The 143,108-nt window shown below is 46.9% G+C and overlaps 2 protein-coding genes, 2 long non-coding RNA genes and 11 other non-coding genes across 18 annotated transcripts; 8 read left to right on the top strand and 7 right to left on the bottom strand.

Moving 5' to 3' along the window:
- Nucleotides 1-13,453: 13,453 nt before the first annotated feature.
- Nucleotides 13,454-13,526, top strand: TRNAA-AGC (transfer RNA alanine (anticodon AGC)). The gene has a single exon. It is a non-coding gene; the product is annotated as a tRNA-Ala (tRNA).
- A 910-nt stretch (nucleotides 13,527-14,436) lies between these two features.
- On the top strand, nucleotides 14,437-14,509 carry TRNAA-AGC (transfer RNA alanine (anticodon AGC)). Its single transcript has one exon. It is a non-coding gene; the product is annotated as a tRNA-Ala (tRNA).
- A 3,484-nt stretch (nucleotides 14,510-17,993) lies between these two features.
- On the top strand, nucleotides 17,994-18,066 carry TRNAA-AGC (transfer RNA alanine (anticodon AGC)). The gene has a single exon. It is a non-coding gene; the product is annotated as a tRNA-Ala (tRNA).
- Nucleotides 18,067-20,015: 1,949 nt separating this feature from the next.
- TRNAA-AGC (transfer RNA alanine (anticodon AGC)) lies at nucleotides 20,016-20,088 on the top strand. The gene has a single exon. It is a non-coding gene; the product is annotated as a tRNA-Ala (tRNA).
- A 2,718-nt stretch (nucleotides 20,089-22,806) lies between these two features.
- On the top strand, nucleotides 22,807-22,879 carry TRNAA-AGC (transfer RNA alanine (anticodon AGC)). The gene has a single exon. It is a non-coding gene; the product is annotated as a tRNA-Ala (tRNA).
- A 592-nt stretch (nucleotides 22,880-23,471) lies between these two features.
- Nucleotides 23,472-23,544, top strand: TRNAA-AGC (transfer RNA alanine (anticodon AGC)). The gene has a single exon. It is a non-coding gene; the product is annotated as a tRNA-Ala (tRNA).
- A 2,050-nt stretch (nucleotides 23,545-25,594) lies between these two features.
- Nucleotides 25,595-25,667, top strand: TRNAA-AGC (transfer RNA alanine (anticodon AGC)). The gene has a single exon. It is a non-coding gene; the product is annotated as a tRNA-Ala (tRNA).
- A 1,435-nt stretch (nucleotides 25,668-27,102) lies between these two features.
- Nucleotides 27,103-36,821, bottom strand: LOC149335239 (chitin deacetylase 7-like). The gene is made up of 5 exons (XM_089553774.1): nucleotides 36,759-36,821; nucleotides 33,711-34,081; nucleotides 32,275-32,487; nucleotides 28,778-29,008; nucleotides 27,103-27,656 (listed from the first exon to the last, which is right to left on the bottom strand). The coding sequence occupies exons 1-5, from the start codon at nucleotides 36,819-36,821 to the stop codon at nucleotides 27,140-27,142; spliced, it is 1,395 nt and encodes a 464-aa protein (XP_089409900.1). The 3' UTR covers nucleotides 27,103-27,139.
- Nucleotides 36,822-40,199: 3,378 nt separating this feature from the next.
- On the bottom strand, nucleotides 40,200-55,331 carry LOC149335240 (chitin deacetylase 1-like). Of its 3 annotated transcripts, none has more exons than XM_089553775.1 (7): nucleotides 55,258-55,331; nucleotides 50,996-51,366; nucleotides 50,037-50,249; nucleotides 45,488-45,718; nucleotides 43,936-44,284; nucleotides 42,634-42,671; nucleotides 40,200-40,768 (listed from the first exon to the last, which is right to left on the bottom strand). In XM_089553775.1, the coding sequence occupies exons 2-6, from the start codon at nucleotides 51,361-51,363 to the stop codon at nucleotides 42,666-42,668; spliced, it is 1,167 nt and encodes a 388-aa protein (XP_089409901.1). In that variant the 5' UTR covers nucleotides 51,364-51,366; nucleotides 55,258-55,331; the 3' UTR covers nucleotides 40,200-40,768; nucleotides 42,634-42,665. The 3 variants fall into 3 exon arrangements, with proteins under 3 accessions (XP_089409901.1, XP_089409904.1, XP_089409903.1); XM_089553778.1 differs by lacking the exon at nucleotides 55,258-55,331 and adding an exon at nucleotides 52,647-52,754; XM_089553777.1 differs by lacking the exon at nucleotides 42,634-42,671.
- A 2,583-nt stretch (nucleotides 55,332-57,914) lies between these two features.
- TRNAA-AGC (transfer RNA alanine (anticodon AGC)) lies at nucleotides 57,915-57,987 on the bottom strand. The gene has a single exon. It is a non-coding gene; the product is annotated as a tRNA-Ala (tRNA).
- Nucleotides 57,988-62,173: 4,186 nt separating this feature from the next.
- TRNAA-AGC (transfer RNA alanine (anticodon AGC)) lies at nucleotides 62,174-62,246 on the bottom strand. The gene has a single exon. It is a non-coding gene; the product is annotated as a tRNA-Ala (tRNA).
- Nucleotides 62,247-62,869: 623 nt separating this feature from the next.
- Nucleotides 62,870-62,942, bottom strand: TRNAA-AGC (transfer RNA alanine (anticodon AGC)). The gene has a single exon. It is a non-coding gene; the product is annotated as a tRNA-Ala (tRNA).
- Nucleotides 62,943-70,395: 7,453 nt separating this feature from the next.
- Nucleotides 70,396-70,999, top strand: LOC149335244 (uncharacterized). Its single transcript, XR_016284477.1, has 2 exons — nucleotides 70,396-70,491; nucleotides 70,522-70,999. It is a non-coding gene; the product is annotated as an uncharacterized LOC149335244 (long non-coding RNA).
- Nucleotides 71,000-81,876: 10,877 nt separating this feature from the next.
- Nucleotides 81,877-90,382, bottom strand: LOC149335245 (uncharacterized). 2 transcript variants are annotated; one of them, XR_016284026.1, is made up of 5 exons: nucleotides 90,268-90,382; nucleotides 90,082-90,139; nucleotides 89,509-89,661; nucleotides 85,375-85,518; nucleotides 81,877-82,059 (listed from the first exon to the last, which is right to left on the bottom strand). It is a non-coding gene; the product is annotated as an uncharacterized LOC149335245 (long non-coding RNA). The 2 variants fall into 2 exon arrangements; XR_016284025.1 differs by lacking the exon at nucleotides 85,375-85,518 and having other exon boundaries at nucleotides 90,268-90,374.
- A 1,364-nt stretch (nucleotides 90,383-91,746) lies between these two features.
- Nucleotides 91,747-91,819, bottom strand: TRNAA-AGC (transfer RNA alanine (anticodon AGC)). The gene has a single exon. It is a non-coding gene; the product is annotated as a tRNA-Ala (tRNA).
- Between the last annotated feature and the right edge of the window lie 51,289 nt (nucleotides 91,820-143,108).

The following is a 143,108-nucleotide window of genomic DNA, read 5'->3' on the forward strand; positions in this document are numbered from 1 at the left end:
CAAAGCTGAAAATGTATAGAATAGGGGGCCGTTATCCCAGTGTGAATACGGGATCCCACTTGATGACAGCATCATTAATTCCCATATATGCAGATTGTCATTTTCTACTTTGCTCTCAGAGATCCCTGGCAGTTCTCCTACCCTTCCTGGCACAGTAGTGCAGCGGTTATAAGCGATGCGCCACTGCCCTGCGATGGCAGGTGCTCTTAGCCATGTCCAGCATTCCCGGCCCAAAATTTTGAAAATTGGAATATTGCAAGACACTTTTTACAGAGATACTGAAGGTAATGTTCCATTCCTGTGATGTGAAGCAACATCTTTCTTTTAAACCGTTTCCATCAATCGCATGGCACAGTTAAAACCAAGGGAAATGCTTTTGACGATACCAAACACGACGATAGAAAAAAAAATTACAAGACTGCCATCAGGTGACCTGCGCATATGTTTGTAGTTATAGTGAAATTTTACATAATATTAACAAATTGCGTTCATAAACGGTTTCCCGCTCAAAAATGCCTTTTTCCAGAATTGTTGTTATGTTAACTGCTAGATGCCACGGCGGGCAGGTTTGCTCACCATCCGGTGGGCTGGAATGTGATGACGCCGCCAGGTCACGTGACATAAGTGACCAACCTGCCTCCTAGGTTGCTCTCTGAACACCACCTGCCATAGTCAGGCTCGTGATTCTTTGGTTGGTTGGTTGGTTTATGGGGTTTAACGTCCCAAAGCGACTCAGGCTATGAGAGACGCCGTAGTGGAGGGCTCCGGAAATTTCGACCACCTGGGGTTCTTTAACGTGCACTGACATCGCACAGCACACGGGCCTTTAGAATTTCTCCTCCAAAGAAATTCCAGCCGCCGCGGCCGGAATCGAACCCGCGTCTTTTGGGTCAGCAGCCGAGCACCATAGCCACTGAGCCACCGCGGCGGCCGTGATTCTTTGTTCAGCGTCGGTGTCGGCAGTTTGTGTGTGTGTGTGTGTGTGTGTGTGTGTGTGTGTGAGTGTGTGTGCGTGCGCGCGCGCGCTCGCGCGTGTGTGTGTGTTTGTGTCCGTGTGTGTGTGTGTGTGCGCGCTCGCGCGCGTGTGTGCGTGGTGCCTGTGTGTGTGTGTGTGTGTGTGTGTGTGTGTGTGTGTGTGCGCTCGCGCGCGTGTGTGTGCGTGTGTGTGTGTGCGTGTGTGTGTGTGTGCATGTGTGCGTGGTGCGTGTGCCTGTGTGTGTGTGTGTGTGTGTGTGTGTGTGTGTGTGCGTGTGCGAGCGCTTGTGCGTGCGTGCGCGCGCGCGCGCCAGAGTCAACGACCATTTTATGATCGACTAATAAAATGTTCGCTGTGCCGCTTAAGCGCAGAGCATGAGGAGGTTGGTCGGCTTTGCCGAAATAGACCTGTAACGGGATTTGATATTAATTTTCTGGGCCTTAAAGGCGCACATGGTACTAATATTTTGGAGAGACAATCATAACGGCGTGATCTAAGCATTGGTGTTGTTTATTTGAAGCACAAACAAGTTCAGGGGTCCTTGAAAAGCTTAACTCCGGATAAGAAGATCATGTGGTGGTAGTGGTTCATTTTAAAAAAATAAAAAATAAAAAAGGTGAAGCAAAAGAGTGTTGCCGGCCGCGGCAATTCCCATCTAATATCTTAAGCACCCAAGCGGCAGCCGCCAGAAATGAAAGGGAAAGGGAGAGGATAGTGAGGAGAGTATAGAGGGGAGCGATAGCAAGAAAAGACATGGCAGAGCTTTGTACACTATTTACAAAATACAAAAGTAATCAATAAGATCATGTTGCGTGTCGGTGCATTTTAAGGAGTGTTGTAGGCGTTACTGAAAAAATGTAACTAAATACGTTACCCGTTACGCTGAAAAAAAAAAGAACGTGTTACCGCCCTACGTTACCTACAAAGAAAGGTAACGCATTTCCGTTACCGTTATCGAAAAAAAGTATCGCACGTTACTTTGCCGTTACTCCATGGCCATAAATTTTTAATCAGTGCGTCTTCGCTGTAACTGTAACCTATAACTCGTCTTCTCTGCATGGCTTGTTTTCCAACCAAAAGATCTCAAACCCTGACGACACGCTCATATTCTTCAAGCGAATGGAAACTCAGGATGGTCGCACTCTGCTTGCATCAGAGTCTAGGCAGGAAAAGGAGGGAAGCCGTCCATTGGCACAGTGCTGTGGGGAGTGCGTAGTTCCTTGTTCTGGGTAGGGAAAAAAAGGGGGGGGGGGAGGGTTGGTATGGCTATGAAGGGAGAAAGTTGGATGGACAGTGTTGTTGAGCAGAAAATTTTTAGAAAGTTTAGAATGAGGTATAGTTCACTACCGCCGGCACAGGAACAAAGGCCCATTTCCTTTTTTCCTCTACTTTGGTGCTACAGCTGGTTGACATCAATACCCTTTTCTGTGCTGAACCATTGTACTCTTTCGACGGCTCTCTTGGGGTCATCTTGAAGTAAACTGGCGACATTCCTGAGTTTACTCGGAAGAGGGAACTGCTTCCACAAAGAATGCGATAGTGTCGCCTGTGAAAGAGACTTTTCGGTTGGAAAACAAGCTTACGGAGAAACTGACTTACAGATTTCTGCAAATGGTCCATTGGTGGCTCGGCATGCGTCCACTCTTTAGAGGGTTGTGTGTGTGGGTGGTTTGGGGGTGAAGACAAGTGTGTCAATGCGTGTTCGTGCCTTTGTTTTTAGTTGAGTGCGTCGTCAAGGGCAGGTGTTTTCTGGCATGCATGCGAGCCGCAACCAGGGTCGTCGAGAGCACCTGTAGATTTTGTATATTTGCTACATCATTTTCGACGTTTTTTTTCTCAAAAAGAGGTGGAGGGGGACAATTGAAATACAAAGTAACTATTAACGTGACGCCTCTCGTTACCGGAAAATGTCAACGCAAGTACGTTACCCGTTACAGTTCCGAAATGGTAACGAGTACGTTACTAAGTTACCGAAAAAAGTAACGCGTTACCGACAACACTGATTTTAAGCAGCTGGCTAAAATCTTTCTTCCCCATTAAATAGCCTCTGTCTCTCCCTCCTGAAGAACGGGCAACAGCTGACTGTGAAGTGGCGTACCATTAGTCACGCACTAAGGTTATGTCGTGTGTTCGGTTTCGATCTTACGGAGCTGCACAGAGAGGCATTGCACTTGGCCGAAGAACAACTGGCCAGCTAGCTATACTAGTTGATTCATGCACAGAGTTTCCCATTCAGAGATACATTGTAGCGCAACAAACTGTGACTACGCCGAAGACACATAGTTGACAAGTTACTACTACAATTCAGCCGTCGAGGTGGCTCAGTTATGGCGCTCGGCTGCTCACCTGAAAGACGCGGGTTCGATCCCTGCCGCAGCGCATTTCGATGGAGGTGATATGCCAGAAGTCCGCGTACTGTGCGATGTCGGTGCACGTTGACGAACCCCAGGAGGTCGAAATTATCCGGAGCCCTCCACTACGCCGTCCCTCATAGCTTGAGTCGCTTTGAAGTGGTAAACGTCATACAACCAAACCAAACCAAATGAAGCCAAACAACTACCTATACTCAGGCACACTTGTGAAAATATATAACTCAGTGTCTTCAAAAGCGCACGGAGGTTTCAGCGTCCTATTTCTTCCTATGATTCCAACCTGCCGTCCAATATCTTTTTCCTCCCACTTGATGACGGAAGAAGACGTTAATCGAGCTGTTCCTGTGTCTATGCTGCTGCAGCTCAGATGGTAGAGCGCTCGCTTAGCATGCGAGAGGTACTGAGATCGATACCCAGCACCTTCACTGACTTGTTTTGTAATGTTTTTTATCTCTCAGACATCAAGAGTTCAAAATGCTTTTTATATTAGATATTTTTGTTGAAAAACACAGGGCCTTCAGAATGAGAACCTATATTTAAAGAATAAATTATTGAATTAAAAATAAAGGGGCAAGCTAAATTTTGATGTCACTTATTCAAAACACCATCGAGGACAGCAAAAAGGAACAAGAGGAAGTAGTTGCTAACATCACCCATCAAAAAAAAAAAACTATTCATTCAATGACACATCACGCTCTACAGTGCGTGCAAATCTGCCTTACATAAACGCTCAGTTTGAAGTTGATTCATCCTGTCAATACAGGAGAACGAAGTAAATTAAAGCAGGAGAAAAAGGCGTAGCTTCACAAGGGCTCTTGCTTTATCTAGCAGTCACAACGAACAGAATGCATATGTACACAATTGTTACATTAACAGAGCTCATATGCAATAAACAGGTACTATACATGTATCTTGCTTAAAAATCACATCATAGAAAAATAGGTAGTACAAGGAAGAAAATTTCGGAATTATACAAATAAAACGCAACACATAAATATCGATAAAGTCAGACATTTTTCTAATCTCTCTCTCACAGTCACTTTCTCAATGCACGGTTGGACATACGTGAGCTGAAATCAATACTTGTTCCTAATTTGTTCAGTAGAACAGGGACCGGGTAACTGCAATGTTGAATGCCGTATTTAGTACGCCTCTTGGAGTTTTTAAAGCCTCTTTGCGCAGGCTATGTCGACTGGGTGACTTGGACGTGGTTGGCATTTTTTAAATGTATTTTGCTAGTTTGAAATAGTATATTTGATTAGCTTCAAGGATTTCATGTTGGAGAAACAGGGGATGCGTTCGTAAATCTTGGAGTCTTCTTCGGTAACTTTCAGAGAATCTCAAGATCTTTTTTCCCGGAGCACTGTTAATGTGACGTAATTTTTTAGTCGCTCCCCACACTAGGCTACAGTATGAAATTATTGAACAAAATCTTTAACAAATATCTGATCTTGCCGCTTACCGCCTCAATAGATACCTACACTTTCGGTCCGTTATACATGTATATGTGCCAGGATAGCGGCCATCGAAGTGAAACCCCCCTGCCCGGGACCACCATTTGCATAAGATTTGGGAGCCAGTTTGACGCAGAATGTTGCAAGTGGTGTCAAATGACTTGGTGTGTTCCTGAGAATAAACTTACTAATTGAGATGAAGCCCAAAATATGTGTGGGATTCGCAACGACGACCTTTCCGCCCCCGAACCGCGCATTCCAAGGACCTTCAGACGGCCATTACGGCCGAACCATTTGTCGCAGGGGGTGCCGGATGGTGTGGAACAATTCGTCGTGTAGGGATGCGCACGTTTATAAAATTAACTGATATAGCGAGGAAATATACCGGACATAGCGAAGGTCGCTGTAAATCACAGTAGTAGTGCAAAATCCATTTTATAGATGGCGCTTCTTGTGTCTTAGGATGCTTCCGGTAAGGAAACATTCGTGGATATTTGGATTTGGTCTTCTCCACTTTTACTGAGCACACCGGTGTATTCACTTAAAGCAAACCCCCTTAAGTCGAACACTGAGGCAGTGTGTTACAGGGCCCAACACGTGATCCGTCGCGATGGCTCAGTGGTTAAGGCACTCGTCTACCGAGCCGGAGTACCCGGGTTCGAACCCGACTGCGGCGGCCGCGTTTCGATGGAGGCGAAACGCAAAAGACGCCCCTGTGCTGTGCGACGTCAGTGCACGTTAAAGATCCCAAGGTGGTCGGAATTAATCCGGAGACCTCCACTGCGGCCCCTCTTTCTCTCTCTCTTCTTTCACTCCCACCTTCCTCCCTTCCCTTACGGCGCGGTTTGTGAGACAGATACTGCGCCATTTCCTTTCCTCAAAAACCAAACCAAGCCAAACCAACCAACACGTGTGTGTAAAAGCCATTGAACTGCTGTGTTGACACGCTACACCCGGGTTAAAGGTGTGTGGCACAAATGCTGGGCGCATTCCATGCACGCGACTTCCTGCGGTGATCTATATAGCCTGACGCAGGGCAATGGTCCGCACGTGTACGGACTGTTCTACAGGGCTATTCCCATGTGCGCCAGTTTACGCGGCTGCAGTCATCTCTATACAGTATTTAGAAATACTAAATGTGCGCTGTTTTGCCCTTTTAAATCGAGGCAGATGGAGTCAAGCCGAGGATACGTGGACAAGCGCTTCCAAATACATAGCTTGCACCGACGTCACATCCGGTGGCAGTCGGTTGCGAGTCGGCCATGCTGCCGAACCACTGCCAGGCCGCCTCTAGCTTTCCGCTGCCTGTGTTAGCTCGCAACGTGTCGGTTCTCGTCCATCCGTAGATTCGGTATGGTTTTGTGTGCCACCCTTGGCTGCTATGACTGTAGCGGCAGCTCCAGGCGAAACAAGAAGCCGATTAACACGAACTTCATCTGCATTCGCAAGATAATCGCAGGCATGCAAGTGCGAGCGCTCCATGTAGTAGGAATCTGCGCGAGCTGTGGCTGGCTCGCATTAAGCGCGATGATTTGGACCCCGACAACCCAAATTTAATTGTGTTCGGAGTGCACTTTGTGACAGGTAAGAGGCTTGTGTCGTCAACTTAATGTTTACGATGTAGCGAACCACGACGGGCGCGCCTGATACCGCCTAGGCCGATCGCTGCCGTAGCGCCAACGACGACGAAGCGTCGCTGAAAGACGAAGTGCCGCCGCTCTGCACGAGATCGCTTGGGTTGGACTGGCCGTCTTCTGCGCTGCTCGCCGTTTTGTGTCGCCCGCTGTGAACACCACGCCTTGCACCATTTCTGCAGAAACCCCCTTTCAACGAAAACGTGGGAAGCAGTGGCTACACTCTTCAATGTTGCTGTTTTGATTGACGCCATCTAATTTGTCTGAAAACACAAACCCAGACTGGGTCCCGTGTCGCTGCATCCTAGCTACAGGAATAGGCAATCCTTTTCGGATCGCTGCGACCGCAGCGAGCAATGACGGCAGAGAAAGCGGCGTGCCGAGGCCGAGTTTTTCGTCTCGTTGTTTGCGCATCGCAGACAGGCTTCTCACCCACCTGCTGTAGAAATCATTGTGTGGTCCCATTGATTCGAAGGCTTTCATTTTTTCCAACTTCACAAAGCTGGAAGGAGTACACGATATCCCCCGTGGGCCACTTCGAGAAACACATCAACGCCCATCGTCGCGTCGACTCCCGGTCGCAGCGTGTACGGATCTGTATCGTCAATAATTTTCACTTCGTCTGCGTAGCTACACGCGCCGATCAAATAAATTCAGACCAGTAGCCTTCACTGAATGGTTCATTCCTCTGTGGAGTAGGCATCGCATTCGAAAGGTAAGAAAATAATCCAAAGCGTCCGAGGAGTGGTCCGGCATCGCAGGGCGGACGGGCGGGGACGGCCGAATGGTTCGGCAGCATGGCCGCAAGCGCTTGATGGGGGCGGAAGTGACGACACGTGCAACCTATGTATTGCGGGGCCGCCATGATCTGCTTCATGCACGACTCTGAACGGAAAAATTATTGCCAGATTTTTGAACGCTTGGAGCACTTAATTGATTTCCAATGACCATCAGAATTTAGCTCGGCTAAGTGAAATATAAACAATCAAAACGCAAAAAAATAAACCTATCCCCAATGAGCTAAGCAGTGTTCGCCATAGGAGGCCGATAGATGGCACTAGTTGATGGGAAGGAAGGCTGGACATGAATGAGAAGTCCATAAATCACATACGGGTGCACATTACAGCATGTTAGAGATACGACGTAAAGTACCATTCCTTCGTTTACAATAGAAAATTAGAACACTATGTCTGTAATGAGCAGTCGTCGAAATCGAAGATGTATAAAATGGGCCCATTAGCCCCAGTGTATTTGAGGGACTCCCCTAGTGTGGAGCAGGTTTAATAAAGGAGGTAGTTATTCTTCCCATTCACCCGAGATGTAGCCACATCGCTACAGAAACTTCCCACTTGAGAACAAATTTTTCTTCAAGTGCAAATACTCCAGAGTAAGCTCTGTAGCTTTCCATCAAAGCTGCGTCGCTGCATTGTGGCTGGTAATAAGTAAATACTCTCTGCTTTAAAAAGGGTCATATTTGTAGATAGTAAGCGGAACGCCACACATTAACGGTTAGCCCATTTTCAACTCGGACGTAGGGACATACCTAACTTTGAGCAGGCTATAGGAACGGGCCGTGCTGAAGCGGTGTGCAGTATAAGGCCATCTTTCGTAACCTGTTTGCTGTTCAGTGCCCTGATGCATTGCGGTTATTCTAGGCTAAGATGACGGGTGCTTATCAGCTTCAGAGTAATATTGTCACCGACAATTTCACACCAAAAGTCACAGCGTTTCCTAGGATGAAGCCCGCCGAACCGCCGAGCTCATGCAGAACGAAGACGACGCGCGGCCACGCGCGGCCACGCGCCTGGAGCCAAGGTTCGGCCACCAGGTGGCGCCGGCAGAGAGCCAACAGTGTGGCATTGCCCCCCCTCTTTGAAGAGGCATCGACCCGATGCCGCGCGGGCGGAAAAAAAAATAATGAAGGGAAGGCGGAAAGTGAACAGCGCGAGTGTCTGCGTGAAAAGGGGCTAACGGGAGTAATACGGCTTCAGTCGCGCCACGTGGACTACTTCGGGCGTCGGTTGTCGTGAGGACCGGACAGTTCCTTGAGGGAGCACCTCGTAGGTCACCGCGCTGAGGCGGCGTAAGACCTGGTAGGGACCGAAGTAACGGCGAAGAAGCTTCTCAGAGCGCCCCCGCAAGCGGATCGGGCTCCACACCCAGACTTGGTCACCGGGTGTGTAAATCACTTCCCTGTGGCGGAGGTTGTAACGCTCGGCGTCGCGTTGCTGTTGGTGCCGGATTCGCTGTCGAGCAACATGGCGAGCGGCTTCGGCGTCACGTGCAAATTGGTTCGCTTCGAAAGAAGAAGGAGCAGGATCCGGAAGAAGCATGGCGTCCAGCATGGTCAAGGCTTCGCGACCGTGCACCAAATGGAACGGAGTGAAGCGTGTCGTTTCGTGTAGAGCAGTGTTGTAAGCGAACGTGATATAAGGCAGTATCCGGTCCCAGTTTCCATGGTCATCGTCCACATACATCGAAATCATGTCGGCAATTGTCTTGTTAAGCCGCTCAGTCAGTCCGTTCGTTTGCGGATGGTAAGCTGTAGTCCTTCGATGGCTGGTGCCACTGAGTCGAAGTACCTCGCTCGTAAGTGCCGACGTGAAGGCGGTGCCCCTGTCAGTTAATACGACTGTAGGGGCTCCGTGACGAAGTACAATGTTGTGAATGAAGAAATGTGCAACGTCGGCTGCGGTACCACGGGGAAGGGCCTTGGTCTCACAGTAGCGGCTAAGATAGTCAGTGGCAACAGCAATATACCGGTTACCCATGGAAGACGCCGGAAATGGGCCGAGTAAGTCCATGCCGACCTGTTGAAATGGGAGGCGTGGGGGATCGATCGGCTGCAGGAGCCCGGCTGGTTTAGTCGGCGGCGTCTTCCGGCGCTGGCACTCACGGCAGGTTCGGACGTAGCGGTGGACAACCGCAGCAAGCCTGGGCCAGTAGTACTTGTGACGTATGCGCGCCAACGTGCGGGAAAATCCGAGGTGGCCCGAAGGAAGGTCGTCGTGGCACGCACGCAGAACTTCGTCACGAAGCGCTATAGGTACGGCAAGCAGATAGGCAGTGTCCGTTGGGCCGTAATTCTTTTTATAGAGGACACCATCGCGCAAGCAAAACGATGACAGCCCGCGCTTGAAGATTCGAGGAGGAGATGGAGCGGTTCCTTCGAGATACTCGATGAGAGGAAGCAGTTCGGCGTCGGCCCTCTGTTGGCGGGCAAGGGTGGACGCGGTGACAGCACCCAGAAAAGCGGAATCGTCGTCGGACTCGCCCATGGGGCAGGGAATAGGAGCGCGGGATAGACAGTCAGCATCGCTGTGTTTCTGGCCGGACTTGTACACGATGGTGACATCAAATTCTTGTAGCCGAAGGCTCCAACGAGCAAGCCGCCCCGAGGGATCTTTCAGATTCGCCAGCCAACACAGGGAATGATGATCGCTCACAACCCGAAATGGGCGGCCATACAGGTACGGACGAAATTTCGTAACGGCCCACAGCACAGCCAGACATTCCTTCTCCGTGGTGGAATAGTTGACTTCGGAACGAGACAAAGTGCGACTGGCGTAAGCAATCACGCGTTCTAGACCATCCTGCCACTGAACAAGGATCGCACCGAGACCAACGTTACTGGCATCAGTATGTAGTTCCGTGTCGGCGTCCTCGTCGAAGTGGCCAAGCACAGGCGTACATTGGAGACGGGACTTGAGTTCCGTGAAGGCTCTTTCCTGGTCCTGCCCCCACAAGAAGGGTTCAGCGTCTTTCGTCAGGCGGGTCAGAGGCTCAGCTAGCTTGGAGAAATTATGAACGAACCGGCGATAGTACGCGCAGAGGCCCAAGAAACGACGCAGGCTCCGTTTGTCTGTGGGCTTGGGGAAGGCAGCTACGGCGGCCGTCTTTTCGGGGTCTGGACTAACGCCTCGAGCGCTGACAATGTGACCAAGAAACTTCAGCTGATGAAACGCGAAGTGACATTTCTCTGGCTTGAGAGAGAGACCAGCGGAGCGTATGGCCTCGAAAACAGCACGCAAACGTTTCAGGTGCTCATCGAACGTGTCGGAGAAGATCACGACATCGTCGAGATATACGAGGCACGACTGCCACTTCAGTCCAGATAGCACGGTGTCCATCATTCGTTGGAATGTGGCAGGGGCCGAGCACAAACCAAAAGGGAGCACCTTAAACTCGTATAAACCGTCAGGGGTAATAAAGGCGGTCTTCTCTCGGTCGCGTTCGTCAACCTCTATTTGCCAATACCCACTGCGGAGGTCAAGAGACGAAAAATAGGTGGCATGGCGCAGGCGGTCTAGAGAGTCATCAATGCGTGGCAGAGGGTACACATCCTTTTTCGTGACGTTATTGAGGCGCCTGTAATCCACGCAGAACCTGAGGGTGCCATCTTTCTTCGTGACGAGGACAACAGGTGATGCCCAGGGGCTCGTGGACGGTTGTATGACGTCGTCCTGGAGCATTTGTGTAACTTGGCGGCGGATGGCGTCACGTTCTTTTGAAGATACCCGATAAGGGCGCTGACATATTGGTCTTTGGTCGTCAGCAACGACAATTCGGTGCTTTGTAAGCGGCGTCTGTCGCACCTTGGAAGTTGATGCAAAACAATCGCGGAAGGAATAGATGAGGTTTTCTACGCAGCGTTTCTGAATGGCCAAGAGGTGCGGGTTGACGTCGGTCGGGATGGCTGTAGCTGTCGCCTCGTCGTGGTCTGACGTCGTGGACAAAGAGCACTGCCTGGTACACTCTCCGAGCTCGTCAAAATAAGCGACGACCGCTGTTTTCGTGAGATGTTGCGGTTCACGGGTAAAGTTCGTAACTAAGATGTCGGTGCGCCCGTTGGTAAGATCTACTAGGCCTCGAGCTATACAAACTTGCCGAGCGAGTAGCAGCGACATGTTCGCTTCAGCGATGCCAAGGGTGCCGGTGCTGCCATTACACTCGACTGTGACGAACTTGCTGGCTCGCGGAGGGATCGTTACATGATCGTCACATAGGCGCAACATTACTCTGCAGGGCTCGCTGTGGGTGTCAACGGCTCGCTGGGCGGAAAAAGACACCATGAGTTCCCGAAGGTCGATGACCGCACCATACTCTTGAAGAAAATCCATGCCCAGAATGAGGTCTTTAGAACAGTCACGTAAGACGGCAAAGGAGCCAGTGAAAGTAAGACCCCGGATCTGGATGCGGCAGGTGCAGGCGCCGATCGGCGTCACTACGTGGCCACTGGCGGTGCGAATGACGGGTCCACACCAAGGGGTCAGAACCTTACGGAGAGTCGTGGCGAGTTGACTGCTCATCACAGAAAAATCAGCGCCGGTATCGACGAGTGCGGTCACTTGATAACTGTCGGCGGTTACAAAAATTTCAGATGAAACTAATCGTTCGCAGCACGTCGGTGAGGTCGTCGGTGAGGTAGTCGGAGAGGTCGTCGGAGAGGTCGTCGGAGAGGTCGTCGGAGAGGTCGTCGGATTGGGTCGCCACCCCCCGGGCAGGGGCGTCGAATCGTCGGGTGGAGGCTGTTGACTCTGTACAGTGGCGGCGGCCCTACCCCCGGAGGACGCCGTCTTCAGTTTTCCCGGCGAGGGGACGTGCGTCTGAACTGACCAGATGTTGAGGGCCGACTGGGCGAAGCAAAGCGCCTCGGGGATGGCGATCGCGATTGGCGCTGCTGCGAGGCCGGGGGCAGCACGTGAGCGGCGAGGTACTCGTCGATGTCCTGCGGTCTTTCACCATAGCGAGGTCGAGGCGCGTCGGGCGGGAAGCCTCTCAAACCCATACGCCGGTACGGGCAATGCCGCAGAATATGGCCAGGCTCCCCGCAGTGGTAGCAGAGCGGGCGGTCGTTGGGCGTGCGCCACACGTGCGCTTTGCTGACAGGAGGGCGCAGGTTCTGCTGCTGCTCGACGGGGCGCACGTAACGGTGGGATGTTCGAGGTCCGGCAACTGGGCGAAACTCTTGCGGCATGGGAGCAGGTCGGCGCAGGGCATCGCTGTAGGACATGACGTGTGGCTCCGGTAGTGGTGCTGGTGGTGGCTGCACCACGCGCTGAATTTCGTCACGGATGACGTCCCCTGTAGAAGGTATGCTTGCCGACGGAGCATCCATGCGGAGGTGTCGCAGTTCTTCGCGGACAATGCTCCGTACAATCTCTCGCAGCGCCTCATCCCCGGGGCCTGGCAAGGGCGCGAAGTATTGAGTGGCCGCTACATTTGCCTGACGGCCGTATTGGGCGCTCCGTTCCAGCAACGAACGCTCCATGGAGGTAGCTTCCTTGGCGAAGGCGGCGACGGTTAGCGGAGGGTCGCGCATGAGGCCAGCAAACAGCTGCTCCTTCACCCCACGCATAAGGTGCCGCACCTTTGTAGCTTCTGGCATGGTAGGGTCGGCCCGATTGAAGAGGCGTGTCATGTCCTCTATAAACATGGCCACGCTCTCGTTGGACTGCTGAGACCTGGAGCGAAGGGCAAGTTCAGCGTTCTCCTTCCGTTGGCTCGAGCTGAATGTGGCGAGCAACTCACGGCGAAAAGCTGCCCAGTTGGAAAAGGACGCCTCGTGGTTCTCAAACCACGTTTTCGCCGAGTCGAGCAGTGCGAAATATACATTCAGCAGCTTCCGCTCGTCGTCCCACTGGTTAAATGCGGCCACACGGTCAAAATTGGCCAACCAGTCTTCTACATCCTCAAACCGGTCGCCGTGGAAGGATGGTGGCGACCGAGGTGCGAGAAGGACGCACGGCGGGGCACTTCCGGAGGACTGACCTGTCTGGCTGCCAGTGGTGGACGTCATCGCTCTGACAGGCCTTGTTAGTGGCTCGAACTCGGGTTGCAGGCCTCGCAGGCGACGGCTCGGCGCCACCTGGTGGCCATATGCTGGCTTCTGCTGCCGATTCCTTTTTATGCCGGAGTTTCCTGAAATGGTGTCTCAGGAGAGAGCGCAATTTCCCTCTCCTGTTCGATCTCCTTTACCGCTTTAAACTTCCTTAGAATCCGCAATGTCCCTCGTCTGGGGGTGTAGCTCAGATGGTAGAGCGCTCGCTTAGCATGCGAGAGGTACTGGGATCGATACCCAGCACCTCCACGATTGTTTCTTTTGTTTTATAGTAGCATTCTTTCATTTTAGAAATAAATTACCCGTTAAACAAAAATTTATAAACGCTTTCTGACAGAATGAATTGGAGCTTCAGGCTTCCCTCGTTTACAATGCACCTGCTGTTGGCGCCGTATCAGCCGTCGTGAGAACTGCAAGACGGTTATTTTATCGCATTTTTCCTTGTTCGAGCTTCTGGGGTCACTTGAATGCTTTGCGTTGGCACAGGGGGCGTGCAAGAGTTAACCAACCCCTCTCCTCTTAGCCTTTTCTTTGTTGCGCAAGGCAAATAAGATCAAGAGGCAATCGCAACACGCCGCTAGAGTTTAACTGGCGCCCGTTATCCCTGTGCCGTTGTTCTGACGTGTTTCTTCTTGACATTGCTAGTTTGTACAGACGTATACAATCCATGGTGAACTACACATGTTCAATCCTGCGTCGTCTTTCCGACTGTTCCGCTAACACATGTGGCGAAGAAATTACAGCCAGTCAGGTGTAGCCAGGCCATGCGCCATCATTCTGCTGCGTGCGATGGTTTGACTACGTGGGACTGCACCCTGTTTTAACTGGGTAAACACAACCAAACTAGAAGCTCTTCAACTGCAGTTTGTTTCCGCATAGACGCCTGTGGAACGCTGCACTGCCTACCGCGGTTTTCAGGGGGGGTAAGCATTATTAGCAAAGCAGGTCATGTCATCTTCGGTCAACCTCTGCCTCTCATTAACCGGCCAGCATTCTGTGCATAGAGGAGTCGGCCCCCATCTCTCAATGTAGACTTGACGGCGTTGCGCTGCCGGAAGTTTTGCGGAACTTTATCAACAGAGATAGGCCCTCGCCACCCTTTCCCGCGCGATCTCAATCACAGCTTTAAATCTCCTTGAGTGCGCAGCGATTCTCATCCGGGGGTGTAGCTCAGATGGTAGAGCGCTCGCTTAGCATGCGAGAGGTACTGGGATCGATACCCAGCACCTCCATGGAAGCAAGCTTTTTTCGTCTCTTCTTAAAGCGCCGCAACGTCAAGAAACAATATTTCAGACAAGGCGATTTTTAAAGCGCCAGAACAACGCCATGGGCTACGAGGTGCATCACACTGGAGAGGACCTGATTAATCTTTGCCGCCTTGAGTTCTTTGAAATTGATCAGAATCTTGGTACACTGAAGATTTTGCCTTTCACAGGCTGGCCTCCGCGGCGGGTGTCGATTCCACGACCTTGAACTGTGCAGCCAAATAATGCGAACACCTAGCCATCCCGGAGCTTTTTTTTCAAACAAAGTATGCAAATTTAAAATAGGTTCTGTTTTTACAGTTCTGACGCGCTCCCTGGTGACCTCTAACATATACGCTCTGTGTGCTTGTTCACCCCTTTTTGTGCACTAAAGGTGACGATTAATAATGACAGAGTCGCAGAGCTTTAAAGCGACAGCGTTAAAACTCCCGTTGTGCAGAAACAACCGGCGTCGTCGGTGTTGTGAGCGAAAAATCACGGGATAAGCAACCTGATTGGGCCACCCAGGTCACGTGACCTTGTGACGTCATCACAACCTGCCCACCCGATAGTGGGCAAATTGACCAGCATGGTAGGTCGATGTTAAATTAGTCATTGGTCGCGAGAGGTTGCTCGGAATGAGCAACCTGGGTCGAAGCATCGTCATCTCTAGGAAACTTTAAAGAAACGGTGAACTTGCACTTGTTATCGATTCAGATATGACAGTTTACCTTGAAAGTGCAATATGTTCTCACTGTTTCTGGTACTTATGTACCTTCCATTTTAAGCGTACGTATTTACTTAATGTAGTTTGCTTACCGCGTGTTGCTTGAGTGTTTTGTGTATTCGGAAAGGGGACTGACACTTAGGCGTTCGTCGCTTTTTTGTCAGCCTCCTCGACAGAGTTTCTTCGTGTTTCTGTGAAATAAACATTCATTCGTACAAGACCCACCAGTGCGAGCACCTGCCTCGCAGGGCAGTGGCGCATCGCTCAACCGCTACACCACTGCGCGATGAGTGGTATGAAGGTTCCTGTGGACTCTAAAGTCTAGTGACCAATTTCGCATATATGGGCATTATATGGGCATATATGGGCATTATATGGGCATATATGGGCATTATATGGGCATATATGGGCAATTCCGCATATATTGCGCAGTAACGCTACGCGTCATACTCTTAAGGCGGAGCGGGACAGTCCCCTTCCAGTTTTTCCAGTTTCGACCCTGGTCCTTCACAGTCTCTTCACGTTTGTGAAAGATTGAAACTTAGGGACGTGACGCTAGCGTACCTTGCTCTTACAGCGCAGTGTATTCGGCGAAATGCTAGCAACGCTGTCCTGACTATAAATGAAGCACAAGGTATGTAGCTTTGCCTCTGAATCAGCACTGGTTTAATGCAGTGCGGAAATGTCCTGTGACGTCATACGTGCATCATTTTTAGTTTTATGTGCTCGTGATATGTCTTCACACTGCCCACACACGTTCGTGTTATTGCTTTGCGTAGCTTACACCGATATTTACTTCTGCGCTGTAAATTATAACGTTGATGGCAAGTGGATTATGTTTCGTACTTTTAACGCCAGAGCCTTTGTGTCTCTATGTCGGAAAAAAGTTGTCCAGCGATGGCGAGAGTCTGAATACCCGCCTCCGGAGCGGCCAGAACACACAGATAGAACGTGGCGCCCTTAGAGAGAGTCTAAAACGCCACTAAAACCCCTGATAACCTCCGTCTGCTGTAGAAGACCTAATACGTGATATTATGCAAGGGCGCCATGATAGTGCACCACACAAAGCTTCCACCGAGCATTTACAGCGCTTAGGACTATAAGGTGATTTTATACAAGTGCGCATCTCCTCGCTTCCTACAGCCCGGACGCTCCTACAAGCCGTGTTTACAACAGAACACCGTAAAAGGCCCCGTAGTCTTAGCAAAGCGCTTGACCGGTACAGCGTAACCTCGTTGATTCGAATCTCCGGGATATTTGGTTTGGTTTGGTTTATGGGGTTTAACGTCCCAAAGCGACTATGCTATGAGGGACGCCGTAGTGAAGGGCTGCGGCAATTTCGACCACCTGGGGTTCTTTAACGTGCACTGACATCGCACGGTACACGGGCCTCTAGAGGCCGCCGCGGTGGCTCAGTGGTTATGGTGCTCGGCTGCTGACCCAAAAGTCGCGGGTTCGATCCCGGCCGCGGCGGCTGGAATTTCTTTGGAGGAGAAATTCTAGAGGCCCGTGTACTGTGCGATGTCAGTGCACGTTAAAGAACCCCAGGTGGTCGAAATTTCCGGAGCCCTCCACTACGGCGTCTCTCATAGCCTTAGTCGCTTTGGGACGTAACCCCCCCCTATAAACGGGCCTCTAGAATTTCTCCTCCATAGAAATTCGACCGCCGCGGCCGGGATCGAACTGGCGCTTTAGTTCCGTCAACGTCACGTGTGCTAAGGGCAGCCCGATTAGAATTCCCACAGTTCTAACTCCAAATAAATAGAAAAAAATTTTCGCATCCCTTTCGAGTTCCAGTTACCTAATTCAACTGCATTACACTGAGTTCAAGATGAGTCAGCGCCGATGAAGTTAAAATTCTTCAAAAACCAAGATTAAAAAAGCCGCAGGGCCGGTTTCTCTTTGGAGGACGCCCAACACGTGAGGCCACGCAAAAGAAGTGGAGGCTTGCCAAGTATTGCGGAACGTGGTGGACGCAGTAAGGACGTCAGGGTTCTTGACCGTTCGATCCCATTTACAGTTACAAGGTTTGTTCGATCCGCCTGCGATCCTCGTCTGGGGGTTTAGCTCAGATGGTAGAGCGCTCGCTTAGCATGCGAGAGGTACTGGGATTGATATCCAGCAGCTGCACTGCGACTATTTTTTTTTTCGATTTTCTGCATGGCTACCTTGTTTGCAATGTTCAGAACGGACTTCATTGTCGGGCTGCATTTATCCTTATTGGGGCTTCTGAAGGATGCCAAGTACAGCGTGTGAACAGGATGTTTCTTCACAGTTAATGTGGCCTCTCTATGTGTTTTATTCAAAGCGACTGTGAATGACAGTAGTTAATGACAGTAAGCCTCTAGTTTTTTGAAGCCTACAATCAACTACCCCGGGAAGCTGCAGAAGCCCAAAGGTGGCGGCCTCAAATTCCCACCCCGTATGCATTGGGAAGAAATTTAGTGCCGGTTGATCAATTAATCGAATCCTATCCAAAACTTTCTGCCGCATATAGGTGATGACATTAGTCCTGAGTCCCTTGGGGCGCACACACATCCAACATCGGTCTATTGTACTTCTAAGGGGTTACGTGTGAAAGGGACTTATATTCGGTCCTTATACGCTTGTTAGAGAGTGCGGGCGAACAGCAATTGGATCTTGTTTTCGTAAATGTGGTCTACAAAACCAGCCCCTGGTTTTCCTCACTTGTTCGATCTCCTTTACTGGTATAAATGTCCTTCGAGTGCGTTGTGCTACTCGTCCGTGGGTGTAGCTCAGATGGTAGAGCGCTCGCTTAGCATGCGAGAGGTACTGGGATCGATACCCAGCACCTCCATGACCCATTTTTTTCCCGTGTTGTGCCGGGCTTTGGTCGGTGATGAGTTGGTGGGTAAGGTACTAAATAATTATAGACATCAAATTTCGCTTGCGTGTTTTTTCTTGCTAATGATGCGCAAGATATTAATATACATAAATCACCACGTGGTATTCACATACGATCTCTAATTAATATACAATTTGTAAAGACGAAGACGAACATTCTGTGCAGCGGCAGCAGTGCCATCGCTGCGCGTGCTTTCGGCTCACTTTGGCTGACCGCAGACTGTTGCCGCGCTGCTCCTCTAATAAGGTCCCAGAGCCTTTAATAAACCCCCGTCTTACAAATTTAAGTTCTTCTCGCACCTTTTTCAGGTTCAGTTTTAACAGTCGAGCGATGGCCATGACGTCAAATGTCAGTATAAATCACGTGAGGGATGAAAAAATCTGCGATATAATCGCTTCTTCGTCGTTTGGATTGACTACAATGGTAAAGCTGGCCTCTCTCAAAAGTCAGAATAACGCGAAATTAGGAACCAGTAATTATTTGTTTTCTTAATGCCTCACGGGGCATATACTGACCTTTGAAGTCAAGGTCATCACTCGGCTGTTTAAACCGAAAGAGGTGAAAGAAAAAATTCGATTGTAAATTGTTGTAAATTGTTTAGTGGCCATTTGCAGTATCACACGGTGATACATGTATACTAATGTATTAGGCATACACACAAAGAAGAGGACACACAGCCAAGTATTTGGTATCTATACTCCTTTATTAAGAAAGGTTGTGGTATGTGGAGTCTAAGGGGCTGTTTCAAGGTTCCGGTCCAATTTCGGTCATTTGGCGATATTCACCGCGCAGCCCAGCAAACGGACTTTTTCCCTCTTAACCCCCATCTGAATGCGGCTGCCACGGCAGAGATTCAATCATACGACCTTGGACTGAACAGCTGAACTGAATAGTTTCTCCGCCGCTGCGGCGGCTATCTCAAGAAAGATTTTAAGATTACGAGAAAAATATCCCTTTTTATGGCAAGGATACCCTGCTGGCATTTCAAAGAGATGCTTTCTCCGTCATAATTCTTCCCGGTTTATGCACTTACGGCCATGCACATAACGGCTGTGAGCTAGCTATCAAGGCGATCCGTAGCCTCTATTCCTGGTCGCTGTTTGTAGCAACGTAAACCTGAATAAGACGTACAAAAGCACGACAAAGAAATCACTGTCAGCCGAAGCCCTCTTGGGTCACTTTCCGCATATTTTTCTCGTGTTTCCTCATGGTTTTCTAGGCCTGTGTTCAAAGAAACGGACAGCAACTAAATAACAACTGGTCGTTTGCAAGTTAAAGCGTGCGCATCTTGTTGCAGTTTGTTGCAGCGACACGTAGCTCAAAAACCAGCAAGATATACGCAGCCATATACCGCACATGGTTATGTGCGACGTGTTGATCGCATTGAGATATGTCCTGAAAAGTACGTACATGAGCTAACCAGCCTGGGAAGAGCATTTTCGACGCGTATATTGTTGCAATCTCGACGCACCTGAAACTCTCCGCACGCTGTTCAATCCGTAGTGATTCTAGGCTGGCAGACGACTCAAACGAACTCTGGTGTAGGCGATGTGAACTTCTATTAGCTCCTGTCGCCCATCTATTACAGACCATCGCATGCATGCCAGATCCGCAACGCATACAACACCCGTCCTTCCGAGTAGCAGCGGTCGGTCAGGCGAGGCGGCTCGCAGGTCAAGTTTTCCGGAATTGTGTCGAAGGGGTGAGCGCGTTGGTTTCCATCGCCCTTTCGATCTCATTTATCCGTTTAATGTTCCTTCGCGTGTGAAGTGCTCGTCGTCCGGTGATGAAGCCACGCACCCCCGGGCGGATAGTGTTGTTAATTATTGCTCATTGCGCTCTGTAAGTGTATTTGTGTACTGTGGTTCTTGCCGAAGTCAGGCAATAAAAAAAAAAAAAAAGGGGGTGTAGCTCAGATGGTAGAGCGCTCGCTTAGCATGCGAGAGGTACTGGGATCGATACCCAGCACCTCCACTTGGACTTTTGCCTCCTCATGAACGAAAGCTTTTTTTTTTTCTTCTTTGAGGCGTCCAAATGGCGAAGTGTAATGTCTGCGAGCTGAAAAAGGACCCGAGGCAGGAACCTGTTTTTAATGACAAAAAAATAACATCACTGAGCAGTCAACATACTTATTTTCTTTTATTCAGTACACTCTGTTTTGCGTTGGCTCAAGGGGCGTGCAAGGGTTAACCGTCCCCTCTGTTCTCAGCGGTTTTGTTGTTGCTCTAGGCAAATAAGATCAAGAGGCAATCACAGCACGCCGCTAGAGGTTAACTGGCGCCCCGTTAGCCCTGTGCCATGGTTCTGACGTGTTTCTTCTTGACATTGCTAGTTTGTGCAGACGTATACAATTCATGCCCGGAAAACGATTGGCGAACTATACATGTTCAATCCTGCGTCGTGTTTCCGACTGTTCCGCTAACACATAGGGCGAAGCAACGGCCAGCCAGGCGTAGTAAGGCCATGCGCCATCTTTCTGCTGCGTATGTCAAACAACAATGAGCAAACAACAACCAAGCTAGAAGAAGGGGTTCCATTGCAGTTTGTTGACGCATAGACGCCTATGGAACGCTTCACTGTCTACCGCGATTTTCAATGAGCAACCTGGGTCGAAGCATCGCCATCTCTCGGAAACTTAAAAAAAAAAAGGTGAACTTGCACTTGTTATCGATTCAGATATGATTGCTTACCCTAAAACTGCAACATGCTTTCACTGTTTCGGTTATGTATTGCATGCACCTTTCATTTTTGGTGTACATATATACTTTATGTAGATTGCTTACCGTGCATGTGTTGCTTGAGTGCTTTGTGTATTCGGAAAGGGGACTGACACTTAAGCATTCGTTGCATTTTTGTCAGTTTCCTCGATAGAGTTTCTTTGTATTTCTGTCAAATAAACATTCATTCATACAAGGCCCACCAGTGACAGCACCTGCCATCGCAGGGCAGTGGCGCATCGCTTAACCGCTTCACCACTGCGCCAGGAGGGGAGGGAGGTTCCTATGGATCTATGACTGTAAAGTCGAGAACGACCAATCCTGCATATATGGGCATTAGCCCATTAACGCAGTTTCGACCTGGTCCTTGCGGTTGAAACTGTGATGGTCGAAAGCCTGCAATCCCTTCACGTCTGCGAAAAATTAAAACTTATGGACGTGACGCTAGCGTACCTTGATTTTAAAGCGCAGTGTATTCGGCGAAGTTGTAGCAACACTGTCCTCCCTATAAATGGAGCACAAGGTATGTACCTTTGCCTCTGACTCAGCACTGGTTAAATGCGGTGCGAAAATGTCCTGTAACGTCACACGTGCATCATTTTTAGTGTTATGTGCTCCTGATATGTCTTCACACAGCCCTTCGTGTTATTGTTTTGCGTAGCTTACACCGATATTTACTTCTGCGCTTTCAATTAGAACGTTGGCGGCAAGTGGATTATGTTTCGTATTCTTAACGCGAGTGCCTTAGTACCTCTATGTCGCAAAAAAATTGTCCGGCATTGGCGAGCGTTTGACGCCTTTCAGTCGGAGCGGTTGGAACACGCAGATGGAATGTGGCGCCTTGAGACAGAGACTGAAACGCCACTAAAATCAGTGATAACTTCCGTCTGCTCTAGAAGACCTAACACGGGATATGCAAGGGCGCCATGATAGTGCACCACACAAAGCTTCCACCAAGCATTTACAGCGCTTAGGGCTATAAGATGATTTTATACAAGTGCACATCTCCCCACTTCCTACAGCCCGGCAATAATGAAGGCCACCAGGACGCTCCTACAAGCCGTGTTTACAACATAGCACCGTAAAATGCTCCGTAATGTTAGAGAAGCGCTTGACCGGTACAGCGTACGCTCGTTGATTCGAATCTCCGGGATATTTGGTTTGGTTTGGTTTATGGGGTTTAACGTCCCAAAGCGACTATGCTATCAGGGACGCCGTAGTGAAGGGCTGCGGAAATTTCGACCACCTGGGGTTCTTTAACATGCACTGACATCGCACAGCACACGGGCCTCTAGAGGCCGCCGCGGTGGCTCAGTGATTATGGTGCTCGGCTGCTGACCCAAAAGTCGCGGGTTCGATCCCAGCCGCGGCGGCTGGAATTTCTTTGGAGGAGAAATTCTAGAGGCCCGTGTACTGTGCGATGTCAGTGCACGTTAAAGAACCCCAGGTGGTCGAAATTTCCGGAGCCCTCCACTACGGCGTCTCTCATAGCCTTAGTCGCTTTGGGACGTAACCCCCCCCCCCCCCCCCCCCCCCCCCCATAAACGGGCCTCTAGAATTTCTCCTCCATAGAAATTCGACCGCCGCGGCCGGGATCGAACTGGCGCTTTAGTTCCGTCAACGTCACGTGTACTAAGGGCAGCCCGATTATAACTCCCACAGTTTTAACTCCAAATAAATAGAAAAAAATTTCGCATCCCTTTCGAGTTCCAGTTACCTAATTCAACGGCATGACTTTGAGTTCAAGATGAGTCAGCGCCGACGAAAGTAAAATTCTGCTTCAAAAACCAAGATTCAAATGCGGTACGGCCGGTTTCTATTTGGAGGACGCCCGACTCGTGAGGCCGCGCAGAGGAAGTGGCGGCTTGCCAAGTATTGCGGAACGTGGTCGACGCAGTAAGGACGTCAGGGTTCTTGACCGTCCGATCTCATTTATAGTTTGAAGGTTTGTTAGATCAGCTTGTGTTGCTCGTCCGGGGGTGTAGCTCAGATGGTAGAGCGCTCGCTTAGCATGCGAGAGGTACTGGGATCGATAACCAGCACCTCCACGAGCTATTTTTTTTAATTTTCTGCATGGCTACCTTGTTTGCAATCTTCAGAACGGACTTCAGTGTCGGGCTGCTTTTATCCTTATTGGTGCTTCTGAAGGATGCCAAGTACAGCGTGTGAACAGGGTGTTCCTTCACAGTTAACATGGCGTCTCTATGTGTTTTATTCAAAGCGACTGTGGATGACAGTAAGCATCTGGGTTTCTCAAGCCTGCAATCAACTATCCCGGGAAGCTGCAGAAGCACAAAGGAGGCGACCTCAAATTCTCACCACGTTATACACTGGGAAGAAATTTAGTGCCGGTTGATCCATTATTCAAATCCTATCCAAAACTTTCTGCCGCATATAGGTGATGGCATTAGTCCAGAGTCCCTTGGCGCACACACATACCACATCTGTCTATTGTACTTCTAAGGGGCCACATGTGAACGGGACTTATGTTCGGTCCTTGTACTTCATAGAGTGCAGGGGAACAGCAATTGGCTCTTGTTTTCGTAAATGTGGTCTACAAACACAGCCCATGGTTCTCCTCACCTGTTCGATCTCCTTTACCGGTTTAAATGTCCTTCGAGTGCGTTGTGCTACTCGTCCGGGGGTGTAGCTCAGATGGTAGAGCGCTCGCTTAGCATGCGAGAGGTACTGGGATCGATACCCAGCACCTCCATGACCCATTTTTTTCCCGTGTTGTGCCGTGCTTTGGTCGGTGATGAGTTGGTGGGTAAGGTAGTAAATGAGCATAGACATCGAACTTCGCTTGCGTGTATTTTTCTTGCTATTCATGCGCAAGGCATTAATATACGTGAATCAACATGTGAGACTCACGTACGATCGCTAATTAATATATAATTTAAGTTCTTCTCCCATCTTTTTCAGGTTTGTTTTCAGCAGTCGAGCGATGGCCATGACGTCAAATGTCAGTATAAATCACGTGAGGCATAAAAAAAAAAACTTTAGTATAATCGCTGCTTCGTCGTTTTGACTAACTGCGGCGGTAAAGCTAGCCTGTCTCAAAAGTCAGAATTACGAGAAAAGAACAGCCAGTAATTACTTGGTTTATTAATGCCTCACGGGGCCTGTACTGACGTTTGCCGTCAAGGGCATCACTTGGCTGTTTAAAGCGAACCAGTTGAGAGAAGTGATTGGATTGTAAATTGTTTAGTGGTGATACATGTATACTAATTCAAATGGCATAAACACAAAGAAGAAAACACGGAACCAAATACTTGGTATCTATACTCCTTTAAGAAAGGTAGTGGTATTATGTGGAGTCTAAGGCTTCAAGTTGAACGTTGGCTGTTTCGAAGCTACGGACCAGTTCCGGCCATTTGGGGCTATTCACCGTGCAGCCGAGCAAACGGACGTTTTCTCTTGTAACCTCCATCTAAATGCCACTGCAGGGATTCAATCATACGACCTTGAGACTGACCGGCTGAAGTAGTTTCTCAACCACTGCGGCGGCTATCTCAAGAACGATTTTTGGATTGGAGGAAAAATATCCTTTTTTTTTTTATCAAGGTTGTCCTGCTCGCATTACAAAGAGATGTTTTTTCAGTCGTAAGTCTTCCCAGTTCATGCACTTATGACCATACACGTAACTGCTGTGAGTTGAGCTCTCAAGGACATCAGTGTCCTTTATGCCAGACAAATCCTGCTCGCTGTTTGTAGCAACGTAAACCTGAATAAGACGTACAAAGGCACGACAAAGAAATCACTGTCAGTTGGAGCTGTGTTGGCCCACTTTCCGCGTATTTGTCTCGTGTTTCCTTATGGTCTTCCTGCCCTGTGTTTAAAGAAACGGACAGCAACCAAATAACAACTGGTCATTTACGAGTTAAAGCGTGCGCATCTTGTTGCAGTTTGTTCCACCGACACGTAGCTCAAAAAAATTGAGGGGAGCACTTTGTTGACCTAAAGTGCGGTGAGCCCAAAGCTTTAAGCGCGGTTTTGCTGCTTGTGTCACTGATGTGTGGTTCAGATGTTAATTAGGTACACGTTTGTTTGTGAATCTTAAATCCTGGAGACACTGGAGGGCGTTTCTGCAAACGCTCTCCAGCGTCCTAGACAAGGAGAACTACATACACGTCGGCAGGAAGTGCGTAGCCACTAGCACGCTCGGCTGCGGAACGGAAGGATGGTGGTTCGAATTCCATCGTGCACAAAGATTTCTTTTTCTGGTCTGACTACAAAAAGCGTGACACCTCTGCTGGCAACCTTCTGTCGACAACGATGAGGCATTAAAAGCTTTCGTCTTAATAACCAGCAAGACGTATGCAGCCATCTACCGCACATGGTGATGTACGACGTCTTGATCGCATTGAGATATGCCCTGAAGAGTCGTATATGACCTAACCAGCCTCGGAGACGCATCTTCGACTTGCGTATATTGATGTAACCTCAACGCATCTGAAACTCTCCGCTCGCTGTTGAACTCCGCAGTGATTTTCGACTGGCAGACAACTCACACGAACTGTGGTGTAGGCCATGTGAACTTCTATTTCCATCTGTCACCCAACTACCACTGGCCATCGTATGTATGTCAGATCCGCAGCGCATACAACACCCGTCCTTCCTAGTAGCAGCGGTCGGTCAGGCGAGGCGGCTCGCAGTCAAGTTTTCCGGAATTGTGTCGAAGGGGTGAGCGCGTTGGTTTCCATCGCCCGTTCGATCTCATTTACCCGTTTAAATTTCCTTCGCCTCCTATGTGTTACTCGTCCGGGGGTGTAGCTCAGATGGTAGAGCGCTCGCTTAGCATGCGAGAGGTACTGGGATCGATACCCAGCACCTCCACTTCTAATTTTGCCTCCTTTAATGAATGAAAGCTTTTTTTCCCCTCTTTTAGGCGGGACAATGGCGAAGTGTAATGTCTGCGAGCTCGAAAAGGACCCAGAGCTGGAGCCTGCTCTTAATGAAAACAACAACTTATATCATTGAGCAGTCAACATATTTTCTTTTATTCAGTACACTCTTAAAACCCTTGTATCCAGGGTAGTACTGCATAAAGAAGGGGGTTTGTTGAAATAAGCAACGACAAAGTACCCGGAGAGCACTGTCTACAATACAGAACACTCTACCATATATAGAACACAAAATTTACTTCCAAGCATTGAAAGAAGAAATACCGTAGAAAGCAGATCAACGGCTAAATTTTAACAGGACTGCATGGCAGTGAAATTCTAGAAGTGTACAATTAACCAACAAAAGCTATCAGGTAGATCCACAGCCTTAAGTGTGCTTCTTGTAGCCAGAAATAGCCAAAGAATAGTTATCCAGCCCAAACGCAAAAGCCAATGAGCATTAGATCTGAGAAAAATACAAAGGATAGAAGAAATTTGACAACCTAACGATATTAAATAACAGCACGCAATTAGAAGGTGTTGAATCGTTACCCTGGGAATATCCACCAACAAGTCACAATTTTATATAACTAAGAAAGCAAACAAATGTAGCATAGAATGAGCATGGCACGCTTTAGAAACGGATTTTATAGCGTAAGAAACTTTCTTTGCTTCAGGCGTAGTAGTCATTTCCCACCTTTTAAGCGTGCCTTAATTGTCAGCTTGATTGCGGCGAGTTTTAACGGCGAGCAAATAGAAGTCACCGCTTTATGTAATCAATTTATGATACAGCCTATGTTTCGAGCATATCCTGTTGGCGACCTATGGAGTTCGCCACTCATTGCGAACGGGCTGACTGCTCTTCCTCGTTTTGATAGTAAGTCTACAGGTTTCGTACAGTGACTTGAAAAACTGAAGATCATCGTTAAAATTGCTTGGATTTCTTAAATGGTGATATCAAAATTCGCATTTAAAACTTCAGAAAATAATAAATTTGCTTTGACAGCTATTCAGCACTATTTTCCACGCTTTAAATTGATTTGTCATCAGCTGTTTGCATGTTATGTTTTAGAATTGTATAAACTGAAATTTGAACTTTACGCTCCACTTTATATGCTCTAGACTATTTTATAATTCAGCTAAAAAACACTTTTAAGAACGAACTACGATTTAAGTAACCTCTTACGGCGTCCACCGCCAAAATAATGGAGTTTCTTAAATGGTAGCATCAAAATTCGCATTTAAAATTTCAGAGAGTTATTAAATTCGTTTTGACAGCCATTCAGCACTATTTTCCACGCTTTGCAGTGATTTGTCATCAGCTATTTACATGTGCTGCTTTACAATTTCACAAACTACAATTTGAACTTTAATTTCGATTATATGTATTTCAGACTATTTTATAATTTAGCTGGAAAACATGAACTACGCTTTATGTAACCTCTTACGGCGTCCACCGCCAAAATAGTGGACTGCCACCTCAACCGCAACGCACAGACAAATCACCAGAGCACAGCAGAGCAGCACAAAAGGCACCGCGTTGTTGTGTTCCTTCGCCAAAGTAGGCTTAGCGCGCTGTTCTCCAGCTTGGAGTACAACGTCCTCTATCCACGGGTATCTCTCGGGGCATGGCTTGCAGCCGAAGAGGTAATTAGTCTCTTCGATCAACGAATCCGGAAAGATGCATGTGTGAACTTCCGGACAGGGCTGGAACTCGGGGACCCTCGAGCATTTTTTCTGGGAATATTTGCCCAGGGGTTTCGGGTTTTGCATGAAATGTACCACTTCTTCGACGGTGGTCAGGAATACGTCGTCCTTGCTGAGCAGCCAGTCGACGAAAGACAGGAAGCCCCTCTTGCGTTCCGGGTCCCACAGCCAGTGTTCGTGGAGGAACAGGGGAAATGGAGCCCGGTTGGTGTGGTAGAAGCGCTCGAAGTTTGATCTGATGGAAGATATGAAGAACAAAAATAAAGCGAAGAAAACGGCTTGTACTCTGGGTGAAGACTGGCAATCAGAAATACGTTATTTTTTGTTTTCGTTTTCAGACAAATGTTCACGCTGTCCCAATCGTCCTAAACCATGGTCTAGACTCAGCACAGTTGACCTGATTACAGGCCAGCTGTGGCCACCTTGATTCTGGTTAATCTTCTCACGTAAAGTCGTGATAAGTAGTAGCCGGAACATAGTTGGAGCGCTAATTTACTGATTACTTAGTAATTATGTGCGGCAAGAATAGTTCTTTGTTTTCTAACTATAGTTTTTCTCTTTACGTACAATATCCAAACGTCATTCTCAAATTTTGTGTGGAAATACCACACAAATTTGCAATTTTGCGCGAAAATTTTGTTCCCTCTTATAATTCTCACGACTGTACTTGCCTCCTTTTTTGGCGTCCACTCTGTTATCCTCAAACACGAGCCGTTATCCGCTCAGCGCATCTTGGTTCCTACTCAAGCCAACTTCCCTGCCGTAACCTCTGTTTCAGTATTCAAGTTTTATAATAGGGCGTTCTTAGGTGCATGCGCACAACGCAAACACCCAGTCGTGTTTTGCATTAGCGGGCTACGCTAACCTTGGAAAATACTTAGAAAACACAGAATAACTAGAAGGCAAAACTGTAGCCTCCGTCGGCTAGCCTACACTTCGAAAAGAGGACTTCGTTCGGACGAAGTCATATATCCTTTTGCTGAAACGTCGGCTAGTGTACTGAGGCTTTTTTTTAAGCTTTGTTTATTGCCTCAGGGCATAAAAGAGTACGTAAGGCTTCTCTTCCGTGCTTTGGCCATCTTGCGTTTACTGAAAATCAAATTCTCCTTGCCCTCTCTGTAACGTATATTTCCGATCTCGAAACACTACACAACCTAGCTAGACTTCGTATTCTCCTTAAGTCCCTCTTTAAAACACCGCCTCTGGTCCAGACGTTTAAGTGGCGTGCACGTAGAAAGACGTTGGTTCCAGGGTTAGCTGAATCCGCATGTTAGAGGGCACGTGTTTCAGGCAACAGGTTTCACTTTTATCAAACACGTCCTCAAGAAAGGTTCTTTCATTACTCCAGCGTCGTACCTGAGGAAGTCGAACGTGTCGGAAGACGTTGTCGGCTTTGGGAGACACTCATCGGGCATCGCGCAGACGTCCTCGGCCACCGACCCGTCCTCACCAGGCGTTTTTCTGACTATCATGTTCATGGGCACCAGCCACAGACCGCTGTAAGCACCGCTCGGACAAGCATCTCGTCCGCAAGCGTTCTGCACACCGTAGTCCAAGGTGTACGGGTACTGCGGGAGCTTGTCGGGCCTGCGATCGGGAGCCGCAAAGAAATCCTTCGCATCACATTTGTGCTGCAGTGTGTGTAGATGAACCGAAGCCATTCATCTACTGACATTCCTGCTTAAAGGGAAACTGCACAGGTTTTAGAAATCAACGAGCTTAAGAGAGTCGAATGTGTGACACTTGCAGGTAAAGCATGCGAAGTCTTTTGGGGCTAGCACTTGAAATAGGGAAGTAATCGCCGATTAAAATACGGACACCCTTCAAACTCCTCCGCAACGCACAACGCCAGGGGGGGGGGGGGGGGGGGCATGGTGACGTCATCGAAGGTATCAGTACATTTCCAACGCATAAACGCCTGCTTTGAAGGAAAAAACCGACGCCACCGAAGACAAATCCTGCCGAGAGTTGTTTGGCAGCGTCTAGCTAACGAGTCAAAGCAGTGTGTGGATGACGTCGGCGGTAATTTTAAATCATACCTTCCGTGACGTCACGCTCAATTTCCCTGCACTCCTCCGCTGCATGAAGGAGAAGCGCAAAATTCAATCGTTGATTACGTCACTATTTTGAACGCTAGTTAAAAAACACTTTGCATGCTTCACCTGCAGCCTATGTAGATTTGAATCCTTGAATATCGCGAAATTCTAAAAAAAGTGGTGCAGTTGCCCTTTAAGCCTGTAACTGTCAGGTAATGAAAACATTGGATCAATGTCCGGAATTTTTGAACATCAATTTTAGTTGCGAAGAAATTGCGGAACTTTATAAGGTATTCTTATAAAGATACTGAAGGTAATGGGCCATATTATACCGATGCGTAGCAAAATCTTTCTTTAGGCTTATAAGTTTGTCCATAGCATGATAGCACGATAACAAGAACATCAATAGGGAAAGAAAATGCGACCCAGTCAAGGGAAAACAGTGCATATAGTACAAACTTACGAATATATAAGAAACAGTTGGGCTTTCAACATTTTCCAGTTGAAAAATGCGCTTTTCGAGAATTTCTACGGAGTGAAAGTTGTGAATTATCAGGATTTCATCAGTAATGAGTCCTTCATTACAGAAATTAAAAAAAATAACTGGGAGATTTATTACGAAACATTCTTTCAGGATAAACAAATTTATATAATTTTAATTTTTGTGAATCACTAAGGACGATAAAACTTCGTGCGGGTATATAGCCTCATGCGGAAAATAGTGACCCAAATTCCGAATTGCTCCATCAGTCACTCATGCATCATTACGGCCATTAGAATTTGTGGCCGTATTGCCGTTAGGTTTAGAGGGCCGCGGAAAGATATAATCAGCAGCTTACATTTTGATCTTTGAAAATACGGCTCAAGAGACCGTTTCTACAATTATGGTCGCAGTTCATGTAGTTAAGTTTTCAATAAAGATAGAGATTTATTGACAACTTTATTAGAAAAAAAATTACAAAATAAATAAATTTAGTCAATTTTGATTATTGATTATGGGTAACCCACATTCAAAACATTTGCGCAGAAGCCTCACGCACACTCGGCTACTTACGACGTAACTTGAAGGACGCATCCCCTGAAATAAAGAAACTAGCATACATGACATTCATTCGCCCGAAATTAGAATATGCGTCATCCATTTGGCATCCATCGCAAGCTTATCTCGCCGCCGACCTCGAAGCCGTACAGAACCGCGCCATCCGCTTTATAACATCTTCCTATTCAAGAAAAACCAGCATCACTGCACTGAAACAGTCCGTCTCCATTCCATCGCTCGTGTCACGCCGCATCATATCTCGCCTCTGTCTTCTGCATCATTTCTATTATCATCCGCGCTCACGCCACGCAAAACTAGAACCCCCCCATAGGACGTCTAGCCGCTTGAACCACAATCATAGCATCGCTCGCATCAACTGTCGCACGTTAGCACTCAGTTCTTCTTTTTTCCCGCACGCAATAGCTCTATGGAATGCCCTGCCAAACACCATTGTATCATGCACTAATCGCAAATCATTCCGTGAAATACTAAAGGACCATTTTTCGTGAGTGCAATCTTTTTAATTATATGTTTGTCTTGAGACAGACAAGTGTCCTTGCTTTTTTTCATTCCTTAGCCTTTGTTTACTCATGTGTTAAATTTTTTTTTTACTTGTTACATATTGTATAACCTTTTCGACGCCCCTTACCTGTTGTACATCTCTATTCCTTTGCAATGTTATTTTTTTTTCTTTCTTTGTAGTGTTCTTGTCTTGTTCGTACAAATCTTGAGTTTGCTCCCCCCTTATGTAATGCCCTCGGGCCTTTAAGGGAAAAATAAATGAAATGAAATGAAATGAATTTGGAACTGATCATATCGATGCAGTTATATTACGGGAAACAAAATGATTTCACTCTGCACCGCATTAATACGCCGGGCGCATTACATGGTTAACGACAACGTTAAGTTTCCAGCATTTTTCACCGCGGAGTTAACTCCTCATATCAGTTTCGAGCCACCCCATAGAAACACGTTTGAGCACCAAGCACGAATATAAGTCCAGAATATGTAGGCATGTTTCTGTAGCCTTGCCGGCTGCAACAAAATGAACTTCTCAGAGCGCCGACTTTCAAATAGAAGTTGTACTGAGCGCACGCGTTTCTACTCGGACTGCCATCAAAATAGACACAAAGAAACAAAATCCCAATCCGCCTTTATAACCTACAAGCTGCATGAAACGTATGTTCCAAGAATGCAATTTCATTGCAAGAATGCAAATTCTAATGGATGTACTTGGTTTGCAGACATAGGCAGCTGCAGGAACGTCTGTAACGCCCCTTCAACGAACTGATGAAGATGCGCGTAACATCCCATCGCTCAGAGGGAGCTGCACGCTCGAACGGAAAAAATTGGCAGTGGCTTAGCTCAGCTATGCCAGGATATACGTAGCGTGAGGTACGGTATATCCCTGGCCCTGCGCCGCTCGTTCTTCCTTGCCTGGAGGGCTAACTGCCACGCTACAACCTCGGGGTCCGACGACTCGAGTTTCTCCCGTCTCCTACGCCGCACGGCGTCGGACTCGCTCTCCTTGGCCGCCATGACAGTTGTGTTTTTCCACCGCCGCATTACCGTCATATCTGGGTCTACAGTGTTCTAGAACACTGTATCTGGGTCGGAGGCGAGCGGCGTCGGCGCGCGGCGCACCAGCTGCGCAGCTGTGACGTCACTCGGCTCCCCGCGCATGCGCACAAGTGACGCTGAAGGCCCACAGCGAAACGGTTAGACTGCGGTTAATGCAGCTCTCGCTACAAAACATGCCCTCGTGCGCACATACATACCTGACGAACACCGAAGAGTCGTACAGGAATCCCTGCTTCCGCATCATGGCGTAGGCGTCCCCAGGCCCGATCCTGAGGAATGGCGCCCTGGCACCCACCATGTCCCTCTCGGGAATGAGCGCGTAGTCCCTCAACAGGTGGCGTACGCCCAAAAACTCAGCCTCCCAGCCGGCAGCGTCCAGCGTGAGCCAGTACGTCATGTTGTTAAGATGTCTGTGGAAGGAACGTAGAAAGATGTTTTTCGGAAGCACTCGTATCGATCTAGACGCAACACTGCGGCCGCCGCATCCCAACTCTCAAGATAGTGATACTCCAAAACTAGAACATTGCTGGAAGTAGCGTGGGTTTCTACTTTCTGTGGACTCTTTACATTATAGAGTTAAGCCTGAGGACTGAGCTCTTCCTTACAGGGGGTGAAGTGCGGAGAGGATGTTGTGCTTGTCGTCGGTGACGTCATCTAGGTATTGCCAATAATGTTTGCAGAAAAAGAGAGACGAAATTAACGACTCACTGCTTGAAAAAAAAAAGCCTTTTAATTTGTCGATTGAAATCATTTTTGAATTTCTAAGCACCCTCAGCTTAAAGTATAGTGCTATGAGTAATTTTTAGTTTTCCCGAAATTGGTGGTTAGAACCATGTCGACTGAAAAGATGATCACTGCCAGGTTAGTAGCCCGTATGCGCGTGACCCACTGAGTAACTATTAGCTATGAAGGAAGAGGAGGAAAGGCGGGGAGGTTAACCTGTAGATGAAACTAGTTTGCTACCCTGCACTTGGGGGGAAAAGGGGTGAGGGGATATAAAGGTGGGGGAGGAAAGGGAGAGGAAAAAAAGCAGAAGGCGAAAAGAAGAAGTGTTTATAGCGCAAACAAAGACACGGCCAAAAAAGACGAAACGCACACGCAAGCGCTACACCAAGGTGAACGACCAACTCGCCGCACAGGAAGTTTTAAAGAAGGCGAAAAGGCTTCGGTAAATTCATACCCTGTCATGCAGGTCCGACACTCAAGAACCCCAGGAGGGCCTGACAGGCCCTAATCGCCGATGATCACCACGGACAGTGTCCAGCTATGAAGGGCCGCCGTTACCATTAATGGCTGCAGCCACACCGAGCAAAAAAGTGGACAGGGTGTGCATAGAAGTGCGGCCCGCAGCTTTCACTCTGTGGACAGTGCATTAACCGCATGTTTCCAGTCTTGGCAGACAGAGGAATGGTTCTTACTGACGATTCTGCCTCTCCTAGGCCTAATGAAAGGTTCCGGTTTCTTGATAAAATAGCTCTCTTCGTAAAACCCTGAGGGCGCCACTGTGACTGTTGTTTGATGCGGTTTCCAGCCGCGGCCTGCTTGCGTTTAGCGTGCGTACATTCTATATCTAAATCTCTACTAACCATATATGCTTCCTGTATCTCCAGGCAAAGCAACGGTCCATACTCACGTGATAGAGTGCAGCGCTATCTCGCTGCCTGCACTGTGCAGTTCGTGCACGAACGAGTAGTTCGTGTATCCGGCCGACACGAAGAAGGTGGCGGCCACGTTGCAGCCGTTGGCGCGGTTGCGTCGCCTGCCGGGGGCCAGCAGCTCTCGGTAGAAGTTCATGTTCTGGTCGTTGACGGCGTCGTCGAAGGTGATCATCACAAACTGCGGCGTCTCGGCAACGCTCAGGTTGCCCGGAGGCTGGGTGCTAATGCAGAGACAGTTGTCTTCCAGGCGACACCTTCTGGGGTCGCAGTCGGCGCACCGCACCACGTCGAAGGCGCACAGTGCAGTCAGCGCGAAGAAGAGGCTGCGTGCAGCCCTTTCCATGGTCTGCTTGAAACAAACAAGGGCGTTTACGAATAATCATAGTTTACATCCACATGTGCTTACCGAAACCGCTGCAAAAACAGCGATGTACAGGGTTCGCAATAAAATATGCACAACTTAATTAAAACCAGCCCTGCCTGGCAGTATTCGGGAAAAAAATATGCCCGGTGGGTCAAATATGCATAAAAAAGAAAAAATGGAGGATACACTCAAGCTCCGTCTTAAGGGTACGACTCGATAGCGTGATGGGGTGATCGCAATATATGAAGAACGTCATTCTCTACTTTACATTCATCGATCCCTGGAGCTCTTCATACCCCTCATGGCGCAGTGGTGCATCGGATATGTTATGCGTGCCACTGCCCTGCGATGGCAGGTGCTCCCAGCGGTGGGCCTTTTGCGGACCAGGTTGCTGTTCTCTAGCGACCAATCACTAACTGCCACCTGCCCCGACTATCCGGTGGGCAGGTTGTGATGACTCTTCAAAGTCACGTGGCCTAGGTGGCCCACCTTCCTCCCTGGGGACCACCTGCCATAGTCATGCCCGTGATATTTCGCTCACAACGCCGACAACTTTGACGCCGGATTTTCTTCGTAACGGGGCCTTCAACGCTGGCGCGTTAAAATACAGGCCGACAACTTCCTCCTATACGGAACGTCATGCCACTGGCTTGAAACACGTAAAAATTAGTACGAAAAGGAACTCCACACGCCTCGCAAGCTCAAGAATAACACTGTATGAGACGGTCCAGATTTAATAGAGTTAAAAAACCAACATGATGCCCTGCTCTCTCCGCAGCGATGGCCTATAGTAACCCGCCGCGGTGGCTCAGTGGTCAAGGCGTTCGTCTACCGATCCGGAGTGTCCGGGTTCGAACCCGACTGCGGCGGCCGCGTTTCGATGGAGGCGAAACGCAAAAGGTGCCCGTGTGCTGCGCGATGTCAGTGCCCGCGTTGAGATCGCCAGTTAGTGGAAATCACTTCGAAGCTCTCCACTACGGCACCTCCTTTTTTCTTTCACTCCACCCTTACCCCTTCCTTTATGGCGTGGTTTGGGTGTCCACCGAGATATGACAGATACTGCGTCATTTCGCCTCCTAAAAAACTGATTTTCAATTTTTCTTCCTCCTGCATCCGCCTTGTATGCAGGAGGCGCACGGTTCGATCCCCAGTGCCTCCGTGCACCCACCGATTTTCATTTGGTACAATCTTTCACGTTCATTTAAGCACTGACCAGCCTTACAGATCTATGGTTTGGTATTACTGTTCATGGGTTTCAACGTCCCAAAGAAACTCGGGCTGTAAGGGATGCCGTAATGGAGGGCTCCGTATAATTTCGACCGCCTGGGGTTCTTTAACGTGCGCTTACATCGCAGAGTGCACGGGCCTCTAGCACTACATCTCCATCGAACTGCGACTTCCGCTGCCGGGATCGAACCCGCGTCTTCTGGATGAGCCGCCGGGCTACGGCGGCGGCCCGAGAGACCATTTTTTTCTGCTGCTTTAGGCCATTTCCTGTTCGAGGAGAAACCGGACAGCTTCTTGTGTGCATATTTCGATGAAGTTGAGCACGTCCATTCCCAGGCGGTGCCGGAGAGCGTGAGTTTACTTGGTCTGCTCCCGACCGCTCCTTTTCTCCACAATGTCTTGTGTGACGCCATGCGGGTTTGGAAATGCCTCGACTGGCCCTGCTGAAACGCTCGAAACATACCGGCGCAGAGCTTTGTAATGTTTGTTTTGCTATGCTCAAAACCACAGGCACGCGCCTTCATCACTTCGTGACGCGAAACACCAGCAGATTTATCCTCAATGTTTGTAGCTGCATGCACGCAACTGCTCTGCTTCTACACTACCCGAGACGGTGGTAGCTGATTTACGCACCTTATCTCCAGAGTTCTTTGTCAGCCTCACGCAAACACACCTGTTGTTATCGCCATCGCAGAAGGGTTCAGTTCTTTAGGAAAAATTTTCGTTTGGAAGCATATTGCTTCCTTCCTGGTTGCTAGACGGGTGTCACCACAACGAGACAATATGCTGCCCAAGTGTGTGTGTCGAGCATAATATTTCAATCTATGTTTAAACCGAGCACCGAGGCTATCCAGTGATTGATGTAGTCGGCCTACTTGTGCTTGACGATCCGCGGTATTATCAACGTGGAACGTACCAACCTACATGTATGTACGAGACACCCGCCCACAGTGTATGGGCAGGTACTCATGATTTCTGGTATTTAAGCACCGCAACTGGAGCCAAAGCGTCTTCCTCGTACCGCCATTGCCAAAATTTAACAAAGTAACGGGGTTTGCCTCTCAGGCGTGCAGTTAATGACATCCCAGTCGAAATCAAGAGGAAGAAATGGGCTTGGGCAGGGCACGTAATGCGAAGGCAAGATAACCGCTTGTCTCTAAGAGTAGCGGAGTGGATTCAAAGAGAAGGCAAGCGTAGCAGGGGGCGGCAGAAAGTTAGGCGGGCGGATGAGATTAACAAGTTTGCGGGGATACGGTGGACGCAGTTGGCAAAGAACATGGTTAATTGGAGAGACATGGAAGAGCCATTTCCCCTGCAGTGAGCGCAGCCAGGCTAATTGTGATGTAATGCAAGAGGCGTGGTCTGAATGAACCCGCGTATTTAGGTGTCAGGAGACAAGCACTACAACGGCTGACCCACCGCGCCGGCTCACCTTGTACTGATTCGAGTACTGTTTAATGGTGTCGTACTCCTTGTTCGAGAGAGCCTCGGGCATCGCATCGTACTTTTCGCGGAGTTCTCGCGCTTGGCTCGGCTGTGGTCTCCGTCTAGTGGGAACTGGGCCACTGCCTCTTCGACGGGCATGACGGGAGCGTTGAGGCGACATGCAACCAGTGATTTCCCTACGCCGCCTCGAAGACGTTACGAGAGAGGAGACGTGAATGAGAAGTGCTATGGAGGGTTACTATAGCGCTTCGAGACACAAAGGACAGCTCACCGCATAGCGCTTGTACTTCATGTCTTTTCTCCGCTCCGCGGTATGTTTCCATCTGGCGTGGCCCGCCGCGGTGGCTAGTGGTTATGGTGCTCGGCTGCTGACCCGAAATACGCGGGTTCGATCCCGGCCGCGGCAGCCCAATTTCGGTGGAGGCGAAATTCTAGAGGCCCGCGTACTGTGCGATGTCAGTGCACGTTAAAGAACCCCAGGTGGTCGAAATTAACCGGAGCCCTCCACTACGGCGTCCCTCAAAGCCTGAGTCTCTTTTGGACGTTAAACCCCCTTAAGCATAAGGATAACCATCTGGCGTAGAAAAACTAACGGGAGCGCTGGGTTTTGAATGGAGACAATGCACCCCCCTTTCGTAAGCTGGATCAGGCTGTGCACCCCGAAAATGCGCGACCTTTCGACTCACCTGTTTTCGTAAGGACGGCCAAACGCTGTTTCCTGCCATTAGGAAGCCCGTGTACCGCTCCGCGAAGCAGCTACAGAAAACAGAGTTAAAGAGGCCAGCACGCGTGCGCAGGAATCGTAGAACAGCTGCTCCGTGCTCTGCTGACACGGCGCAAACATCTGCGTCCCGCATTTGATGTACCGTACATTCCATGACCGACGTTTACTGCCGTCGTCTGAAAGCAGTGCAGCGCCCCGGTCATGATAAGGACTTGAAAACGTTTTTGTTTAATTTTATTGCATTGAAGATCCTTTTAGAGGTGCATTACAGAAGGGTTGGGACTAAATCGAACGATGATTACTCAAGTTTTGCATACGAGTACAGCAGTAATCTGTAGTGCATGTGTACAGCTGCATTCAGGCCAGGTGGGACACTGAATGCCATATAGGTTATATACACATGTGCACAGGACAACAACTGCAAAAAAAATCTGGGGTATGCCTCCTGAAATCGTGCCTGATATTCTTGTGATAGGTGATAGAAAGAAATTTTCAATGGCAAGACATGTAACGCGACGGCAAGATAACCGGTGGTCCGTTATGGACTAATGAATTCCAAGAGAAGGCAGAAGAAGCGGCAAAAAACCAGGGGGGAAGACGAAGTTAGGAACTTTGTGAGGATCAGGAGACCGCGCCTGCATCAGCACAGGGCTAGCTTGACTACGTCGAAGAAGTCTCTTTTTTCTGCGGTGGACGTAGTAAGCTTGATGATGACGCCTCCGCTTCCCTTTACAAAAAACATGTTATTGATTTAAAGCTAAAGCACTGTTCTTGTGTTGAGTAGCTGGCGAACTCGAAAACATTTAGTTTAGTTTATTTTATGGGGTTTAACGTCCCAAAGCGACTAAGGCTATGAGAGACGCCGTAGTGGAGGGCTCCGGAAATTTCGACCACCTGGGGTTCTTTAACGTGCACTGACATCGCACAGTACACGGGCCTCGAATTTCTCCTCCAAAGAAATTCAACCGCCACGGCCGGGATCGAACCCGCGTCTTTCGGGACAGCAGCCGAGCACCATAGCCACTGAGCCACCGCGGCGGCCTCGAAAACATTTAAAAAGGTGTATGTTGGTGTGCAGTATCCGCAATGCCAGACCTTACCGTTTAGACCAGGTTCAGCTTTCACGCAGGGAGATACCTAACAGGGGTTATCGTGGAACTACTTCCTTTATCGTATGCACGCGCTGCTATTTATCATTTCATTAAGCTATTCGCTGTAGTTTTCAAATGATTACGGCTAAGCTGATAAAACGAGGTCTCGAATGGATAGCCGGTCACACCGGCCCCATTTCGATAAAGGTTGAATGCAAGTATGCCCGCGTGCTGGGATATAGGCGCAGCATAAAGAAGGGATTCAAATCCTGTGCTCTTGAGTACGCTTCCGTAATAAGCCATACTTGGATCAAGTTTAACTGAGTAAGAGTGTTGAGCTTAGCGAAAAACGCTCAGCGAAAGCACACTGTCGTTTCCACTGTCTAGATCGTGAGGCACTCGAGTTGTGCTTTCACTGAGCTATTTTTTTTTTGTTTTCTGTGTTTTCATAGAAAGGGCCGGCCCAGTTTACGACTATCAATTTGTACGCGATAGTTTTCCAGGCAGTTTGAATGCTTGTCTGGGCACTTGTTCGCGTGCCGGCTTTTTCTCGATTAGATTCAAAGTTTGATGTTGAGACCGCTTATACATGAACTTTGTATTCCTTCGCGTAGTTAAGTTGTTGTTCTGCGTTTGTGCATCTTTGCCTTTTTGCCGTTCTACCGATGCATGCGAGCTTCTCAACGTAGTGTATGCACTTCCAGTGTTGTCAATAAAGACAATCAGCGAAGAGAGGCTTAGGGCTTCTCACGACGGTTACCACGCTTTCGCTCTCGATTTTGGAAGTGCGCTCTTAGAATTCGAATGATTCTAAATTATTCGAACTATTCATTCGTTCTACTTTTACCTTATGCCCTGCTCCTCCTGCTGTAATTTCTCAGCAACCCTTGGCTTCCAAAATCTTCTTCCCCACTTCCTTTCCCGCTTTCTCCATTTTCAGAATTTCTTTGGAGGAGAAATTCTAGAGGCTCGTGTACTGTGCGATGTCAGTGCACGTTAAAGAACCCCAGGTGGTCGAAATTTCCGGAGCCCTTCACTACGGCGTCTCTGATAGCCTTAGTCGCTTTGGGGCGTTAAACCCCACAAAACCAAACCAAACCATCTTTTCCCTTAATTTTTTATTGACCCCCGGTATTTCATCCCGCCATGCTGATTAATTAATTTACCCTAGTTTTCCACGTCAACCCAGCCAGTCATACCATTCCACCTCACGCATCTGGACACAGCCTTTCATGCCCACGCTCGCTGTCTCTCCACGCTCCACACCCCCGGATTCCTTTCTGCTGAGCTGGCCTTTTTCTTTTCACAGTTTTGCTCGTCAACCGGTTAATCATCTTTAGCTGCCATCATGCCTGGACAACATCCACCCTCCCCGTCGTAACACCCTTCCCACTCCACGCCCTCCTCCCCTTTACCGGGCCTTCCTCCTCAAAGTGAAGGCCTTATTTAAACCCGCCAATGATGAACGCTTTGCCCAGACGAAGACCAGTCCTCTTGCCGAAACGTTGGCAAGCACCCTGGATCTTTCCCCCTTCCTTGTTCACTTTGCGTCAACCTAAATAAACTGTGATGTGTAACTTAATGCAGCATTTTTATCCAAAACTACAGCAAATAAAATGAAATGCCATGCTTGTTTATTGTGAGCCTTCAGCACTCTCGCTTGGCGAGGTTATTCTTAAAAAGAAGGTAAAGTGGGTAGCGAAGGGCAAAATGAGAATGAGGAGGAAAACACTTTTACTGGCAGTCTTAATTTAGGAAGAGGAAGAAGAGAACGGTGGGGGGGGGGGACGAGGTCCTTGTAGATGTAATCCTTGTTTCGTCTCATGAATGAACTAAAGCCTCTTGAAGAGCTTTTTTTGAAAGCTGATCTAGAGACTTTAAGATGAACAAGAGGAATGATTTCAGCATGCGGCCTTCCGATGTTGTACGTTGTCCGTCTAGACCTTTGTTGTCCGTCCACGTTGTTGGCCTTTGGAATTCCAGGCGCTTGCGAGAAAAAGCTAGGCCTCCGGGGTATGAATGGGCTGGACTCTTCCACACAAAAGGCAGCCAGGACTGGTGGTTGCTGCTCCCTGGGTGCATGCCTTGTGTAGGAACCGACCGGCTGTCTCTTGCGGCCGCTTGGTGTGTTGTTCTTTCTCAAGACGAATGTAAGGGGTGGAGGTTGAAAAGCAGTCAGTTCTGCAAAGAAGAGGAGTTGAATATCAGCGGAGCTTAGTGAAACTTTGCAGCAACGCTTTTGGGAAAACAAGAAAAGAATGCTCCAAGCGTTCTGGCTCTCCCGGGGAGAGAGGCGAGATAAGTAGCTATTTCACACCATATCTCTTATCTCTCCTTCACCTCAATTCCTGAATATAAAACATTTCCTTCAGCCTGCAGGAAAACGAAGGTGTTTTTGGTGCTGACACACAATAACGCCGACAACTGGTGCGATAAAGTCAAGAATCTCCCTTACACAGATATTATTATGAGTGAAAAAGAAATAATTGAAAAGTGGCTAACAATGCTGCCTTACAATCACGGTCAAGTTAAAATAAAACGACAAAACGACAACCAGAAGGCTCAGGGACCGCCATGCAGCTACCAGAACATGAACCGATGGAAGTCTGAAAGTGCACAAAACTGACCCTGGATCAGCACAATCAGTGTTAGGCGAGCTTAGAGGTGTGCTTTTGTTGAGCCTTATCGTAGCATTCCCATGATGCATCTCTGCGCGGGTTCCAATGTCGCGAGAAATTCCTTCTTGTGATTCGCTTCTGCTGCTTTGTTTCTAGAATGTCTTTTCAGTAGAATTAACACCGCTAGGTTAATACACTTCAAAGAGGAGTCCATGGTAGCAGATGCGCTATAGTTTACCTTGTTCTTTGTTCATGTTATCTACGTTTCGTGGAGCCATCAGTAGTTTTTGGTCGCCGCTTCTTCGTTGTACTTTAGCTTGCTCGTGACTGTACACAACAGGCACGGCTGAAGGTACATCCCAGCCTTTATGTTTTAAAATCAGGTTAAATTCAACCTGTAGAGGTTCGCAAAATTTTGTTTGTTGTTTAACTTTTGAATGGAATGAATGTATTTCTGTCGCAACCACGATTATTTTGCTGTTGTCTGTTCGGTTTAGAGATCCGATACATCACAGACTGATTGGTTTGAATACTGAGGTATATATATTTCCCATACGCAAACCAGGACTTCACATAAATCTGAATCAAAACACGGCTAAACGTGTTCTTGGTTACTTTCGCAGCTTTTGAAATATGCACTGTGCTACGTAAAACTGCTCGCATATAAATACAAGACACCTGCACGCCGTCTATGGCTAATATTTTATAATGTTATATTTCTAATGTTCTTCGCTAGGTTATACCGTCCGCAAGGTTTCGGCATGCCTGAAACTCGCGTTGGAGGTTTTTTACTTGGCTTCTAGCTTTGGTTGAAACCGAAGGTCTGTGTTCCGCTGAAATACAGTCAGTCGGCTTGCTGAGTGAATTTCTTTGAATAAAGAAAATAAAAATTAGCATCGTGCCGCCAGCACTGATGTTCTATGCTGCCGCAGCTGACGTCATCATACATCAGGATGACAGCCCATTTAATAGTATAAGATAGACAAGCCACAAAGTAGAGAACAGACATCATAGCGAGTGGGGAGCGTGTCTCACTTGTGTCCTGTCTATCCTGCGCTGTTCCCATCAAGTATGCTGTCAAGCCACCAACTCATCAAACTTTCAAATCTCAGCAGGATGGCGTCATGCAATATCCTGATAAGTGCGGCGAATCGACAAAACTTGTTGCGGAACCTTCACGTGCTCTGTTCAGACTACGGTGGATGTACAATGCATGTCATACTTAGAGGCAACACGAGGATGATGGCAAAACCGGCTCGTAGGTCGCAGAAAAGTAGGTTTCCCCGCGAAGCGAGGATAACGGCAGAGAACTCGAGAGGAGGAATCTGAAGCCGCTCTCCTGTTTCACTGTGAAACGTACTTTTCTCCGCGTTAAGAACGCGTTTAATCATTTTTTCATTTTCCGTCTAAGTATGACGTATACTTTACCTGCACTTGCTTTTGCGTGGACAGGCAAATTTTCAATTCTGAAAATGAAAATGCGATCAAGAAGTAAACAGCAACACCAAATCGAACAACTGCTTTTACCGGCACTGACAATGGTAACGCTCTTAAAAAGTGTCAAGAAATTTGAGGAAAAAGCGTACATAAATAAATTCTGGGTTCAAATACCTCTGATTTAAATTTGCAGTTTCTTGGGAACTTTGCATACTCTGTATTTTTTTACTGCTTCCTGCAGACTTAAAAAATCATGAAAAAAGGAAAGGACTCCAGGGCGAATATATTATGTGGTAACTCCACTTTAAAGTTTGTACGAGGGAAATAATCTTTTAAGGCTACCTGGTACAGACATAATTTAACTCTAGCCTTCTTTGCACGGGCGACAACTCTTTCGAATATTTATCTTCCCTTTACAACAGACGACAAGAATCGTATAACATTATTTCACTGTAATAAATACCATGTTTACCAAAAAATAAAGGTGTGTTGTTTGCTCCGACATTAAGCTTTTATCATCCTATCGAGAATAGTAGTTTAACGTGTTAATTTAAAGAGTAGATTGCTGTATCATTGCCTGTGTATCAATTTTTGATATTTGCGTATTTGTAACTACTACCTGACTTGTGTATATCTCTCGTAACTGTCACTATATTAACATGTATCCAATGTTTCTCCTGTTGCTTCCAATGTATCCACGATTACCTTTATATCACTCCACTGCAACCACCCTGTGGCGATTGTTGTGCTCGTAAATAAAATAATAACTTGATTACTATCTTGTCTATCTATCTTATCTCATGTTAATTGCTTACCTTATCTTAATTATATAGCTTATCCTAGGAACTATGTTATACCATCTGCTCTCGTAATTGCCACTGTATTAACATATATCCAATATTTCTCTCGTTTCCTATATATCCACGATTATTGCCTTTATATCACTCCACTACAACCACCATGCGGTGACTGCAGTGTTTGTAAATAAAATAATAACTTAATTACTATCTTTTCTAATATCTTTGGGGATAGCGCTCTAGACTGGTGGAAGTTATAGGTGTGAACACCAACGCCTGCTGGCAGGATATGAATAGGAATAATCGTAAAATTATGTAAAACGCACTACGATACGTGCGACGCCTTCCACCGTGCGCCTTGAAACAAGTGGCTCGAAATCTCGGCGGCGACACACAGGCAGAACACCAGACAAGAGCAGAGCAGAACAATGAATACTGCGCCGTAGGACTGGCCTCCTGGAGTAACAGGCCCAGCGCGGTTGCCTTGCGTGTTTACCGTGAAATCTTCTATCCACGGGTACTTCTTGGGGCAGGGTTTGCAGCCCACAAGTTCTTTGGTCTCTTCGATGGGCGACTCGGGAAATATGCACGAGTAGATCTGGGGACACTTCTGGAACCTGGTGGCCCTCGAGCACTTTTTCTGTGTGTATTTGCCCAGCGGTTTCGGGTCCTTCATGAACTGCACCACTTCTTGGACTGTGACCAGGAACACGTCCTTCTTGGTGAGGAGCCAGTCAATGAAGGACAGGAAGCCCTTCTTCCGCTCCGGTTCCCACAGCCAGTTTTGGTGGATGAATACTGGAAACGGAGCCCGGTTGGTTTTGTAGTAGCGCTCGAAGTTCGACCTGTGGGAAGAGGGAGGTTAAGACAAAGACAAGGCGGTGAAGTGACGTCAGTTCAATTCACAGTTTCCTCCTATAAACATGCGTAATCATCATGTTTTGCACCCTTAAAGGCTCAAAGGGCTCCATAATATTTAAGCACCGCTGCTAAGGGCGTTACATAAGAACATTATAAAACACATGGCCACAGAACGGCACACAGAATACTCTTCTCTATCACGACAATAACACAGATAAACCAAAACAGCCGCTATTAAAATCAGATAGAAAGGTCGAAGTGACAGCAGTAAGAACATTTTTAGAATTAGTTATGCTTACAACGCAATTAAAGATTTTTGTTTCTGGATCGAATAGCTACAAGTAGTGGTGAAGAAGAAACACCACTGTGAGTAAATGGAAAAAAAGGTTTGCAACACATTCTAGCAGAAATATGAGTAGGAGATAAACGAGAAAGACGGTTTTGGTGAGACATATTAAAAAAAATATTTTGTGCAAAAATATTACAGCAACATAGCATAGTGGGCGAGTTGGTATCACATCTTTAAAGGACGAAACAGCGCAAAAAAAAAAGTAATTAAGTGCGTGTCTTGAACATGTGCTGCACGTGTCTTTCCTTTCAGCTGGTCCTTTGTTTTGAGTTGCGCTGTTTCGCTCTTTAAAAAAATATTGCACTTTGAGCATTAAGCTTATCGCCCAGATCAAAGAATGGCACGCATTCTCACCCATTCATTGGAATTTACCAAATGACCTTCGTAATCGTGCGTATTTGTCTTTTCGTCATAGGACAACAACAACAACCAAAACAACGAATTTTTTTAATCATCGAAAGTGCTCTTCCAGAGAAAAGATCTACCCGCTCGCGAGCGTACAAGCAACACGTTCATGAGTGAGCGTCATGTCATGTCATCGTCATGTCTCCTTTGCAGAGTTGAGCCATGGTACTAGTCCCCTATTAAGCCAGAAAGAACAAAAATTGCTGCAGCAGTTGGTCCTTTGTGATCTAACTGCGTTTCCATAATCATTAGTCCCTAAAAGAGCGGACCTTTATTCCCTTCCCACAGAGGGAAGCCAGCCATAATTCTCCACACTGACTAAACATTCCACAGAAGGCTTGGAGTTATAACTCTCACACACCGCCTCATTTCCGTGCATTTTTGTGACAATGTCCCAATGTTCTGTCATACTTAGAGGTAAGACTACCTGTACCTGAGGAATTCAAACATGTCGGATGCCGTGGATGGTTTCGGACCACAGGTGTCGGGCATCACGCAGGAGCTTTCGCCGCCTGAATCGTCCCCGTTGGTTGTTTCCCGGATAAACATGTTGAGGGGCACCATCCACAGGCCCTTGTAAGAACCGCTCGGACAGATAATGTTCTCACAGATGTCCTGCAAGCCGAAGTCCAGGGTGTACGGGTACAGAGGAAGGTAGTCCAACCTGGGATTGAGAGGCGAAAAAAAAATTTTGTGGCGAAAGCAACACTATAAGCTAGTCGCCGAGCAATTTCGCGGAGCCGAGGAAAGGCCATACTGCGCATGCGCGAAGAGCAGTGACGTCACATGCCGCACAGCTGCCGCGCCGGGGCCGACGGCACGCCAGCTGTACGTAGTGACGTCACTTGCTCCTCGCGCATGCGCAGTATGGTCGTGCAAGAGCACGCGAAACGGCGAGACTGTGGGCTGTGTAGCTCACGCAACAATATATGGAGTGCGCAGATGTTGCTTTCGAAATCCTCCAGGTTTAACCAGATCTAAACCACAGCCAATTTTTCCTCACCAAATTCGCGCTTTGTCAGTTAAGCAAAAATGCTTATTTGACACGTCGGCTTGCCAGAGGAGTTGCGAATCCGAGACTCTGGCTGAGTAACGCTACCTTCCGTCCAATGATCACAGAGAGAGCTGCTATGCACAGCACCGTTTTTCGAACCGGCAGTTAGCACTCCTGCCATGTGATTTTCAGCGCTTTTGACCAGGACTTTGGCAAACATTCGATCGCATTGTTGCCCTCGTGCCTGGTGCACTCAGCTTGCGCAGCTGCGTCTCGTCTATACGTTTGTTTAACCTGCTCTTAAGCGTACCATGCTATAGCATAGAGATCTCTCCAGCGCCAGTACTCCTGTGTTGCCCAGACTGTGCCTACACACCCATGTATGTGGAATTGGTCATTCTCTACTTTACCTGCCTCCCACGGCCGGTTGTTCAAACCCCGTAGGCAGGTTGCCACCGGCCACGGTGGGCAAGTTTTGGTGACGTTACATGGTCACGTGATCTTTCTCGACCAATCATTCAGCTGACACATGACATGGTGGCTAGGTTGCTCACAATCTGGTGGGCAGGTTTCCGCCTGCAACGATGGACAGATGACGTCCCATTGTCACGTGACCTCTTTCGCCCGTGTCAAAGGCAGGTTGAAATGACGTCGCAAGGTTACTTGTCCTCACTCGACCAATCAGCGAACTGCGCGACATCGGACGTTGGCGGGGTTTTGCTGTGACAACTCTAATGCCTTCTTATTAAAAGAGCCTTTCAAGCACCTCTCAGGTTAGCAGGAGAAGAAAAAAATGTACGAGTCTGACAGGGGGCTGCATACGCTTATGCGGAAGTAATAAGCTTGAAATGTACTGCAAGAGAAGCTGATCAAAGAAAAAAGCGAAGTGGAGGAGCGCTGGCGAATTGACGTGACGGGCTGTCAGAGGCGTCTTTGAACGTGGCTTATTTCAGCCGACATGCAAGAAGACTCGCGAAAATGGTTACAGGCGACAGCCTCGTTGGTTTTCTAAGGATATTCCGGTTGAAACTCTGCCTGCAGCCTTAGTGTTCCTCGGTAGTCGGATACAACTGAAGTCTGCAGTGAAGCTCCGCCCACAATCAGGGCCGCCGCACAGAATTCCTCCATGACAAAAAAGTAGTTCATTGTTTAAACCCTTATTCTTACCTAAACAAGAAGCCGATCACAAGAAAAAAATCAAATGCTGTAGAATTTTGATAACTGGCTCGATTAATAAAGTAAAACATTAAAAAGCTGATTTAGTTCGCTGTTGTGATTGGCCAGCAGAGTAATACAAGACGCCGCGGACCATGGCCTAATGTTAACAACTGCTCTTTTTTAAGTTGTATCCTACTATAGTGCACCAGGCAACGGTGGCACAGGAACTCCAGGAAGCGGAAATAATAGGGTGTAATTGGAGGTTGAGTGCAGGAGAACAAGAGAGAAAGGAGGACATTTGGGGACGTTAAAGTTATTGTAAGCAGCTCAGAAGGACGAAATGTTAGTATATATTGTTACAGGTGCACCAGGCGTACCATGCCAGTTCCCGATAGCGTCCAACCAACCCAACTTCCACCACGTTCGCACTTCTACTCCTTCGCTCGTACGTGGCAATATAAATTATGGTCAGGAGACAACAGTTACTGACCCGATCCAAAAGACAAGCTTATATCAACTTTAACAGCCAACCATTCGCCTCTCGGTGCGGTCGTTACGCGTTGCAGCTGTCCCTAAAGTAGGAAGACAATAGTGACGGCTCATAGAAATGGGGCTATAGAACATTCCCGCAATGTAAGTAGGTCAAGGTCAAGTTCCCTGATCACTTACTCGCTCCATCGGAAACGAAACTGAGGCTATAAAACATTCCAGCAATGTAAGTAGGTCAAGGTCAAGTTCCCTGATCACTTACTCGCTCCAACGGAAACGAAACTGAGGCTATAAAACATTCCAGCAATGTAAGTAGGTCAAGGTCAAGTTCCCTGATCACTTACTCGCTCCAACGGAAACGAAACTGAGGCTATAAAACATTCCAGCAATGTAAGTAGGTCAAGGTCAAGTTCCCTGATCACTTACTCGCTCCAACGGAAACGAAACTGAGGCTATAAAACATTCCAGCAATGTAAGTAGGTCAAGGTCAAGTTCCCTAATCACTTACTCGCTCCAACGGAAACGAAACTGAGGCTATAAAACATTCCAGCAATGTAAGTAGGTCAAGGTCAAGTTCCCTGATCACTTACTCGCTCCAACGGAAACGAAACTGAGGCTATAAAACATTCCAGCAATGTAAGTAGGTCAAGGTCAAGTTCCCTGATCACTTACTCGCTCCAACGGAAACGAAACTGAGGCTATAAAACATTCCAGCAATGTAAGTAGGTCAAGGTCAAGTTCCCTGATCACTTACTCGCTCCAACGGAAACGAAACTGAGGCTATAAAACATTCCAGCAATGTAAGTAGGTCAAGGTCAAGTTCCCTAATCACTTACTCGCTCCAACGGAAACGAAACTGAGGCTATAAAACATTCCAGCAATGTAAGTAGGTCAAGGTCAAGTTCCCTGATCACTTACTCGCTCCAACGGAAACGAAACTGAGGCTATAAAACATTCCAGCAATGTAAGTAGGTCAAGGTCAAGTTCCCTGATCACTTACTCGCTCCAACGGAAACGAAACTGAGGCTATAAAACATTCCAGCAATGTAAGTAGGTCAAGGTCAAGTTCCCTGATCACTTACTCGCTCCAACGGAAACGAAACTGAGGCTATAAAACATTCCAGCAATGTAAGTAGGTCAAGGTCAAGTTCCCTAATCACTTACTCGCTCCAACGGAAACGAAACTGAGGCTATAAAACATTCCAGCAATGTAAGTAGGTCAAGGTCAAGTTCCCTAATCACTTACTCGCTCCAACGGAAACGAAACTGAGGCTATAAAACATTCCAGCAATGTAAGTAGGTCAAGGTCAAGTTCCCTGATCACTTACTCGCTCCAACGGAAACGAAACTGAGGCTATAAAACATTCCAGCAATGTAAGTAGGTCAAGGTCAAGTTCCCTGATCACTTACTCGCTCCAACGGAAACGAAACTGAGGCTATAAAACATTCCAGCAATGTAAGTAGGTCAAGGTCAAGTTCCCTGATCACTTACTCGCTCCAACGGAAACGAAACTGAGGCTATAAAACATTCCAGCAATGTAAGTAGGTCAAGGTCAAGTTCCCTAATCACTTACTCGCTCCAACGGAAACGAAACTGAGGCTATAAAACATTCCAGCAATGTAAGTAGGTCAAGGTCAAGTTCCCTGATCACTTACTCGCTCCAACGGAAACGAAACTGAGGCTATAAAACATTCCAGCAATGTAAGTAGGTCAAGGTCAAGTTCCCTGATCACTTACTCGCTCCAACGGAAACGAAACTGAGGCTATAAAACATTCCAGCAATGTAAGTAGGTCAAGGTCAAGTTCCCTGATCACTTACTCGCTCCAACGGAAACGAAACTGAGGCTATAAAACATTCCAGCAATGTAAGTAGGTCAAGGTCAAGTTCCCTAATCACTTACTCGCTCCAACGGAAACGAAACTGAGGCTATAAAACATTCCAGCAATGTAAGTAGGTCAAGGTCAAGTTCCCTGATCACTTACTCGCTCCAACGGAAACGAAACTGAGGCTATAAAACATTCCAGCAATGTAAGTAGGTCAAGGTCAAGTTCCCTGATCACTTACTCGCTCCAACGGAAACGAAACTGAGGCTATAAAACATTCCAGCAATGTAAGTAGGTCAAGGTCAAGTTCCCTGATCACTTACTCGCTCCAACGGAAACGAAACTGAGGCTATAAAACATTCCAGCAATGTAAGTAGGTCAAGGTCAAGTTCCCTGATCACTTACTCGCTCAAACAGAAACACTTCTCCGGTAAAGTTTATCTGCAAGCCATGTCTGGCAGTGATAACACTGTACGCTTTGCCGTTTCAGCCCCTCGCACACACGCCGACACGTACTTAGCTACGATCGATGAGTCGTAGAGGAAGCCATGCTTCCGCATCATGGCGTAGGCGTTTCCGTGACCGATCTCGAGGAATGGCGCCCTGGCTCCCACCATGTCCCTCTCGGGGACGAGAGCGTAGTCCTTCAGCAGCTTGCGTACGCCCAGGAACTCCGCCTCCCAGCCGGCGACGTCCATAGTGCGCCAGTACGTCAGGTTGTTACGGTGCCTGCGGTAAGAACACTCAAAAGATGTTCGGGAAAGGCGACTTGGCTTTCTCTTGCAAGCATCCTCAGGAAAGACTTGACATTCACAGCGGGATTGCCTCTGATACCCTAGCTTGTACTTGCAGCATTACCTTCAATGCATGCATGGCTGCTCCAGCCCACCCGCTGTGCCGTTGGTAACCTGACATTGGCTTGTATTTTCCGCCTTCCATAGTACAGAGTGAAGGAATGGTTTAGAAAAGGAAAGAACGTAAGACTTACTGCCAAATCGAGCTCTAACTGTGGCCGGGGTATGCATGTTTTCCTGTTCGCCTGCTCAGTGGAGTTGAGCGTCGATGCAAGTAAGGTGGACGCAGAAATCAAAGCTCCCTCTGGTCTAGACTAGAACACTGAAGTGTACCTGGGGCGCATATGAGGCTCTTAACCATTGATGTTCTCGCCTTTCAAGGAGCAGGCACCCTTGTGACACTTTCTCCTGCGAAAATCTCTCTTTTTTTATTGGCGATGCTATAGTAGACACAATACTTTTATTTATAGTGGATTAAACAAGCAAGTTCATTTAGCCGAACCTGATACAACGCGAACTTTCCCTCCAAGTGCCAATAATACGCGCGAAATCTGAGCGCTAATGAGCCGGCGGCTTTGTCAGAAGTATAGTAAGCATGCGTCGCCAAATCAGGCTTCGTTTGCTTGGCACTAGGTGGCGCTACAATTTGCCTCCTTAAACGGAGGAATGGTCCTCACTCACGTGATGGAGTGCAGCGCGATCTCGTTTCCCGCGCTGTGCAGTTCGTGCACGAACGAGTAGTCCGTGTATCCAGCCGACACGAAGAAGGTGGCGGCCACGTTGCAGCCGTTGGCCAAGTTGCGCCGCCTACCGGGGGCCAAAAGCTCTCGGTAGAAGTTCATGTTCTGGTCGTTGACAGCGTCGTCGAATGTGAGCATGACAAACTGCGGTGTTTCGGTAGCTCTCAGGTTTCCTGGAGGCCGGTTGTCCACGCAGAGGCAGTTGTCTTCCAGCCGACACCTGCTCGGGTGGCACTCGGCACTTCGCACCCCGTCAAAGACGCAGAGGCCATAGAGGATAAAGAGGAAGCTGCACGCCGCTCTTCTCATGTCCTGCGTCATTCAAACAAGGGAGCCGATAAAAAATTGCGTTTAACAGTTACCTAAGAGCAGCGATGCCTCTGTAAAGTACAGCCAGAGTCCGTACTTTTATGCACATAATGTTCGCAAAACTTCCGTAAAGTTCGGTTTGGGGACAAAAGCGGCTTCGAGGGGCGCCACCACCGATCGGAGAGCCGCGAGCCGTAGACCACGCTGGCAGAGTATAGTGTCGTTTTAGTAAAAAAAAAAAAGAAAAAAAGAAAAAAAAACTTGCTTCCTTTCCAGTGCTACTATTCCGTCTTTGAATATTTTTTGCGAAACTGAAGCGGAGGTCTCGTATTCGCTACAGTTCCATAATCCTGACCCGATGGACGCAATTATATGGAGAAAGAACGCTGCCGGCAGGGGCGTGGCTGGCTCTTTATCTGCGATCATCTGGCTACTCCATAGAGACTTGCCATTGCTCAAACGTTGCTTAAACATGCGGTGTGCTCGTTAATTTACAATATACTCGTGACTAAAACGCAGTGCGCTGTAAGGCAAAGGCTCCTTTAGCAGGCGCCATTCATTGTATTTGTGCTACTCTTACTGTTGCTCTGGCGGCTTCAGTGGACACGACTGCAGGTTTACGTTGCGTTATACTGCCGTGCGTTGAGCAGTATTCGGCATGGAATTTTAATGGAAGATTTAATGTATGGTTAAGCGTCGGCGACTGCAGCCGGCGAACGCGTCAAAACGTCGCATTGGCTGCTACTATGCAGCACCACGGGGCTCAACTTTCGGAAGCGCAGTGTATTCGATTTCACTCGCGATACTTGAAAAGCAGAGTGCACTTTCACCGGCTTATTTTTTCAGCGTTTAAATTGTGCATTCAGGAGTGCGTAGCCCGCCGCACCACAACGTGAAGGCATCGTTCACACGCAGCACTTGCTTGTTAAAAACATATAAGCGTTCACGTAATTCGACTCTGCCCCTGGTAAACTTCTAGTACGAGAACCAACACATACCAAAAGGGTGCTTGCTACGCAGTTAGGCGGTCTCCTGCCGCGCCGCTCGCCAAAATATGCTCCTCGATTGACGCCAGCGCCCCGTGCTGCCTAGAGTTACGAAGTTTCATGGCCATAAAGCGGTACTGAAGGACTCTGGTAAGGCTCTGCATTTTTTTAAATGAAATCTGTGCGGGACATACGCACAGGGAATAAAGCACGTTACATCGAGGACTTTGCGGGGATGCGGTGGCCGCAACTGGCAAAGGATGAAGTTAATTGGAGAGACTTGGGAGAGGCATTTACCCTGCAGGGGGCTTAGTCAGGCTGATTATGATGATGATGATGATGACGGCGACATCGAGGACTGTCGCTCCGACAAATGAGCTGACCCCGATGACAGACAGCGGGTGTCTAGTAAAGGCTGAAATAATATGAACCTGAAAATGGGAACTCTATAATGCGTTCTGCGCCCTTTCTGTATGCGTCTGTGATGCAGTCATCGGGTTCAGGGTTGATTAAAGATGTTTCTCGAAAGAACAGAAAATTCGATGCGTGAAATGAGCAAGCAAAGGGAAAGGCGGAACGAGAAAGCGGCACTCGAGATAGTAATAAGAATATATTGCAGTAATAGTGAAAAATTTTGCGCTGAAAACGGGACGTACATAAGGGAAAAAATCAACAGGAGCGCTACTAACGACTGAGCCTTTATTACAAGCAGGGGGCAATAAATTAGAGCTTTGCGAACACATGACAAACACGCAAGTAGTAGCGACAGTGACCGGTCTCAGTGAATCTAGCTATCTAGGCAGACCAATCTCCTATCCCGGTGGAGTAATGATCGCCTGAGGGAGCGCGCCGAGCACCTAAAGACAAGTTCACGCTTTACTGCTGAGGATGCCAAGAAGGAGAGTGCAAGCCAAACCTTCATCAGCGAAAACCTTGAAGAAACATCGGGAACAGCTTGCGCGCAAAATAATCGAAGCCTTCGTGATCAGTAAGAATGGCGCAGAATTCGTTAGTGCACCTTCGATTGGTCAAGCTGATAGTGAAGGAGATGGCCTAGCTAGATAGCCAGCTGAAAACCATCACCTTTCACGGACGCCTGGTGCGCTGTAATTTTCTAATTAGAGGCTATGTGAATTAAGGAAACAGTACTCTCAGTTGAATGCTGAAGTATCAACACGGCAGTTTTAATCTGGCCATCAAATATACGCTATTTTTCTTCGGCGCTCTTTACCTTCTCCTTCTTCTTCCTGTGTTGTGTTCGCGCTGCTGATACATATGTATCGCAACCAACTAGCCCGACAGTTGGTGCTATTTTTCTGCTTGGCACAACCAAATTTGCCGTACAGCTTTTTACTGCGATGTTCGAATGTTATTCACTGTTTTACACTGCACCGCCCACAGTTCCGTTCCGATGAGAGATTCTCCCGTTGAAAAACTTCCGTTTTGAGCGCCTAATCTCACAGCCAGTTTTCGCAAGGACAATGTTGTCCTTAGTATCGCATTATCAATGAGTACTTAAAGAGAACTGCACATAAATATGATGACACACAAGTACAACTGTTTGTGTCTCCTCTTTGCGTGCAAATCGCCTTTTGGCACACTGTCGTGGTACAAAGTTGAACCAACTCACCCAAGAGCGCGTGTTAAGCGGTCCTCAGCACAACAAATGGCTCCCATATATCATTAGCAGTTTTCTTAAGAGGAAGCAATTCAAGTTTCTCGTTAATACAGCGAAGAAAACCGGACTCCTGTAGCAACACCTTGTTGCACCGTCTTGTTGCAAAATAAAGCCTTCAAGTGCCAAGCAAAGTGTGGGGCTAATGATGTTACGTTCCTGGAAAGCAGGATCTCTGCGTACGCTGCTTCCAACGACAATATTACCGGAACGAGTATCGATGACGCACTCAGACGACGAACGCGTCGATTGAGGATGTTGTCGTTTCTCGTTCCGTTATTGATGTTGCACTTGGAAGCAGTGCGCACAAGGACGTTTAAGCAACTGGCTTTAGCATCAGCGAGAAAGCTACAACAAACATAACCACGTACCTTCAGTTGATATCTGAGTGAGTATTGTCCAGATCAACATAGCCGCAGCAGCGTAAGGTTCACCGGAGATAATTTCTTACTTGTTATAGACAGCAAACACGATTATTAACAACGCAGACCAAAATAACAGCCTTGTGACAGCCTTCTTCACACAGACAGGAAAACTAAATGAAGCGAAATACACCCGGACGTCTTGTGTACGCTAATGGCAGATTTCCTTTGCTTCTATCTAGTGTGCTCGCTGTGGTCTGTGTGAACAGATATCCGAGATAAAGCCGTGAAGTTATGTTCTTTTCTCACGCGAGCGCGAGCGCTTGTGTCCAGCCGATACTGTGGCTAGCAGGAACTGACAGTTAGGGCAGCGATGCAATCAGGATTCACACTTTTTGTCCTAGACACAGGAAGTACGGATAGGCTCAATGTTTGGAGGAAATTTCCACTGTGGAGTAAATTTGCAATAAAGGACCAAACGAACCCCGGATCACTACGAATTTTTCTTCAACCACGAAGTTTCCATGAAAGTTGTTTAGCTTTCTTTTGCAGCCGTCTGTGCTTGGTTGCATGCTAATGAGTAATTACTCCTTTATTACGAAGTATCATTAGCTAAGCAAGTTGGTAATAGGTCACTGTGGACGGTACAATGTGAAACAGACGAAAGTATTCGTCTGCGTTGTCTTCTTCCTTTGCTTTTCGTTTGTTTCACGCTGTACCATTCACATTGAACACTGTCGGTATAAGAAGCCATCGAAAAGCGAACACTGCATCGAAGCGTATACTACAGCGACGGAGATGGCGAAGGCAACGGCGGGCATACAACTGCCGCGCGCACACGGCGACTGCGGCGAGAGGCAAAAAGGCAAACCTGTATAAAGTCTGCAGAACCTCCTCCGAGCGGTGTGTGCTCAGGGCCAACGCGGCTGCTACTTGATGAGGAAATCGTGGCGGTGCCCATACTTATAGTCTCGGCCGGCGCCTTGAGCTGTCGATGCCTCGGCGCATTTATCTTCCGCTGGCACGACTCCAGCAGGAGGATGTCTTGTCCGGTATACACAGCTGCACAGCGGAGTGTCACAAGCGATGACGGAACCTTGTGTCGACGCAGACACGGGTGTCTATTCGTTACTTGCAAGACAGGGCGTAAAGTCTCGATTTTTGTATTTGCTCTGTTCGATAACGCAGCTATAGTTTACAGACTGCTGCGTAGTGCGATTAAAAATTGTGTAAATTTGTGCTCGCTTGTTCGCGATTTGTTCATTATTGGTTTTATGTATTCTAATGCTCCTCTGCTTAGACCCAAGGGTCCGCACTATGTAATAAATAAATGAATAAATAAATAAATAAATAAATAAATAAATAAACTAATTGATTGATTGATTAATTGATTAATAAATAAATAAATAAATAAATAAATAAATAAATAAATAAATAAATAAATAAATAAATAAATAAATAAATTTTTCCCCGTTTATTGCGCATGCACTAGATCGCTGAAGAAGAGTGATTGCGCTTTTTACAAAAAAAAAATTTGATATATGGAAATGGCTGGCCATAAAGTTGGAATTCACAGTAACCCTACATAACTTACTCGCATCGACCATCGGGGTACAGCACAGTGGATATAAATCTGCGGGGATTTAGGTCCCTAGAGCCACATTTCGCGTTAGGCTGAATGCAAACATTTTCGCGTGCTGATGCATGGGTGTAAATTGCACTTAAATGTTCATAAATAAAGGGGGATTGGCCATGACCAGGCCGTCGGGGAAGGCTCAGACCTGCGGCTTTCTCCTCCTCGTCACCGCCATCAGCGAAGTCCGGGCGTTGAAGCAAGGTGCCGGTACCTTTTTCTCTGTACCGAAAAGCATAAAGTGGTGCTTACCGTTGTACAAAAGGGTCTCGTCTGCATTTCCCGCAGCCTGTCGATAGTCGCCGACCTGTTCACGCCAGACTACTCAGACGAAACCATTCCTCTGCACCTAAACGTTTTAAAACCATGTTGTCCTATGCCCTTTTTTCTTTACATTTTTTAATTCTTCCTTCTTTCTTTCCCTTCTTTCTTTCCCGTCTTTCTTTTTTCTATTATTTCTTTCTTGTAAGCTTTGTCTTCTCTCTTTTTTACGCTTACTGTATGGCCTCCCTTCGTTCTTCCTCTCTTTTTCTTTCCTTGATCTGTTCTTTTCCTCGGTTATCATTTCTTTCGTTCATTTCTTTTCACATTTGCCGCTTCATGAGGTACTTTCTTAGCGCTAAGCGCAGAAGCCGTCGCGGTTGGCCTTGACATAGTGCGGATGTCGTAAACAAACTCTCCCTCCCATCTTTTGGCACTTTCCCTTGGTGCGAAGAGATGGCGAATAGCTTTACGGATACTGCCCCTTCCCCCCCCCACCCCCAAACCATTTTCCGTCTAATGAATTCTCATTGACCCGCTTAGACCACGTCACCAGAGATGGCACATTCTGGATGATGTCTTTTCTCCGGTGTCCTCGTAGGGTACGGATAAAGTCCGCCTGCAGAGCATTCTCCTCTGCAACAAATGGAGGGTGAGGGGATTGGCCTACTGCGGCTATCGCTCTGAAAATAGAGCAGGCTTGCCAAGGGCTCTGCACACTGGTCACTACCGATGTATGTACACTGTACATTAATAAAGTTGACAATGTACTCTGAACTGTGCATTTTACAGAGTGCCCCTGGTAAATAAAGCGATACTGTACCTGCCCTTGGAAGGTACAGTGCCACATGCGTGCGTCTGGTGACGCACCCCGATGTGAATGTCGATTACGCCGTGGACGCGTTCAGCGGTAAGTGAGAATCACATTTCGATGACACCAGGCTAAGATCCATGACTGTCGTCACAGAGCCCAGATTGACTTTGTGACGCCATCGGTCCCAATGAACAGCACTCACGGAGCTTTAAGCGAGGGCGTGGAATCCCGACCTGCAAATGCGGGGACATAATGGCTCTCATTGGTACACTGATCGGGAATAAGTTGCATCGTTTCAAAAGCAATAACTAATTTCGCTTAGCTACAGGGAGAAAACGAACGTGTTAACTTTCTTGAGGAAAATAAATACTTTCATGTTAAAAGTCGGACTTTTGCTTGCTGAATGAAAAATTTTGTACTGCTGTTATATATGTAGCCTATTTTTGTGAAAGGATCTTCGAACTTCTTTCACATCAACGTCAGCATTACACCCACGATTTCTCACAATACGAAATTTCATGCCTTAGTAGCTGTGTTTTAATTTTTTTTTAACTGGTGGAGACTCAAAAAAATAGTGAAGAAGATCAGGACGCTCCCACATTCTTAGCTTATGCTTGACTGTGATCTGCTGACAAAAGGTAACAGCCCTGGTTTCATATACGTATACAAAATAAAACGCAGATACGCGGCATGCCTGAACTGTAGCTCGCAGCAAGCTTCTCTGTGGGGGCTTCGTTGCGTTCGTGCGCGTTTTGTTTCGCCTCTTACGCTGTGCAAAAAAAAAAAAGTGCTTTTACAAACAGAGCAAAAAAGTACTTCTTGGAGGTGCTGGGTATCGATCCCAGTACCTCTCGCATGCTAAGCGAGCGCTCTACCATCTGAGCTACACCCCCGGACGAGGAATACATCGAAGTCGAGCGAGACTTAAAGGGGCTGCGAAACACTGCTTGGGGGATACCGGCTATACTTCAGGTGGGTTCTTTATGTCACACAGATGCTGCCCTAAAAAGAATTACAGGAATCGATGCACAGGAACGGGAGTTATTCAGTGAAAAAATTTCAAAATACAAGCAAACAAAACGCTGCCCTCAACTCGATTTTGGCGGGGCTTCCCGCTCCTATTTCACTCTCCCAATGACGGCACCTGGCGCAACCAATCAAAACAGCCAGCCAGAGCACGTCGCGGAAGTTTGTACTCCATGGTTGCCTGCTCTCTGTAACTCGTTCTTGCTGAGACTGGCAGCGTTGTTTCCATGCCAGAGCGCCCCTGGTGGTGTATTTTTATTTTACTTGCTTTGCAGGGCTCTTATCTAATACAAACAAGTTGTTTTTGTTGATCTAATATAAAACGCAGACAGGTGACAAAATGTGTCTCTATTTATTCACACAATTTGCAGTATATTTACTGTTTGTCCGATCATCAAGCTCGCGCCAGGTGATGTCATATCCGCTGCTAAAAACCCGCCACTGTGTGGCGGCACCATCAGAGCCATGAAGTTGTTTTTGGGAGGACATTAAAATATTAAAAAACGGAATATACGCGGTATTACCGACGCTAATAGCACCATTATAACTCACTGTATCCAATGAACAGGCAAAACAGTGAACTAAAATTGTGTTTCTGGGCCCCTTTAAGGATCTCAGTGAGATCGATCGGGAGGGGGAAACAACGCGCTCGCTCCTTCGACACCGTTTTCTGCCCGCCGTTCAACGGGTTGGCGCGGCCTTGTGGAACGGGATGTACGCTTAGCCGGATCTCCTGCTTTGCTTGGATTGTGCAGTTCAACGCCCCAATAGGCTGTGCGTCTGCTGTGAAAGCCGCCGGAGCTCTTGGCTTCTGAGTCACTTCGACCACCCTTATACTTTAACCCACATCGCACGGACATCACACATCACACATCACACATGAGATTTTCGCCTCCGTCTAAATACGGCCGCCAGGCCGTGATTCGAGTATGCGACCTTGGTCCCAGCAGCCTAACGAATAGATTGTGACGGATGGAATTGACTGAAAATGACATTGCCCTGATTTCGAGCTACTTTTTCACCACTGAGTCATTTGAGTTGCCTTCCAACCACAAAACTATGGCGAGCTGAAGCTGAGAGCGGTCTGTTTCTCGGACATCTATAGGCGGAAGCAGAGGAGAGCAGTTCAAGAAGCTTCTCTTGGGCTGCTTGATGCGTGCCTAGCTATGACAAGGTTGAGATCTACGTGGTCAAATGCTGCTGTCCCGAAAGACGCGGCGGTCGCATTCGATGGAGACGAAATGCTGAACGCTCGTGTATTGTGCCATGTCAATGCAAGTTAAAAAAGCCCAGGTGGTCGAAATTATCCGGAGTCCTCCACTACGGCGTAACCTGAGCCGGTTTATTGTTTATTGTTTATTGTAATACCCACAGCGCCACAAGTGGCATTACAGTGGGGGGGAATAACACGTCATACAAACGAAAAAAAAAGGTAACAAAGTGCAGCACATACAATGCAACCATGATGCAACGTTAATACAGCCGAAAAACAGCATTCACGAAGATGAAGAGAATAAATCACCTGACGTAATTAATACCACCTCTTCAGAGAGCCGGTTTTAATCTCTTATAGACCTAGGGAAAAAAGCATATTTGTACATCTCTGATTTACAGTTAATTTCCTTAACTTTTAATCGATGGTCACGGCGTGGCGAAATATAGTTTGGTGAATGGATGTACAGGTCACGGTTTATGCCAGTATTGGAATAGTAAATACTATGAAAAAATTTTAACCTCAAACAATATCTACGTTTTTCAAGCGTCTTCCATCCCAGCGAGTTTTTTGCACGTGGAACGCTAAAGCTCCTGGTATAGTTGTTAAAGACATATCGGATACCCAAGTTTTGTACCCTCTCAAGTTTATCTATATCCGTTTTATGTCAAGGGTCCCATACTGCGCAGCGCAGGCATATTCGAGAACCGAGCGAACGTTTGTCATGAAAAGTAACTCTTTTGTTTCTAAAGGGAATTGTTTCTAAAGGGACATTAGATCCCATAAAACGAAAATAAATAATTCAACAGAAGGAATAAACGTAACCAGTCACTGTTGGCCAACTGTCATTTGGGCTTGCGTCATGTTTTCTCTGCAGAGACCAGCTGGATCGGAACGTAACGTAGCAAAAGAGCCTGGCGCCTGCCTGATTGGAATCCTCTTGACAGTCATCTGTATTCTATCATTCGGTCTCTTGCGTTGCCTTGACCTTAACCAACCTTAAGCTTTTTTGACTAGCCATACAGTCGATGTACTAAAATAGCGTGTTAAAGTTGCATCTAGATATGCAGTAGATCGATAGATTGTCCACATACTAATATAAAGAAGTGTAAGCTATAAGCAGTCTCATCAACACTTGCTGAAGTGCTAGTCGGTCTTCCCTGTTTTTACAAGGTGAAGAAGGGGAACAGGGACGGAAGCGCTGGTCTTTCAAATTTTGTTTAAGAAAAATTGTGGCCACATATTTAAAAGGTTTCTGATCAGGGGCACGTGACTAAAACAGTTAGCAAAATACCGCTTGATACGGAAAGATTGCTGCATAAAATACCAGAGCAGAAAATGACGTAACAAACATGAAAACTAAAGACTTAAAAAGCACCAGCCAGCAAGAACCTGCCATAAGCAGGGTCACAATAACGGGGCAAAAATAATGCCGCTGCAAGGAGGAAAAATAACAAACATGGTCGCGATTTTATTTTAGTCTGCGAACACTAAAACCCCCAACTCAGATCTCGCCGATATTTGTCTATCCGATGCTTCCCTTCGTGACCCCGAGGTTGTTCGGACAAGCTCCACGGGTGGCAGCACCTGCCATCGCAGGTCAGTGGCGCATCGCTTAACCGCTGCACCAGGAGTGGTAAGAGGAGGTAAAGTAGAGAATGTCTAATTCACCATATATGGGCATTAACCCCTTAACACTATCGCATCATACCCTTAAAGCTGCGCTTAAAGGGCAACTGCAGCACTTTTTTGAAAATTTTGCGATATTCAAGGATTCAAATCTATATGGGTTGTAGGTAAAGCTTGCCAAGTGTTTTTGCACTAGCATTTAAAACAGTGACGTGATCGACGATTGAATTTTGTGCTTCTCCTCAATGCACCCGAGGAGTGCAGGGAAACTCAGCGTGACGTCATTGAAGGTATGATTTCAAATTACCGCTGTCGTCAGCCACACCCTGCCCTGACTTGTTAGACGTTGCCAAACAACTCTTGGCAGGGTTCACCTTCGGTGGTGTTGGTTTCTTTCCTCCAAAGGAGGCGTTTGTGCGTTGAAAATGTACCCATACCTTCGATGACATCATCATGCGCCCCCCACTTGGCGTTGTGCGCTGAGGAGAAGCTTGAAGGGCGTCCGGATTTTAATCGGCGATTACTTCACTATTTCAAGTGCTATCCCAAAAATACTTCGCATGCTTTACCTGTAAGTTTCACACATTCGACCCTTTTAAGCTCGTTGATTTCTAAAACCTATGCAGTTTCCCTTTAAGCTAGATTTAATCGATCTTTTTCTAAAGCCTGCTTGAGTAAGAAAACCAAGCCTCGAACCGAAACCGAAGTGAAAACTGAAATGCTCGTGCACCTAATTCACATTTGGCCTAACCACGCTAAATCACACGCCATATTTTCCCCTTTTTTATCTTTTAATCATGTTTTTATTTCTCTCACATTATTTAGCTTGTCTTTTTGGTATGATTTGGTAGCGTACCCTACCGTCTACTCTACCATGCCTTCTAAACAAGTTCGTGGGAGGGCTAGGCAGAGAGCTGTGACAGTGGTAGCCACTTGCCTGCCCTCAGAGCGTTAACGCAAAGCACAAAGCAGGTTCCCAACACACGATCTGTGACTGGCGTTTATTTATAAATAAGTACATGCTTGCTTTCAGCACTGTGGTTTTGACAGTACTAATTATGGTTGTGACGCAAACTTAGGCATTCTAACACCCATTGGATCTTCCTTTTATAAGGACTGTTAGGGTGCCTGTCATTCATTTAACATTGGCGTGTATCAGAAGGACAAAAAGCCTCCTTCCGCGGTAGAGAAAGAAGAAAACATTGTTACAATGGAACTGCTGGGTATCGATCCCAGTACCTCTCGCATGCTAAGCGAGCGCTCTACCATCTGAGCTACACCCCCGGACGAGGAACACAGTGAACTGGAGAGAAATTTGCAGCTCTAAATGAAATTTAACAGGAGAAAAAACCAAGCTCTAATTCATTCTGTTCGATATTGGCAAGCCACTGTTCTCCGGCACAGCAAGAAGTACACGTGCAAGGAAAGTAAAACCATTTCACTTGTAAGTCATTGCAAGTACAGTAGATTGTCCTGCATGTGTGACGTGAATTCGTTACTGGGCTCCTGGTTACGCGTCCAGCAGTCAGCACTGATATGAGGAACAAGGTCTTTCTCCTTGTTCAAGAGACGGAAGATTTCCATTAAAATTGTTGCCAGATGTACAGTGTGGTAAGAATAAGGGACATCTTCATTCAGCTCCTCTATTTCTCAGGGATAGTGGTTGAAAGATGCATGGCGAAGGAAGATGAACTTTTTGAGCTTATATTTAGAAAATGCAGGTTGTTTCAGTGATTCGATGTAGCTTTGAGGAAACCGCATGGACATATTACGGCAGGGCGAATAAGCATGTTTGCAGCCCGGCGTCCTTCTGAAGCTGAGATAATAAAGAAGGAGAGCTGGTATCGAAGTATGTCCTGACGACTTCTGACTTGATAGCCATCCAAAAAAAATTAAAAAGTAGTCAGTGGAGGTGCTGGGTATCGATCCCAGTACCTCTCGCATGCTAAGCGAGCGCTCTACCATCTGAGCTACACCCCCGGACGAGGAATACTGTGGAGTCGAGCGACATTTAAACCAGAAAATGAGATCGAGCGGGAGAGGGTGGCCGAGCACTTTCTTCGTCGACACCGTTTCGGAAAAGTTGGCCGTAAGCCACCTGGCTTGGCCGGCCGGTGCGACTCCGAAGGACGGGTGTTATTGGCCGGCGTTATTGCGACCGGGTGAGAATAACGGAAATCCAAGCCAAAGCGTTATTGCGACCCGGTGGAAATAACGAAAAGCCGGCCAAAGCGTTATTTTCACCCATGGATTGCCTTGGCTTCGTTTATTGTTGTCGGACGGGATTTGAGCCGCCGTTTTTGCATCGTTTGCTTGTTTGATCCGCCTCTGTCAACGCGTGGACGTGTGATTTCGGGGTTGCGCTTGGATTTTAGGCGGTGTGGTAAAGTCATGCAGGCGTTTTGCATCATTCTCACCGTGTATATGTGACCTTGGCTTTTGCGTGGCGCGTTCTGATCGCTTGATTCGTTGTGAAAGGACTCTTGTGTGCTTGCGTTGTTTGGGTGCTCGCGCTTGTGCACACTGGCCTTGGAAGACGCTCCAGCTTTCTCCGGAAAATCTTGGTATAATTAATCGACATAAATACGCTTTCATTTCGCGTAATTTATGGGTTGTGCGAGTAGGCATATGTGCGCTCATTCGTTTTGAGCATTCAACCTGATTTGCGCAGAATGTATGCAAGTTAATAATGTGAATTCATTACAACGTGGGACCAGGGTCATAAATACGATCCAAGCACGGTGATTTTGCAGTCCCCGAGGCATTCGTTAGTTGAAGCGAGCAGTGGTTTCGTATGTACAAGGTCGTCCACCCTTAACACGCGAGTGCGTGGCCTCACTCTGGAGGGCCACTGCGTCCTTCACGGCCGCTCATCGCAGCCAAGTAGCGCAGGAGAAGTTGGACCTGAACGTGGTGCTTCACGTCATCTACCACTTCGCTTCGACGCGCGGCCGTGTCGTGCGCAGTGGCCCTCCAGAGTGGGGCCACGCACTCGCGTGTTCGTACAAGTTGACGACCCTGTACATTCTAGATGAAGGGCAGGTGTTAGGCAATAGGTGAATATTGTCACGTTATAGTGACGTCCGTCCAGCGGTCAGGAAGACACCAACAAGTCTCGTAAACGAAGCTCTTTATTTGGGCTGACTTGCGCCCTCAAAATAACTGAATCACTCGGTGGCGGCGTAAGCAACAAACGTGCTCGTCGGTCGTCGAACTACGAATGTCCGCCGCTCGCGGCATCGCTCAATTTAAAGCCGGCAAGGAAACTTCCAGATAACAGGTCAAGATCATCTACGGTAATCTGGAAAAACCTAGATGCAGCCCTTCATGGCTGCGATCAATCGAGATTAGTCTGGTCGCTTCTCGCGCCACGAACAAAAGTGATAACAACCCTTTCCTGCAGCCTTGAGCGTGAACGAACAAACACTACAATGATACGTGGCATTACCCCCCTTCCAAAGAAGCATCGCCTCGATGCTTTAAAATGAAAATAAACACGGAGACTGAAACTTCGAGTCCTTTAGCGTTCATAATATGGCTTCAGGCGTACGACATGTACGACTTCCGGGCGTGGGCGGCGTCGCTGAGATGCTGTCGTGCCGTCGGGGATGACTTCATAGTCGAGGTCACCGATGCGACGGAGAACCCTGTACGGGCCAAAGTAGCGTCGCAGCAACTTTTCGCTCAATCCGCGGCGGCGAACTGGCGTCCATATCCAAACCCGATCACCTGGCTTGTAATGCGTGTCTCGTCGGCGCAGATTGTAGCGTCGGGCGTCGTTGTGCTGCTGGTCTTGAATGCGAAGCCGTGCAAGTCTTCGGGCTTCCTCGGCGCGATGAAGGTAGGCGGCGACGTCGAGGTTGTCTTCGTCGGAAACGTGCGGGAGCATTGCGTCGAGTGTTGTCGTGGGCTTCCTGCCGTATACCAGCTGGAATGGAGTAAACCTGGTTGTCTCCTGGGTGGCAGTATTATAGGCGAAGATCACGTAGGGCAGAATAGAGTCCCACGTCTTGTGTTCGGCGTCGATGTACATGGAGAGCATGTCTGCGATGGTCTTGTTCAGACGCTCTGTGAGTCCGTTGGTTTGTGGATGATAGGCAGTTGTCCTCCGATGGCTTGTCTGGCTGTACTTTAAAATGGCTTGCGTCAGTTCCGCTGTAAATGCTGTTCCTCTGTCTGTGATGAGTACTTCGGGTGCGCCGTGTCGGAGGAGAATTTGTTCGACAAAAAATTTTGCAACTTCTGTCGCGGTACCACTAGGCAACGCTTTTGCTTCGGCGTAGCGGGTCATGTAGTCGGTGGCCACGATGATCCACTTGTTACCTGATGATGAAGTAGGAAAGGGGCCGAGTAGGTCCATCCCGATTTGCTGAAAGGGCTTAGTTGGCGGTGGTATGGGGTTCAGGAGTCCGGCTGGTCTAGTCGGAGGCGTTTTGCGTCGTTGACACTCACGGCACGTTTTCACGTAATGGGAAACGTCGGTAGCTAGCCGCGGCCAATAGTACTTCTCCTGGATGCGGTGCAACGTGCGAGCAATCCCGAGATGCCCTGCAGTTGGCTCATCATGACATGCCTGCATAATTTCTTGCCTGAGATTTTTGGGCACGACAAGAAGATGCACTGTCCTGTTGGGCGCGAAGTTCTTCTTCAGAAGGACATTATTGTGAAGGACGAAGGACGACAGTTGGCGCTTGAACCCTCGGGGAGGCGATGTGGTCTTGCCTTGCAGATAATCAACCAGGCTTTGCAACTCAGGATCCGAGCGCTGCTGCTGCGCGAAACTGCTCGCGCTTACCGGTCCTAAGAAAGCGTCGTCGTCTTCCTCTTCCGTTGCTGCGTCGACGGGGGCTCGCGACAAGCAGTCTGCGTCGGAATGTTTGCGGCCAGATTTGTAGACTACAGTTATGTCGAATTCTTGAAGGCGCAGGCTCCAACGAGCAAGGCGGCCGGAGGGATCTTTCAAATTGGCTAGCCAGCACAGAGCATGGTGATCGCTCACAACCTTGAATGGTCGTCCGTACAGGTAGGGGCGAAATTTCGACGTGGCCCAAATAATGGCGAGACATTCTTTCTCGGTGGTCGAGTAGTTGGCCTCGGCTTTCGACAGTGAACGGCTAGCGTACGCGATAACCTTCTCCTGTCTGCCATTTTTCTGAACGAGGACCGCTCCTAAGCCCACACTGCTTGCATCGGTATGAACTTCGGTTTCGGCGTTTTCATCAAAGTGCCCGAGGACAGGAGGGGACTGTAAGCGGCGCTTCAGTTCGTTGAAAGCTTCCTCTTGCGGCCTTTCCCATTTAAAAGGCACGTCAGCCTTGGTAAGTTTGGTCAAAGGTTCAGCGATGCGCGAAAAGTTCTTGACGAATCGCCGGTAATAAGCGCATAATCCAAGGAATCTGCGTATAGCCTTCTTGTCATTAGGCTGTGGAAACTCTGCGATCGCAGCCGTCTTCTTGGGGTCTGGGCGAACTCCATCCTTGCTTACGACGTGACCAAGGAACAGCAGCTCCTCGTAAGCGAAGTGGCACTTCTCTCGTTTCAGTGTCAGGCCTGAAGACTTGATCGTTTCCAGCACTATCCGAAGCCTTCTGAGGTGGTCTTCAAAGCTTGAGGAGAAGACAACAACGTCATCTAAGTAGACTAGGCAAATCTGCCATTTCAAGCCTGCGAGCACCGTATCCATTACTCGCTGGAACGTCGCTGGGGCAGAGCAGAGGCCGAATGGCATCACCTTGAACTCGAAGAGTCCGTCTGGCGTGATGAACGCAGTCTTCTCGCGATCTCTTTCGTCGACTTCAATTTGCCAGTAGCCGCTCTTCAGGTCCATCGATGAGAAGTACTTAGCGTTGCACAGCCGGTCCAGTGTATCGTCGATGCGGGGGAGGGGGTAGACATCCTTCTTCGTAATGTTGTTCAGGCGGCGGTAATCGACGCAAAAGCGAAGGGTGCCGTCTTTCTTTTTCACTAGGACGACCGGTGCTGCCCAGGGGCTCCTCGATGGCTGGATGACGTCGTCACGAAGCATTTCCTCAACTTGCTTGCGGATAGCTTGGCGTTCTAACGGCGATACGCGGTAGGGGCTCTGTCGCAGTGGTCGTGCATGTTCGTCTGTGACAATGCGGTGCTTGGCAAGCCGGGTTCGTCGCACATTCGATGCTGATGAGAAGCAATCGGTGTACCTTTGAAGAAGAGTGCGTATTTGGTCTTGTCTGCTCCGGGGTAATGCCGGGTTGATGTCGAACGTGGGTTGATGGCCTTGTTCAGATAGTTCTGCAGGTTGGTCGGGTAGGGCAAATACGTCTCTGATGTCTGCCAGCTCGTCGAGGAAAGCGATCGTCGTACCTTTGTTTAGATGCCGGTATTCTTCGGTGAAGTTGGTTAGCAACACCTGGGCTCGGCTATTTCGGATTTCGGCAACTCCCCTCGCGACGCCCAATCCTCGATCCAGGAGTAACTGGGTGTTCCCCTCGATAACACCTTCGGCATTTTCGATGTCTCCAGTACCTATGCCGACGAGAACACTTGATCGGGGCGGCACGCTCAATGCTTCATCGAGGACGTTTAAGGCAACGTGATGAGTCGCGCTCGTCGCAACAGGTATGGCTTTTTCCGTGGAAAGCTTGATCGACTTAGATCGAAGGTCGATGATCGCCCGATGTTCGTTCAGGAAGTCCATTCCCAAAATCACGTCTCTCGAGCATTGCTGTAGGATCAGGAAGGTTGTCGCATAGGTTCTCCCATTTACAGTAACTCTCGCGGTGCAGCGTCCTGACGGCGTAATCAGGTTGCCACCTGCGGTGCGGATCAGCGGGCCATCCCAGGTTGTTGTCACCTTCCTGAGTCGGACAGCGAGTGGCCCACTCATGACGGAGTAGTCAGCTCCGGTGTCCACCAAGGCAGTAACCGCGTGATCGTCGATCATAACTTCAAGGTCACTTGTTCGCGTTTTCGCATTGCACGTTGTCTTCGGTGTACGATCTCGGCTTCGTCGTGTAGTGAGGCTGCGGTGGGCGTACTGTGACGTTACTTCACTGGGCAACGGTAAAAGCTTCAAGTCTGGCCGCGTCGTCGTCGTCGGTGTCGTCGTCGGTGTTGTCGTCGTCGGTGTTGTCGTCGGTGTTGTCGTCGTCGGTGTTGTCGTCATCGGTGTTGTCGTCGTAGTTGAGGCATGGTCTTGAGTACTCGTCGATGGAGGATCTTTATCATTGCGCTTAGAAGCAACCTCACCTCCAGAGGCTGCTTTATTTAGTTTAACCTTCGGGGGCTGGGGGAGCGTCCACGCACGGCGTAACCTCGGCTAGGAGAAACAAAGCGCGGGGACGATGGCGACGGGGAACGTGATAGGCGGCTCGGCGATGAGTATTCTTCCCGACGCAAAAACTCCTCGATTTCGGCTGGTCGCTGGCCGGGTCGGGGACGTGGAGCGTCGTAAGAGAACCCTCGGATGCCCAGTCTTCTGTATGGGCAGTGCCGGAGGACGTGACCGGCTTCGCCACAGTGGAAGCATAGTGGGCGGCGCTGGTCGGGAGTTCTCCACTCGTCGCATTTCCTCGGCTGCGCGCGTCGCTCGTAGGACGGGCGGGTTGGGGCGAGTGGGCGGCGGTCCAACGCAGCTGGCTGAGGGCGATAGGGGCTTGGGTCCCGTCGTCGAGGTGCAGGACGGCGCACAGCTGCGGCGTAAGTCATGGCTGGGGGCTGCATAGGCTGCGTGGGTGTCGGCGTCACACCCAAGGCCTGTTGAACTTCGTCCCGGATTATGTCAGGAAGTGGTGAAACCTGCGGCTGCGTTCCATTTGGCAGCAATCGTCGGAGCTCTTCTCGTACTACTTGGCGTATAACCTCCCGCAGGTTATCGTTGTTAGCGGCGTCCAGGCAGTTTGCTGAAAAAACGCGCTGCTGGCGCTCATATTGGCGGGCTCAGGCGTCAAGTGTTTTTTCCATCGTGGAGGCCTCTTCTATGAATTCCGCCACGGTTTTCGGTGGGTTCCGTACGAGGCCGGCAAAGAGTTGTTCTTTAACTCCTCGCATGAGCAGCTTTACTTTTTCTTCTTCCTTCATGTTTGCGTCGGTACGCCGGAAGAGACGCTTCATTTCCTCAGTGTACACAGCAACGGTCTCGTTTGGGCGTTGTATGCGAGACTGTAGCAGCTGCTGTGCTCTCTCCTTTCGCACGACGTTCGTGAAGGTCTTTAGAAGCTGCTCCTTGAAGGTTTCCCAGTTCGTGAGGTTAGCTTCCTCATTCTCAAACCAGACTTTTGCTGGTCCCTCCAAGGCGAAGAACACGTACCTACGTTTCGTGGCATTGTCCCAGTTGTTGAAGATCGCCACACGGTCGAACTGCTCCAGCCATTCTTCGGGGTCGGTGCCAGGCGAAGCGTCGAAGGTTGGTGGCACCCGGGGCTGCTGAAGAATGATTGGAGTCATCGTCTGGGGCAAGCTCATGGTAGATGTTGCTGCTGGCTTTCGCTTCCGGGTAGGGTCCGGCAGAATCCCGAACTCAGGTTCGTCCCCTTGCAGGCGTCGGCTTGCGCGGTGCACTGGACTCAGGTCCTGCGGTAGATGACTCAAAGGGCTGGCGTCTCGACTTGTAGGGGGTGTCCGGAACATGGGAGGCTACCCCGCACCTCCACCAGATGTCACGTTATAGTGACGTCCGTCCAGCGGTCAGGAAGACACCAACAAGTCTCGTAAACGAAGCTCTTTATTTGGGCTGACTTGCGCCCTCAAAATAACTGAATCACTCGGTGGCGGCGTAAGCAACAAACGTGCTCGTCGGTCGTCGAACTACGAATGTCCGCCGCTCGCGGCATCGCTCAATTTAAAGCCGGCAAGGAAACTTCCAGATAACAGGTCAAGATCATCTACGGTAATCTGGAAAAACCTAGATGCAGCCCTTCATGGCTGCGATCAATCGAGATTAGTCTGGTCGCTTCTCGCGCCACGAACAAAAGTGATAACAACCCTTTCCTGCAGCCTTGAGCGTGAACGAACAAACACTACAATGATACGTGGCAATATTGCCCACGTACTAAGTAGTAAATTGCATGGGGATTTTTTGAAATGTTGAAGATGCTCTGCCTCGTTCGAAGTTCCCTGGAATCGTTTACCTTGCTACGATTAATTCGGTCTACATCGGGGAGACAGCTAGAAACATACCCAGGCATCTGAAAGCGTCGCAGTGATGTCGGCAGGAATCGAACAGTTGCTGTGGCAGAACATGCACAACCAGGGCATGAAATTGCTTGGGAGAATGTGGAAATATTTGCCACTGAAAGAAATTTGTAAGTGTGGCTGCACCTGGAGTCCTTTATAATATAGATGATGCTTAAGACAGTCATCAGAACAAAGGGAAACCTTCACCAGGCATATGCAAAGTCATTGCCCTGAGTTAAGGAGCTGCCTTTTCATGACCGGTACTTCATTTTGAACAAGCAACCTGTTAGGGTTCTGCAATGTCAATCAACATGTTCGACATGGTCAGTGACCAAAGTTTCATTCTACTATTAAGGCAAAATGGAAACTTCACGACGTGTGCCCTATGCACCGAAGCTAACAGCAGTTGTGCCCTAAGCCCACAATATATTCCACAATTAACGTCAAAAAGGTGGCCAGCAGGTTCGGAATCCTCAATTGTTTTGTACCACTTCTCTCAAGCTGTCTTGCCTGAATCCACACACATTTTGTGTTAGAAATATATGGGTGGCAGAAAAGACATTACAAACTATTGGTGTTCTGCATTGGTGTTCTGTGGGAATACTTAAATCTGTCAGTAGATAATGCTAGATGGCGTGGCAATGGAGTATACCCCACCCCCCCTTTAAGACACATTCATTTACCTATGAGATTGAACGTCTTTTAAGAGATTAGGGTACCGGTTATAATAGCATAGACATGATGGCACGTGAACAACTTTCATAACTGGCTTGTCTTTTGAATTTCTTATTTAATTGCAGTATTGCTTGGCATTGAAGCCATACTAATAATGATTCATTTCCTGTGTACAGTGCTTCAGCCAGGAAATAAATTGATTGGTTGCAGCTCTTTTCCCATGTTTTCCTTCCTTGTTTGTGTGCTTAAACTACTCAAACTGATATGCTTTCTTCAATTCTAAGTCAACTTTCTCAATAATAACTCACCTTGTAAGCAATGCATATAAGCAGAAGTAATTCACAAGGCACATTTCACTTGGCCGTAAGTGTCACAAGGACTCAAAATAGGCAACTTTGTATTTGTTAGCAGCAAGGAAAACCCTTTTTTCGTTGTAATAAATCTTGCTACTGTGTAGATATTTCTGTATGTTAGTTGCTGTTGAAATGAGGTCCTCGACGTGAGCATGGTCGGCCGCAATTTCATGGCACTTTGTGCACTGCTAACTTCGTGCTTCTGCTAACAAGGTTTGTTGAAGTGCTGTTCAAAGAGCTGGGATCATGTATTGTTGGCACCAGCTTAGCGAGAACCACTGGAACCTTGCAGAAGCACAATGAGTCCTTCAACTGGGGTTATTTGATCTTGCAGTTTAGTGATCATTTTAATGTTGCATAGTTGTAATTCAGCTCTTGCTGTCTTATTAATATGAGTAGTAGACACCTTTGACCATGCCCCGAAATCTCAACTTTACAATCCAGAGGTATGGACACGTTATACAAAAAGAGTTTCAAATTGTGCTTCTAGGTATTGCATGTTTCGAGAAAATTTTTTACCAGGTTTAGCATTGGCAGAGCAGCAAAGGCGGGTATTAAATTTGAATCAAAATAGTTATTTTACCACACATTCTAAAATTGTCTGCAATTCTTGTTAAAATTTGGGAGTGATATTTGGATGGCAAGATGTTTTTAACATTTAAAATGCCCTTTTCTTGGCGCCAAATTTGTCACAACAATATTGATATTTCTGTTGCTTTACTATAATTTTTCCTTCTTTTTACTATTCAGTTGCAACACTACAGACAGTCTTGTTTTCTGTTTTACAACTCCTATTTCTTTCCTCTGGATTTTTAGCTTTTCACGAGCCCTACATTTCATCACATAATGACCACATATTTAAAGTCTGTGTTCTCGCATGTCATATATTCATTTTTTCCACACACCAGTAACGACTGGAACTACTTTGTTGCCTTTGTCACTGTGATCGTCAATAACATCGCCTTCAAGAAAGCTGCAACTGATTTGTTCTGTTAATAATTTGTTCTGTTCACCCATTTCTCTAAATAATGCCCTTGAGCCTTGAGAGTGGATAAGTAAGGTGATGGAACGAAATATTTTAACGCATAATTTCTTTAAATTGAAATTGGATTTTCTTTTCATGCAAAGAGGGAGCAGCCACAAAAAGCTACTGCTGTCAGTGGCTTGACAAGGTGACCCAACAGGTGATGGCAAATGCAGTGTATATACCGAAACACTGAATGAAAAGCATGGGCAAGCCGCCATGGTGACTTAGGGGTTGTGGTGCTCAGCTGCTGACCTGAAAGATGCGGGCCTGATCTCGGTCTTGTTGGCCTCAATTCAATGAAGGCGCAATGCTAGAGGCCTTTTGTGCTGTGCGATGTCGGTGCACGTTAAAGAACCCCAGGTGGTCGAAATTATCCACAGCCCGCCACTACGGTGTCCCTCATAGCCTTAGTCGCTCTGGGACGTACGATAAACCGCATAAAGCCAAACCATAGACAAGCATGGGCTCATTCTACTTGGTCATAAACTGCACACACATACTCATTACAGCATATTGAACAGCAGAACAAAAGCAAGTGGTCAACTGTCCTATATACGGTACAAAAAAGAAGTAGGTCAATGAGCAGCATTATTTAAAGACGTGGGGTGAAGCAACAAATCATCCATTTAATTTATACAAAGGGAAGAAAGTTGATATATGGCACCCACCAAGCTAAAGAATAGACAGGCACTCCAACATAATCACCAGTAAACAAAATATATTAAGAGGAAAACGAGGTCCCAGGAAAGTTTGTTTGACACTTCAGATGTAACTGCAGCACAAACACCCACATTCAAATTAAGGAACACACGCATGCATGGATGCTGCAGCAGCTGCATGTGAGTCTGAAAGAGAAAGAGAAACAGATTTATTATGATGCAACATGAAGCGCTGTGGATATCTTGTGCCAGTGTCACCAAAGCCATCTGGTCCATATCAGCTTGTCCGATGCTATGGGTAATGCTGTAATTGAAAGGCAATGGGGTTAATAATAATAATAATAATAATAATAATGCTTTATTTCCACCAAATCAAATACAATTTGATGGAGGAGGGGAGAAAAAAAGCGGCTATCCGCTTGACGGAGTTCTCCTCTCCTGTTCAGACGGCAGTGACAGAAAACGAGGAACTAAACTGAACATCAAGTCATCAAGTCATTAAGAACATAAAACGAAGAACTAAATTGAACATCAAGTCAGATGAACAAAAACATCAATATAAGCAATGTCTGTAACCGAACAGAATACGCAGAAATCAAAAGGGGGTATCAGCAACGAAAAAGGGGTATCAGCACAGTAGACGACCAGTCATCAAATAACAAAAAGGGTGGAGAGCAATTCATAAAACAGGAGTTGATGTATTAGCACTTAACCAAATGAACAATCATGCTACGCAGAGAGGAGATGGTGATTTCACGGAGGTTTACGCCTGCTTCAATTAACTGGTTTTGTAAATACGGTAGTTGGTAATTAAGTCGTGGCCTAGAGGCTTGGTCGTCCGCCTCGGCTGCGGGAGGTGGTTGGTTCGAAACCCACCGCCGGACACCCACCGGGAAAATGGGTACAAGCCACCCCCGGCCCGGCGCCCGGCTTCTTCAGGGGTGTGCGCTTGGAAGAGGCTCCGCAAACCCCGCTGTGTCCTTTCGGGGGCAAAACCAGTTTCGAGCACCATCAGCCTGCAAAGGTGGTTCGTGATTCAAACTTTACAGGTTCAACGGAGTTTGGAGAGTTCGATGAAGTTTAAACGAGTTCGCTCTAACGTGAGCTCAGTGGCACTGCGCGAACTTGAGAAATTGAAAAGCTGCGCCTTACGTCTCAGCTTAAGTTCAGCTTACGTTCAGCTTAAGTTAAAGACAGCGCAGCGAGCTATGGAAAGAAAAATGACAGGTGTAACATGAAGGGATCGGAAGAGGGCGGAGTGGGTGAGGTTACAAACGCGGGTTAATGACATCCTAGTCGAAATCAAGAGGAAGAAATGGGCTTGGGCAGGGCATGTAATGCGAAGGCAAGATAACCGCTGCTCTTTAAGGGTAACAGAGTGCATTCCAAGAGAAGGCAAACAGATAGCAGGGGACAGCACAAAGTTAGTTTGGCGGATGAGATTAAGAAGAAGTTTGTGGGGATACGGTAGCTGCAATTGGCAATGGACAGGGATACTTGGAGAGACATGGGAGAGGCCTGTGTCCTGCAGTGGGCGAAGTCAGGCTGATGATGATGATGGGGCAGGAAAAGAGGGCACGTTCCAGATCAGCATAGGGATCATAGCAAATGGGTCGTGCAGGGGAAGCTCTGAGGCGGTAGACAGAAAAATGGCCAGGGGTGAGGGGTGTATCTTAAGAGTATGCACTGAAGAGAATGAAGTTGGGGGTTGGTGAGAGGTTTGTCAGGAACAGGAAGGCTGCAAAAGAGATCCTCTCATGTTGTCACAAGAAGATTATTTTGTGCCCTGATGCGAATGTGAGTGCTTGTGCTGCAGTTGCATCTGAAGTATTTTATAAGCATTTCTTAGACATAGAGTTGTTTTAATGCTTACAAAGCATTATCATCATTGTACTGTTACTATTAATTAAACAAAAAACCCTTCAAAGGTGTCGCAGATTAACCCCCTTCATGGAAGAAATAAGGTGTCACAATGCACTGATGGTTTGCTGAATAATCCATCATAAAAAGCTGATAATTTCAATCAATATTTCAGGCTTGCAAAAAGAATGGCAGTAACACAACACAACACCACTTGCGCACTAAAAAAAACTTTCACCTGCTTTAACATACATTGTGAGGCTCTCAAAGGGGGATCTGGCCAGGTTAGTGCACTTTTAGGCGAAATATGCCCACTTCATTGCTACCATGGTATCATCATGCTCTTGCAAACGTTCCGTTCTTTTTGACTGAACAGTCTCAGGAAAATTCTGTCATGATTTGATAAGCTTTGATATAGGCCACTATTAAAGGGAAGGCAAAAAAATGCATTGAGAACTACTGACCAATTTACCTGTTATTGACTCCATCCCAAATACTAGAAAAATTCCTATTTGAATGCATGACAAGATTTTTTTAACATTCTCTATTTTTTTTTTGATCATCAGGAAGGCAATATTACAATAAGGGGCATTGCATTAATTCTTGACAAATTTGCAGCTGAGCTGTATTCGTCATTAGACAAATTGTTTAACTGCGCTTTTTTTCTCAGTGTTCAGAAAATCTTCGATGTGACGAAACATAGGATTTTACCAAGCAAACTGTACCTGCTTGTCTTTAGAGCTCCCTTTTTCGCTATCCTTGAGAATTTTTTGTATAGTCGTTCATTATTAAATTAAATAACCAAACTGAACCTGGTGGTAAACTGCCAATATATAGAGGCTGGTAAACTGCTGGATTCTATTTTATCTTCCATACTCTTTAAAAAAATTTAATCACTAATGGCTTCAGCTCGATAACTTCAGGTGCTTGGTCTTCCAGTGCATGGACAGCACAGTTTTGCTCACAGATCAAGTACACTTTGAGTCAGCAATGCATTAGTTGCAGGAAAACAAATTATATGCTTAAATCATTTTCTGACAATGGAATTTCAGTTAACGCACAAAAAATGATCTCTTTCGGGAATATTTCAAAGGTCAACAGATAGAGTGGTATTTTACTTAACCGTGGTTCTCTCTCCTGCAGCTGAAATTCAATGGAATATGTGTACTGAATCAAATATTCTAGCATATTCTCTTATACTATAGTGGTAGCTTAGCTTATTATGGTATGTTTGTGTCACATTACGGAAGATTCTGTGGTTGCTCTTTAATGTGAAATCCTTGACTCTACTATCCATGAGAAAAAAACGATATTAGAACTCAGATATGATACATGTTTTCCATGTGGGCAATAAGAATGTTTCAAATGTGTTTTGAATAGCTGTCTTATGTCACCAAGTGTTCGCATATTCCTGTTTCTAGGTCTTTCCAGTCTTTTTTACAAACAGACATTACTCATCACCATTTTTAGATATGAAACTTTTCAACAAAATTCACTTCCCATAGAAAGTTGCGGAACCACAAAATTTAGCTAGGTACAGGAAGGCGGCACACTGGCATATATGTACCTGACAGCTTTGGTGGATCACACAAAGAGCTCTTTACTGTACCATCTGTGCACAACCTAAGGGGCAGCTGAAGCTGCTGTATTATTCTTCAGTGTTTTGCTGCATTACCATGCGCAGTTTTCTGGCAGTGAAAAAGATGTGTGTGTGTGTGTGTGCAAGTTAAATGAAAGTGCCTTTCCAAGATGGCATCTTGGGAAAGAACATAAATAAGGTGAGGCTGACAATGTATAATCACGGCACAATAGAATCTATGTCATAGAAAGCAATTCTACTTTATAGCACACTTCTTGCAAAATCACACTCTCATTATTGATACACTAGGATCAGTATGACTAACATTTCAAAAAGAAAAATAATTAATCTGTATTTGTTGTACCTGTAATAATTGTTTCTTGTAGCTTTTGCTTGTTTTGATTCTTTTGCTTCCGGTAGGAGTAATTGCACAGTTTGCCCTTATGTATCTACAATTGTCAGGCTGTTTGTAATCTTTAATTTAATATTGTGTGAATGGAAGAAAAACTGCTAAGAGGTCTGTTACACTGTCAGGCATTCATTCATGCCTTTTCAAAAATCTGTGGGCAGAATGAGTGCAGTACATTTTATTTGTTCTGCTCAGTAAATAACCTGATTCGAAACTTTGCAAGGATTGTTCTAAACATATTGATTTATGAATGATTGAGTGATTTATACTGCAATCTGGGCCTTTAAATTCTTTTACAGGGGCTGTTGGCTCTTATTGTACTGTCTGCATTATTTTTTCAGTGAGCACAGGTTCATCTGATGGTATGTTCTTCTATGCTTCACCTTTAATGGGGTAAAATGTGTGCTTTACACAATTTTCTTGCCTCAGCAGCTTTGATAACAACTAAAGTCAAGAGCTTTCAACCTGACATCTTAGCAATAAGCAAATTATTTCTACTGCTATTTAATAAGAAAAGTTCAGCTTTGTGATGACCAAGTAACCATATGACCCATGTCCCACATTGAAGTTCTAATCCCTACTGTATCTCTCTGCTTGATGAAAATGCCATCATACCTTTCAATGAAAATTAAGTGCGTCTTGTACTAATATTGCACTTACTTGAAGGAGCTTTAAACCTTTTTTTGCTACAGTCATGAAGGCAGTAGATTAGCTATAGTTCAGGTGAATATAATTTGCTTTCACTGGGCAATTGCCATCTGGATTTACATACGTGCAAGGGAAACATCCTAAACTGAGAATTTGACATAGTTGCAGCTGATATGAACTAATATCACTCAGTCTCAAGCAGAAATCTGTTGGCCACAGTTTCAAATTAAGAATCATAGCTGTTTGCTAATATATGATGCCACACCTTCTCTAGCAAAGCAGCTTCACTGTTCGAGCTGGAACCAAGTGAAACTGTGTAATCAAAACTGAAGTGTGCCTGAAATATCATTGCAAATTGTTCTAGTTAATGACATAATAAAAGCCAAATGTTTGTCCTAGTCAATAGCAGGTCAACTTCACAAGAATGGCAGATTTCGACTGGTCACCAGCTATGGAAACCACAGGGTTGTGTGTGATCTCAGCAGGGGTCAGTTGGGATTTGCCAGACTAAACTGTCTACATTTTCAGTTGATACCAGTCAAAAACCTGCAGGTATTGCAGCTGTGTTAAGGTTTCTGCTGTAATCTTTCTGTGCAAGGTGTGTCCCAGCTGGGATTAGTTCTTTTATAAGGAATTATCTGCTTTTACACTGGCTGAGCTTGAAAAACAGTGGTAGGGAATGAAGTGTGTATATACTTTAGTGACCGCAGTGGGAACTGCTCGAGGAAAGAGCTGGGTATGCACTCGTAGGCGTGGCTGCGAGTGCTCCTGGCCCGTGCAGTTTCGCCCATTTGGGCACCCCAAACTCAGTGCACTGCAGCCGAGAGAATCACAATTTGAGGAATCTAAAAACTGATGCGGATATTATGGTCAGCTATAATAAGAGGCATTACTGTAACTGGTAAAAAGTTAAATATTATATATTAATTTACAAGCCTGCGGGTTAAATGAATATCGTAGCTGTATTTAATCTATTTAAAAAATTGCCACATTCAGTGAAACACTCTGTAGGCCATCACTTTTGGACTAATTACAGCTTGTAGAGTACTTTCTCAAAGATAAATTAGGATTGGCATATATACTTTGCAACTGAAATCTCTCACGTTCACCAGCTGAATTAATTTTTTTATTTTTTTTTGTTTCTGCAATACACACTTTACTTATTTTCTTCTTCAGTGACTACTAAAAATTTCACATTTCAGTAAAAACCAGTTCAGCTGCAAATGTCGGTGCACATACTACGACGCATTTCGCTAGTGATGACTTCTCTGTTGCAAGCGATCAACCTGTGCCAGCTCGCCCCGCTACCCGTGCTTCTGGCCGAAAACCTCAACTGCAGCCATGGAATCAGCATTCTTGAATATGCATGACACCTGTGGTCATGTTGTCCAGGTGGTGATGTACGTGATTTGTGTGCATCTGGGAGAGACAATATGAAGTTAAATTTTTGGGGGGCTACATATATGCGTGTACGACCTAAAGTGAGAGTTGAGAGTGCACTCAAGTGTCCACATATAGTTGTTAAATGCACCAGAGCGTCGAATGCAACAAAACACATTGCTGCAGAGTTTTTCATAGGACCGCAAAAAAAAAAGTAACAGCCAGGAAACGTATCAGATGAATGCTTAGGGTGAAAAAAAATTGTGCACTGTTGCCTGCAGTTTTTTTTTATTATTATGACGTGTGCGCCATATCCTTCTCTGGATTGTTCTGCATGAGCAAAAAAGACCAAACAACACAATTTGATGAGTGTGCTATTTTTTATGTGATACTATGCCAACTGTAGCTCAAATATCCATTCCGCTTCTGAGCAGCTGTCTGTGGAAGGGTTTTAGCAGCTAAGAGGGACCATGCCTAAAGCGTGCGAAGCTGCGGTACGCATGCTCCTCTTCGCTGTTATCGCGGTGGCCGCGTTAATCCCATAGAATCATCGCCTATTGGAATCTCGAAATTGTGTATCTTAAGGTGCAGGTGACAAGAATAAAGCGGATGGCAGAAACAAAACCATCGGAGCCAACGCGCGCAACCGCATCTCGTACAGTGCTGCTTGTGCCGTCTGCCGCGGCATAGTTTCATTTTCGCGCTTTAGGGTCGATTCGTGCTGGCATCACAGCGGTGATGTAACTGTGCCAACAGCCCAACCAAAAATCACCTATTCTGTAAGCGTGCGCGCTTTGGCGTGGGGGCTTCCCGCCAGAAGTCGTCTAACACAGCGGCGGACAAGCGCCGATAGCGTATAGTTTCGCTTTTTCTACCCGGCACTGACATTGCATACGCATTGAACGAATGCCGGAATGGTGTAAACTATCACCGCGAGGCGACTTCCGCGGCATACGATGCGGAAATGATGCAACAATTGCATTATGTAACAGATACAGGCGATCGAGTTTCAATTACGTATACATGGGCTTCGATCTGCGGCAGCTGGACTGGCTCATGAAAACGTAGCACTGGTAAAACGCAGCAACCGCGAACGTAACAGCGGGGTTCTACTCAAGGTTTGTTTTAAAAAAAAAATCAATCCTTCCACTTTTCATTGTGAGGACTATAGAAGCGCCAGCTGCGGAACATCATATAACGCGTACTTCCATCTCGTATCGATATCACCGTTTCGCTGTACCGCACGCATGCACCACGATCAGTGCTTTTAGTGGCAAAACCTATTGAGCACGACCCTTCCTCAAACACACGCACTCACGGTGAACTCTCGTTGTTTCGTGCTCGCTTTTTTAGCTCAAACTTTTGGTCAAATTCTATTCGAACTGAGGGTGCCAGGAGTGGACACGTGTGTGCGGCTCGGTGGTTTTGTAGCCGCGTGCTCTCTTTGAGCAGTCTTATATTTATCTCTGTTGTAAGTAAACTTTTAATTGAGATTTGCGCCAAGACTTTTGAAGATGAAGGCAGGGACCATCACGTTTAGAGCCAAATTGTGCGCGCGCCATGAAAAGGATATATATCGTCGCAACGCCAAGCGCCAATGGTCGGGCATATCTCGACGTCTAATACTTCAAACTCTTAAGGGTCTGAAAATTTGTTCAAATCATGCCGATTTGAAATTAAGAGTAAGGGGACCGAAAAATCATTCACTGGTCTTGTCATTCTTATGCGACCGCAGCACTAGCTGGCAGCATTAGCGGCGCCTCATAGATGCCACTCGATCGGCCTCGCATGTTCTAAAATAAACTGGCCCCACGCCGTGACAGAACAAGGAAAAAAAAAAAAAAAGAACTGCAGTGAAGCAGCCGCAAAGACCACAACCCACACCAAGCAATGCGCGCATAGTGCATGTAATGGCCTTTCATAGACTATCGGTCGGGGGGCTGTGGAAAACACGATGGCCGCGTGCAGCACGCTGCATTGCCATGCTTCATCATCGGTCAGGACAGGTAAACTGTACGGCCGTTGAATAAGCGTGTACTACCGGCAGTTTTGTCGCACTGAAATACGGGATTCTGACGGGACCGAAGTACCTTTTTGTAAATACCGCAGATTTGAATGAAGCGATTTCCGTGTGTACAGTACACACCCTACATACCTCTCGGGCAATAATGGCCCTTAGCAGCTAAGAAAGGTTATAGCAAGAAAAAAATTAAATCTGACATTAATAAGTGATGCCAATTCAATCAGCCACTGTTCTGTTTGAGGAAAGATAGGTCAGAAACGGTAAGAGAAGACTGTAAATCGTATTTACCAAATATCATTTTAATCATTTAGGGCCCTTTGTTAACAGGTAAAAACCAACATTACCCAGTTTGTGCACCCAAAGCATCATCATGAAAAAAGTGCCTTCAAGAGAAATGTAGTTTGCAACAGACTGAAGCTACCGTATAAAAATTGGCAGACGTCTTGAACCTGAAAACAATGGATGAACTAGCCACGTGATGTTTTCCATGTCATGTTGCATGGCATGAATTACCGTGGAAGAGTTTTTTTTTTATGCTCTTTCAGAGTGCAGTTTAGGGAGATAGCAATTTCACTAGCTGCCAGCGAGAGCCAAGTGCTACAGAATCCGCTTCGTTTGCAGTGGGTTGGAACACCAGTAGTGCTAGGACGGTTGCCTTTCTCAAATACCTACAAAGACCATTTAATTAAAAGAGCCCAGATTACAATATTCAGCAAGAGCTTTCCTAGCAGTCAGTGTTAAATGAGGTGGCGGTATAGGCAGAAGCATCCCACACCAGGGGATGGTGCAATCAGGAAAGGTGCTACCTACCTGTAAAAAAATTTGAAATTGGTCCCTCCTACGCATTGAGAGTAAACATGCAGCGCCCACGAACATTAATTACCTGATCTACATTTTCACGGGGCTTCAGTACCCTTCTAGCAGTAGTCTCAAAGCAGCTTGTCAGTGAAATTTCTTTTCCTCATTAACTTTGTGCAGCATTTTCTGCTGCAGGGGCATGAACAGAAAGGCAATATGCGGCTCTGCAGAGGAAACAATGTGGAGGCTGGGTATGGTCTCAACCGACTGTTTTGTAACATGATTTTTCTATAGGGCCAACCAAGTTGTTAGTAATCTATTCATATGCTTCATTAATCACCGACAAGGCATGTTGGTAGGAATACTTTATTTGGCACAGCAGTTCTGGCAGCAATGGGTATATTGTCATTCTGCTTGTAGGCCAAGGTGCAGACTTGTGAGCACGTTCTTGAGCCAGTAGCCTGGAACGATGAATAGGTGCCTTGGACCAGAGAATGCTGTGTCATGCAAGGTCGGTTGCTGCAGTCCCTCCCCTAGTGTCAGCCATATGCAGGGTTGGATGCCATGAAAAGAGAAAACAAAAGTGGGCAGGCTCAGAAAAGTAAAATGCAACTAATAAACCACTAAGAGAAACCCGCAAACAATGCACACACACAAAAAAATGGAATGCATGCAAGAGAGAAAAAGAAAAGGAAATCTCCCAATTGTGTTCAGGAAAGTAAAAACAGTGCTAAATTCTACACAAACCACACAGAAAGACCGACAGGACGGGCGCTGCAGTCTTTCTGTGTGGTTTGTGTAGAATTTAGCGCTGTTTTTACTTTCCTGAACACAATGTCACACGAACTAGCCCAGCAAGAGGTACTGTTAAACATCTCCCAACAGACTATCGCAGCAGCCTACGCACTCCTGTAGTGGCCTTGTGCATGAACATTTGAAAGACCTTAAAAAAAGCAACATTGTTGAAGATGTGCTGGAAGAACCACACACAAAAAGAAGTGTGCACAGAGCTCAAGAGAGAATGAAAATAGTCAAGACAAACAACGAAAGGGTTTCACTGGGTCAGACCAGTACTAATTAAGAGAATCAAATTATCAGGTTTCAAGTCTTGAACTTAAGCTTGGCCAGCCCACAACACTGCCGCATTTCCTTTTGAGGCTTCCGACGCTGGCACACAGGAGGCCAAAAGCTCCATATGCTAAACCCAAAACCTTAAAATAAGAGGGGGGGGGGGGGGGAGGGGGGACACCAAATTTTTGGTTGGCGTCTTTGTTTCAAATATTGCATTGCCCCAGGGCACATATACATGACACATGCTGCACTATTCATATATGCACTATAAATAATTTATTACCGTGTTACTTATACTGAGCGGTTTCGCTTTCTGAGCGCCGGGGTGTGTTATGACGTCACTCCCAAGAGCATCAACCCTGGTCACGCGGGCTCCAAAAGTAGACAAAGGGACTGCTGCGTTGTCTGCTCTCGTACACATGCTGTACATAGCAGGGCTTTTCGAATTGCCGGCCGGTACTACAATATGCTTAGCAAAGCCAAGCGGGTGAGGGGCAACGTTGAGTTCTGAAACCAAGCCGCTCACTTGGGACGATCTCAGTCGGAATACGCGATTTCAGCGTTGTATTTAGCTTTGGAACACTCAGCCCATTCCAAAAGGATAAAAGGGTGCAACAATTTCTGGGAATCTTTTTGGTGATCTCGCGAGTATAATGTGCATTCATAAGCAGATAAAATTTGTTTTGTACAATGCATTTTTAAAATAAATATTTGCTTCCCTTGTGCTTTGCTGTGTATAAAATTAGAGCTAGTTCTCAGCAATCCTGCTGTTCCCGTTGCAGCTTGGATAAGCCCTTGTGATCTAGATGCCAACTGAAAGCAGCATCTGCTTGCACTGGATGAAATGCTCCCAGTGCAGTGCGTTGCTGCTATCCACATTGCACATAAAATAAGAATCTAATCCCACTCAAACAAATATCTTTCCGCGTGGTTTACACAGTCGAGTTTCCTTGCAGTGTGGACGGAATAACAAAAATCTGCGGACAAAAAGACTAAAATGCAGCCGTTAAATGCATTCCTGAGTTAAATATGCTATCTAGGCGAGCTGAAGCATTCAACAAAGAAAATTAAAACTGGGCGTCCAGCAAGCTACTCATTTTGAATTCCCGACGGCCGAAGCGAGAAACATAGCGGCGATAATAATGGACAGTATACATGATCAATTCACAGAAAAAAATTAATGAAGCTGCAAAAGCTGCATTGAAAAGAGATTTGCTTCCCCTGTTTGAGAAAGCTCCTTTTACGAAGTCCATCTCTTTATTATAGGTGGCTACCCTTTCCTTTATTCTTCCCAGCATTTGATGTTCTCTACCAAGTGCGTGTCAACATCGAAATTTTCATTTTGAAGCAGACAATAGTAATAAAATTCACAGCAAATACAACTGAATATTCTAGAGTAGTTCAGATATCAATACAGATAGTTAAAATTACAATACAAACATGTTTCCTCAAAATGCAGCAATAAAACTGAATATTCCACACCAATATTTTACTTCTCATAATTTATAACATCCTAATGCTTACCGAGCATCTCAGTGAATGAGGGGAAATCATGTAGAATGGTAAAATTTGCCTAAAGCATAACTGTGTGCAGGGAAAAACCTCACAGCTTGAATTTGCAAGCTGGCAAGTGGAGGTGCTCTTGTCACAGTTCGCACTGAAAAGGCGTATGACGTGATGTGGCACACTGCTGAGAAACAAAAGATTACACAAAAAATCAATTAACAGCTTAAGCTACAACGCGAGTGAGAGCTTTAACAAGACTGTCTTCCACGCTGCCTCGTGACACCTAGAGACAGATCCAACCATGGAATGCTGTCCCGGATGCATCATTCTTGACGGGACATGGCCCGCCTAACTCTTGTGTATGGGTTTCACCACACTGGAATCCCTAGCCATAACGGGCCCACAGATGCTGGCACATTTCAATTCAAAATCTGTGCAGCAATTTCGGCAGCTGTTTTCCTTCTCACCAGACGAAAAGTGCCTCAGTGATCTGGGCTCTCAATTTGGAAGTTTCGTAAAATTATGCTCACAAGTTCCTGCTCTCTTTTATGGTTCATAAGAGTGGTGGTCATATGTGCTTTTACAAAAGAAACAAAGAGCACCACTTTGAGAAAATGCTGGAAAATTATCTAAACAAAACACTCCGCACGCTTTCAGGGGATTCATAAACTGCTCATTGCACTGCCAGAGATTATTTCAGGCTTTCAAAGGTCGGTTTTTCCATCAGTGAAAAGTACTGCCGTTTCCTGCCTTTCCAATGAAGGCACCCTGCGCTCACACTGGCATCCCTTTCAACAGCAGCAATGCCATGGGACAAGCACCAAGAGATTTCCATAAAAAATATCAGCTTCCTATGACCTTATCACAGCTCGAACCGCAGAGAAACTAGCCTCTGTTTGTTTCTGCAATGGCCTACAAGATTGACGAGGCCTGAGAGCAAGATTTTCAGTTTGATTTTGATGCCACGCTAGGGTGGCGTGGCTCCTCGCATGAGTACATTGAAAGTGCATGAATTCTTTACATTGCTATGACTACGGCTTATTCCACAGAAAATACTTTTGAATGCAGCTATGTCTATCCCTATGCACCAGCCCAAATTAACTGTCGAGTCCGGGAACCTGTACAGAATGAACCAGTATATACAATGCTCACATCATGGACGACAAGAAAAAGACACCCAAAACAGACAGGCTGCCATGCCTTGATACATGTTAGAAGCAAAAATATGCCACGCCAATGTGAACAGACCGTGTGCTGGGCACTCACAGTACCGTTGAAACTTGCGGCAGACCACTGCGTTAATTTCAGTCAGTCCTTTTTTCCAACTTCGCCACTTTCTTGACTGTATCCCTCACAATTCACTCATTTTTCCAGGTAAAGAGAATTCTCCTGATGATTCAAGGTTGCTACACACCCTGTAAAGCCATCACAGCCCTTCAGATAAATATAGTAGAACCTTGCTATTCTGTTATTGATTGGTGTAATGTGCCGTATAACAAACACAAAAATTATGCGTGTTACGCTATTTTTCTTCACAATATAAATCCTGGATAACTTTGTGGAATGATTCCCTGGTGTACATGTCCATAATTTTGTCAAATTCTGACGGCATGGTGCATTCTGAGACCAAGAGGAAATGCCAGCCAAGCTAGTCATCATTTTTCGATACTTTTTCCAAATGCACCTGAGCACTGCGGAGAAGGCTATGAAAAAAAAAAGAGCAGCGGCGGCTCCTCCACACTACACAAGTGCAATGGGACAATGTATCTGAAAACGCCAAGGAATAGTTGATGGACTGGATGTGCCATGAAGCTCCAGCCCCATGAAAAACGAAAATATGGAAAGAACTTGCAAGCGCTAGAAAAGTAGCTTTCCAAAATTTGTGCCAGCACACACACACAAAAAAGTTTTAATGAAGTGAAAGTGCCAATAAATGCCAGGGATTAGGAAATAGTGCAAAACCTGGACATGGAGACAATCACGTGCAGACCAGCAATCAAATTTTTCGAAGCTGCTAATTCAAGCTTCTTGCATAATAAACAGCACTCGCAACATCCAAGAAAAAATACTAAAAGAAGGAGACAAAAAAAAAAGGGGAAGGTGGCAAAAAAGTTTGCAGACACCATCGCGTCAGGATTTAGCATTCATTGAAAAGCAGAGTGCAGTCACCTTGAAATCAGTGGGTGGCCAAGCGCCTGCCTAGGGAATTTCTCAGTGCCCTTAAGTTCTTACGCAAACAACGATACACCACCCAGCTTGCCATATGTGACAATGCCCATGGGAAAAATGAATATTACACACCACACAGCATGTGCAGAGGAGGCAATGGCCACGAGCATTTTGGAGCAGTCTTTGAAGGAAGCCAAAATTCTATTAGGAGCAGATTTCCAGTTTTGTAGCAGGTGACCAATACTGAGAGAAGGTAAAGATATGGATGTGCCAAAGTTTAAAAAACTACTGGCTGCACAGTTTTTTTTAAATGCATATTATTTAAAAGGAAAGTTCATGAGTGCTTTAATGCATACGCCACACTGACATAATAAGACATGTTGCTGACATGCCTAGGCTACTTGCAGCTGCTTGACGCATCTGGAAAGAGAGAACTCTTCCCTCCCGTTGTAAGGAAAGGGGGGTGCCAGCCTGTCCCTACCACACCCGAGGCTCGTCACTAACCTGTTTGCAGGTGCTGGTGTACGAGCAGCCACGACCCTAGCCATGCAGATGTGCCACTGCTATAGCTACTGCTTATCGCTGTCACATGACTTGGCCTTTCTGCAGCAGATTTCAGTTTTCCTCCATGCGCCGCACCTATTATTGCTGCGTTGCCGGCTGATCTGCGCCACTGTGCAGCTGTGGTCCAGCCCCTTCTCATATTACCAACGCTGTCATGGATAGCGTGCTTCCCAAATTAAATAAGCTGCAGTGTGTCACATCAGGGCGAAGCTCTCAGTATTGACGGCCACGCTGCCTGTGAAGGGCTCTTTGCAGATGTTCTGCAGCAGGATGGCAGTGTCATCATCAGCCTGACTGCGCCCACTGCAGGGCCAAGGCCTCTCCCTTGTCTCTCCAATTAACCCTGTCCTTCGCCAGCTGTGTATCCCGGCCGCCGTATCCCGGCAAACTGCTTAATCTTATCCACCCACGTACCTTTCTGCCGCCCCCTGCTATGCTTGCCTTCTTTAAGGACCCTTAAGGACCAGCGGTTATTTTGCCTTCAGATTACATACCCTGCTCAAGCCACATTCGAGGCTGAACGGTAGCTATGCAGTTAAAAGGTTTCGTGTGCACATTTTAAAAAATTGATCAGGAATCATTTTTTACCAGGTAAGTGGATATATTCAGGTCGCTTTCAGTTTGGGCATATTGCCGCTTTGCACATAGTTTTTCTGCAGTGCTACGAGGTACGCCTTAATGAGGTTTCACTGTACTTATGAGTAGTAAGGTTGCTGAATTTGATGCGTCTCAACGTGAAATCTGAACTGACTGATACACCTCCTGCAGTGAGGCCCATGACCCAAGTGTAAAGGTGAAGTTCTGATCTACTGCTATGCGATGCATTCAGAACAGGTGCTGCCCTTGATGGCCTCGCAGATAACTTTGACAACAATGGCAACACAGACATCAAAGTTCGCTCTCCACCATTGGTGCCATGTTTACTGCTGCTCTTATGTCATTTTCCACAGTGGCCCACTCACAACTCACCTCAATCCTGACCGCGGTGCCAAACCAGCAAACAACCTAGAAGTGGTACTGTGCGGATGGATCTTATGGCCATGCCACTGCTCTAATTACATCACACCACTTTCTCTCACTCCCATGGCGACATTCCGAGCAAAGGTGGGGGAAGGAGGAAGTTGGAGCACCACAAAAGCCAAATGTACAACAGGGACACAATGCAGTGGCCTCGCTCAAAGCTCTTGCCCAGAGCTCAAACAGCACAGGCATGTCTGGCTGAGCTTACAACTTTTGTCACACCCAAGTTGACAGCTCACCAGCCACACACACCACAACAATCACACACGCCAACAGTGCAAGATCTGGCGATATGATGTTAAGCCATCTGTGCTTTAACCAACCCGAAATTCTTACCACTCAGTCCAGTGGATGACCTCGGTTCTCTCCGGCGATACACACAGCCATTACTGTTCACAGCTATGGTAAATTATCATTTCGACCTCTCAGATTCCCTCATCAAGTGGCATGAGGGCAATTGAGCAATAACTACAATTTCTGGGTAAACCCTCCCTGAAGGGGCCACAGAAAATCCTCCACCAAAGCTGAAAATTATATTGTTTGAACAGCAATTACTTTTTGTTGTTTATTTATCAGTTTATCTGTACCTCAACGGCCCAAAGGCAGCATTACAAAAGGGGTGGGCTGACATGTAACCTCCTGCCGCAGAATTTTTCACAAAAGGTAAACTGAAGAGCTAAACTGCCCATCCCCACCCTTGAGGCTTTTTTTCCTCTCATAATTCCTACTGCACTGGAAGTCCTACGTTGGTGCTTGAACCTGAATGCCACACACCCATAGGTGTGCTGCACACATCTTTTATCAGCATAGCACCATGTAAGATCATGACAATGCCGCATTTGAGGTCAAGAGGTGCAAGTACCCAAAACACTAGGTACGAAACAAAAACACTAATGCTGTGCGAGTCATCCCTGTGCTCCATCTTTTGGCTGCCTCAAAAAGTGAAACTACAACAAATATCTACTTTTAACTTGTGGGGAAAAAAAAGAGACAAACATAGAAGGAACAACACAAACAATGCCTCGTCCTTATCTTTCCATGTGTTCTTCAAATGCGGGAACTACTCCCTCATTCAGCTACCTGCCCTACTTACACTCGTCTATGGCTTCTCGCCACTGCTTGTCTCTAGGAGCACAAACATTCCCAGTTTCACAGCAGGAAGCCCACTTTCAAAATTACAATTTGCTTGATCCGGGACAGCCTAGTTGCTTTGTTCACTATACAGGCAGACTTTGTTCACTTGGGGTTTGCAGGTGAATGCCATCTTAAGAGTGAATATTTCCAAGTTTTCTTCTTGTTTCTTCTTTCCCTGTGATGGCTAGGGCGAAAAACTACCGCCCACCCGATGCAAGGCAAATAGCCACGTAATTATTACCACAATGACCTGTCACACACTGCAACAGTGCCTTGCGAGCTCTATGCACCTCAAAAGCTTCCAAAATAGCAAAGGACATCAAGCACCTTGTCCACAATGTTCATCTCCTTCAGGTTTCTCTGAAGCATCACCTGTAAAAAGGCTTTAAGCTTAGAGGCCTTAAAAGAACGCTTGCTTTTCCAGTTGCCTCATGCAAGCACCTTCCCCATGTAAAGCCGATGCTCAGTGCAGGTGGCACAGCACTCGTTTTAAAATTCACAGAAGGTGGAGAGCTCACCCTGTGGCGCCTTAAAGCCTTTGCTGCTTCCGCATTCTATCGTCCCATTTTGTTCAGCCTCTGCGCCAGCAAGAGAACGCCGGACTCGATGCAGGAATCGGGAAGGTCCCTGCATACGAGTAAACTGCATTTCGGTTTTTCAAGTGCTGTCTTCTGAAATGAAAATAAATTTAAAAGAAGAACATGTTTACGCGCTGCAGACACCAAAGCGTAATCGCTTATCTCGCCGCAATTAGTGCCCCTGTTTCGGAAAGCGGCTCATATGGATAAACAGCAACACAACTGTAAAATGAACCATTAAATCAGTAGTCTATACACTTTCCTATTAGCGGGGGCACAAAAAATCGGACCGCGCACAAAACTCACCGCATAAACGGTTAGTTCAACTGGACTGTTGTCAAAAGTTTCCCGCCTTTTTTTCAGGCGCACGCTAACCATGCCTGTTTTACATGACCAAAAGTTACGTTGGGCCGGGCTGACAAAAGGTACAAAAACATACTCAGCGCATATTCTCTTCTGTCGAACTGCACTGAGCTTTTGAGCAGAACTCAGGATAAAACAGACGAGTCTCACCTTTACGGCCTTTGTGTCCACTGCCGGGCAAGCGGGCTCAGTGCTAGTCCTGGGTGATCTGCAAACACAAAATATTCGGGCGCAAGGAAGTTCAAAATGAAATGCCGAATGCCATATAACGGGCAATAACTCAATACATACAGTACATACATACCAAAAGACAGGAAGAATAGAGAAATTACTCACGGGCAACACGAGCGCGCGTAGCTCCCACCGTCCGGCCATTCTCCTACTGCAAGCAATGCTCGGCTCGGCTGTAGCTCGGCTCAAACATGACAAAAACAACAAAAAATTGGCCGGACGTGGCGTCATTTTTTAAACCGGATGCGACGTCACGGGTGAAAATAACGCTTGCGTTATTGCGACCGGGTCGCAGGAGACACTTCCGGTGTTATTTGCGTCGCAGGCTCTGGAGTACATGCGGTAGCCGCTACACACTTGAGTGACAGGGGCAGACAGAAGTTGACGTACGGACCTGCATCCGTAACTTCTTTTACTCCGAGCGGTCGTGTGAGCAGTGCTGCGGCCAACAAAGCCTTACGAGGTAGACCAGCGAGCGGAGTGTTTCACTGGCGTCGCGCTGGCAGCAATATACAGAAACCGAAGAGGCTTCTTTTGTGGTATATAGCCCATGTTTGTGTCTCTGCAGGACGCTTGAATAGGATAAAAACTGGCGCACCTCTATGGTGGCACACGGCCGACTGCACCTGGTTTTCCATTAAAGTGGCAGAGGCAGGCTTAAACAGGACGCATGACTGAACCTGTGGATGGTCAGTTTTTATTTGACCGCTGGTTGTGTCCGCCTGTACAGCCTCTCATGATCAACAGTAAACGCGCTATAAAAGTGTATAAAGTGGGTCGGCGAGGCCCCAGTTTACTGTCAGCTCTGTGTGGCGCTTCTGTAGACGTTATTCGGGTTTACGGCGCCACGAAAACACAGAGAGCAGAAACGGTCGGCCATAGCGGCCCCTCACTGTCCTTAGAGCTTAACCCACAGCTATGTCCTTGGTACCTCCTCCCGTCAAAAGTATACGGCCCAACGGGTTTGCTTGTGAGGCCTGCAGCATGTCTCGTTATGCATCCTCAGCGGCCGCAATATCCCGAAAAAGGAATTGCTTCATGTCCTCAATCCTCCCAAACAGTGGACTGCTAGATGTGCTAGGGTGCCCCGCTAAACAGCTTCGAAGCAAACTCCTTGGGCAGTATACTTTTGACGGGCGCTCTACATGGTCTTAAATACAGGAACTGATGAGACCGTTCATCGTTGAAAAGATTGAAAAAGACTTATGTTTGGTAAAAACAGTTGAAATGGCGACATCTGAAATTCCGATTAGATATTCCTTGATACCTTTAATATCTACCCTTCAGCATGACATTCTTCTGCCACCGTGGTAGCTCAGTGGCTGTTGAATTTGACCGCTGAGTCCAAAGCCAAATTGTCCAAGCCGAGTTTCGATGGCGGTGAAATGAGAAAACGCCCGTGTGTTGTGTCAGGTAAGTGAATGTTAAAGAACCCTAAGTTATCGAAATTAATCGGGAGCCCTTCACTGCGGCCTCTCGATAGCCCACCCGCTGGCTTTGGGGCTTCGAACCCCACATTCTTTATATACACCTTTCTTAACACCACCCCGAAACGAAGCTGGCACAACGAAAAAAAAATGGTCGTGGAGGTGCTGGGTATCGATCCCAGTACCTCTCGCATGCTAAGCGAGCGCTCTACCATCTGAGCTACACCCCCAGACGTGGCACGCTCTCGCGTGGGTGATTCTTTAGGGCGATTTCGTCACATTTGTTTTCGCTGTAGTCGACCCCGAATGAATCCGGTTGCGCGCTCGCTTCAAGGAATACGTAACCCAATGCATTGTGAATGATCACTTCTGTCTTACCCTGTTATTAATCCTTTGCTTTTCTTGCTCCCGTTTCCTTGTTCTCCTAACGCATGACCACACTTGATCACTCTAATCACGGAGAGCAGAAGTGCACACGTGCTTCAGTCGTTGTCTTGGAAGGAAGCTTATTCAGAAGTATGCGCTGGCCTTTTGGCTTATGCATAACGTTTCTCCATCTGTAGTGGACCTCTTAACTGATGATAAGTGGTAAGAAGTGGCAGATAAAAGGGAATAGTCCCCCCCCCCCCCCCCCCCCCCCGCTTCCATGATCGGGGATAGTCCCCTCCTTGCATTCAAGCTAGAAGGCTCATGAGAATCGGCCGACGCTATTGGTTACAAAGCGGTTCTTTGATTGGAAAAACTGCTTTGTTCTTGAGTTGTATCCGACTATAGTGCCATCTGTCGGCCGCCAGTAGCAGACACTGCGCTTCTCATTGGAAATACTTTCATTTGTCTTCGATAGGAGACTAAATATTGGTATCAGATGATTCGCGAAGATGTTCAAACTCATGGCCCACTCTTCCTTCGCGCTGCAGAATCTCACTTATCAAATTCTTCTTGCGTTCACATGGACTAGTCCTGACGGTCATAGGTAATCAATGGTAATCAACCCTATAAATACAGGCCAACTTCAATTTTTCCTCAGCGTCCCTTTTAATCAAGCGGCGGAAAAAAACAAAGTCTGCAGAGACACTTAAGACTGCTTACCTCCTGCCCGCTCACTTTGGGAAAGCAGTCGCCGCGCACTGCAGCGTGATGTAACCGGATTTTACGCAGCTAGTAATTCTACCTCTGCATGATACGTAGCCGCCGCACCCTTTCTGATATGCGCGCTAACTTCCTGATGGCAGTCGCCGCCTTACCGCGGCCCGCGCTCCGACTTAAGGGTATGACGCCATAGCTAATGGGTTAATGGCCATATTTGCAGAATCGGCCTTTCTCTACTTAAAATTCGTTAACATTCACCACTTCCCTGGGATGGGATGGCAGGTGCTACCACCGGTTGAATTTATGTGATTCAGTTTGCGAGTGCTGGGTTTAGCGCGTCACTGCAACCTTCCGTCGTTTTCTGGTTCGTAACATTACCCGGCGCCATCGAGCGAAAGTCCCGAACAATCGCTGAAGTACTGAGGTACGAGGTGAGGACGGATATCGGCAGGAAAGGCATGCAGCAGAGTACAGACTTCCTACGGCGATTAATGAACTAGTCTGATAATTATGGTCCTCGCGGTTTGATGACCATCACTTGTCAAGAACCACACGCCATAGGCTAAAGATGCGCCGGATGGCATGGGCGGGACAATGCCGTCTTGTTTCGTGTCGTCCTGACGTCCTAGCTGCAGTGATCCTTCGCGTGGCCGTATGGTTAGGGAATCGGGGCCGCGTCTTCGTGTCGTTACTCCGTCAGTACTCCGGACGGGGTGAGCTAGAGTGGCAGGTCAGCTCGGGCTGGGCCGGTGCCCAGCGGCGGGATCCGGGAGCCTCGGACGACATTGTAAGCGTCGATGCTGCCCGGCTCAGATGAGGACGAACAACAGCGCATGCACAAAGATGTAGTAATGCGGTGGCAAGCCAATAAATAGAAGAAGACATGATGACAGGATTATACACGATTCAATCGTTGCAGTTCTAGCGAGAGTATTCCGTCCCGGGCCACTTCCCACTTCGCAATCTTCTGCTCTGCAACGATATTTGAACACGCCCAGTCCTTCAGAGCTTACTCTGGTCACCAGATGTCTTCTAACCTTAAATGAGAGCTCTATAAGGTACTATAAAAAACACAATAAAGTAGACCAAGATAGGCTTCGTAAACCCGAATATTTTCGTTAAAAGCGAGTAAGTCCACAACGCTCTCTACACTATGGTTTGCGCACATTCCTATCCGCTGTTATTGCAGTGCAGAGATCTTTGTGATGAATGTGAAAACAAAACGATCACGCCCCCCACGTGGCTATGCGGGGCCGCAGAGTTTCCACAGTCGACGTGTCAAGCCTTGGTAGACCACTCGCTGAGCAACAACCCCCACGTTGTCCCACGTCACGCACTCGCACGTCCTTAGCACCGATTTCCCCAAACGCTCAACCTAGCATCCCGTATGATGAGTCCTCGTAGGCCTTTCCCTTTATCATTAGCATCATCATCATCAACAACAGCAGCAGCAGTGTCTTGACTAGGCCCACTGCAGGAAAGGGCCTCTCTCATATAACTCCAATAAACCCTGTCCTAAGTCGCTGCAACCAACTTAACCCCTCCAACTTCCTAGTGTCATCCGCACCTTACTCTCTGCTATCCTCTGCTACGCCCGCATGCCTTTTCTTGGAATGCAGTCCATTACTGTTAACGACCATCGGCAATCTTACTTCCACGATTCATACCCTAATCATGAACATTTTTTTTTTCTGAAACAGCGAGAGATATCATTAGAGAAAAAAAAGGGTGCGCTCATAGCTTGCTTTCTCTCGGTGGGGAAAAAGAAATAGTGGATATTTTCGTAAAAAAATTTTGACGCCAAAACCGACCGCACACAGTAAGAGAGACGGGACAAGCCCAACACTGTGTGTTGTCTCTTTAGGCGCTAAATCCTTTTAAGAAACTATGCACTGACTAGTTCCCCAGCAAGTACTACTAAATGCTGGCTAGTTTCGACGTTCAGCGTGACACTGAACTCGAGGAGGAGTGAAGAGCAAACAGAGAGCGCTATCAAAACATTTCTAAGGCAGGAGGTCTCTTTGTGTCCTCTGTCGCCCGCGTGTCGAGCTGAGCTGATATTTAATATGTAAGTGTGGCAAATTCTGAGCCATTTGCCTGTAGTCTCTGCAGTGACAGGATTTTCCGCCTATAAAAAGAAGAGATGATTAACTTGATGAAACGTTCATTTATTATTTGTAAACCGCACAACACAAAGCGTAGAAGAAAAACAGTGATAGGAGATGTGTAACGGTTAAAAGAGCGAGGAAAGAACGCACGACAAACGAAGAAACACACACAATTCAAGTGCTTACCACCAAGTTAACAAGTGCTTACCACCAAGTTAACGCTGTAATTATTTAAGCGATGCGAGGTTGCTGCAGTAGACAAGAAACGTATGGACGTGTCTACGGGCAGAGTACAAGCTGTCGCAGTTTGTGTATCGAGAGCGCGACAGTGCTTGAAACAGCTCAAGTTCTTCGTAGTGCGACAAGGGAAACCTTTTCACACATATGAAGGTGGGGCATTGATTGTTTTTCGATGATACGTTGGCTATATGTAACACACAATCGATCAATGACATACCGCGCGATGAACAAGAAATGTGCCACAATGAGAAAACACGAATGGTCAGCATGTAATGAGCACAATACACTAAAGATGCTGTTTGCTGCAACACTATATATTAGGCCTGAGGTGAAATAAATCCTCTCACTTAACACAGGTGCCTACCAAGTGCGCAGATAGAAGTGTGCTTCTCAAGGCCGAGATACCTTCAAAGGCATCTGAACATGGCCGATGACATACACAATATTTCTGGTATATGATTATAAGGAACGGTTTCAAAAGGATCATCACTGACATCAATCCATCTATTGCAAAACTCGATGGGAATGAAAGAGTTTTATTTAGCTATTTGCAGAGTAAGTAAGTGCAGTTTTTCTCCATTAGCAGCAAGTATTAGGCGCAAGTAGCCACAACCGCATAATTCCCTTCTGCTATTTCACCTTGTATTCAGCTTGTAGACGGCACAGTGCGGTGGTATGGTCCACCAACAAGTTTCCTGTGATTGGCTTCTCCTCGTACGTACTGCAAACACGGGTTGATAAAAGGACTGCTGCGCTTCTACCCGCTAATTTTGACGGCCACAGAAAGTTAGTCATGTTCCAAAGAGTTGAAATTCATGCTCCGATTTTCGTTCTTGAACGCCAACCGGGAAATGGTGGTAACCACGGAAACTGTTTTTGTATTCAAGTAGTACGTTAAAGTTTCTACTTACAAGAGTAAAAGTGCAGGCTAGTTGCTTTTTCATGCTCAGAAAGCAACGCTAACGGCATGTACGAATGCGCATGGTCGGGACACAGCGCTGTTTGCTTCCTGTTTGTGTATCCGTTCCTGACCTTCCCGCAGTGTTAAAGATTCACTTCTAGTTCGTCTGAAACTTTGATCTTAGAGTTTTCCTACATTCAAGTGCTCAAAGAGTTATAGAGCACAACAAATTGCAAATTCGCGTCGCCAAAATGCTACACACTGCAAAATCAGTTAATAAAATCTTCGCATTTCAGGCGCTGACTGGTTTACACTCATCACAGCTATTGCATCAGCCTGAACAGCTATAACTTATACAAATCATTTTGCGCCAACAGCGCAGTCCTGTTGCAGGCAGCCGGAGAAACGGCTACCAAACACTGATAGCCGACGCGCATTCCACATCTCCCACGCACGCGCTAAAGAGGGTTTTCCAGCAAAGCATATAACCTAGTCAGAACAATGCTTAGGCTCTCAATACAAAGGCGAATGTAATGCGGGAACCCGGACTCGCACAGCGGGAATCCCAAGGGCAAGTCCACAATACGTGCCGACCGTCTCACTCATGGGGTGGTGGGATGGGAACAAACGGATTGAATAAAGAGCATGGACACCAGAATACACGGTACTTCGATTGCCATAGAAATAAGTTGAAAGAGAAATGCTCATAACGTAGTTGGACAAGAAATACTCGGCCGGCTTCGATAAGCGTGTTTGAATTCAACGATATGTGCCTAGGTATTATGAACAAGTGGATGAGGTCCCACTGTATGTAAAGTTAACGTTTTGAGCGGTTGCCGCTTTTCCTAGCTGAGCGTTTGTAAACCAAATCTCTGGCTCCTGTTGGTCAGCTTAACCAACGAATCACAGCTGCCTGAGCGTAGAAATTGCGGGATAGCTTATGACCCATCTGAATTCGTGTGGTCTCCTGCACTACCACCGAGCCACCGTATGAGGACTCAGTACGGGACTAGGCAGTGCTGGACTTCATCTGTTCTCTGTAAAGCCGAATGGTATTCGCTGCCGTTGCATGAGGCTAATGGCGGCATTACAAGCTGTTTTAATTCATGATCAGGAAGTGCGAGGGACGTCGGAAAATGTCAGGACGGCATCACTATATATCCAGTAGCGCCATGGGAATGACTCCTGTATGGGCCACATACACCAGCAGATACTCTGAGGGATTAACGAAAATCTGTATCCGTGCAACACCACCAGCTGGCATGTTGAGCAGATATCTGTTGGCCTGGACTCAGTAATAGGGTCCGGGCTTCCTTCAATAGCGAAAAGAAGCATTGATGGAGCAGGCAAATTAAAGAGTACCAGGCGCTTTCTTCAGGGTCTAAAGTACCCTTCGACAATGCGTGGAGACATCAACTTGGTCATACCAGGATTTCCAGATAGAGCTGCAGTAGCGGCGCTGCTAACTTGCAGTGCCAGGTCAGGAAAGTGGGAAGCTGGATTGTGTAAATTATGCGACCCTTTTTTTGAGGGTTTGCAGGATGAGTCGTCAGTTTCTTCGTCACTTATTGGACAAAATCTATGACATCGTTTCTGAAGGTGCGTCTGTATTCCCGGGCGGAGAGCACCGCTGCAAAAAAACCTTGTCAGATCCACCGCCTTTGCAGTGAAGCCGATGCCACAGGAGCTCGCACAGCAATGCCGCGGCCGACGCCGCGCAGCCCAGCGCGTAGACGAAGAGGTACACGTGGAAAGGCGGCGGCGCAGCGCTGGGGTCCTTGACGTCCACAGCCTTCGGCTTCTGATGGCGAGCGGCCAAGCCGGCTTCAATAACAGCCCGCAGTGTGCGGCGGTGCTGGTACCTGCGAGAGAGATCGTGGACGTTAAATAACACCATGGCTTACCGAAAAAGCGCACGAGTGAAGAATATCGTACGCCCTTGCGCTCGGGATCTCTTTGCACTGCAGTTAGTGTCCTTTTAATGGGTGAGAGAACAAACGCGCGTTAATGACATCCTAGTCGAAATCAAGAGGAATAAATGGGCTTGGGCAGGGCATGTAACGCGAAGGCAAGATAACCGCTGGTCCTTCAGGGTGACGTAGTGGATTCCAAGAGAAGGCAAGCGTAGCAGGGGCCGGCAGAAAGTTAAGTGGGCGGATGAGATTATGAAGTTTGCGGGGATACGATGGCCGCAACTGGCAAAGGACAGGTTTAATTCGAGAGACATGGGAGAGGCCTTTGCCTTGCGGTGGGCGTAGTCAGGCTGATGATCATGATGATGAGGAGTGTCCTTTACCGTCAAAATATAAGCTTTGACTAAGCGAACAGTGAGAACGACCAGACTAGAATTGACTCACTTAAGAGGAAACGGCAGAAGTGCGTACTAGTTTCCCAGTAAGATCCAAAGTTTGTTCGATGAGAGAATTTCAGAGCGCCTTCTCCTTTATAGGCTCCTTAAGTGAATCACTAGTGTTGATAACGTCCTGAAGAGAGCGGCGGATCGGTAAAAAAAAACTACTGAAGTTCAAAACGGGAGAGGTGCTCGGGTGCACTGTAAAATACCCGTCAGCCCTGCAGGAACCGCAACCGTTCCATTATATGCGGGAGAGGGTTAAGGACAGTTACAAAACCATAAAAGCCTAGAGTAAACGAGGCGTAATGCCTGGTCATCGGCCACGCGTATATGGTTAGAACCGCAATCAGACTAGAGAAAAGAAGCAAATTGTTGCCGGACGTGGTCAAAGCTGTTGATAATGTTTTTAGTCGATTTATTTCCAAAATGTAAGTGCGACTTTATTAAAGTCGCAGTGAGCCCTGCCGCGGTGGCTCAGTGGTTATGGTGCTCGGCTGCTGACCCGAAAGACGCGGGTTCGATCCCGGCTGCGGCGGCTGAATTTCGATGAAGGTGAAATTCTGGATGCCCGTGTACTGTGCGATGTCAGTGCACGTTATAAAGAACCCCAGATGGTCGAAATTCCCGGAGCCCTTCACTACGGCTTCCCTCATAGTCTAAGTTGCTTCGGGACGTTAAACCCCAATTAACCAAACTAAAGCCGCAGTGATTCGCACCAGTCTTGAAGTCCGATGAAGGTGTGTAAAAAAAAATGCTATAAAATGGCGCCAAGATACCTTTGGCAGTTCACTGCTTTCCTTCGGGGCCTCAGCGTAACAGACACCGCATAAAACTAGCGGGATTGCATGTCCGATTCGACATGTTTGCACATACAACCCTGAGGAAGGTGTAAACCATACGCTTACCTATGCGGGTTGGTGTCGTAAAGGGCGATACTCCGATGCTCCATTAAGAAATGCTGTCCAAGGACAAGATTCCACCACGATGCTTCTGCGACCATGTCATCGCTACACACGGACAGAACAGCGTGAGAGCCTTCTCTGCCCAAGCGGAAGCAGTGGTCGATCGCTCGATTTCCTTGAATGCAGTCGGGGTAACAATTCTGAAATATTTTCATGATCGCTTCTATATCGGGTGACATTTCTCGCCCATAACTGATCACGTCATTCACTCCTAACTAATGGTTCGTTGCGCAAGGCTGTACTAAACCGTTCTCGATGAGAAACTTCAATTCTGCTATAGTTCCGATTCCTTTTGAAATTCTTGGGACGCTTTGTATCGCAGTGATCGTTGTTTGAATATAGTTACCTAAGAAAAACATGCCGAAGGACCATGCAACAAGAATTACACTGCATTTTGCCAGCCTACATGGTGGGCTCTGATTTAACATGCCACCAACAAGAAATAGGCAAACGTCACACAGGGAGACTGAGTGTTTCCTTGGAAAAAGCTTAACGGTCATCCACAGGCCCAGGCAGAGGAAGGAGCCGAGAGCCACTGAAGTGACTATCAATCAGGTGAACGAAATCCATGAGTCAATAAAGGTTATTTGCATGACAGTACCACGTTGAGTAAAGAAGCAGAGCACTAATGGACAAAATTGGGTGTGTTTAAACATGTGTGGAAATTGAAAGTAGGAGCCGGTGTAAGGAAGTATTATAAACTCTACCTCTGAATAAAATTGTACGTCATTCCTGGCTCTGGTGAGGTGCACACTGTTATTCAGTGCTCTGTATGCGTCCAGAAGGGCTGCAGCTTCAGGCATCATCAGAGCGATTTCAACGAAATCTGTTCCTATCCAGAACTCCTTCCCTTTCGGAAAGGAGTTATCCGGTCCATCTTCAATCAAAAACATTTCAGGAGCTTCGACAATCTTTCGCTGGTGGCATCTTCTGAATCGGCTTGTGGTAGCATTGATGGTAGCGGTAGTGACACTCGTCACCTGGCAGAGGCCGCTGCGAAACTGCGTGAGAACCTCCTCGTGTGAATCTGTAGAAATAAACCAACGCATATACGTCAGCTGTTGAACGCAAAGTACGGTTACGTTCTGCATTTGGCGGCTTTGGTTCCAAGTCGCCGGCGCCACGAAAGACGACGGAGGCTTCGAATCCGCGAATCTCTTAAAAGATTTCAATAAAAGTTTTCTACTACTACTACTACTACTAGAACCAGGGAGTAAATACAAGCCGCTTCTGTACGGAGAACGAGAGAGAATTTTTCCGCGGCACAGAGCAGCTTCCTCCTTTAGCCGCATAAGGCACAAATTCGCACAATACGTCTTCGAGCGAGTCCTTCACGAATTTCAGTGGTACCGGCAGGTCGTTAAAGTGTCCCTCTAACTCTGGTAATTTCTGGGGTGAGTAGAGGAGGACAGATCTCTCGGGGGATGCCTTCGAGGCTTCCATAATGCTGAGCATTGTGGAACTTAGTCCAGCTGACAGGGCGCTGGTATCAGTTACGGAAAGAAGGCAGCAAATCCGCAAGAAAGTCGCCCTCGAAGATTGCTTAGTACGCATCACGCATAGCGAGACGATGGTCTTATAATCACCAATATCGACTTTCAGAGGCTTCGCATTTTCATGTTGCTGCGCTTTGCGTCTACAGTAGTTCAGACGTTAAAACACTACTTTACAGCCATATTTCGCGGTAACGCTTTCAAAGAAGGAGCGCCTTCTATCACCAGTTTCGGTGCAGTATGCTCACAGAACCAGAAATTTCGTATTTGTAACGAACAACGTGAAAGACTCAGCAACGTCAACCGCAGTATCTTCAGGTGAGCTGTGTGAAGTTGTGAACTCGACTGCGGGGCTTATACTGAAGAGGGCCCATTAGCAAGTTCCTTAGAAATGAAAAAAAAAAAAGCGGGAGAAAAAGCACGCAAGTGAATGGCACCGAAAAGCGCAGTGTTTCTCTCACTTCTTGGGCTACGTTCGATAGCCTTATAGGAAACCGCTTCACAGTTCCAGAAGGTACACAGTCGTGCGCGTCCACTCAAACTTGTGGGGGTTGTGTACCGAGAACAGTGAGAAGAGAAAAACTTTCGCATTGTTGAAGGAGGCCGATAAGGAAGTACTTTTGAGCAACCGCTGGATTGTATTGAAAAAGCGACTCCATTGAGCTCTATGTTTGCTTTGAAAAAAACTTCGGAAAACGGCGGTCACTCCTGGGACAAAGAAAAATAATGCTGAAGTGCAAGATTCATCTCTCTCCGGGAGAGATAAACCAGCTTGACCAAAGCCGCGGCTGCGGCTTTGGTCAAGCAGCCGCGGGTGCCTTTGTTCTCAGAGAACAACAGCCATTGCGTGTTACGTAGAATCGAAACTCGCTTCAGACACGGGCTCTTCTGGGACCATTAATGCATATGTTATCGATCCCCTCCCCCCCTCCTTATGTAATACCCCACTTAGGGGCCTTTAAGGGATAATAAATGATGATTATACGGGCTTAGCGTGAAAAGCGTTAAAATCTAAGCATAATCACGGTCACCCAGTGTTTTTTCATGTCTCAAAACTTCATAACTGTGAGAGAAAACGTGATCAACTGCGGCTCCATGAGCAGAAGGACATCGGAGCATCACCTGAAGATATCAGTGTTGTTGCTAATGGTGAAGAAGTGCACATAGCTCTGTTCTCTGTCGTTTGTGTTTCTAGCTCATAGTAACCACCCTACGCGCCTGCTTAGTGTTAGAGTTATAGTTTCATCTGCCGTATTGGTGTCCAAAGCATCCAAAGACATTATGGAATGTCGCCACTCTTTCATCCAGAAATACTGCATAGAGCTGCGCTTTCAGCCGACGCTTCATCTATTCGTTTATTTTGTACCGCAAAATAAGCTTAATGTTGTCAAAAATATTGTCTAAACGGGTGAAACACTTGTGAGGAGTGCAGTGCCGGCTGCATTAATACCAAGCCCGATCTCTACAAGTAGTTGACAAAATACTGGATTTGTCGATGGGTGCCGCCATCTGTGGAGAATGCCAGAAACCACCGAGACTTTCCTGTCGACGATAAGAGAGCATTTCAGTTGTGTCTTCTCGATAAAAACAAGCTTTAATTGAAATATGCATTCGGGCATAACAAAAGGTCACGAAGAATGAGAACCGTGGTTTAACTATTTCGGTATGGAGTTAGCTTCTTTGCAGTGATTGGATGCTTTGCAGCCATGCGATTGCTTTCGGCCACAGTAGTCACGGGCGTCACGTGGTTAACAAACGCGCAACTTGACGCTTAGGTTGAATGTCGTTCATCTGCGTGTTATATTATAAGGGATGTTAAATGCCACATGGTAATCATGCGGGCAAATTGGTGTACATCGGACATGAATGATGACAGCAGCGAAAGAAACGGGAACGCACACACAAAAAAAAACTGCATAGGCCCGCGCATTCCTCCGTTCTTGTACTTGTGTTCCTGTTAGTGACTCTATTTTCATCATGTCTGCCGCCAATAAATATTTTTGAAGACTCCCTTTGATGGTTCATCATCTGGGGAAGAGATCGCGCGAATAGCGAATTTCAAATTTGGATTATTCGGGAAGATTAAAATGAGCATAAAATTTGTCTCCACGCTGCACACATGCTAAATTGCATGAAAAGTTATACGGAGCTGATCATAACGTTTTGTGGGCCCAAATTTTAAGAAGGAGGGGGGGGGGGGGGGAGAGAGAAAGAAGACAGAGGACACATTTCCTGCCTTCTTTCTTCGTCTTCTTTAAGTCTTCACCCACAAAACATCCTGAAGCGCTACCAACTGGCTCAGCTTTTTATTCTGTTGCCAATTCGACGAATGCCAAAGCCAAGTTTCGTCACTCAATGAAATGAAATATCATTTGTGGATCCAAGCTTGTAATTCTGCAAAATCGCAGATTGTATATGTTTTTTCAAAACTTGTGTTAGACGACTTTCTTTTTTAAAGAAAACAGACATTTAACGCAAAACTAAGGTTTATTCTTTTCTGCCGACACATTTTTCTATTTCGTATAAAAACTTATTTCACAGAAAAAAAAATAGTAATGGTACCTCGATTCCCATCGTTTTGGAACACATACATATGCTTTAAACTTAATGGTGGGCAATAACAGCAGGTCCACTAGATGGCCGAGGAACACATATCTGAAACAGCGACACCTTTCTCGGAAATCGTAGCAACTCCCGCGCAAAACGATAATTGCTCCACAGCGCTATGGTCGAGTATAACACCGAGAACAAGGCTTAAGCTGGTTGCTTCCAGCGATAAAAACACGAGAAAACAAGCGACCCTTCACGAAACACCGTAGCTGGAACAGTTGATGACAGAACAGTTTGTACGAAAAACAATTGAAAAACGTTTCACAGGAGAAACAAAAGACGCTCACAAACGGTTACTTGCAACTGGATGCATTTATTGGGTGAGCCTGATTAATTCTGCCAGAGCCACGGAAAAGCTTTTGCTGTCCGCAACATGCGTGCCTTCTGTGGTGTGCTGTCTACATGTTGATCTTCCTAAGTTGAAGATCGGACGTGGCAGTGCATCATTGATTTCTTCAGCTAACTTGCATCGTGTCAAGATGCAGCTGCCGGCACTGAGTTTAAGACCCGTTAGGCGTGTTCACCAATTTGTGAGCGGCGCGCCACTCTCGTCCAATACCTCCATTGCCGGACGAGTGAGGGAAACTCTAAATGCCCGCGCTATTGTTGGCAAGATGCCATCTTGCGAGACATGTATACGTACACAGGCAACGAATCCTGCCTTGCTGTGCTGATGTACCATAACATGGCTACACATGAAAACTCACTTTCCGATATCTCGAAAGTTCAAGGGCATTTGAAAGGAAACACATGAAATTACTTTAAACAATCAGCCGGCATAACGTGCATTATTTTCGATGGCAAAAAGAAATACTCCGTCACCTCGACATTCAGCGCGACAGACAAGAGGAGGACGGAGGAAAAGGAACCTGAAAATGCTATGAACACAATTCTTAGATACTTAGTGCTCGTTGTATCATCTCTCGTTCTCGTTATTATTCTCGTTCATTTATTAAGCACGCAAGACAGAGTTTAGAAATAGGACTGTGGTGAGAAAACAGATTGCTTAAGTAGACCAGAGCAAAAATTCTGTATCAAAGTTAGCGACCTTTTGTGTATCAGTGACATAAGAGGGCTGTAAATAGCTGAAGAGATTCACAATGCGACCAGGGCCGCCTTCTTAAACACAATGAAAACAGGCATTATTGGGACGTTTTCCAAACCAGCGCAGATCAAACTGAGCCCACAGTAGAGCGGTGATACACCGATTAATCGATTAACAAAAATTTCCAAAATTAAAATCATACCAATAGATATATTGTAGTAATCAGCAGGAGGCATTTAAGGGACCATTTCCTACATCTGTGTGTAGTAAATTTTCTGAATTAATTCACCTCAATAAAGAGTGATATGTACAATGTGCGCAGACTACAGTGGGCTTCACGCATACCTCGGCACCATGAGAGGTGGCTCACTCACACTCACAATTATGAGCACTCGCACTCACTACTACTCACAAACACTCATACTCATGTCCATTCACAATCACAGCCACTCACTCACACTCGCACTCATGACCACTCACACTCCCAACCACTCACTCGCGCTCACACTCATCATCACTCACACTCACAACCCCTCACTCACACTCACATTCATGAAGACTCGCATTCACAACCACTCACACGCACTCACACTCATGACCACTCACATTCACAACCCCTCACTCACACTCATGACCACTCGCATTCACAACCACTCACACGCACTCACACTCATAACCACTCGCATTCACAACCCCTCACTCACACTCATGACCACTCGCATTCACAACCACTCACACGCACTCACACTCGTGTCCACTCACACTCACAGCCACTCACTCACACTCATGACAACTCACACTCACAACCACTTACTCACACTCATGACCACTCACTCGCACTCACAACCACTCACTCACACTCATTTCCACTCACATTCATACTCATGTCCGCTCACTCGCATTCACGTTCAATGTACTGTTTCCTTGTTTGCTGACAACGGAGGGGATGACAGATTTACTGTGGCGGCGACTGCCCTCGTCGCTTCCCTAACATTAGCCTAAGTCGCAAAGATGTGGTGGTGAGCTGCCCAGGCTTTGTCGGGCTATTTGGCCAATTTGCACAGTTTCGATGCTCGAAGAAAGTGGTCACTCATCACGCATATTCCATGCACCGAATGCTATGCACCTGTGCTCCTGCGCTTGCTGCTGAGACGATGATTGCCTGTATAGCGTCAGCAGCTGAGATGCTTAGACAAGTTTTTGAACAGTGTCCATAGGCGTGCGCAGGGTTCTTCATGAGAATGAGGCAAGTTTTAGCGCAGTGCCCCCCCCCCCCTCCCCGCCCCCCCCACCCCAACCACCTCTCACCTAGGCCCTGCCGCCAAAACGGAGAGCTAATATGAGGAATGATTATAAAACATTTTTTTCCATGTGATGGAATTGCTAAATATGCAGGATATTATAGAGGTGTAGTTTTTTATTTTAATCTGTAACATCGGCAGAGGAATATGGTGTATAGAGAGGATAAGCGGCGGGTTTTTATGACGCTCAAAATGTGAACAAGTGAGGGGAAAGATTCAGAGTATTGCCAGCGTCTCCACAAGAGGTCCTGTCTCCACCGAGACGAAGACAGTCCTCTTGTTGAAACGTTCGAAAACACCCTGCGGTTTTCCCTCCCTTGTTCACCACGTGAGTACCGGCAGAGGAAGGCAGTCATTGCGGTCGCTGAAGCATTGATGTAGCATCGCGCTTCCGGAGTAATTTCCGTTCTCTCTAGACCACAGAAACTATGACAGATTTGTTTTTTGGTTACTGACACAGCAAAAAAGAAACTGAAAAGATTGCCTCCAAAATGACCTGGCAAGTAAACAGTTCTTGGAACGCAACATCAGAGGTCTTTGGCCGTTAAAAAACCTGCTTGGCGGTAGCACTGCACTGTAAACAATGACCGAACAGGTCCGACAGATTAAATGCATGGGGCAGACTTGGCGATTAGGGGGGGGGGGGGGGGGCACCTCCTTCCCTTGTGCGTGTGCCTATGACGGTGTGCAAGTAATAGTAATGAGTTTGCCTTGACAATATTCTTGGATGGTGTCTAATTGCCAAGATTTGGTCTTCCTTGACAATGACGTGTCCGTGACTCTGCATCAACTCATTGGAGTCAAGTGACGATTATGAATACTTTTCGCGGCATGGAAAATGGAGCGTGTTTTTCAAAAGATCGAGTGATTTCCTCACGCAAAGGAAAATGGCTGGAATGGGTCGCAAGTAGAGGATTTCCCCGCGTAATAACGATGCTAGGGGAGGTTGCCATTATCAGTTCATTTACAAAACCTTCTAAGGTTACTATGTGTGACCGATCTGTGTACATGTCTGCAGGGCAGTACGTTTTCTGTATTGCCCCTAATCCCTGTCTGAAGGAAGTTTTACAAACCAATGCGGTGTTTTTGAGGCCAGTGGATACGGAGACCACGTGCGCATCCGCGTGGTAATAGGGGGTGCTTACTTTGCACCCGATTATTCTCCAACATCGTTCTCGGAAGAATGCATATGCAGCTAACTTGTGAGCCAATCTGAGCCAATCTGAAATGATATGACTTTACTGGGAAAAAGCGCTATCCAGAAGTTCTTGGTGGAAATCATAGTATCTGCTTCAAATGATGCCTCATGCTGTCCAGATATCAGTTGGGGTAAGATTGCTGAAATCGGTGCGTGCCAACAGAAGTTAATCCCCTTGCTGTACACGAAAAATGAACAAAATCGCATTTCACGAGCTCATTTCGGTTTCACTCGCCAAATTCCGAAGGATAGGCGGCACAAATGAGAACCAAGCCTCATATACATGCAGCGGAAGCTTGTATGCACCAGGGCAGCCCTCACCCGCTCATATTGCCAACGGCAATATCTGCTTACATGACGCTGACGGGAGCCTATTCATGACGAAAAAAAAAACACATTTTTTTTTTTGGACTCCGGGGAGAGCGTGGGGGAGCTTAATTTTCAACTCTTTCCTGTTCTGCGAGCACAGTCCAGAGTCGATATGTCGGCACCCTTCGACCTGTTTGTGAAAAGCTCCTGGCCCCTCTTCCGCCCGCCGCCCTCAGTTTTCTGTTCTCTTCTGGTCACATTTTTGGCTGTGGCGTAGCAGCACTCGCTTGCATGATACTTTTAAGCGAAATGAAAACTGTCGCCCTAGCTTGATTCTTATTAACTTTCAGTCGCGTGTACTGCTTTTCTTTTGTAGTTTTTTTTTCTCGAGTGAAACGGTGACAATACTCAGACACATTCTATTTTATATCCCTTTCCCGAGTACATAAAAATTAATTTCGAACTGTACGTCCAGCCAATCAAAAAAGGTCCGGCAATTTGGTTGCCACCTCATATCCACTGCCGAAAATCGCCGCAACGTTTCATCACAATTGAGTTTCCCTCTCAATCTTGTAGAGGTAAATTACGTTGACGGTGATTATTGAAGGGTGCTTGACGTCTTGCAGATTCGATATTGCTCGATCACGTTGCCAGAGGACACTTCTGGAGAGGTTAACTTTTTATTACCATTTAATAAAACGAAGAAAGATACAAGCAAGGAGAAAACTTGTTTACATTTGACTGACCAGTAGCTTTACGTGACGAAACCAGCCCTCGGTCCCGCCCAAACACTTGATTTTAAACCCTATGACCCTGCCTTCGGTGGAGACAGTAACCAATCAGGTAACTCCACAAACATCAACCCAATAAATCATTGAGGAAAGGAAAACGTCGCCAATCAACAACTGTAAAAGGCCAAAACAGCCAATCAGTGATTTGGAAAGAAGATAACTCACCTCCACAAACACTGCACAAATATATTTTCCACCATCAAGATTTCGGAGGTTTGACCCTTCGTCCCGCGAGCTTCGCAAACATTTTCGATTTCCCACGGTGCAGGTTGTTTGAACCTCTGGTAAACTCAGGTTCGGGGAAAGTCACCTCAAGGCCCATCTGTTCAGTACCGTCACTTACAAACTGTCTTCAAGCCTGTAGCTAGCGTGGGAATGTCCTGTTGACCGCGCCTCAAGCTGTCAACGCGTGCTGCCATAGACATGGGACAAAAGCTACACGACGAGGATCCGCCTTTCCGCAAGAACGTGCACAGTGGGATGCGACCTGTCCCGGAGGGTGTTTGACCTTTCCCTTATTCTCGGAATCCGTCGCTATCCCGCTCCCCTTATACCGCTGGGCAGCCAGTGTGACTCATCCCCCTCCCTGCAGTTGTGCGGAGGGCAGAAAAAAAAGCTCCATGGACATTCCTTTATCGCGAACGCCGACGCGACAAACAATGCACAGGACCGCGAACTTCACTACCACCATCAGCACGAAACAATAATTTCTGGCGCAAATTAAAACATAAAATATTGCCGTTTTGGACACCTCCTTGGGCGTCAAAGGCATTACCATACTCATGCTATGCATACAAAAAAATAAATTATAAAAACCACATGCTTGATTTCCGACGCTGGGCTCTTTAAAGTACATGATAGAAACAAGAATCCTCTGGCGTTACCGAAAAGCGCACTTCGTTTTCGCGTTGTTTCCGGGTTTGAGCCGGGTTTGTGCAGTTCAAGACCTGGGATAAAGGAGTTCGGGTTACCGCATGGGTCAGAGCCTATGAACAAATTACGGCCAGAGGAGAGCTCTGCAATGCGCACACCTGGGCAAAGAAAAAAACCTAAGTCCACTGCAGCACCCGAGGTCACAACTTACGGTAGTTATTGCCGAGCAGCGGACAGTCGTTGTTTCAGCAGTAAGCATTGTAACTCTCATGTATACGAGATCGAGCCATGCGGGGAGCGTGGCAAGAGACATATATCTATATTTTCAGGACTGGCAATGCGAAATTCGATAAAGGGTCTCAAAAAACTTCTAGCTGCTCACTGCATCCGCGAAAGGCCTGCGCCCGTGCCAACCGTGTACTACAAAAGCAACGAAAGATTGCCGTTCCCGTGCCAGCGGAATCCTTTCCTTCGGTTGTCCAAAGACACCGGCATGATGCCTTATGCTGCCTCGAGCGCCTTCAGTAGTGAATATTTGCTTCCCGCAGCTGTCAACAACATGAAAATAGCTAAGCGGGTATCAGCGTCACGAAACATGGGCGACCGACTTCGCTGTCGCTTCCACCCACCACTCACATCCACTCATCGCCACTCACAACCACTCATTGCCACTCACGCCCACTCACATGCACTCATCAATCATACCCACTCACCTCTACTCACGCTCACATCCACTCAATCGCGTTCGCACTCATGTCCACTCACACTCACGTCCACTCACACTCACACATATGACCACCCGCACTCACATCCACTCACTCGCACTGACACTCACGTCCACTCGCACGCACGACCATTCACTCACACTCACACTCATGACAACTCACACTCATATCTACTCACTCGCACTCACACTCACGTCCACTCGCACTCACGACCACTCACTCGCACTCACACTCATGACCACCCACACTCACATCCACTCACTCGCACTCACACTCATGATTACCGACACTCATATCCACTCACTCGCACTCGCACTCACTCGCACTCGCACTCACGACCACTCACTCACACTCAAAGACGTGAGTGTGAGTGAGGCGATATGAGAGCACTCATGAGTGAGTGTGCCGATCTATGATTGCATGTCCGATTCGACATGTTTGCACGTACAACCCTGAGGAAGGTGTAAACCATACACTTACCTATGCGGGTTGGTGTCGTAAAGGGTGAGACCCCGATGCTCCATTAAGAAGTGCTCTCCAGGTACAAGATTCCACCACGACGCTTCTCCGACCATGTCATCGCTACACACGGACAGAACAGCGTGAGCGCCTTCGCTGCCCAGGCGGAAACAATGGTCAATCGCTCGATTTCCTTGAATGCAGTCGGGGTAACAGTTCTGGAATATTTTCATGATCGCTTCTATATCGTGTGACATATCTCCTCCATAACTCACCACGTCCCTCACTCCTAACCAATGGTTCGTTGCGCAAGGCTGTACTAAACCGTTCTCGATGAGAAACTTCAATTCTGCTATAGTTCCGATTCCTTTTGAAATTCTTGGGACGCTTTGTATCGCAGTGATCGTTGTTTGAATATAGTTACCCAAGAAAAACATGCCGAAGGACCATGCAACAAGAATTAGACTGCATTTTGCCAGCCTACATGGTGGGCTCTGATTTAACATGCCACCAACAAGAAATAGGCAAACGTCACACAGGGAGACTGAGTGTTTCCTTGAAAAGAGCTTAACGGTCATCCACAGGCCCAGGCATAGGAAGGCGCCGAGAGCCACTGAAGTGACTATCAACCAGGTGAACGAAATCCATGAGTCAATAAAGGTTATTTGTATGACAGTACCACGTTGAGTAAAGAAGCAGAGCACTAATGGAGAAAATTGGGTGTCTTTAAACATGTGCGGAAATTGAAGGTAGGAGCTGGTGTAAGGAAGTATTATAAACTCTAGCTCTGAAAAAAATTGCACGTCATGCCTGGCTCTGATGAGGTGCACACTGTTATTCAGTGTTCTGTATGCGTCCAGAAGGGCTGCAGCTTCTGGCATGATCAGAGCGATTTCAACGAAATCTGTTCCTATCAAGACCTCCTTCCCTTTCGGAAAGGAGTTATCCGGTACATCTTCAATCAAAAAAATTTCAGGAGCTTTGACAATCTTTCGCTGATGGCATCTTCTGAATCGGCTTGTGGGAGCATTGATGGTAGCATTAGTGACACTCGTCACCTGGCACAGGCCGCGGCGAAACTGCGTGAGAACCTCTTCGTGTGAATCTGTAGAAATAAACCAACGCGTATACGTCAGCTGTAGAACGCAAAGTACAATTACGTTCTGCATTTCGCGGCTTTGGTTCCAGAACCAGGGCGCAAATACAAGCCGCTTCTGTAGGGAGAACGAGAGAGAATTTTTCCGCGGCACAGAACAACTTCCTCCTTCAGCCGCATAAGGCACAAATTCACACAATACGTCTTCGAGCGAGTCCTTCACGAATTTCAGTGGTACCGGCAGGTCGTTAAAGTGTCCCTCTAACTCTGGTAATTTCTGGGGTGAGTATAGGAGAACAGATCTCTCGGGGGATGCCTTCGAGGCTTCCATAATGCTGAGCATTGTTGAACTTAGTCCAGCTGACAGGGCGCTGGTATCAGTGATGAAAAGAAGCCAGCAAATCCGCAAGAAAGTCTTCCTCGAAGATTGCTTAGTACGCATCACGCATAGCGAGACGATGGTCTTATAATCACCAATATCGACTTTCAGAGGCTTCGCATTTCCATGTTGCTGCGCTTTGCGTCTACAGTAGTTCAGACGTTAAAACACTACTTTACAGCCATATTTCGCGGTAACGCTTTCAAAGAAGGAGCGCCTTCTATCACCAGTTTCGGCGCAGTATGCTCACAGAACAATAAATTTCATTTTGGTAACGAACAACGGGAAAGACTCAGCAACATCAACCGCAGTATCTTCAGGTGAGCTGTGTGAAGTTGTGAACTCGACTGCGGTGCTTATACTGAAGTGGGCCCATTAGCAAGTTGCTTAGAAATGAAATAAAAAAGCGGGAGAAAAAGCACGCAAGTGAATTGCACCGAACAGCGCAGTGTTTTTCTCACTTCTTGGGCTACGGTCGATAGCCTTATTGGAAACCGCTTCACAGTTCCAGAAGGTACACAGTCGTGCGCGTCAACTCAAACTTGTGGGGGTTGTGTACCGAGAACAGTGAGAAGAGAAAAACTTTCGCATTGCTGAAGGAGGCCGATAAGGAAGTACTTTTGAGCAACCGCTGGATTGTATTGAAAAAGCGACTCCATTGAGCTCTATGTTTGCTTTGAAAAAAACTTCGGAAAACTGCGGTCACTCCTGGGACAAAGAAAAATAATGCTGAGGTGCAAGATTCATCTCTCTCCGGGGGAGATAAACCAGCTTGGCCAAAGCCGCGGCTGCGGCTTTGGTCAAGCAGCCGCGGGTGCCTTTGTTCTCAGAGAACAAACAGCCATTACGTGTTACGTAGAATCGAAACTCGCTTCAGACACGGGCTCTTCTGGGACCATTAATGCATATGTTCTCGATCCCCTCCCCCCCTCCTTATGTAATACCCCACTTAGGGGCCTTTAAGGGATAATAAATGATGATTATACGGGCTTAGCGTGAAAAGCGTTAAAATCTAAGCATAATCACGGTCACCCAGTGTTTTTTCATGTCTCAAAACTTCATAACTGTGAGAGAAAACGTGATCAACTGCGGCTCCATGAGCAGAAGGCCATCGGAGCATCACCTGAAGATGTCAGTGTTGTTGCTAATGGTGAAGAAGTGCACATAGCTCTGTTCTCTGTCGTTTGTGTTTCTAGCTCATAGTAACCACCCTACGCGCCTGCTTAGTGTTAGAGTTAGAGTTTCATCTGCCGTATTGGTGTCCAAAGCATCCAAAGACATTATGGAATGTCGCCACTCTCTCATCCAGAAATACTGCATAGAGCTGCGCTTTCAGCCGACGCTTCATCTATTTGTTTATTTTGTACCGCAAAATAAGCTTAATGTTGTCAAAAATATTGTCTAAACGGGTGAAACACTTGTGAGGAGTGCAATGCCGGCTGGATTAATACCAAGCCCGATCTCTACAAGTAGTTGACAAAATACTGGATTTGTCGATGGGTGCCGCCATCTGTTGAGAATACCAGAAACCACCGAGACTTTCCTGTCGACGATAAGAGAGCATTTCAGTTGTGTCTTCTCGATAAAAACAAGCTTTAATTGAAATATGCATTCGGGCATAACAAAAGGTCACGAAGAATGAGAACCGTGGTTTAACTATTTCGGTATGGAGTTAGCTTCTTTGCAGTGATTGGATGCTTTGCAGCCATGCGATTGCTTTCGGCCACAGTAGTCACGGGCGTCACGTGGTTAACAAACGCGCAACTTGACGCTTAGGTTGACTGTCGTTCACCTGCGTGGTATATTATGAAGGATATCAAAATGCCACATGGTAATCATGCCAGACAGTTGGTGTACATCGAACATGATGACAGCAGCGAAAGAAACGGGAACACACAAAAAATAACTGCACAGGCCCGTGCATTCCTCCGTTCTTCTTCTTGTGTTCCTGTTTTTGACTCTATTTTCATCATGTCTGCTGTCAATAAATATATTTTAAGGCAGCCTTTGATGGTTGTACCATCATAACAGCTGGGGAAGAGATCGCGCGAATAGCGAGTTTCAAATTTGGATTATTCGGGAAGATTAAAGTGAGCATAAATTTTGTCTCCACGCTGCACACATGCTAAATTGCCTGAAAAGTTATATGGAGCTGATCATAACGTTTTGTGGGCCCAAACTTTAAGAAGGAGGGGGGAGGGGGAGAAAAAGAAGATAGAGGACACATGTCCTGCCTTCTTTCTTCGTCTTCTTTAAGTCTTCACCCACAAAACATCCTGAAGCACTACCAACTGGCTCAGCTTTTTATTATGTTGGCAATTCGACGAATGTCAAAGGCAAGCTTCGTCACTCAGTGAAATGAAATATCATTTGTGGATCCAAGCTTGTAATTCTGCAAAATCGCAGATTGTATACGTTTTTTCAAAACTTGTGTTAGACTTTTTTTTTTCAAAGAAAACAAACATTTAATGCAAAACTAAGGTTTATTATTTTCAGCAGACACATTTTTCTATTTCGTATAAAAATATGTTTCACAGAAAAAAATAGACCTCGATTCCCATCGTTTCGGAACACATACATATGCTTTAAACTTAATGGTGGGAAATAACAGCAAGTCCACTAGATGGCCGACGAACACAAATCTGAAACAGCGACACCTGTATCGGAAATCGTAGCAACTCCCGCGCAAAACGATAATTGCAAGGCTTACGCTGGTTGCTTCCAGCGATAAGAACACGGGAAAACAAGCGACCCTTCACGAAACACCGTAGCTGGAACAGTTGATGACAGAACAGTTTGTACAAAAAACAATTAAAAAACGATTCACAGGAGTAAATTTCACAGGTTCTTCTACTATCCTTGCACCAGGGGTGCCCCGCCAGAGACGGTTGGTTTAACTCTCAAAACTGAAGCTTGATCTTTGCACCAGAGGTGCCCCGTCAGAGACGGTCTTGTGATCAGTTGAGATGCAGGGATAAAGGCAATAACTGAAGATTTATATACAAATATTTACAGCATATACAAGTTCAGGCACTGGAGACGAATTAAACGGCACAAAGATACAAAACAACAAAAAAAATGGAACTGGCTAACACTAGGGGAGGCCCCTACTCGGCGGAGCCGAAGATGCGTAGCATCTCACCTTAGCGCAGAACCCCGCTTCCCCCTCCGGGGCCCGGTTTTAAAGCCCTAAAGGCCCGGCCCACATTTCGTAGCTTCCAATCATGTTGTGCTCTTAACATGATTGGCTCTTCAAGGGCATGGCCAGCCCTCCGGCTTCAACAAGGTAAACCACCCTCTCTACCACTAAATAAACATAAAAACAAACACAAATACACATTCGTGCCAGTACGTGCGCGAATCGGTACCGCGGGGCGGGGAACACCCGTACTTCCTGGCGCGTTCGCGAGCGCCGCGTTCCGAGAAAGGAGACGCTTCGCTTTGAGCGCTCCCAGCCGCGTTCCGATGACCCCGCGTACACTGCCGATCCCTTACAACAGGAGAAACAAAAGACGCTCACAAACGGTTACTTGCAACTGGATGCATTTATTGGGTGAGCCTGATTAATTCTGCCAGAGCCACGAAAAAGCTTTTGCTGTCCGCAACATGCGTGCCTTCTGTGGTGTGCTGTCTACATGTTGATCTTCCTAAGTTGGAGAGATCGGACGTGGCAGTGCATCATTGATTTCTTCAGCTAACTTGCATCGTGTCAAGATGCAGCTGCCGGCACTGAGTTTAAGACCCGTTAGGCGTGTTCACCAATTTGTGAGCGGCGCGCCACTCTCGTCCAATACCTCCATTGCCGGACGAGTGAGGGAAACTTTAAATGCCCGCGCTATTGTTGGCAAGATGCCATCTGGCGAGACATGTATACGTACACAGGCAACGAATCCTGCCTTGCTGTGCTAATGTACCATAACATGGCTACAGATGAAAACTCACTTTCCGATATCTCGAAAGTTCAAGGGCATTTGAAAGGAAACACATGAAATTACTTTAAACAATGAGCCAGCATAACGTGCATTATTTTCGATGGCAAAAAGAAATACTCCGTCACCTCGACATTCAGCGCGACAGACAAGAGGAGGACGGAGGAAAAGGAACCTGAAAATGCTATGAACACAATTCTTAGATACTTAGTGCTCGTTGTATCATCTCTCGTTCTCGTTATTATTCTCGTTCATTTATTAAGCACGCAAGACAGAGTTTAGAAATAGGACTGTGGTGAGAAAACAGATTGCTTAAGTAGACCAGAGCAAAAATTCTGTATCAAAGTTAGCGACCTTTTGTGTATCAGTGACATAAGACGGCTGTAAATAGCTGAAGAGATTCACAATGCGACCAGGGCCGCCTTTTTAAACACAATGAAAACAGGCATTATTGGGACGTTGTCCAAACCAGCGCAGACCAAACTGAGCCCACAGTAGAGCGGTGATACACCGATTAATCGATTAACAAAAATTTCCAAAATTAAAATCATACCAATAGATATATTGTAGTAATCAGCAGGAGGCATTTAAGGGACCATTTCCTACATCTGTGTATAGTAAATTTTCTGAATTAATTCACCTTAATAAAGAGTGATATGTACAATGTGCGCAGACTACAGTGGGCTTGCATGTCCGATTCGACATGTTTGCACGTACAACCCTGAGGAAGGTGTAAACCATACACTTACCTATGCGGGTTGGTGTCGTAAAGGGTGAGACCCCGATGCTCCATTAAGAAGTGCTCTCCAGGTACAAGATTCCACCACGACGCTTCTGCGACCATGTCATCGCTACACACGGACAGAACAGCGTGAGCGCCTTCGCTGCCCAGGCGGAAACAATGGTCAATCGCTCGATTTCCTTGAATGCAGTCGGGGTAACAGTTCTGGAATATTTTCATGATCGCTTCTATATCGTGTGACATATCTCCTCCATAACTCACCACGTCCCTCACTCCTAACCAATGGTTCGTTGCGCAAGGCTGTACTAAACCGTTCTCGATGAGAAACTTCAATTCTGCTATAGTTCCGATTCCTTTTGAAATTCTTGGGACGCTTTGTATCGCAGTGATCGTTGTTTGAATATAGTTACCTAAGAAAAACATGCCGAAGGACCATGCAACAAGAATTAGACTGCATTTTGCCAGCCTACATGGTGGGCTCTGATTTAACATGCCACCAACAAGAAATAGGCAAACGTCAGACAGGGAGAAGGAGTGTTTCCTCGGAAAAAGCTTAACGGTCATCCACAGGCCCAGGCATAGGAAGGCGCCGAGAGCCACTGAAGTGACTATCAACCAGGTGAACGAAATCCACGAGTCAATAAAGGTTATTTGTATGACAGTACCACGTTGAGTAAAGAAGCAGAGCACTAATGGAGAAAATTGGGTGTCTTTAAACATGTGCGGAAATTGAAGGTAGGAGCTGGTGTAAGGAAGTATTATAAACTCTACCTCTGAAAAAAATTGTACGTCATGCCTGGCTCTGATGAGGTGCACACTGTTATTCAGTGTTCTGTATGCGTCCAGAAGGGCTGCAGCTTCTGGCATGATCAGAGCGATATCAACGAAATCTGTTCCTATCAAGACCTCCTTCCCTTTCGGAAAGGAGTTATCCGGTACATCTTTAATCAAAAAAATTTCAGGAGCTTCGACAATCTTTCGCTGATTGCATCTTCTGAATCGGCTTGTGGGAGTATTGATGGTAGCGGTAGTGACACTCGTCACCTGGCACAGGCCGCGGCGAAACTGCGTGAGAACCTCTTCGTGTGAATCTGTAGAAATAAACCAACGCGTATACGTCAGCTGTAGAACGCAAAGTACGGTTACGTTCTGCATTTCGCGGCTTTGGTTCCAGAACCAGGGCGCAAATACAAGCCGCTTCTGTAGGGAGAACGAGAGAGAATTTTTCCGCGGCACAGAACAACTTCCTCCTTCAGCCGCATAAGGCACAAATTCACACAATACGTCTTCGAGCGAGTCCTTCACGAATTTCAGTGGTACCGGCAGGTCGTTAAAGTGTACCTCTAACTCTGGTAATTTCTGGGGTGAGTATAGGAGAACAGATCTCTCGGGGGATGCCTTCGAGGCTTCCATAATGCTGAGCATTGTTGAACTTAGTCCAGCTGACAGGGCGCTGGTATCATTGATGAAAAGAAGCCAGCAAATCCGCAAGAAAGTCTTCCTCGAAGATTGCTTAGTACGCATCACGCGTAGCGAGACGATGGTCTTCTAATCACCAATAACGACTTTCAGAGGTTTCGCATTTCCATCTTGCCACGCTTTGCGTCTACAGTAGTTCAGACGTTAAAACACTACTTTACAGCCATATTTCGCGGTAACGCTTTCAAAGAAGGAGAGCCTTCTATCACCAGTTTCGGTGCAGTATGCTCACAGAACCAGAAATTTCGTATTTGTAACGAACAACGTGAAAGACTCAGAAACATCAACCACAGTATCTTCAGGTGAGCTGTGTGAAGTTGTGAACTCGACTGCGGGGCTTATACTGATGTGGACCGATTAGAAAGTTGCTTAGAAATGAAAAAAAAAAAGCGGGAGAAAAACCACGCAAGTGAAATGCACCGAGTAGCGGAGTGTTTTTCTCACTTCTTGGTCTACGGTCGATAGCCGCGTAGGAAGCCGCTTCACAGTTCCAGAAGGTACACAGTCGTGCCCGTCCACTCAAACTTGTGGGGTTTGTGTACCGAAAACAATGACTCGAGAAAAACATTCGCATTGCTGAAGGAGGCCGATAAGAAGTATTTTTGAGCAACCGCTGGACTGTTTTGAAAAAGCGATTCCATTGAGCTGTATGTTTGCGTTGAAAAAAACTTCGGAAAACGGCGGTCACTCCTGGGACACAGAAAAATAATGCTGAGGTGCCAGATTCATCTCTCTCCAGGAGAGATAAAAGCAGCTTGACCAAAGCCCTTCTTGTGTTTTCGTACAAGCGTACCGATAGCAGCCGCGGGTGCCTTTGTTCTCAGAGAACAAACAGCCATTGCGTGTTACGTAGAATCGAAACTCGCTTCACACACATGCTCTGCTGGGACCATTAATCCATTAATGTATATGTTATCGATCCCCCCCCCCCTTATGTAATACCCCACTTAGGGGCCTTTAAGGGATAATAAATGATGATGATACGGGCTTAGTGTGAAAAGCGTTAACATCTGAGCATACTCACGGTCACCCAGTGTTTTTTCCTGTCTCAAAACTTCGTAACTATAAGAGAAAACGTGATCAACTGCGGCTCCATGAGCAGAAGATATCGGAGCATCACCTGGAGATATCAGTGTTGTTGTTAATGGTGAAGAAGTGCACATAGCTCTGTACTCTGTAGTTTGTGTTTCTAGCTCATAGTCACCATCCTGCGCGCCTGCTTGCGATTACTACTGCGGGCTGAGCTGGTCCCCCGAGGCAGGGATGTCGAAGGGGGGGGGGGAGGGGGGGGGGCACGGTCGACATATTAGATTCCAACATGGCTCTTGCTTAGTTACTGCATTGCTCCAGAGTTACGAGTTAAGAGTTTCATCTGCCGTATTGGTGCCCAAAGCATCCAAGGTATTATGGAATGTCGCCACTCTCTCATCGAGAAATACTGCATATAGCTGCACTTTCAGCCGACACTTCATCTATCCTTTTATTTTGTACCGCAAATTAAGTTTCATTTTGTCAAAAATATTGTCTCAATGGGTGAAACACCTGTGAGGAGTGGAATGCCGGCTGGATAAATACCAAGCCCTATCTCTACAAGTACTTGACAAAATACTGGCTTCGTCGATGGGTGCCGCCATCTGTTGAGAATGCCAGAAGCCACCGAGACTTTCCTGTCGACGATAAGAGAGCAGTTCAGTTATGCAGGACTGTTGGGAAAAGGGCACAATCCCACATGAATGGAAGTTAGCTAATGTAGTATTTATACCCAAACCCGGGAAGAAATTGGGGTTAGAAAATTTAAGGCCCATTTCGCTTACGTCATGCGTGGGCAAGCTCATGGAGCACTTGGTGCAAACTCGCCTTAACAGATTTCTAGAAGAGAACGAGCTGTATCCCGACACTATGATAGGATTGCGAGCGGGGCTGTCTGTAACCGATGTCATGCTACAGCTGAAACATCAGATAATAGAGGCACAAACAAAAGACACGAGAATAGTGGTAGGCCTTGATGTGGCGAAGGCCTTTGATAACGTCCGCCACGACGCTATCCTGGACAACCTCACTTCGCTAGGTGTCGGAAACCGAACGTACAGTTATATTAAAGATTTTCTAACGAACAGAACAGCTGACATCAGCATTGGCAATTGTAGACGGAAAGGGATTCGACTTGGAGACCGTGGGACACCACAGGGATCTGTGCTCTCACCCATCTTATTTAACATAGCTCTGATTGGCTTACCAAGCAAGCTGGTAGAAATAGAGGGACTCCATCATAGTATCTATGCGGACGACATCAAGCTCTGGATGAACCACGGAAGCGATGGCTTTATAGAGGAAGCTTTGCAGACGGCGGTGCATGCGATAGAAGACTACTTGCAAAGTAAGGGACTTCGGTGCTCTGCTGAAAAATCAGAAATCCTTGTGATGACGGCACAAGCCCGGAAAAAGAAGGAAAATCCGAACATCACTATTAAGGTAGGTGGACAGGCAATCCCACGGGTGGACTGCATGCGCATACTGGGGCTATACGTGCAGTCAACAAGATGTAACTCTCAAGCATTGGAAAGAATCCAACGTAGCGCGCAGCACACCAGTAGACTTATTCAACGAGTCGCCAACAAGCAGGCAGGCGTAAAGGAGGCCAATCTGCTTAGGCTACTACAAGCCTTTGTAATAAGCAGGATTGTGTTTGCTGTGCCGTATCTAAAACTCACCGTCTCCGACCGTAAGGGCTTAGAGTTAATCATAAGAAAAAGTGTCAAGGTAGCTCTGGGACTTCAGCAATTGGCTCCGACAAAAAAACTGCAGGCCTTAGGAGTATCAAATACCATAGACGAGCTTATAGAAGCTGCGCTCACTGCGCAGTTTAATCGATTAACGACCACGAAGACGGGTAGGTATATTCTAAGGCAGCTGGGATACTCTCCCACGCAGACAAAAGAACTTGAGGTGGGAATTCCTGCTGAAGTGAGGCAGAAAATAATGATCCCCCCTATGCCACGGAATATGCATCCCGATTTTCATGAGGCACGTAGGAAAGACAGGGCAGAAATGTTGCATCGCAAATATGCAGGGCGCCAGGACGTCGTGTATACTGATGCGGCGGAGTACCACGGACGAACAGCGAAGGTAGCGGTGGTCGAAAAGGAGGGCGCCCGGTTAAGGCCGTTGTACGATCGTTTTTGGGCGGATCCGCCAGCGAGCGAACCGCTCGCTTTCGGCCTTCGCTCGGGCGTGGGGCGGAATGGGTGTTGTACGATCATTTTGGAGCTGGCGGACGAGGCGGATGGTTTAAAGCGTTCTGATTGGCGCGCCCGGGATTGCCGTCTGTCCGATAGCATATGCTCCTGTTGGCAACCTAGACGGCGCGAAAACGTGGTCTTTTTTTGCTCCTCGGCGACCGGCACTTAGGCTGAACTTCGGCATAGCCATGGCGTGGTTTTTGAAGTTCTTGCTCTTGTACGCGGCTCTCGTCAGCTACCAGATGAGTAGCTCGGCTGTAGAGGTTTTGACTGCTTACATGGGCAACACAAACAGGGTGAACTGGCCGTTAGTCGCGCAGTTCGTCGCTGCCGACGCAGTCATTCAGCAGCAGCGTAAGCGTAGGCGCAAGCCTATACGGCGTTGCGTAGGGTTCTCTGTGCTGCTGAATGATAGCAGTGATGTCGGGTGAATATGACTGTTATTATTTTCAACTGGTAACCGTCTGTGCAATCAGACACATGCTTTTAGTGAGTTTCCATTGTTTGCAGAAGCAAACCGACATCCTGAGTGGAGTACTTTAACACAGACGTTGGCTGCCTACCTACAACATAACTGCAAGTAAAAAAATAATGGTGCATTTCATGACAATGGTTTGCTGGATTTGAGGATGGTGACCTTGGGGAACACACATCAAACATCTGAACAAGATGAAATTGCTGTGACTGAAATTTTATGATTCTGGTTCACATACCGCGTACCTCATGTATAGTAGGATAAAACTTAAAAGAAACAGCAGTTGTTAGCACTCGGTCATGGCCCGAGGCATCCTGTATTACTCCACTAACCAATAACAGTAAACAAAATAAGTTGTTCGATGTTTGACTTTATTAATCTATCCAGGTATCAGAATTCTAGAGCTTATCATTTTTTCTTGTAATAAGCTTCTGATGGTAGTATACAATAAAAGTTTTAACAGCGGACTACTTTTTTTGGCGCGGAAGAATTCTGTGCGGCGGTCCAGATGGCAGAGCTTCACTGCAGACTTAAATTGAATCTGACTATAGTGTTCGGTGATAACATGTTCTGACAACCAAAAACCAAAACTGAACATTGGTTGTTGGCTGAGCTTAGATGCCAATTCAATGCAAACAAAAATATTTGTTGTAGGAATAGATACGCATAGTTAACATGAAACAAAAAGAGACAACCCGCAACAAACACCTCACTGATACTGCCAACTGTCCAAAGCGATATCACGAACAGTGTATGCTGGACTGTCCTACACAAGAGGTGACGTAGAGCAGATGCCTCTGTGTGCTCTTAGATAAAAGGGAATAGTACCGAGGCTTAGTCCATGCTACTGCTTCTGACGTCAAGGTGACCTTGACAAGATTGGTTGTTGCATCTGTAGAGAGGGCATCTGCTGCTGCTGCTGCTGATGTGGACTGCTTGTTCACAGCCTTTAACAATGCTCTGTCATAGCACGTTAAAGAACCCCAGGTGGTCGAAATTTCCGGAGCCCCCCACTACGGCGTCTCTCATAGCCTTAGTTGCTTTGGGACGTTAAACCCCATAAACCAAACCAAACCAAACCAGATCATTTTTGCCCAGCTTGGTTCTTCAGCTGTGGGAATCCAGCATCACCTGTATATCATTCTTCTTATGTCCGTGTTCACTCCCGCCGCACTTCAACTCTATCCACATCATAGTATGTGTGGTCAAATGACATCAAACACGCCACTGTCTCTCATTAAAGAAAAGGTGTATGTGTATGTGTGTATTATGCATGCATGAAAAAATCAGCATATTTTAGCATGTTACCATCAGATATGAATGCATCTATACATGAGGAAATTACAATGTTCCCAACCTTTACTAATATGGAAGATCAGTGTTAACTGCATGTGTTTACAATATCACAGAAAAATGACGACGCAATAATACTGATTTATTTTCTGATTTTTTTTCGTCATGTTTTTCACACCATTACGGAAATCGAAATAGAAATACCACTCAGTGGCTTCAAAGCGGATATGGTGCGCATCGCTGTACTAAAGTGCACGCTTTTGTTCTGCAGTGACAGTGGGCAGGCCGCTTCCTTTTACCAGTGCTTCCTGAGGTGACATTGCAGTGAACATTGTGCAAACCAGTATGTAGCATAGTAAACAAGTGTGGAAAGTTCTGTTGAGAGCCAATCAATGTTGACATGCACAGAAACAAGGTGGCGTATTGTGCGTATGACCACAAAGCATTCTTAACTGTCCCATGAATTTAAAACAAAGTGGTTGCTCCGTATTTCAGAAAAGTATACATGTGCCATCCTCATTAATCCATACATAATTAGATAAGGGAGTAAGTACACTGGCCTAGAGGTTAAAGAAATGCAAAAACCGATTTGTAAAGTTTACATAGCAAATATTGGCGGAGACTAGGATAGAATGCTTTGTATAGTCAAGGGAACGGGAACTGCTTCATATTTTGCAGTTACCTCAAACAAACACAATCATATGAAGCAGAATGCGAAAAAGTTAATTTTCAGAAATAAGAGCTATGATGTCTCAGGACAGAATGAATTGAAAAATAAGCCATTGAAGTATGTGTGGGCCATAGATGCTTAAGTTCTCCAGTAAAGCTCTACAACAATCTTGAAGGTACGTCCTTTCTGATCAGTAAAAAATAATATGAGAAATTTTAAGGGCAACTCTGATTCCCAAAGCAGCAAGCAAAAGAGAGAATCTGTATTTGTTAATCGATATCCGCACCACTTGTTATATACAGAATAATGTCGTACTAGTTACTAATTACCAATTTCTCAGCAAAATATCCTTATTCCACTGCCAGTCTGGGTTGCAAGGAAACGAATTAACTGAGCCATCAGTAGTCATAAGGAAGTTGGAAAAAAACCAAGTTGAAGTCAGGCCGAAGGATGACGAAGAAAAACAGAAAGGCAGTGATGACTTTTGTCTTTTATTGCTATCTCTTTGCTGCAATCTGATGATGAGAGCTTTTAAGCTGAACCAATTGCCCAGTTAATACTATCCTTAGTACATGTGACTATATACAAGTTACATGCATAAGCATACACATGTAGAATTCTCACTGAGCCACATCATGAAGTCAGTGTGTTGCTCAGCTGAGCAGAACAGACAAGCACAAAGAGAAGCCTGGTCAACAACAGGTGGGTGCACTAATGCATGTTTAGCTTTGCAGTGAGCGAATGTAGGTAGCTAGAGCTAGCTTGTGCAAAGTTAGCTCAAATGCTACTATTGTGTAAATCTGCCCCGATATAGTTTGAAATAAATTATGAACAAAGTTCTCAATGAACACGTTATGCATAAGAGAGCATTGTACTGGTTTGCCGAGGTGACCGAGTGACTGAGCACTATATCAGATCTATTTGTTTTCATATTTATCACACCTCAGTGGTCCTAAATGACGTTAGTTTAGTAGCGAGCTTTAAAATGGTGTGCCAGGTAGGAGCTCAGTGAGTTCGTAATTTATAGCACGATTTCTGTAGTAACCACTTCGAAGGACAGTAAGATACACAGCCTTGTGGGATGCAAGACCGTTACAGCCTTCTGTGGCACGAACAAAAACGAATCTTGAAATTCAGTGGCATATTAGCTAAATGAGGCACAAGAGTGTTAGTGCACCTAGTGCACGAGAGACTACAAGTTGGGACTGATTAGTTGGGGACGTGTTGGTAAGGAGCAAAAAAAACCTGCATAAGATGAAGACATTCAAATATGCACTTTTAGTGCTGTCAAACTGGACCTTCAAAAATGGCGTGAGAAAATAAAACAAGCGGCTCAGGACTGAACTAATTCAAGGATTCTAGTTAAATTAGATTTGTGCCATGTGCCATTAGAATACCCAAGTTGATGACACACAGGGGAATTTAATGCAAGTAACTTGGAAGACGGTGATACCAACAACACGTCATGGTGTAAATATCCTAGGTTGTGGGTGGGTGTATGAGGATTATTAGGTATTTGAACCAGTATACAGTGAATATACCTTTATCGGAAGGCCTTATAAGTTGGCAAAATGTAATGCTGACAATAAAAAACAATATTACTGCATTCTTAGTAACATTAGCAAACAGGACAATCCAGGGCATGCTAATTGTTGTTTTGAACAACTGAAATGCTGGTATTGATTGCAATATGGCACACCCCATATGGCTGTCAGTGAAGGCATGTGACAAAACACTGAAGGGACGGTAATAATGCAAGTAATGAAAAGCTGAGGCCCAAAGGAGTGCCTTGGCGGACGTCCGAGATTGCAGGAAAAGGCAAGATACATAAGAATTGGCAAGGGAAATCTGCCGAAGGCTGGCTGTTTAAGCTTGGATCCAGTTTAGAGCTATTGGATGCAAGTTAAAGCACGAGAAAACCAGCCTCACATAAATAGGGGAATCGCATGCTTTTTCAAAGCAAAGAACAAAAGCATCATAGGGGGATGTTGCAGTCAAGGTGCATGTCGTGAAGAATAAGAAAAAGTTGGCTATTGCAGAAATGTCTTCTAAAAGCTTGCCGATTTGAATCAACCAACTTAATGGGCCAAAACAATCTAGCAGGGTCAAGAGTATGAAATGTGTTTGGTGATTTGCAGCACATGCCAATAACACAAATAGGGCCATAGGTGAGGGTGATGAAGGATTAAAAACAGAGGGGCCAGGCTATAATAAGCACAACATGCACTGTACAGCATGCACTAGATATGCCTATACAACCTACTTCCTCTCCCGTTGTTGCTTTCTGTAAATTTCACAGAACTTGATCGTAGCGTACTGTGGGGTGCACCGCTGGCAAGTTGGCATGTCGAAACTGTGCTAAGGGACGACAATAGAGCAAGAATTGCTACCCTGTGCAGTGATGTTGTTACCATCGTCTTTGTTCCTAGCATAGCTTTACCAGCTCCACAGGGCGTATTTTGCAGTCTGCAAGTAGTCATGTCTGTAGCAAGCAGTCACAGGCAAATGAAGGTGGTAGCAGACAGACATATGCAAGTGCATCGACGAGATCTTCTCAAAGCTTCGAGAATGGCTTGTTAAACAAAGTGCTGCGGCTGACCCAGGAAGCGCCGCTGAACAACCGCTTAACACCAATAAGGCCGATTTCGCGAGCAGCTCTGCAACAATAGCATTGCGAACACATCCAGTTTCGTACCACTGATCCCCGGATCGAAAAGGACCATGAGCAAAATCAACAACAGACACTGTCATTGCCTATGAGGTGCTTCAAGACCACTGTATTTTTCTGATTGCAGTGGAAACCAACATCCCACTTAAACTGAATACTGCCAAGCATTTGTCAATATTGACTTAACACTGCTAAGCAAAAAGAGAAAAAAAGCAATGGCAAAAGTTTTCTCAATATTTTTTTCTTCTTTTTCATCAAGACTCGTTATGCTCAACTTGCTCTGTGGTCAGTTTTGATTGCATAAGCTGCTGCCACACCTTTTATTTTTTTTCTGCACTACATCAATTGAAATGCTCATGAAAAACAGACTTATGAGTTGGCACATATTAGAGATTTGTACACTGTCAATCAGTCGTGATTCAAAAGCGGCAATGATTCTTGTTTGTAATCGCGTAATACCATGTTGTTACAACCTAAACCGAAATGGCTAGCGGAAGTGTTCAGTCACCCATTCATCACGCCGATATGTTTATTGCAGGCAAATGTGCGCACAGCCGGCAGGAAATAAAAATAAATTACGCTCCCGAAGATACATTTGCACTGCACCGATGTTTTCACACAGGTTACACAGTTTCTCCGGCGAGTCGTAAACCGAGCACCCATCATCACAAAACGTACTGAATGGAGCACCAAAGCGCAGAAGGATGGCGACATCGCTGTTGTCGCCGCAAAACAGTCCTACGGCCGTGCAGCCAAGCTCGCGTCGCGTCACGTCGCACACACGGCAATTCTCAAGCACAGTGCCAACACGAATCGCGAACAAAATGGTAACGAATGCGTAGCCAGCAACAACGTCATGTGCACGCTTCGGTCGCGATCACTGCAACCATCGCAACGAATGCGACTAGCTGCACAACGCCACGTTCATTTCAGCATTCGGAAAGTACGGCGTTCGTAGTGAGCTCTCGAAGGTGAACATTTCACTGCCTTGACGTAAAAGCACTCGCTTCGATCGCAATCACTTTCACTACGCGGACACTAGTCACTGTGCTAGGCAGCTCATGCACGCACAGAAGTTTACCGTGAGCAGCTGTGGCTCGCCGCTGTGCGTGATGATCCTCGCAGGAATTAGGAACGCTTGCAGCAACCACAAACAGCTCCATATAAACACTTCGTGACACCGCCAACCCGTAGGTCTTGCGTCGGTTTGAAGAGGCGCTCTGTCAACTACATCAGCGTCGATTTCAACTCGGGAAACTGTCGCTGCTCGCCGCTGCTGCACGTGGAGAAGTTCGCAGTCGCTCTGAACACTCGTAATATCAACATGTGGCCAATATAGTATGCCTCGCGGCATAGGTGCCACCACTACAGCCACGACCTATGCCTCGCTCCCCAGTTCAGTCGACGGACGGCCATCTTGCCCGGCAGGAGCGGATGCCTACGTCACGTAAAAAGCAGCCAATCGCTGCAATTCGGTCGCCGGGCGGTTCGCTCGTCCGCCCCAAAGTTGAAGTTCACCAACTTTCCTTTCGCCTGCCGAACGGAGCGAATGCCTATTGTCTGGTCGTTCGGTCCGCCAGTCCGCCTGCCTGGCGGATCCGCTCAAAAGCGATCGTACAACGGCCTTTAGTAAGCAGCTGCACAATCAGAAGAGCTACGGTCACTACGGCAGAAGAGGCGGCCATCGCGCTCGCGCTCACACAAAAAGACATAAAGGTGGTCATCAGCGACTCTAAGGAAGCGATACAAAATTTTGATTTAGGCAGAATATCAGCAGCGGCAGCACGCATACTGTCGAACGGAAAAATTGAGAGTCCAATCCTCTTGCTTTGGACGCCTGCGCACCAAACCCTTCAAGGCAATGAGGGAGCCCACGAGCTCGCCCGAGGACTGACCTTCCGGCCGATCTCACCGACACCGTCCGAGGATGGACACATTTCAAAAAACGAGCGGTTATACTCTTTCCGCGATATCACACAATTCTACATGCTCAGTCGAAGAGAATACTCCGCACCGCACAAGAAGCTGAGCAAGAAGGAGGAAGTAGCATGGCGGCAGTTGCAGGTGGGTACTTTTCCGAATCCATCCGCGCTGAGTATACGTTCATGCCCGGCTTCAATGACGGAAAAATGTAGGGCCTGTGGAGAACGAGCCACCTTAGCCCATATGATGTGGGCATGCGCCCAATTCACACCTTTAGTGAATTGCAAGGAGTCATGGGAGGTTTTGCTACGCAGCCAGGACCTCCAAGAACAACAAGAGACCATCAGATATGCCTTCGAAGCCGCCCGGTCCCAAGGGATCTCGGCCGTCTAACAAGGACGGGATGGTGAGGCCGCCGTCCTGATTATCTGATATAATAAAGTTTTATGCGAAGCATATTGCTAGAGCTACCACTCACGCCGTCGCCGTGGGACCCCCACGTGACACCGTGACGTCACACCACGTGACATCGGATGAGAGAGCCGGCCTCCACCTCGCGCCGTCGCCGTGGGACCCCTAGCCGTCACGCCACGTGACACCGTGACGTCACACCACGTGACATCGGATGAGAGAGCCGGCCTCCACCTCGCGCCGTCGCCGTGGGACCCCTAGCCGTCACACCCGCGCATTTCGAACGCGCGTTCACACTCGGTGGAGGTGAAACGCTCGCTCCACCGGGCAGGCAGACGCGGCTTCCGTGGCAATCCAGGCGCTCACCCAACGCGCGTCTCGGGGTTAGTCGGCGTTCCGCTGTAGCTATGCCGTTGTCTTCCCCCACGACGAAGGCTTCTAGTGGTTGTATTAAAATGACCAAGTATCCAACCAAGGAAAGCCATGTATTACCAAGCCTAGCCACTAATATGCTTCGCATTCCCCAGGCTTAGCCAAGCTGAGCCTCAGCAATTTTTTCTAAGTTGTGTTGGCAAAAAAATTGTCTGAGGCTTAGCTTGGTTAAGCCCGGTAATTGCGAAAGCAATTTCCCCTGGCTGCGCCTAGGTTGGCTGGTGGTGTGTCTTGGTGGTGACATTAGTAAGGGTTAGTTAATGACGCTTAAGGTTCGCCTTTAGGAGCGCAACGCGACAGCGTGTTGTAGCGCTTCCAGGCAGTCCACGGAACGCCACCACCCGTTCGGCGCGATGCCTTGCCCTTTGAACGCGACGGTTTTTGAGGAAAGGAAATTACGCAGTAATTCTCTGTCATCTCGGTGGACACCCGAACCGCACCGTACAGGAAGGGAGGAACGCCACCACCCGTTCGGCGCGATGCCTTGCCCTTTGAACGCGACGGTTTTTAAGGAAAGGAAATTACGCAGTAATTCTCTGTCATCTCGGTGGACACCCGAACCGCACCGTACAGGAAGAGAGGAACGCCACCACCCGTTCGGCTCGATGCCTTGCCCTTTGAACGCGACGGTTTTTGAGGAAAGGAAATTACGCAGTAATTCTCTGTCATCTCGGTGGACACCCGAACCGCACCGTACAGGAAGGGAGGAACGCCACCACCCGTTCAGCGCGATGCCTTCGCGGTAGGCGGCATTGCAACTTCTGGCCGCCGGCGCGCTGCGCGCCCGGTTTCGCTAGGGTGCCTCGATGCGCGCGCCCCCGCTCAGGGTGAAGACATCTACGTCTGTCTGCTACGGCGGCCGCCATTCGCGTTCCCGCGGCATGCAGGTTTCGTTATCGTAGTGGAAGGGCTGCTCGCTTCTCACTTGCAGCGGGCGCTCAAAATAAGAAAAATAAGGAGTCTTGTTGTGCACTTTTGTTTTACATGAGAATAAAATACTAAATTTTGTTGGAGAGCCTTCTGCTTTTAAAAACGGGACAAGCAGCCAACAACATGGTGTCGACGGTAACAAGGAAAGTGGGTATGCAAGACATGCGCCAATTATGTCAGTGAAGCTTCTCTAGAATCTATCGCTATAGTTCAAAACCTATCTCTTATGCACTGCGCCCGTTGGTGTGTAGAAACAGCACTCAACCCCAACATAAATTTGCGTCGTCAGCTAGCTTACTCGCGTCAAGCGACCTTCCTCCCACAGAAGCAGAGAGAAAAAAACCCTGAAAGCATTTATTTACCAAGTTTTGCGATAGATTACGATGAAGGGAACCATTACTAAGCAGAGGAGCATGCAATAAAAAGTTTTGAGCTGCTTTTAAGATGAGCTAAATCTCGATGACGGTTATGTCAAGGCATATTCTGCATACCACCGCGGGTTCTGGGAGACCCATTGGTGCTGTCCTTCCTACGCGTGTTTAATCTCCGGGCGAACAAAACTCTCGAAAATTCCGCAAACCACTGCGTGGAGGAGGAGCTTGAAAATTTAATATATAGCACACCTGCCTCAATTGAAAGTATATAAATCTGCTCACTTCTTTTGTAGTTCATTTCAAACTACCAAGTTTAACAGAATTGCTGTAACGCAACGGGTGATTTCTATCCAAGCTTGTTTGGCGTTCTTTTTTAAGTTTTGAGCTATAAATGTCCCAATACAAGTGAGTGCAATGGATGTTAAGAAAACTGAGCAGACGCGGTCAATGACACAGCGTCTTGGTTTCGCACGTTTTGAAGAAACAAAGATTATCAGCAACGGTAATAAAATATAAGCACTCACCTGTTCGTCTGGGTCTACCTATATGAACACATAAACTATCACCCAAGCAAACATGAAATCATTTATTGAGTGGCTATGAAAACACAATAAAGTTACAAATATTTCTGTTAATGGGAACGTGAACATTATTGGCTTTTTTCAAAGAAGACATCTGTGTAAAATAGATTACTGTAATTGACAAAACAGTTGTGATTGCATATATACATAATAATATTAATAATTTATTGCTCCAAATGTCTAAACAGAAGTCTTAGAGCTGTTAACTTTGATTAGGTTGAGAGATGCAGAGTTCAGGCTTCGAAGCAAAACTTTCGCAGAACTTCATATTCCGGCTTGGTTACGCAAGGCTGACTCCAGCACAAGTTTTGCTTCCGTGGCCACTAAAATGAGGGCTCGGATTATGGCGAAGATGAATTCGGAGCCTCACTCTGGCATACGCAGCAGTCAGCATTTTTCTTATTCGCTCTTTGTGAGCCATGCAAGTCTTCACAGAGGGCTTGTCTATCTCTTCAAGATATGCTATCAAAGAACGAAGTGGCGACCTCATGGTGAGAAATGTGTCGGTACACCATGAATTGACGGCGGTAAAGCGCTCTTCATAGTTTTTCAGTGTTTTCATTACATCTCTGCTGGGATATATGAGGTTTTGTCCATCGCTGACGTATTCCTTGAGTGCAGTGAGGGAAGCATACTCATCGTCAGGGTTGCCAAGGAGAGCAGCCTTGCACTGCGCACAGGTTATGAATTTTAGGATTCCTTTCAAAATAAAACCGCCAAGGTAAAACAGGATACGGCACTCGGTTGACGTGAGCTCTTCAATGAACAGGATTTCCGAATCATTGATTTCGTCGACTTCGTTTTCTGTACCTTCCTTCTTGGCGTGTGCAAGCAGATCGACAAGGTAGTCACGGTCGTCAAGTTCGTAACTTGTCGACCTGGGAGTGTGGAGAAAGTGGCTGACGCTGATGAGTCGAAGTGCACACTTCAATTCGTACGCAGTGGGCACTGGCTTCATGAGCCGCACCACAGAAAAAAGGTTTTCTAGGCAGTCTTGCAACAGTCTGCTAGTCAGAACGAATTCATACCTTTCACTGCCAAGAAGCACTTCTTGAAGGCGAAGGACCGCCGTTGTTGAAATTAGGACCCCTGCTTGCGATGGCTTCCACTGAGATCCAGTGCCCATTTTCAGTTCTCTGATCGTGTCTATTGCCATACGCAGTGTGTCCAAGGCGGCATGATATTTAGTCATGTTCCTGCGGCTTAGCGCCATGGTGGAATGACGCGATGACATAAGGGCGTACCACCTAGAAACGAGGTCCATAAACCACGCTGTTGTTTCGGCCTCTGGCTCAATCACTCCTTCTTTTATTAGGAACCGAATAGCTGGCGGGGCTTCGCGGAAAAGCTGGACAGCGACTCCAACTTTCATCTTTGTGAAGTGTCCGCCACTAATGTGGATTTCTGATAAATTTGGTGCTACCTTAAGTTCATATTGGCAGCGTCATAGTCCAAGACGGCCTGTATATGCTCTAGTTTCACCTTCGAGGAAGTCAGTCCGTTCTTGCTTACTGTATCATCACTGAGTGTGAACAATTTACAGGTTCCTTTCAGGTTCTTAAGGACATGTGCTGGGTCAGAGATTAAAAAAAGTTCCTTCCCGTCTAAGGTTGGGTGGGGTATTGAGCACGAAGTTGTCGAATGGCGGTGACTCGAAAAGCTAAATTCTCTCCACATAGCGCGATTTGCTGCACCCATGTCACAGGTGACTACCCGTACTCTTAGAGAAATCTGGCTGCATATCTGGACTATTTCCAGGACATACGTTTTGAGTACAGAGCCGTCCACGTGTCTACCAGTAAATTCATAGGCTATTACTTGCTTCCATCTTTGGTTTACCCCACCTAGCATAAACTCCAGAGCATGGCTGGCTGCTTCTTCAGGCTTCGAGGGCAAGGTCGTTCCTCCCAAAATCACGTCTTCTCCACGGTCGAGCTCAAATCCGGGTGCTATCTCCATTTCATCTAGAAAGAGAACACAGTCTTTTTCCACGTCCTCCATTCCCTCTGCTTTCGACCTCATCACGTCGATAACTTCGTGCAGGATACCTGGCAGAAACTTTAGGCTCTGAATTCTTCTTGCTAACGTTCTGCTTGATGGAAGAGGGTAGCCAATCTTTCTGAGCGTTTCATACCCAGTGGTTCCACAAGCAAATTTAATTTTTAGGCCTTGCTTTACTATTTGCGCTGACCATGAATTGCCACGATTGTTGTTCCGAGAAAGGGCACGAATTTGGTCTTCATTTAAAAACTTCGTATTTCGTGAGAAATTAGCTGCCTCTTTCTGCAGCTTGCGATTCTGCTTCTGTAGTTTTTTGACAGTGTTCTTAGACTCTTTATGGTAATGTTTCAGCTTATTATTGGCTGCTGTGAGATCTGCTATCTTCTTCCTAAGCTCTGCTGCCTCAGAATCAAAGGGTTGGGTCGCACGAACCACTGCAGTTTCTTGAGGCCGTACATCCGTGGCGGCCGGAGTAAGTTGTTGACTAGCATTGCTGTTTTCTGTACCCACCAATGTCTCATTTATCACTCCGTCTGACGATGAATCTGCTGGAGGATACTCTTGCGTGTTTAAGGGAAGCACGCTTCTCACGTCCGGTGAAGAACCTTGTGCGGCAGCGTCATCATTGAATAATGCAGGCACATGCACACCTCGGTCCCTTGGTGGCCTCCGCTCTTTAGGAAGTTCTGGAAGCAGATAAATAAGCGAAAAGAGCACATTACATATTTAAAATAGTGGTCCTTTTGAAAAACTCCGAAAGTAAGCTTTTCTGCATTCCAAAGGACCCTTCACCATGACGGCCCATCCTAAAGGTCACGTGCAGCTGTTTTTCACCCCCCTTCAACAAAAGTAGTGGCTACGCAAAGCTGGTGCTAATCCTTTATCCCGACAGCGTGTCGTGTAAAGGAAAGGAACGCGGCATTGGGCTATATATGTCTGCAGTATTGCACTTTTTTTTTTTACCCCAAAGGTGGTTTGGCGGTCAGGGTGAATGAATTTTGCAGTGCCAAGGAGCTGACCTCCAAAGTTTTGAAAAGGGTCCACAGAAGACGCGCCAGAAAACTTAACATGCATGCACACCAACCACTTCCTCATTCAACGTTTTCAGATGTAGACGACGAGGCAATAAGCAACATGGCAACAAGCACCAAGGTTAGCAGGTATCTGACCTTTCAATGGGAACACCGTTGGGACAGCATTGGGCTTGAGCTTCTTCCATCCATCCGCGCGGTATTGTTCGAAGCTCATGTCTTCGAAATGAGCCTGCAGATTAATTTTTTATTGGAATTAGTCCCGCATTTCCTGCTCGAGAATGAAAACAATGAACATAGCGCACAAGAAAACAAAGTAATCCAAATATATCAGTCGAATTACTTTAATGAGTGCCTCAAACTGCACATAACAACATATTCTGTTAACCTCATTTACATACCTAATGCGGCGTCGTTGAACGAAGCATCGAGCTAACAGTCAGCGCACGCTACCGAACGCAGCATACGTGCCCAAAACTCGAAAACTGTAAGTAAATTAATCCGTACTGGTTCCTAGACAACTCAAATGCAGAGTAATTGCAACAGCCTACGTCCCCTCGCTTGTTCTCGTGCTCTGTGCCTTGATTCGTGTCGTCCGCGGTTCGCTGACAAGCGCGCCTCGTAAAGGCAATTATTCTATAATGAACAGAAGCGGCGGAAGCACATTTGGTACGCATTCACGAGCGAAAACATTGCGTCATGCAATTTCGGTTGCAAACAGGCAAGCGGGAGGCAATGGGCGGTTCGGCGCTGAAACGTGCCTTTTTTTTTACGCCGAGCAAAACGAATGGTGCGGAAATGACATCTGACCAATGCAAATGTTGTACTACACTTAGCTGGCTAAACGCAACAGTGGTGAATAGCAACAAAAACAGCACTGAACCAACATGCAGCACTTACACTACAGACACATGAGGAGTTCGTCGGTTGCCACTTGTCACGCTTGACCCGGACCAGCCACAGAAGCCTCCTTTTCGGGTCTCTTGGAAAATGGAACATCCTCCAACCATTTCTCGAATGGTTGGAGCACTGAGGAACACAACATCCAGTCATTGCACGGCGATGAAAGGCATGCGAACGCAGGCACGCAGCAGTGCCGCCCGCACGACAGCAGAGCGGCGAGGTCGACGCGGGAAACGCAATGGCGGAGGGAGCGCGCGAAAACCGGCTTTGGCGGCGTCGAGTAGTTCAAAGGGTGACTTCAGCCTGAGCGGGGGCGCGCGCATCGAGGCACCCTAGGTTTCGCGGCAGATGGCATGACGTCAGACCGCTAAGCGCGCCGCGCGCGGCAGGAGCGGGAGTTAGGCCGCGCTTGGTAGCTGCCACCGTTTATAAAGCTTTTTTGGTAGCTGCAGCCTAGCTACGCGACGGCGCAAGTTGGAGCCCCGCTCTTGCAGCTGTGTCGTCAGACCGCTAAGAGCGCCGCGCGTGGCAGGAGCAGGAGTTAGGCCGCGCTTGGTAGCTGCGGACTCGCTACGCGACGGCGCGAGTTGGGCCCCTGGTTTTTGCGGCAGATGGCATGACGCAACAACAGGGGGTCATGCTAAAGGTCATTGGTAGCTACCAGCCTCCCTACGCGACGAGCTGAAAGTGCAACTAGTATTGCTTTCGTAATAAAACAAGTTTTAATTGAAATATGCATTCGGGCATAACAAAAGGCCACGAAAAATAAGAACCGTGGTTTAACTATTTTCGTAGTTGCTGAGATTGAAACGGCTCTTAGGAATTATCTTCTCTGCAGTGAATGGATTCTTTGCAGCCATGCGATTGCATTCGGCCACAGTAGTCGCGGTCGTCACGTGTTTAACAAACGCGCAACTTGATGCTTAGGTTGACTATCGTTCACCTGCGTGTTATATTATGAGGGATGTTAAATGCCACATGGTAATCATGCGGACAATTTGGTGTACATCGAACATAGCAGCGAAAGAAACGGGAACGCACACACAAAAAAAAACTGCACAGGCCCGCGCATTCCTCCGTTCTTCTGCTTGTGTTCCTGTTTTTGACTCTAGTTTCATCATGTCTGCCGTCAATAAATATTTTTGAAGGCAACCTTTGATGGTTGTACCATCATAACCTCTGGGGAAGAGATCGCGCAAATAGCGAATTTCAAATTTGGATTGTTCGGGAAGATTAAAATTAGCATAAATTTTGTCTCCACGCTGCACACATGCTAAATTGCCTGAAAAGTTATATGGAGCTGATCATAACGTTTTGTGGGCCCAAATTTTAAGAAGGAAGAGGGGGGGGGGAGAGAAAGAAGATAGAGGACACATGTCCTGCCTTCTTTCTTCGTCTTCTTTAAGTCTTCACCCACAAAACATCCTGAAGCGCTACCAACTCGCTCAGCTCTTCATTCTGTTGCCAATTGGACGAATGTCAAAGCCAAGTTTCGTCACTCAATGAAATGAAATATCATTTGTGGATCCAAGCTTGTAATTCTGCAAAATCGCAGATTGTATACGTTTTTTCAAAACTTGTGTTAGACCACTTTTTTTTCAAAGAAAACAAACATTTAATGCCAAACTAAGGTTTACTCTTTTCTGTCGACACATTTTTCGATTTCGTATAAAAACTTATTTAACAGAAAAAAAAAAATAGTAATGGCACCTCGATTCCCATCGTTTCGGAACACATACATATGCTTTATACTTAATGGTGGGAAATAACAGCAAGTCCACTAGATGGCCGAGGAACACATATCTCCATGGATGAAGGAAAACTAAGGAGAGGCCCTTCGTATTCCAAATGCATTGGCGAGAATGTGGCGGAAGTGACGTCAAAATTTAGGCTTAAAAAATCGGGCCACTAGCAACGTTGTCGTTGTTGCTAAGAAAACTAGGGCCACTAGCAACGGCGTACGGCGTCGTTGTTGCTAGGGGCCCGAGTGTTTCTCGGTGGCGGTGGACGGGCTTTCGGCACGGTGTGTTCGGCCTTGCGTGTTAAACTCTACATGCGTGGCGTCGTGACGTTACGCACGCATCTAAGATTGCTTTTAAATGCAGCAAATAACCGCTCATTTGATATTTTGTTCGTCAAACTTGGTGTCGTTACGCGGAGCGATCGATGCATTGAAATGAATCTCGCGAAAAGGTGGCACTCCGGAACCGCGCTTCGACACGCGAAGAAGCGTTGATTGTTTTGATCAGCGAACTTTCGCACCTCACCAAACAGCACAGAAACGCGAAGCCTCTCTCGAGCCTTTCCAACGTGGGCGCTGCCATATTGTTCCCTGGACTGCAGTGGGTACTGCGCTAGCACGGTGGAAGCGGCGGGGGGAACCGGTTTCCAGCTGTCCAGAGAGGAGGCGTTTCGCCGCTTCCACCGTGCTAGCACGAGGTGCCCACTGCAGTCCAGGGAACACAGCGCCCAGGGAGCCCTTTTTGGAAAGGAATGTCGTCTTTCTTCGCCTGGCGTCGGAAAAGGTTCACCGCACCTGTGCGCCGGTCTGTGTATAGGTGCGTGTTTGCGGGGAGGGAGGTGTAGGAGTGTAGCGGCGAGCGGCGCGGTTTTTTTTATACCCTTCTTTTACGAAGCGCTTGCGAGCCGCGCGTGACCACCGAGAAGAAAGATAGTGAGGAGAGCCGAGCCAACTTCCGGTTGCGGGGCGCCTTCACAAAAAGTGACGTCAGGGCCTCTCCTTAGTTCTTTCCTTCCTCCATGGGTAGTTCCATCGGTCGCGGACGCTTAGTATAAACATGACAGCAAACTTTCAACCTAGGGCACCTGAAACAGCGACAACTGTCTCGAGAATCGGCGCAACTCCCGCGCAAGATGATAATTGCTCCACTGCGCTATGGTCGAGTATAACACCGAGAACAAGGTTAAGGGTGGGTGCTTCCAGCGATAAAAATGCGGAAAACCAGCGACCCTTCACGAAACACTGCAGATGGACGAGTTGATGACCGATCACTTTGTACAAAAACAGTCAAAAAACGTTACAAATGCGAAACAAAAGACGCTCGCAAACGGTGGCTGTCAACTAGATGTATTTATTGCATGAGCCTGCTTAAGGGGTTGTGACAGCGGCACGAAGAGCCTTTTGTTGCTTGCAACATGCATGCTTTTTATGACGTGCTGTGTACATGTTGATCTTACTAAGTTGGGGAGACCTGGCAATGCATCATTGATTTCTTAAGCGAACTTGCATCGTCTCAAGATGCAGCTGCCTCATACAGCAACTGGGCACTGAGTTTAAGGCCCGTTAGGCGTGTTCAACAGTTTTTGTACCGCATGCTGTTCTCGTCCAATACCTCCTCTGGAAGAAGAGTGAGGGAAACTTTAGAAGCCTGCGCTATCGCTGGCAAGATGGCATCTTGCGAGACATGTATACGTACACAGGCAGCGAATCCTGCCTAGCTGTGCTAATGTACTAAACGTGACTACAGATGAAGACTCACTTAGCGCAATCTCCCAAATTCAATGGCATTTGAATGGAAAAAGATGTCATTACTCAAAACAATGAGCCGGCATAACGTGCAGTCTTTCTTTTCGATGGCAAAAAGAAATACTCCATCGTCTCGACATTCAGCGCGATAGACAAGAAGAGGACGGAGGTAAAGGAACCTGTAAGTGCTGTGAACAGAATTCTTAGATACTCAGTGCTCGTTGCGTCATCTCTCGTGATCGGTTTTGTATAACGCGCAAAAATTTCAAGACTTCACAGTGCCAACACACCGAATATCTTGACTTGATGGCGAATTGCCGCTGTTTTTGGCAGCAACACTGTGTGCACAGGATTTCCGCGTATCAAAGAAAGCGAGAAACAAACTTGGTTAAACATTCATTTATTAAGCGCGCAAGACAGTTTAGAAATAGGACTGTGGTGAGAAAACAGATTGCTTAAGTAGACCAGAGCAAAAATTCTGAGTGGTCCTGGCGGAGAGTACGATAAGTTAACGACCTTTTGTGTATCAGTGACATGAGACGGCTGTAAACAGCTGAAGAGATTCACAATGCGACCAGGGCAGCTTTTTCAAACAAAATTAAAGCAGGCATTATTGGAAAGTTTTCCAAATCGACGCAGACCAAACTGAGCACACAATAGATCGGTGATACACCGATTAATGAATTATTAAAAATTTGCAAAAATAAGATCATACCAATAGATATATTGCAGTAATAAGCAGGAGGCATTTCAGGGGCCATTTACTAGATCGGTGTGTAGTAAATTTACTGAATTAAATCACCTCAATAAAGAGTGGTATGTACCATACGCGCAGACTAATGCGTGCTTCACTGTGCAGCGGTCGGTGCGAAGACATTCGAGTATGGCCATGGCATGCATAAACTATCTTGTTTAAGATAAGAATAGACGATTCCATGGACAGCATCAGTGACGTCAAACATTTATATCATGTGTGAAGACTTTCCTGTCGTATATTGCAGCTTAACCAAGCGCCGTTTTCCAGCATAATTTGAGGTACCTAATGCACGCCTTGCTGCAGCATGTATGGATATAGACAAACTAAAGCTGCAAACTCAAATAAGCTCAAATAGGAGTATAAATAGCTTGTGTCCGCTTTTAAACTCCTTATTGAAAATTGCGCAATCGACTTTAAGTTGTAAAAATGAGGAAATCCTCCTTTTTTACCGCTGTCGCGAAATGGAGGAGTATAATAAAGTATTCACATGATTTTACTACCTTTCCAAGCAGGAGCATATCGGCTTCAATACTCCTTCAGACCCTTTATGCACTCCTTAGTGTCTGCACGCCGCCTAGTGGCAGCTGCCGGTTCGCTGCACTTGCAGGTGACGACGCCTGCTCGCTCGTCGCTGCCTGCTCGCTTCTGCTTTTTCTGCTTCAAGCCCGTTTGTCATGTTACAAGACACCGGATCGTCGCAGCCTTGCGCAGCAGTGTGCTCTGCACAGACAGTTCCTGTGAAGTCTCCAGTGTGTTCGGAGAACGCTTGGTGTTGCATCGCCTACGACGGCAGTCCGCGAGAGGCTTAGCCAGCCTAGCTCAGTCGAACCAACATGGCGGTGTGTGACGCGTCGACCTGCCCGCAGCCGCCAGCTTGCCGCCCGCTCCTTTTCGCGCGCTTGTCGGGACATAAGAGACTGGACATCATCGACCTTAGCAGCAAGATGCTGCAATGAACGTCTCACTCAAGCCAGCAATATGTGCAGAAGCAGCGGCTGGTCGTTCATTGTCTACGCAGCATACAAGTGTTGGCTGCTGCCGTTTCGCCGCGCCGACATGGCGGTGTGTGTGTGACGCATCAGTTTTCTCGACACCGACGGCCACTCGTTCTTTCGCTGTATTACAGCAAGAATATAAAAGACCGGATTATCATCGTCGTGTATAGCGGTAAGCAGTATTAAACTCTCCTTTGATGCCACATACGCGCATGCACTTAACGCCGCTCCCTTTTCAGTGTGCGAAGGCTTGCTGTGAACCCCGGGTGCATGGAGACGAAAGGCTTCATCGTCGTCCGGAGGAGTCAGCTCACACAGAGGTCATTAAGTGAGCATCTAGAAATTTGTTGTTGCATGCGGCTGAAAAAGAGTGTGGCACTGCAGTCGTGGCTGTTTACGTTAATATGTACGACTGGAAGTAGGGTCAGTTCTTCTAGGGACCAAATTTTCTCCATGCGTTCTCGCCCCATGAATATGGAAAAGCTGTACAGGCAATGAGCAGGTGAAAATGCACAGCCTTGGGGTCCGGAAATTTTTGTCACGTTATTACGAACAGTGCTGAGAACAAAACATTGCCTGCCCTAATGTGTTGCTTCCTTTCCTGTGTTTTAAGAGGGCCTTGTTATGCAAAGAATGCAAGCGATTTTTTTCTTTTCAGTCATAGCACAGGACATGGCGAAGCCTTAGCGCTCAAGCAGATTGCCTAAATTGTTACATTTTCCGAGTTGGTGGCGTCTTACCGTAGCAGCGATTGTCGGCAGCGGACATGAGGTGGCAACCATACTGAGCGTTGCCTTTCTGGATCGTTAGGCGTGTAGTTCCAAAATGTGGTATCTTGTAAGCTGTTCGCATTTGAAAAATGTGAAAAGAAGTTGCCTCTTCGCGTGCAGTTTCCGAACACATTCCATTATGTGAAACTCGTGGAGGCAAGCGTTCCGGTTCGGACTGCTGATCCCGGGAAGGTAGCGAAAGAAAAAAAAATAAAGCATACGCTAGAATACAAGATCCCCTGCTCGAGCTGGACATAGTACATTGGCGAAACCAAGCACTTCCCCGAAAAATTGAAGCAGCACAAAGCGGATGTCAAACAAATGAATAAGGAACGAAGCGCGGGTTGACAAGACTGACTTCAAGGGAACTCTTGTGCTGGACACTGAGCCGCACCCGCGCAGGACGCTCTTACTTGAGTCACGGCACATTCAGCAGACGCAAGGAAATGTTATACTCTCCCTAGAAAACGTATCCCCCTCTTGTATCAACTGTCTACGAGCAGTGACCCGGCGGATGACTAATCGAAGGCTTAAAAAACGCGTTGTGACTCGCTCGCAGTCCCACCTGGTAAGAACCAAGAAGGTTCCGTCGTGTTTTTTTTTTTCGCTTTTTTTTTGTTTGGCGTTCTTTCCTGCTTAAATTCCTTTCGCAGCCAGATAGACCTGTGTAGAATGTTTTCTTTTGAATCCTGGCAAGGAATGTGAGGGCAAAGCATAACAGAAGACAGGTGGCGGCGGAAGGGTGGGTCTGGTGGTAGCTTTCTATTCCTAACAGTGCCTGCTACGTTAGTCACCCTTGCCCTGCCTTTGACCTGTACCACGCTTTGCGCTTTGTATCAAGCGGCCGTGCCTTTACACAGAAAATGCACGGCTGCGGGTTCTCCCATCAAGGAAATAGCGCTTTGCATACACGCAGTGGAAGCTCACATGCAGTATTTTTTTGCATGTTCTGATTTCAATAATTGGTCCTTATATGGTGCCTGGAATGTGTGGGGAACCTTCTGACAAGTGAAAAAGAAAATTATATCGCAATGCTTCTTGCAGTGCCGGAACGCAGACAAAGGCAGCGCGAATGCGCAAGTGCCTCAGTAAGACCATTTTATTTTTTTAGTTTTATTCTTTACGGGAAAAATGTTCCCCATCGACGCTGCTTCCCATTCGCCGTATTGCCTTAACGTTTACGAAAGCGGCTCTCTGTAATTTTTGATTCCCTGAAAAACGCGTTTAGCCGCTGTCATGCGACAGGGTACAGATATGTATTATAGCTAGTTGATTACCTACTATGTTCTACTAGCTAATCTTTTGTCACGAGAAACGTTCAAACTTCAACAACACCTACTTTATTGAAAAGTGCACTCTGAACTGCTTTGGGAACTTGACTTCTACACTTGAAGCACATCATACTTCAAGCTTAGAGGTGTAATTCCTCTGATGCACTTTTTTTCTAATCTTTCTTTCAGAAGGAGCCTCCTTTGAAATCGTGCCTTTTAACCAGCGATAGCATGACATGCCCGTATGTTGACAGCAATGCATTTCAAGGTTCCCTCCTTGCTTTCTAGTGTGGCATCTCTATTTTTATTCTTTGGGATATTTCAACTCTGCAGCCAAAGACAGCGCGGGTTAAGGCACTCTTCTTTTCTACAGGGGCCAAGACATTGGTTCTCTGTAACCATCGAAAGCAAGCTGCCGAACACTTGGTTGAAATGTTTTGTACACAATAAAATATTGTTTGAAATAAATCACTGCAATTTCATCGACGCATTTATCCTGGGAAGGCTTTAAAATGACCCTTCCATAGGAATACTTCATTTCAAATGGGCTTCCTCATCAAGTGAAATAATAAACTCGTCTGGGCATCATGAATGTTACCTTATAGTAAGAGAAATTGCTAAAAAAATTTCCTGTCAAAACTACTTAACAGGAACAGGCACGTACTCCTGAAATGTACTATAAAAGTAGCTGCAAAGGAGTATATAATACTTCTGTTAATTGCCATGCTAACTCCTTTGTGATCGCAAATTTACTCCTAAATAAACTCCCGTCTAGAGAGCGGTAACACTTCACTCCTTCCAGCACTCCGAAAGTACCCCTTCAAACAGAGGAGTAGACGATATACTCCTATTCTGAGGAGTATCAAAACCCCTTTTCGGGAGTGCGCTACGCGATGAGCCATTTACTCCTTTTCGGGAGTTTTTCGGTTTGCAGTTTTTCGGTTTGCAGTTTGCAATTTGGCACTCATGAGTGCCAAATTACAATAAGTGAAGACATTCACTTTTTCTTAGAAGGATTTGCAGATACAGCTCCTTTAACGCCAAATAATTCGTGCGTTTCCAGAGCACCCAATGGAGGAGTCTAGGTGGCTTAAGGTTATGCGCCGTTTGTGAGGGTTGGCAGGTTAAGTCAATTCATTTCTTTTTTTTTTCCAGAAATAACAGGGATCCTCAAGCAATGCAGAAAGTTGGGCGAGTTGGTAATACATGTTGAACTTAGAAAAGCG

This window comes from Amblyomma mixtum, chromosome 7, assembly GCF_055824585.1.
Source record: "Amblyomma mixtum isolate Tamu chromosome 7, ASM5582458v1, whole genome shotgun sequence".
Lineage (NCBI taxonomy): Eukaryota > Metazoa > Arthropoda > Arachnida > Ixodida > Ixodidae > Amblyomma > Amblyomma mixtum.

Coding starts and splice junctions, on each gene's coding strand:
- LOC149335240 (XM_089553777.1), bottom strand. CDS start 51,363: ATGAGAAGAGCGGCGTGCAGCTTCCTCTTTATCCTCTATGGCCTCTGC. Junction 45,719..50,036: donor GACTCATCGATCGTAGCTAA/GTACGTGTCGGC, acceptor TCTCAATCCCAG/GTTGGACTACCTTCCTCTGT. Junction 44,285..45,487: donor GACATGTTTGAATTCCTCAG/GTACAGGTAGTC, acceptor CTCTTCCCACAG/GTCGAACTTCGAGCGCTACT.
- LOC149335239 (XM_089553774.1), bottom strand. CDS start 36,821: ATGCCCGAGGCTCTCTCGAACAAGGAGTACGACACCATTAAACAGTAC. Junction 29,009..32,274: donor GACTCTTCGGTGTTCGTCAG/GTATGTATGTGC, acceptor TCCCGATCGCAG/GCCCGACAAGCTCCCGCAGT. Junction 27,657..28,777: donor GACACGTTCGACTTCCTCAG/GTACGACGCTGG, acceptor ATCTTCCATCAG/ATCAAACTTCGAGCGCTTCT.